The 144,179-nt window shown below is 45.2% G+C and overlaps 1 protein-coding gene across 1 annotated transcript; it reads left to right on the forward strand.

The window, feature by feature from the left end:
• Window positions 1-2,941: 2,941 nt before the first annotated feature.
• On the forward strand, window positions 2,942-104,673 carry STIM2 (stromal interaction molecule 2). The gene is made up of 12 exons (XM_073574715.1): window positions 2,942-3,457; window positions 36,942-37,072; window positions 64,013-64,127; window positions 72,002-72,113; window positions 76,013-76,128; window positions 76,210-76,387; window positions 80,809-80,986; window positions 83,791-83,958; window positions 84,582-84,682; window positions 86,722-86,960; window positions 93,153-93,357; window positions 102,786-104,673. Exons 1-12 carry the CDS (start codon window positions 3,055-3,057, stop codon window positions 103,279-103,281), a joined length of 2,442 nt encoding a protein of 813 aa, XP_073430816.1. The 5' UTR covers window positions 2,942-3,054; the 3' UTR covers window positions 103,282-104,673.
• The last annotated feature ends 39,506 nt before the right edge of the window (window positions 104,674-144,179 follow it).

Below are 144,179 nucleotides of genomic sequence, written 5' to 3' on the forward strand. Positions count from 1 at the left end.
GGGTCCCATGACTATGCTGGAATGTGGGGCACTGATGTGGGGGTCCCGTGACTATACTGGAATGAGGGGCACTGTAAGTGGAACTGATGTGGGGTCCCGTGACTATGCTGGAATGAGGGGCACTGGCACTGATGTGGGGGTCATCTGACTATGCTGGAATGAGGGGCACTGATGTGGGGGTCCCGTGACTATACTGGAATTAGGGGCACTGTAACTGGAACTGATGTGGAAGTACTGTGACTGTCCTGGAATGAGGGGCACTGTGACTGGCACTGATGTTGGGGGTCCCATGACTATGCTGGAATGAGGGGCACTGATGTGGGGGTCCCGTGACTATACTGGAATGAGGGGCACTGTCACTGGCACTGATGTGGGGGTCCCGTGACTATGCTGGAATGAGGGGCACTGTAAGTGGAACTGATGTGGGGTCCCGTGACTATGCTGGAATGAGGGGCACTGTCACTGTCACTGATGTGGGGGTCATGTGACTATGCTGGAATGAGGGGCACTGTAAGTGGAACTGATATGGTGGTCCCGTGACTACGCTGGAATGAGGGGCACTGTAAGTGGAACTGATGTGGGGGTCCCGTGACTATGCTGTAATGAGGGGCACTGTGACTGGCACTGATGTGGGGGTCCCGTGACTATGCTGGAATGAGGGGCACTGTAACTGGAACTGATGTGGGGGTCCCGTGACTATGCTGAAATGAGGGGCACTGTAACTGGAACTGATGTGGGGGTCCCATGACTGTCCTGGAATGAGGGGCACTGTGACTGGCACTGATGTTGGGGGTCCCATGACTATGCTGGAATGTGGGCACTGTGACTGGCACTGATGTGGGGTTCCTGTGACTATGCTGGAATGAGGGGCACTGTAAGTGGAACTGATATGGGGGTCCCGTGACTATGCTGGAATGAGGGGCACTGTAAGTGGAACTGATGTGGGGGTCCCGTGACTATGCTGGAATGAGGGGCACTGTGACTGGCACTGATGTGAAGGTACTGTGACTATGCTGGAATGTGGGGCACTGTGCCTGGTGGTTTCCATAGCAAGGCACTGACTGGCACGATGCTGAAGTTGTTTATTCGTCCAGTTTCTTATTGGGAGCTGAAGTTGGTTTCTTATTCAGCAATTTTTTCTTTTGTTTTTTTTTTTATAGGTTTAACAACAAAAAATAAGCATCACAATAATAACATACACTGCAGCGAGGAGCCCTGATGGGAATACCCTTAACAGCTACAAAAATTATAAAGCTGGCATGACAAAGGGGAATCAAAGTGGGCACCGAGGGGCGTTAATGAAAGGGTTAAATGACTTTGGGCCACTGATCTCACACTATGAATATAGCCAGGTTCCTCCAGCCCGGCCCAAATGGGTTCTGGGCATCAGAATGGGCAAAGAGACAATTTTGTCAGGTGGTGTGAGGTCAGTGACCCAAAGTCATTTAACCCTTTAAAAACACCAGTCACTTTTATTCAAATCTGTGACAATTGGCTGTTTGCCCACTTTGATGCCAATTCTGATGCCAGGAACCCATTTGGGCCAGGCGGGAGGGTCCTGGGTTTGATGTGGGGCTCTCTGTTCTCTATATCTGCAGTGTGATATCAGTGGCCCAAAGTCATTTAACCCTTTCATTAGTGCCCACTCTGATGCCCGTTTTGTGCCAGTGTTAGGCTGTGTGCCCACGTAGCGATTTTTAAGCGTTTTTGCCGCGATTTTCGGCACGAAAACGCAGCGAAAACATTTAAAAATTGTGTACAGAACGCCCCCCATGCATTCCTATGGCATTCCGCACATGCTGTGCTAATGCTGCGCTTTTTCCCGCGGCGGAATCGCATCGCGGAAAAAATTGCAGCATGCTCATTCTTTTGTGCGGAATCGCAAAGAATTGCCGCGATTCCGCACCCATAGGAATGCATGAGAATCGCTGACTTCCCGCATGTGGCTATGCCCACCATGTGGGAAGTTAAGCGTCTCATGTGCGGTTGGTACCCACGGTGTGGAGGAGAGGAGACTGTCCTCCAGGCCCTGGGTACCATACCCCTGTAAAAAAAAGAATAAAAAATCGGGGTATATTTACCTTCCGGCGTCCCGCGCTGCATTCCCGGCCTAAGCGTTCCCAGTCTAAGCGTTCCCAGTAATGCCTTGCGGCAAGGTCCTGTAATGACGTAGTCTCGCGAGATCGCTATAGCAACGCGAGACCAACGTCATCACAGGTCTCGCAAGGCATTACTGGGAACGCTGAGGCTGGGAATGCAGCGCGGGACGTCGGAAGGTAAATATACCCCGATTTTTTTATTTTTATTATCATTTTTCACATTTTATCTTTTACTATTGATGCCGCATAGGCGGCCTCAATAGTAAAAACCTGGTCACACTTGTCAAACACTATGTTTGACGACTGTGACCAACCTGTCAATCACTTTCCAAGCGATGCTTCAAATCGCTTGGAAAGTGCTTGAATATCGCACACGAAAATCGCGGCAAAATCGCGATCATAATCGCGGTGAAATCGCGCGATTTCTGGGAAGGAGTCCGGTTTTTGGTGTGCGTTTTAACACGCACCGTCGGCACATAGCCTTACAGTGACTGTAGCTGGTGTATTCCCATATGTTATTATTGTGAGGCTTCGTCTTTGTTATTAAACCTATAAAAAAAAAAACACAGAAGAAAAAACAACTGCTGAATAAGAAACTGCCGAGTTGAGCCCGGCAGTGGTGAGGGCGCTGCGCCGCTCCGTGCGCCCTTCCGTCACCCCCAGCGCCGGCAGGTTGTGTGTAAAGTCCCAGAAGTTGTCAGTCATCAGGGCTGGGGGCTTAGGTTCGGCTTGGAGCCGCCCAGGTTTCCTCTCACTCCTCCGCCTCCTCTCTCTGCCATTACTCAACCGCAGCAGCGTCACATCAGCCGCCCGCGCTCTCTCCATCCAGTCACTGACTGTGCTGAGGCCGTGACAGAGCTCTCCCGCTTAGCCTCGGAGCCCCGCCCCTTTCCTCTAGCTCCTCCAACTCCCTTCAGCCAAGCAGTCAGTAACTCGCCTAAGCCCCGCCTACTCCATGCGATCGCCACTATCGTGTATTTGCATTCTACGCTCCTACGCCACGCCCATACACTGCGGTGTCCCCGCCCCCGCTGCTGACGTGTGTGTGGGCGCGTTCGTGTGCGCTAGCCGGGAGTACGAGCGCGGCGGGTGTGAGCGTGTGACGGGTGAGAGGAGCGGAGCTGTTCCCGGCGCCCGAGATGTGATGACCCAAGCGGCGGCTACACGGGCTGCAGTCATGAGGAGCTGGGATGCGGCAGGCAGGAGGAAGAAGCATGGGGCTCCCGGGGCTTGGAGGCAGGGTCCCGGTGTGTGCCTGGCGCTGCTCCTCGCCGTCCTGCTGCCCCCGGCCTCGGTGTGCACGCTGTGTGAGGCGGACGGTGCGCGGAGGAGGCGGGATACCCCGGAGCTGCTGGCAGGTGAGCGGCGCCCTCCTGTGTAGTCGGGGTCGGAGCCCTGCTGTCGGAGGGCATGGAGCCTGGCACAGCTGTGTGAGTCTATAGTGGGGGGTCCTGGCCATGTGCACCCCTATGGTGGGGGGTCCTGAGCAGGTGTGGTGGCAGGCTGGGTGCAGACGTCAGGTCTTGTGGGGGCCTGCTGGTCATTGGGGTCTTCCTGCTGCCAATTTGTAAGCATTGCCCCTCATCCCAGTGGGGACCCCAGTACTGGTCCAGTGTGCAGGGTCTGGGCCCCATAGCTGCCTGGTCTGCCGCCTGGATCCCGCTCTGCCGCGGTCAATGGGGCGATTAGATCGTTGAGTCCTGTAGGAGATTGGATCCTACAGATGGGCACCCGCTTCTGTGGTGCGCCCAAAATGGCGTCTTCACCCCTGGAATCGAATGTTTAGGTGATGGAGACAAAGTATCTCCAGTTTTTTAGTCCAGAATGATAAGATCTGCCCATTGACCACTCAGGTTGGTGACAGCCGCAGGTTTCCCTCGGGTCAGAGGCGGCGCTCCTGTAACGAGCTGTGACCTTGCGCTGCTTTCTGATTCAATCATTGTGATCGGGCAGATTCTTCCTGACGGATTTAGTCCTGGAACGGATTTTAGTTGCTGTTGGTCAGATCTGTATGTGTAAAGGCGGCTCACCTGCACGTGGAACAGATGTGGACATGGGCATCTGAGGAGTATTTCACCCTTACAGATCCGGGGTCTCGGGGGGTGGGGGGCTAACCCCAGTGTCCTCCAGGCCGAGGGGCTATGACCCTGGATGATAACTGAGAATGGGCCACACGCATTGTCTGACCTCAGTAGTGGAGCACCACAACGGTATTGATGGCGTCTGTCCCCAACATAGACACCTGCAACTATGTGACCACTATATATAGGGGGGGGGGGGGCTACAGCACCAATGTGCTCAGAGCCTAGGTCAGCACCTGACCCTAATGCACATAGGAAACTTCTGGACTGGATATCTGTCCCCTCACGTACCCCGCACCCTTGCTGGTATCTCACCCTGCTACGTCCAAGTGGGGGTCTGCACCGTGCTCCCCCGGTAAATTCATTAATCCCCCCCCCCCCCCCCCGATGCGTCTGTCTTTATTTTTACTAATGCGCCATGGGAGCACTAATAGGACGACGCTGCTATGTTTGGGCCGGTGTAATGGAATCTCCTGTACAGATCAGATTTTAATGCTCTCCCTCCTAATAAAGGTGTATTCGGTGGTCTGATTCATCGGGGGGTGCAGCGCGGCTCTTCCTAGCTCTGCTCTTCCTGGAAACCTCCTGCTGTAGTAATGGCTTTTCCTATTTTTTTCCTAGATGATTGAGCGATGCAGAGCCTTCATGATTAGGCTGCACCTCGGTGGCGGAGCGTCTGTGGGGGGCTCTGCATGCAGCACTGCGGTATTCAGCAAACCGCTGCACATACGGAGTGCTGGAGCCGCAGATGGGAGGGAGGGGATGGATGTCGGGGGCTTCCCGGGCTCCCTGTGTGCAGGATTCCTTCTTCTTGGGCAATCCCTTTGTCATCGGTGCTGTAATTGTCAGCATCCTCCTAGTGGAATGAGGAAGCGGCAGGCGGAGGGACCGGCGAATGATTAGGTTTCACAGGGAAAGTGCTGAGCGTCTGGACACGGCGCTGCCATCCTCCGTGGGAAAGTGGGATTATCCGCAGGGTATTTGCTCGCAGCTTCTCACAGTTTACATATAGAAGCCGTGTACATAAATATTTGAGCCTCTTTGTAAATATATTGCATTACCTTTGCGGTGCTAATCTTCAGGTACAGCCTGTGTTATATGCCGGAGCTGCGTTCTCAATTCTGCCGGAATTCACCCAGAAGTGACCCGAGACTTCTCTCCTGGTTAAGCGTCCACAGAGGGCTTGCATATTTTGCTCAATGTGTTTTTTTTCATTAGGCAATGTGTTCGGCATAGTTCACACAGTGCAGCCAAAGGTGGACTGGAAAGAAAGGAATAATGTCAAGCTGTTTTCCAGTGCAGGGTTTGGAAAGTTTAAATGTAAACAATGTCTTATGGCGTAATCGAGCGCCGTTCACATCGGGAGGCGTGTGGGGTCGTTATAGTGCACGAGGCCTATTCAGATACAGTTGGGTCCATATATATTTGGACAGACAACATTTTTCTAATTTTGGTTCTAGACATTACCACAATGAATTTCACACAAAACAATTCAGATGCAGTTGACGTTCAGACTTTCAGCTTTCATTTGAGGGTATCCACATTAAAATTGGATGAAGGGTTTAGGAGTTTCAGCTCCTTAACATGTGCCACCCTGTTTTTAAACGGACCAAAAGTAATTGGACAGATTAATTGTAAATAAAATGTTCATTTCTAGTACTTGGTTGAAAACCCTTTGTTGGCAATGACTGCCTGAAGTCTTGAACTCATGGACATCACCAGACGCTGTGTTTCCTCCTTTTTGATGCTCTGCCAGGCCTTCACTGCGGTGGTTTTCAGTTGCTGTTTGTTTGTGGGCCTTTCTGTCTGAAGTTTAGTCTTTAACAAGTGAAATGCATGCTCAATTGGGATGAGATCAGGTGACTGACTTGGCCAGTCAAGAATCATAGAATCGTAGAGTTGGAAGGGACCTCCTGGGCCATCTGGTCCAACCCCCTGCTCAAAGCAGGATTCGCTAAATCATCCCAGTCAGATGTCTGTCCAGCCTCTGCTTGAAGACTTCCATTGAAGGAGAACTCACCACTTCTCGTGGCAGCCTGTTCCACTCATTGATCACTCTAACTGTCAAAAAGTTTTTTCTAATATCTAATCTGTGTCTCCTCCCATTCAGTTTCATCCCATTGCTTCTAGTCTTTCCTTGTGCAAATGAGAATAAAGTTGATCCTTCTACAATGTGACAGCCCTTTAGATATTTGTAGACAGCTATTAAGTCTCCTCTCAGTCTTCTCTTTTGCAAACTAAACATTCCCAAATCCTGCAACCTTTCCTCATAAGACAGGGTTTGCAGACCGGTCACCATTCTGGTCGCTCTTTTCTGAACTTGCTCCAGTTTGTTGATGTCCTTTTTAAAATGTGGTGCCCAAAACTGGACACAATATTCCAGATGAGGTCTGACCAAAGAGGAGTAGAGGGAAATAATGACTTCACGTGATCTAGACTGTATGCTTCTGTTAATACATCCTAGAATTGCATTTGCCTTTTTTGCTGCTGCATCACACTGTTGACTCATATTCAGTCTGTGATCTATTAGTATACCCAAGTCTTTTTCACATGTGCTGTCACTTAGCCCTATTCCTCCCATTCTATATATGCTTTTTTCATTTTTATTGCCCAGATGTAGTACTTTGCATTTCTCCCTGTTAAAAACCATTCTGTTAGTTGCTGCCCACTTCTCCAGTTTATTTAAATCTTTTTGAATCCTCTCTCTCTCTTCTCTAGTATTAGCTATCCCTCCTAGCTTTGTGTCATCAGCAAATTTAATCAGTTTACCCTCAATTCCTTCATCTAAATCGTTGATAAAGATGTTGAACAATACAGGGCCCAGGACAGAGCCCTGTGGTACCCCACTTGAGACATTCTTCCAACTGGATGTGCAGCCATTTACGACCACTCTTTGGGTCCGATCACTAAGCCAGTTATGAATCCACCTAACAGTTGCCTTGTCCATTCCATACTTAGTCATTTTTTCAATAAGGATTGTATGAGAGACTTTGTCTCATGCTTTGCTGAAGTCAAGATATACTATATCTACAGCATTTCCTTGATCCACCCAATCAGTGATACCGTCATAGAAGGAAATTAAGTTAGTCTGACATGACTTATTAGTCATTATTAGTGTTTTACAGATGATGTGTTATGCTTTGGATCATGAGCTGTACCACGGCTTCACCATACTTTTCTCTTTCCATCATTCTGGTAGTGGTTGATCTTGGTTTCATCTGTCCAAGGAATGTTCTTCCAGAACTGTGCTGGCTTTTTTAGATGTTTTTTTTAGCAAAGTCCAGTCTAGCCTTTTTATTCTTGATGCTTATGAGTGGCTTGCACCGTGCAGTGAACCCTCTGTATTTACTTTCATGCAGTCTTCTCTTTATGGTAGATTTGGATATTGATACACCTACCTCCTGGAGAGTGTTGTTCACTTGGTTGGCTGTTGTTAAGGGGTTTCTCTTCACCATGGAGACTATTCTGCGATCATCCACCACTGTTGTCTTCCGTGGGCGCCCAGGTCTTTTTTGCATTGATGAGTTCACCAGTGCTTGCTTTCTTTCTCAGGATGTACTAAACTGTAAATTTTGCCACTCCTAATGTTGTAGCAATTTCTCAGATGGGTTTTTTCTGTTTTTGCAGCTTAATGATGGCTTGTTTCACCTGCATGGAGAGCTCCTTTGACCGCATGTTTCCTTCACAGCAAAACCTTGCAAATGCAAGCACCACACCACAAATCAACTCCAGGCCTTTTATCTGCTTAATTGAGAATGACATAACAAAGGGATTGCCCACACCTGTCCATGAAATAGCTTTGAAGTCAATTGTCCAATTACTTTTGGTCCCTTTAAAAACAGGGTGGCATATGTTAAGGAACTGAAACTCCTAAACCCTTCATCCAGTTTTAATGTGGATACCCTCAAATGAAAGCTGAAAGTCTGAACTTCAACTGCATCCAAATTGTTTTGTTTAAAATTCATTGTGGTAATGTCTAGAACCAAAATTAGAAAAATGTTGTCTCTGTACAAATATATATGGACCTAACTGTACCTGCCGGCAGCAGATGCCCATGTCATCACATCTACAGACCCCCGCTTGCCTCCCTATGCGCCACTGATTACCCTATGGGCCAAATAATCAGTTCCTTATTATTTGCCTCTTCCCCTCACATAGACGTGGATGCTCATTGTGTTCTATCTGGCGTTAGTGATAAGGTGTTATGTGAGCATGCTAAGGTGCTAACCGAGTGACTTTGGCATGTGTTGCGGCTGTCGAACAGCAGTAGGGACTTGGACATATTATTCGAGCACTCCCGATGCTCAGATAACAACATATCTGAGCACTTTCGCTTATCACTAGCGTGCATGTATTCTGCATCGCGAGAGGAAAGTTGGTCAGTGCCAGGCACCTGCAGCGGCTTTTCTTCCCAAGAACAAAAAGGTTGGGTCTCTGGAAATGCCCAATCCTTTCCCTAAAATCTGCTATGGGGGAACAGTAGAGCCCACCCCCCCTTACAATATGGTTGGGTTCACACAATACATGGTGGTCTCTGCTGAGCCATTCAGTGTTTCCAGGCCGATAGAGTCCAAAGTGACTGTATGGCCATTGTACCGGGACGGAGGCCGTCTGGAGCCTCATAATAGAAAATGGTATTTTCTTTGAAATGCTGGTTGTTTTTTTCCACGATTGCAGTGTAAACCCCGAGTGCTTAGCACTGTGTATGTATGACGCTACCTTTAGGCGGTCCGCTGGTGCCCCTAAAATCGCCAGGTTCGGCCGGCATTGATTGAAGGTGTATGTCCATCTTTTGCGACTTGTCTGAGTATATTTTCTGCTCCTGTTTTCAGTTCCAACCAGTAGAATTATGAGTGCAGCTCTGGGCGACAATATGTACTGTAGCTAGATCAGTTAGAAGAGCAGTGATGTTTTTACAAAGTTGCAGAACTGTACATTGTAGTTAAGTTTATGTAAATCATATAAAAAAAATAAGTCTGAAGGGCATCAAGCATGGAATGTCATAGGGTGATTGCTCTGCTGTAGAGCGTCACGCGTGGGATGTCATAGGGTGATTGCTCTGCTGTAGAGCGTCACGCGTGGGATGTCATAGGGTGATTGCTCTGCTGTAGAGCGTCACGCGTGGGATGTCATAGGGTGATCGCTCGGCTGTTGAGCGTCACGCGTGGAATGACATAGGGTGATCGCTCGGCTGTTGAGCGTCATGTGTGGAATGACATAGGGTGATCGCTCGGCTGTGGAGCATCATGCGTGGGATGTCATAGGGTAATCGCTCGGCTTTAGGGCGTCATGCGTGGGATGTCCTAGCGTGATCGCTTGGCTTTCAACACCTCCAAATCTCTTGATACAAGCAGCTATTTCTGTGTTCTGCATGAGCAATGATTTGAGCCCACACATTGCGTGACGTCCTATAAAGCTGCCTGTCCAGCCTCATAGTTGCTTTTACAGACACAAGTGGCTTCATGATGAGAATACTCTTTTAACCTAAAAATTTGCCACTAATATCTAACATTTTGTGTTTCCTGTTTGAAATTTCATATTGATCTGCCAGACCGGCTCCAGGAGTCTTTGGATCGGTTCCTAAAAACTCTAGAGGAACTGAAAAACTTTTGTTTGTTTGTGTTCCTGAACAAGCAGCAGAAGGCTCAGCGAATTCCTGGGCCCCTCATCTACGATTAATCTCTGACCCATGTATTTCTTACTGATTTCTGTGGTGCACAGACCAAGCATGGAACATATCAACAATAGCTACAATTCTGCTAGAAGTTCCCTATTGCTGAGGGAATGAGATCTGCACCATAAACCTGTTCACTATCGTTTGGCTTTATTCTGCTCTTTCTGTATTAGCTGTAGTTTTTTCTCCTTTATACTTTTGTGGTCACTATTAGTTTCCGTGTTTGGTGGTATGTACATGTCTGCATTGTGGAGCTTTGGGCCTTTCCTCCACTTACACCTGGAATTTTTTTTAAATTTAATTCCTTATGAAGCCAATGAAATGAATTACGGTTCTCCTGTGCGTGCGCGGGGGGGGGGGGGGGGGCTCTGCCACATGTAGGATGTTACCCATTACTGATGGAAAGAGAAGTGGCCTTCACAGTCTCAGCTGCTCAGGAAGCTGCAGCTGAAATCTTCTCCTGTCTCGCTCCCTTCCCCCATATAGAATACATTCCTGTACAGGATTTTTGTATCTTATTCGGCCCTCATATTTAGTGTATGGAGTTTTCTTTTTAAGCAAAATGCTCATGTTCTGGCTCAAACTGGACCAAAATAAAGCAATGTACAGGCAGAGCTGTCATTTAACATCTTCTGAGACTGGACAGTCCTCGGAGAAGGGACGGGAGTACGTAAAGGTGTGAAATCTTCAGTGCTCCATTATTTTATCCATTAATTTAACGTGGGCGCACTAGATGTAATTATCCCTTTTTGTATAATATTAACAGCAGCGTAAATGCAGAATGAAGCTTTCTTCCAGTTCCGATAGGGGTCCCAACAGATGACGTGCTCCCCGCTGGAGCAGGGTCCTGTGTGGCCACTGTGATGACTCTGCCCCATCACTGTGGCTTCACTGTGGCTATATAATGTGCACTTGGGCTTTCTTGGCGGTGTACGTCCTGGGCCGCGCTGACGTTGAACGCGGCACCTCCGACAGTGACTGAACTAGACTTGGAAACGTCTCCTTGTTCTCGGGGCTTCTCCTTTGTGTGGTCTGATGGCCGCAGGAAGGGAAGGCTGCATCCTGCTTTTCACAGCCAGTATTTCCAAGGTTGGACCTGTGACAAGAAAGTGGGCACTCGTGATGGCGTCACTTGTCTGGAGCCATTTATTACAGCAGCTCAGAAACCCCAAACCTTCCGTCTGAGGCAAGTGTGTGTTGCGTAGGTGAAGATTTCCTTATTCCTTTGTCAGTATGATGGGGACGAGGAGCAAGACAATATGAAAAATGACTTCATAGGTTTCCCTTCTGGTGTTTGCTCCATTTTTAATGAATATTCGGTCTCTGTCGTGTGAATACAGTATATACCGTTGATTTCCAAAGCTTTGAAGGGAACCTGTGAAAGCCAAAGTAAGGGCAGCGTGCTGCACAGTCTGGCGGCATTATTGCAGCCAGGTATGTTTTTCTCTGAAATGCCCAAGCTGTTTGGAAGAAAACTTAGTGGGGAAGCCGCCCAGGGACTATAGGGAGATTGAGACTAGCCCGGTGTCGCCCCTGGTCTCACCACACTGCTCTGATTGAAGTGACTGCCCTCTCTCATGTGTGTTCATAGGGAGAGACCTGTCAATCACCTGCAGTGGAGCGTGGAGAAGCCTGCCGTCGGCGCTGCCGGACTAGTCTCGTCTCTCCATGTAGTCCTCAGCTTCTCATGGTTTTACGTAAAACCATATGTGCCTGCAATCTTGGTTTGGGCAGCATGAATTGTATGATCGTTTTCCTTTAATAATAAAGATCATGGTTGGCCACCGCTACTACAAATTTAGTCCCTATTCTCATGCCCGGTAGCTTAGAATACACACGCTTTAAATTGACTGTTTTTTTTTTTTTTCTTCTTTGGTATTCTTCCAGCACTATATGAGCTAGAACTTCCTTTTCCTCACTTCTCAGAATACGTGGCGCCTGCCAATGTCTTGTCCACTCTGAACTATAAACAGCCTCTCCGTTTTACCTGTAACCAGTAATCTCATTTCATTGTCTCTCGCCTTCTCTTAGGCTAAAGCTTTGCCCAGTAATCATCCGTTAGAACGGATCCAGCAGAAATCCATCGACAAAAAAATGATGCAGACACAACTTTTTTGTCTGCCTGATAAAAAAAAAAAAAATACTGATTTCAACTGGATCTGTTTTGTTTAAAAAAACAGAAAACAAAAAAGAAAACATCCGTTACGTCGGATTAGATGGATATGATCAGGTCTCAGCAGCCTCTGGATATATCGATGTTCTCATTCATTGACAGTAAGCAGATGGTGATACTGTGTTTTGGAAAGTTGTAGATCTCCTTCCTGTAAGGACGAAGTACAGAATAATAGCTGAGAGAAGGTACCGGCCATGTTATATCGGGGGCCACCTCCTAATAATACATAATTGCTCTGCAATATAGTGATTTTCCTAATTGATCTGTTGGTTCGTATCCAAGAATTACAGACTGGAGGAAGGATTAGAGTCATGGTGTTCGCCAAAAGAACATCTGCCGTCGGGAGAGTATTTGTGAAAAGTCATGGGAAAGTTAGAAAGTATGTAATTAACACTCTCCCAAAAGACGGGAAAACACAAGCTGTAAGGTTGGATGGCAGAAATGTGTTGAGGCAGATAGTCCCTGGATCCAGGAACAGGAGGACCGCTTGTGCTTGACCTAAACTGGACACATCTGGGATTAGATATTGGAAGTGTCACTTTTAGGCCAGAGTCACCCTACAGCGTAACACGGCCAAGTGCTGTGAGATAAAGCATTGCATAGCGCTCGGCCCAGTGTTATACTATAGGGCAGCTCAGAAAGTGCACTGGGGGCGTGTAACTGCACTTGGGCATCTTCCTCCATGTGACACGCCCCCCCCAGTGCAGCCTGGTTTTCATTTTGCTTCTACACTGATTTCTGTTGGCTGGCACGTCAAATCCCTCTAAGAAACATAGAAACATTTTTTTTGGGATTGGAACTTCGGCATCTTGGCGGCTCCGCTTCTTGCATGTTTTAGTCCCGGGGGGGGTTGTTTCTGGGGTCGTCATAACACTTTTATTTCACTATTTCCAGGGGGAGCACAATTATTTGCTAGAGAAGACCTGTAATGGATAAGAAAAGCATGTTGAGATTGCTGACTGTTTCCTTTGAGCTTCTTCCATTTCTTGGGATTCCTGTAGTTACTTTTACTAAAAATAAGTGTTTATGTAAAGATGGGAGCTGTTTGTTCCGTTCAAAACAAAGCAACCTGGGGACGGGGCAGTGTGCGCCTGTGGGAGCAAATAGACCGGAATGAGGTGGAAATGAGCTCAGGAAAGGCTTTCCGAGCTGCTGTTTGTATGCTGGGGCGCACATCGTCCTCGTCCTGCGTTTCCTCTGTCCTGGCCCGTGTGCAAGAAACTAACTGAGGCTTCGTTGACGCCGCAGTGTTTTCCTCCGGATCTCTGTTACCTGACTTTTAGCAAGAATGGTGAGAATGGCATCTGAGGGCACAGGGCACTACTCAGTGTCATATAAGCCTAGTAGAATTAACCCTGTGCTGGAGCAGTGCGGGGGGGGGGGTACGTTTAAGAGTTAAAGTTGAATATTTGCAGTCACCCTCCCTTCCTTAGAAGAATGTCTTCCTCAGACCCCAACATTTGTTGTACTTGACAGCTGACTTTCCCTTAGCAGCCAGGACATTCTTACAGTTTCTGATCCAGATAAAGCTGAAAACAGGAAGATTATCGGGGATGCCGTGACCCCGCAAACTCTACACTTAGGGCAGTGGGCGTAAGAATTTGATGGAAACCAGATCTAAAGTAGGAAGAGACTTATGTAACTTGCCGAAAGAGTGGCACATAATATTTTTATCAATTCCCGCACTTGCCGATTTCCTCCATGAAAAAGGCTGTATAGTGCTTACCATAAGGACTCTCCCTAAGAGCCTAGTGCCAGGTTTTAAAGCAACAAAGAAGTGTAAATGCCCTCTTAGGGATGGAAAATTCTTTACAACAAATTACCCAAACGCGTAAGTAGACCCCATGTTAAGGGATGTAATAAAACATGACTTTTATTGAATCTCAATTAACAAATAGTAAAAAAAAATTAAATTGTTTACATGATCCTGTATTATTTATTTTGTTTGCAATCAGACTCCTAAATTGTAGATTGCTACCTTACTCCTTTATGATATCCCCAGCCCCCTGAGGAAGCCTGTCAAGCGAAACTTATTGAGGAGGCTGCTATTGATCGTTAATCGCTTTAGTTATTCTGATGTGCAGCGATAACATTAATACTTACCTTAGGATTTATTGTGGAGCCACAAGACTGCAGCTGTGACCAGTTAGTATTATTAGTAATTGATTAGGATAGACAATGTAAGAGGTAGGAATCTTTAATTTAGGAGTCTGATTGCAAACAAAATGAATAATACAGGATCACGTTAGCAATTTTTTTTATTGACCACTTTATTTAATTGAGATTCATTAAGTCATGTGTTTTATTACAGCCTTTAATATGGGGCCTATTTACCTGTTGGAGTAATTTGCTATAAAGAATAGTGCTAGGTTTGCCTCCAGAGAGAAGTCCTGGTCCCTGGTGCTACTTCTTGATCTAACTGAGGGCCATGGCAGGCTAAGAGCCTTGGAATGGTGTCCTTATTTTCCCGGTAATCTGTTATCACAGGGAACGATCCAGCATAACCGAGAAGAGTCTAGAGGCTCCAGTTCTCTACGGTATCATGGGGAAAGAGCCAGCATAACCGGGATAGAGTCTAGAGGCTCCAGTTCTCTACGGTATCATGGGGAAAGAGCCAGCATAACCGGGAAGAGTCTAGAGGCTCCAGTTCTCTACGGTATCATGGGGAACGAGCCAGCATAACCGGGATAGTCTAGAGGCTCCAGTTCTCTACGGTATCATGGGGAACGAGCCAGCATAACCGGGATAGAGTCTAGAGGCTCCAGTTCTCTACGGTATCATGGGGAACGAGCCAGCATAACCGGGAAGAGTCTAGAGGCTCCAGTTCTCTACGGTATCATGGGGAACGAGCCAGCATAACCGGGAAGAGTCTAGAGGCTCCAGTTCTCTATGGTATCATGGGGAAAGAGCCAGCATAACCGGGAAGAGTCTAGAGGCTCCAGTTCTCTACGGTATCATGGGGAACGAGCCAGCATAACCGGGATAGAGTCTAGAGGCGCCAGTTCTCTACGGTATCATGGGGAACGAGCCAGCATAACCGGGAAGAGTCTAGAGGCTCCAGTTCTCTACGGTATCATGGGGAATGAGCCAGCATAACCGGGAAGAGTCTAGAGGCTCCAGTTTTCTATGGTATCATGGGGGGAACAAGTCAGCATAACTGGGAACTGTCTAATAGCTCCAGTTCGTTACACTATCATAAGGAATGAGCCAGCATAACTGGGAAGAGTCTAGAGGCTCCAGTTCTCTACGATATCATGGGGAACGATCCAGCATAACCGGGGATAGTCTAGTAGCTCCAGTTTTCTACAGTATCATGGGGAACAATCCAGCATAACCGGGATGAGTCTTATGGCTCCAGTTCTCTACGCTATCGTGGGGAATGATCAAGCATAACCAGGATGAGTCTTATGACTCCAGTACTCCGAGTTGAGGATCAGATGCCAAATTGAAGGCTGGTGGAGTGATTAACACTTGTTAGAATAGGGATGGCAGTAGCATTTGCATAGAGGAGGAGGTCTATGGCAATCAGTGGAGCTCTTGGTGGGATCCAAAAAAATTTACTTTTATTATAAGTGAAATTAGCAAAAGTGTCTTGCACCTGATGCATAAATCCTTAAATGTCATTCTTTTTAGTCCCTAGGAAAGGAATGTGCGGTACTTGCATCCTCCTCACATATAACAAGTGGCACTAATATTCTGTATACTGCGGTGCACCCACACAAAGAGCAGGGACCGGTATATGACATATCAAGCAGAGCAGATGAATAAATGTTACTTTCTGCCAGTGTATGCGGCACGGATGAAAGCTTTTTGTGCCTGGTCTCCTGCTGTCCTCGCGATAACCTTCCTCTTCTGGTTCTTAAAGTGATAAATGTAGATGTCTCATCCTCTGGTTCTGCTCCATGTCTGACGTGGTCGTCGTGCTGCGATCGCTTACGTAACATTACAATATCTCAGATGATTGTATGTTACTCAGTCAGGCTCGCTCTAATAGCCGCTGATGGCCTCTGGAAATAGACGTGGTCTTCCTCGTATGAGCGGCTGTTGCTTGTTGTCCCTGATTTCGGTCCCATCTTCATTTTCAGCTTGTTAGGATCAGATCACATTCTTTATAGTATTCCGATTTTTCAAAAAAAAAACCCCATAAACATGCTAGATCCTATTAAAGATCCATTGTGCTTTTATCTTTAATGAGTCACACAGGAGAGGTGTGATTTCCGGACGCTTCAGCACGTCAGAGCAGTGTTTTGAGTGGTCTGTGAGGGTCTTGGCAGCAAGACAATTTTTTTTTTTTTCTATTCATCTTGTATTGTCTCCAGAACAGGGGCTCCTGTTACCCTTGCAGTAAGGAACAGAACCTGTGTGTGCCGAGCACAGCGGAAGGGGCATAATGCCCAGTGGCGCGCTTCTGCGTTTTCGTTTTGTCAAACTAAGGGGGTGGGGGGTCTTGGCTCCAAACCCATGTGACTATGATGTGTTAAAATTGTCACCGTGTAATGTTTCTCCTTTATTCATTGATGAAGGTACAACATCAGGAAAAATGGCCGTAAAGATAGGAAATGATTTATTCTTACCAGAGTCGCGCGTCAATTAAACATTTTGTGCAAAAACCTCGAGCTTTTCCTTTCTGCCGCGCTCCAGCTTGGCGTGCGGCACTAGATCCAAGCCAAGTGTTTGGTTGTGTTCTGCAGCGGGATGACTTGTGATGAGTAAGCGGTGTCAGGGAATGCGTGCCATCTGCTTGTCCCATTAAGACTGACTATTGGCACAGCACGTTTCACAATGTTTCATATCCTATAACAGTTGGTAAAAGCTAAAGCTGCTCCTCATATTGTGTTGTGTTTAAAAAAAAAAAAAATAAAAACACCCTCATATCAGAAGTCGATATTACTACTGAAGCGAGTCCTCTGACTGTATAGGTCCTAGCGCAACAATGTTCATTGTACCTGTTTTGTGGTAATCCAGTGTGCCATTGGTGGGAAATTAACCTTTGAAGTCACATTCAAAATTGTCTAGATCTGTATTGGGGGTGTGTTGGTGCAGTTACCCGCCTCCAGCGCACGTTCTGGCTAATTTGCATGTGGCATTAAAGCTTGCGTTCTCAGCTTGATACTAGAAGAATGGGTGTCATTGTTATTCTACTTCCTCTACATCACCCCCCACTGGTGCGATTTAGTAAAAATCTCCCGTTTAAAAATTGATTGAATTTTTTGGGAATTTTGTAGCCACCTATTGCTTTACATTAACATCTCACTACCACCCATAAGCATGTACATAATGTGCAGCACAGATTCATCTCATCTCTGACTCCACAGCATTGGTCACTGCTGAGCATGTGCATAAAGTGCAGCACAGATTCATCTCATCTATGACTCCACAGCACTGGTCACTACTGAGCATGTACATAAAGTGCAGCACAGATTCATCTCATCTCTGACCCCACAGCACTGGTCACTACTGAGCATGTACATAAAGTGCAGCACCGATTCATCTCATCTCACACCCCACAGCACTGGTCACTACTGAGCATGTACATAAAGTGCAGCACTGATTCATCTCATCTCCGACCCCACAGCACTGATCACTACAGAGCATGTACATAAAGTACAGTACAGATTCATCTCATCTCTGACCTCACAGCAGGAGTCGGAGATGAGATGAATCTGTGCTGCACTTTATGTACATGCTCAGTAGTGACCAGTGCTGTGGGGTCAGAGATGAGATGAATCTGTGCTGCACTTTATGTACATGCTCAGTAGTGACCAGTGCTGTGGGGTCAGAGATGAGATGAATCTGTGCTGCACTTTATGTACATACTCAGTAGTGACCAGTGCTGTGGGGTGAGAGATGAGATGAATCTGTGCTGCACTTTATGTACATGCTCAGTAGTGACCAGTGCTGTGGGGTCAGAGATGAGATGGAGATGAGATGAATCTGTGCTGCACTTTATGTACATGCTCAGTAGTGACCAGTGCTGTGGGGTGTGAGATGAGATAATCTGTGCTGCACTTTATGTACATACTCAGTAGTGACCATTGCTGTGGGGTCAGAGATGAGATGAATCTGTGCTGCACTTTATGTACATACTCAGTAGTGACCAGTGCTGTGGGGTCAGAGATGAGATGAATCTGTGCTGCACTTTATGTACATGCTCAGTAGTGACCAGTGCTGTGGGGTCAGAGATGAGATGGAGATGAGATGAATCTGTGCTGCACTTTATGTACATGCTCAGTAGTGACCAGTGCTGTGGAGTCATAGATGAGATGAATCTGTGCTGCACTTAATGTACATACTCAGTAGTGACCAGTGCTGTGGGGTCAGAGATGAGATGAATCTGTGCTGCACTTTATGTACATACTCAGTAGTGACCAGTGCTGTGGGGTGAGAGATGAGATGAATCTGTGCTGCACTTTATATACATACTCAGTAGTGACCAGTGCTGTGGGGTATGAGATGAATCTGTGCTGCACTTTATGTACATGCTCAGTAGTGACCAGTGCTGTGGGGTGAGAGATGAGATGAATCTGTGCTGCACTTTATGTACATGGTCAGTAGTGACCAGTGCTGTGGGGTGAGAGATGAGATGAATCTGTGCTGCACTTTATGTACATGCTCAATAGTGACCAGTGCTGTGGGGTGAGAGATGAGATGAATCTGTGCTGCACTTTATGTACATGCTCAATAGTGACCAGTGCTGTGGGGTGAGAGATGAGATGAATCTGTGCTGCACTTTATGTACATGCTCAGTAGTGACCAGTGCTGTGGGGTCAGAGATGAGATGGAGATGAGATGAATCTGTGCTGCACTTTATGTACATGCTCAGTAGTGACCAGTGCTGTGGAGTCATAGATGAGATGAATCTGTGCTGCACTTAATGTACATACTCAGTAGTGACCAGTGCTGTGGGGTCAGAGATGAGATGAATCTGTGCTGCACTTTATGTACATACTCAGTAGTGACCAGTGCTGTGGGGTGAGAGATGAGATGAATCTGTGCTGCACTTTATATACATACTCAGTAGTGACCAGTGCTGTGGGGTATGAGATGAATCTGTGCTGCACTTTATGTACATGCTCAGTAGTGACCAGTGCTGTGGGGTGAGAGATGAGATGAATCTGTGCTGCACTTTATGTACATGCTCAGTAGTGACCAGTGCTGTGGGGTGAGAGATGAGATGAATCTGTGCTGCACTTTATGTACATGCTCAATAGTGACCAGTGCTGTGGGGTGAGAGATGAGATGAATCTGTGCTGCACTTTATGTACATACTCAGTAGTGATCAGCACTGTGGAGTCATAAGGTAGTGTCACACTTAGCGATGCACCAGCGATCCCGACCAGCAATATGACGCAGTCAGGATCGCTGGTGCATCGCTAAGTGGTCGCTAGTGAGCTGCCACACAGGCAGATCTCACCAGCGACATCGCTGGGGACGGGGGTCGCTACTTACCTGTCACACTAGGCGATCCTGCGTCCTCCCGCCCGGCTCCATGCTAGTCTCTCCACTGGAAGCGCCGCAGGAAGCGCCCGACGAGAAACAGTCCAGCCTGTTCTCGCGCGATCAGCGATAAGCAGCAGGGGAGCGGTCGGAGGTAAGTATCAGACACAGCGATATCGCTAGCAATAACGCTATAACGTCACAAGTTATAGCGATATTGCTAGAGATATCGCTTAGTGTGACAGGCCCTATAGATGAGGTGAATCTGTGCTGCACTTTATGTACATGCTCAGTAGTGACCAGTGCTGTGGAGTCAGAGATGAGATGAATCTGTGCTGCACTTTATGTACATGCTCAGTAGTGACCAGTGCTGTGGAGTCAGAGGTGAGATGAATCTGTGCTGCACTTTATGCACATGCTCAGTAGTGACCAGTGCTGTGGAGTCAGATATGAGATGAATCTGTGCTGCACTTTATGTACATGCTCAGTAGTGACCAGTGCTGTGGAGTCAGAGATGAGGTGAATCTGTGCTGCACTTTATGTACATGCTGTGGGGTCAGAGATGAGATGAATCTGTTCTGCACTTTATGTACATGCTGTGGAGTCAGAGATGAGATGAATCTGTGCTGCACTTTATGTACATGCTGTGGGGTCAGAGATGAGATGAATCTGTGCTGCACTTTATGTACATGCTGTGGGGTCAGAGATGAGATGAATCTGTTCTGCACTTTATGTACATGCTGTGGAGCCAGAGATGAGGTGAATCTGTGCTGCACTTTATGTACATGCTGTGGGGTCAGAGATGAGATGAATCTGTTCTGCACTTTATGTACATGCTGTGGAGTCAGAGATGAGATGAATCTGTTCTGCACTTTATGTACATGCTGTGGAGTCAGAGATGAGATGAATCTGTGCTGCACTTTATGCACATGCTCAGTAGTGACCAGTGCTGTGGAGTCAGAGATGAGATGAATCTGTGCTGCACTTTATGTACATGCTCAGTAGTGACCAGTGATGTGGAGTCGTAGATGAGATGAATCTGTGCTGCACTTTATGTACATGCTCAGTAGTAACCAGTGCTGTGGAGTCGGGGAGATTGAGGAGTCAGTCGGTGTTGTGGCTTACCGACTCCACAGCCCTGTGGTCTACATCACAATTTTACAAGTCACAAAAATTCCAACTGGTTGAGTTTTTTTTAATGCTGCATTGTAAAGTGATCTCTTACCGAGTGACCTGCGTTGTACCCAAAACTGCCGTGTAGCCCCAGCCTAATAGTTATCACCTCCCAGTTTACTTGCTGATGCCCATTTGTGAACCTGTTGTTGCATCGTGAAAAAGTACCAGCAGTATATAGTCAGATAACTTTTTTTTTTTTTTATGTTTTATATGGAAATCTCATTGAAAATTGGGTAAAGATCCGTTTTGCATCGCAGCATTTCCTTTCATGGTTTTGGAGACCTGTGCTGCTTGGCATCGGGGCCGCGTGTTGCTTCAGCACCATGTATTGGGTTCTGCAGAATAATGTGTTCATTATGTGCAGGATGATTCTGCGAGAGTGAATTCCTTCATATCTAATTGTTGTGGTTGTGTCGTCCGCACTGCCGGAGTCATCCATGGGTAGAAAATGTGCCGGAGACTGGCAGCGTACATTGGAAATACTCAGTGCCTAGTTTTATGCTCCTGTCCCCACAACACCCTAAAAAGGGTCAAAATTGTAGCGTAAATAATGGGTCTACCAGGGCTGTGGAGTCGGAGCTCATTTTGGTGGAGTCGGTATAAAATACTCCGACTCCTAAACTAAATAATAAATTGGGTACAGTAGTTCAATGCAGAATGTGCTGAATATTTTTTCATAGGAATTTGGGAAAGTTATGAAATGTCCTATAAATGGCTGTTTTATTCCTGATCTAAGGCTACATTCACACACAGCGTTTTTGCTGCGTTTTTTGAGGATACATTTTTCAGCTGCAAAAGCAGATCAGCTTTTTGAAAAACCGCATCACCTCATAGATAGAGCTCATAGATAATGTTTTCAATAGCAAAAGCAGATTAGAAATCTGCTCTATCCATTTATCCATGTCTCTCTATCCATATCTTATCTGTACCAAAAAGAATGAAAGCCGGGTAGCACACAGACTTAACACTCCTTTTTTTTTTTTTTTTTTTTAGCACCAGTCAGGTACACCTCATATCTGCCCAAAAGGACGCCCAGGACAGGCATTGCTCGTCTTCAGTAACACATCAACATCAATTGATAGTTGGAATAAATAGCCTGCATTCACCACATCTTAAGGTGCAGGCTTTATTTTCAAGTGTAGGGGTGTGCAGTATGAGGTTCTGCAGCAGCTGAGGTGTTCAGTATGAGATTCTGCGGAACAGTATGAGGTTCTAATCCCCCCCCCCCCTAGTTTTGATCCTGGCTAAAACCGTTTCTTATAGATATGGCGAACCCTCAGGTAACCCTAAATGAAGGTCAATGGACACAGGTGGCTGAATTGAAGGAATTGCTTAATCACCTATTTACCGTGACTAAAAAATTACAAGCTGAGGATTTAACTCATGGCATTTTCATAAGGGAGTGGAAGAACTTGCTATTTTGCCTGTCCCAAAGAGGAGATTTAATCGCAGATGGCATTTCTGCTTCAATGAAACGGAGAGAGACACAGCTATTGGAAAATAAAATTTTTCTGGCAGCTGTTTATGTGGACCCGAGTCATCGTATATTGCTTGATGATCAACAGCTTACTAAAGGAAAAGAATCTCTGACTGAGGTAGCAGTTAGGATGAGTGGCCTACAGGACTGCCAGGCGCAAGAGGACTTGGGTCCTGACAGTGCTGATGCTGCCATATCTTCATCCTCATCAGATGAGGAGTTTGACTTTGACAAGTATTTGGATGACACGGAGCAGGCAAAGCGTTGCCGCAAGGAAAAAGATTTCACTCCGTCTCCTATAGCAAGCAGATTGACCATATTTCAGCAAAATGTTTCACTTGATCTCACAGAAAAAGAAAAATTCAACCGTTCATCAAAACTGGCTGTGCATGAGGCAATTCCTTTATACCCGGAAATTGTTAGAGATGTTGCCCATGTGGTTACGGCTTTGCCTCCAACCCATGTTAGTGTAGAGAGGTTGTTCTCTGGCCTTAAAATTATTAGGTCAGATTTGAGGTCATCTATGAAGGAGGATCTGATGGAGGCAATTCTATTTCTTAGAACAAATTCATAGACTGCACAAATGTTTAGTATGTTTTTGTTGAAATCTGTTTTTTGCCACTTACATAGTTTATTACATAGTGATATATATATATATATATATATATATTTTCGATATTACATGGTGTATTACATATTTACAATTTATTACAGTTTTTTGTGTTCTAAAGTTGTATTCCAATAAATAGATATTATGTTCTATCTAAATATCTTGATTATTGTATCATAAAAAATGATTAAATGTCTGATGTTCACATTGTACCACAAGAAATTTTTCACTTAAATATAAGCAATATATGTTGGAGTCGTGGAGTCAGAGTCGGAGTCGATGGAAGGGAAATTGAGGAGTCGGAGTCGCAGGTTTGGCCTACCGACTCTACAGCCCTGGGGTCTACTGCTTATAATAAAAACTGGTCACATTTTGATTACCTGCCTTGAAAGGTTGGAATTCTCAAGATTGTGTGCTCCTTCCATCTGTCCATATATCGAAGAGACCCGACCCCAAGAGGATTCACTAATGCAATGTACTGTATTTGTAATTATGTAGGTCAGTGTTTTGTGTCTTGTCCATCTTTAGTTCTTCATTTTGCACATCTCTAGAGATTAGTAAGATTTATTGATATCTAGGTCTTTGCTGTCAAAGCATAATTGTCATTTAAAGAGAACCTGTCATCTGGACTTGTCACTATACGGTAAAGCCACGGCCATAATGGCGCGGTGATGGTGATTAATCTGACAGCTGCAGTAAAGGCATCCCAACTAGGAAATGAGGGAAAAGAAGTTCTAGCACCTATAATTCTGGCAGAATTCTAATGAACGGTCGGTAACCACTGTTAAAGTGTTGTTCTAATGACGTCTTCTGTGCATTTTGCGGGCCTAGGGGGTAGGGTGGTCTTCTGCTTCTCCGCCCCTCTACCAGCCTCCTCTGTATCATTTACAGGTCACTAATTATTCAGTATCCTTCCTCCTTTTCAGATTTCTGCCTCCGCCACCATCATCAAGGTGGGCAGCGCTTGCATACTGTAATTATAAGGCCGATCTTCAATAAAACGGCGCCCATGTGGCATATGCACGGTTTAGAACTTCGGCTCGATGAAGAATTAATTGAGCTGATACGTTGATCTTTGCATCCACTGCCGCCATTTTATTTAAGACTCCCAATAAATCGCACTGCGCACACACTGCCCACCCCAGTGATTGCGACGGGGTGGAATTTTTTGAAAAGCAGGCAGGTCGCTAAATAGTGACCTGTAAGACACAAAGCTGGTAGAGGGGCGGAGGAGACCACCCTGCCCCCTAGGCCAGGGGTGGGCAGTTAATTTTCCCGAGGGGCCACATGAGAGACCGTGACTGTTGTGGAGGGCTGAACCAATAGGCCGGAATTAATTCTATTATCAATATATTACAATTAATGTTATCAATAATATAATAATTATATCATTTAATAGTAAGCAGAATTTTAGGTGTGCTGACAACCTGCTATATATCATTTGAACCCAAGTACAGCCCCTCCCTATATATACTGCATGATCCCCACACAGCCTCCCTATATACACTGCATGAGCCCCACACAGCCTCCCCGTATACGCTGCATGAAGCCCCACACAGCCTCCCCGTATACGCTGCATGAAGCCCCACACAGCCTCCCCTTATACACTGCATGAGCCCCACACAGCCTCCCTATATACACTGCATGAGCCCAACACAGCCTCCCCATATACACTGCATGAGCCCAACACAGCCTCCCCATATACACTGCATGAGCCCCACACAGCCTCCCCATATACACTTCATGAGCCCCACACAGCCTCCCCATATACACTGCATGAGCCCCACACAGCCTCCCCATATACACTGCATGAGCTCCACACAGCCTCCCCATATACACTGCATGAGCTCCACACAGCCTCCCCATGTACACTGCATGAGCCCCACACAGCCTCCCCATGTACACTGCATGAGCCACACACAGCCTCCCCGTATACGCTGCATGAAGCCCCACACATCCTCCCCGTATACGCTGCATGAGCCCCACACAGCCTCCCCGTATACGCTGCATGAGCCCCACACAGCCTCCCCATATATGCTGCATGAGCCCCACACAGCCTCCCCATATACAGTCATGGCCAAAAGCTTAGAGAATGACACAAATATTATATTTTCACATGATCTGCTGGCCTCTGGTTTTTATGTGTGTTTGTCAGATGTTTTTATCACATACAGAAATATAATTGCAATCATATTATGAGTAACCAAAGGTTATATTGACAGTTAGAATGAGTTAATGCAGCAAGTCAATATTTGCAGTGTTGACCCTTCTTCTTCAGGACCTCAGCAATTCTCCCTGGCATGCTCTCAATCAACTTCTGGATCAAATCCTGACTGATAGCAGTCCATTCTTGCAAAATCAATGCTTTTATTTTGTCTGAATTTGAAGGTTTTTGTTTGTCCACCCGTCTCTTGATGATTGACCACAAGTTCTCAATGGGATTAAGATCTGGGGAGTTTCAAGGCCATGGTCCCAAAATCTCTGTTTTGTTCCCTGAGCCATTTAGTTATCACCTTTGCTTTATGGCAAGGTGCTCCATCATGTTGAAAAAGGCATGGTTGATCGCCAAACTGCTCTTGGACGGTTGGGAGAAGTTGCTCTTGGAGGACATTCTGGTACCATTCTTTATTCATGGCTGTGTTTTTAGGCAAGACAGAGAGAGAGCCCATTTCCTTGGCTGAGAAGCAACCCCACACATGAATGGTTTCAGGATGCTTGACAGTTGGCATGAGACAAGACTGGTGGTAGCGCTCACCTGGTCTTCTCCGAATAAGCCGGTTTCCAGATGTCCCAAACAATCGAAAAGAGGATTCATCAGAGAAAATGACTTTACCCCAGTCCTCAGCAGTCCACTCCCTGTACCTCTTGCAGAATATCAGTCTGTCCATGATGTTTTTTCTGGAGAGAAGTGGCTTCTTTGCTGCCCTCCTTGAGACCAGGCCTTGCTCCAAGAGTCTCTGCCTCACAGTGCGTGCAGATGCACTCACACCTGCCTGCTGCCATTCCTGAGCAAGCTCTGCACGGCTGGTAGCCCGATCCCGCAGCTGAAACACTTTTAAGAGACGGTCCTGGCGCTTGCTGGTCTTTCTTGGGCGCCCTGGAGCCTTTTTGGCAACAAGGGAACCTCTCTCCTTGAAGTTCTTGATGATGCGATAGATTGTTGACTGAGGTGCAATCTTTCTAGCTGCGATACTCTTCCCTGTTAGGCCATTTTTGCGTAGTGCAATTATGACTGCACGTGTTTCTTTAGAGATAACCATGGTTAACAGAAGAGAAACAATGATGTCAAGCACCAGCCTCCTTTTAAAGTGTCCAGTGGTGTCATTCTTACTTAATCATGACAGATTGATCTCCAGCCCTGTCCTCATCAACACCCACACCTGTGTTAATGGAGCAATCACTGAAACGATGTTAGCTGGTCCTTTTAAGGCAGGGCTGCAATGATGTTGAAATGTGTTTTGGGGGATAAAGTTCATTTTCTAGGCAAATATTGACTTTGCAAGTAATTGCTGTTAAGCTGATCACTCTTTATAACATTCTGGAGTATATGCAAATTGCCATTAGAAAAAATGAAGCAGTAGACTTTGTAAAAATTAATATTTGTGTCATTCTCTAAACTTTTGGCCATGACTGTACACTGCATGAGCCCCACACAGCCTCCCCATATACACTGCATGAGCCCCACACAGCCTCCCTGTATAGGTTGCATGAGCCCCACACAGCCTCCCCGTATAGGCTGCATGAAGCCCAACACATCCTCCCCATATAGGCTGCATGAGCCCACACAGCATCCCCGTATAGGCAGCATTGAGCCCCACACAGCCTCCCCGTATAGGCAGCATGAAGCCCCACACAGCCTCCCTATATACAGTGCATGAAGCCCCACACAGCATCCCCGTATACACTGCATGAAGCCCCACACAGCCTCCCCGTATACACTGCATGAAGCCCCACACAGCCTCCCCGTGTACACTGCATGAGCCCCACACAGCCTCCCCGTGTACACTGCATGAGCCCCACACAGCCTCCCCGTGTACACTGCATGAGCCCCACACAGCCTCCCCGTGTACACTGCATGAGCCCCACACAGCCTCCCCATGTACACTGCATGGAGCCCCACACAGCCTCCCCTTATACACTGCATGAGCCCCACACAGCCTCCCCTTATACACTGCATGAGCCTCACACAGCCTCCTCGTATACACTGCATGAGCCCCACACAGCCTCCCCGTATACACTGCATGAGGCCCACACAGCCTGCTCATGCACACCCAAACATCCCATGCATATAAAAAAAAAACACCACATACTCCCCTCGGTCCACCAATGCAGTCAGCGACTCAGCGCAGATTGAGACAGAGCAGGCACGGTGTGGACCGGACAGGGACAGCCAGAGGGCCGGATGTGGCCCGCGGGCCGCACATTTCCCAGGTCTGCCCTAGGCAGATCCCAATGAACAGAAGACATCATTAGAGCAAAACTTTAGAGAACGTTTATTCAACAACCTTTACCTGTCAGATTAATTTGCATCACCGCCCCATTCCAGCCATGGCTTTACTGTATAGTGCCAAGTCCTGCTGACAGGTTCTCTTTAACAGAAGTCTTGTAGAAAAGCTGCCCCTATTCACTACAACAAATTAAACTGCTTTTTCTACTCATTCCAGTTTAATATGTTCGGAATCTGTCCTAATTTTCACGCTGTTACTTTTTTTTTTTTGAGTGATTAGTTACTGTTCATCAGAGTTCTGCCAGAATTATAGGTGCTGGAACTTCTTTTCCTTTATGTCCTAACCTGATTGCTCCAACTATCTTCCAGCGACGTGCCTGTCCTGAACTAGATGTCTACTCCCAAGTATGTCTTAGGGCATCTTTATTTTTATCTTTTTTGCCGTCTAGATTTATAGGAAACCTATATAGTGGATCGGCTATAAATGCCTCCCGGCTGTGGAGAATCTACATAGGACATGCTGTGGATACATTGTGATAAAGCTGGTAGAAGTTACAGCAATGGTCTAGTCACTTGCTGGGCGCTCGGGATTTGATGATCCAGGCTTGCAGTTAGAAAATCAGATCGGACCACCATGCTCGGGTTGGGAGACCCGTCGATCTTGGATGTCTGAATGAGCCTTAACGTTGCAATCAATAGTAGAAACTCTATAGGTTCTCATCAGTGATTGATTAAACACGGTGAAAACTGAGACGCTGATGAGAGTTGTGTGAGGTTTTATGCTGCGGCTATTCACTGCGGGTTTTACACCCTTTTGCTCAAGGCAAAATCTCCGGCAAAATCTGCAACAAATTAACACGTGCAGTTTCTTGATTTGACAATTTGTACATGTGAATGAAGTCTAAAATTACACTGACAAGCTAAAAAAAAAAAAATGTAAATATTGCCTAATTGTTTAGGAGTGCAGAGAAGGGCTCTATGAAGGGGACGTGTGCCGGCGGCGGCTCGCTGTTGTCCCCAGTTTACTTCCAAATGATCAATACTGCAATTTGCTGAGATCTGATAGACGCCAGCGCTCCTCGCTGTTGTAGATGAATGCGCACTCGTTACACCGTGTCACTCTGACAAATCCCTTTTGGTTTCTTGTGACAAATAATCCTGAGAACTGGCCCCGAGAAACAGTTTCAAAGAATCTTGGCAGAACCCGATAAGATAATGAGCGTTTGTACTCCTATGTTTTCTAGTGTACCTAGCGGCTAATGGGCTGGGAAGCGGAACACCTGGAAACCTGCGGAAAGTGTGGAAATGTTATATACATTAGTCTAAAGGTCGCCCGAGACAAATAGCTTGTATAACACTGGTGGCATCAGCTATGGTATGCACCATTGAGGCCTATGCACACTAGGGTGACCACAGAAAATCGATGTCGGAATTTTGTCCGTCTGGACACCACAAAACGATTCCCCTTACCAGATATTGAGAGAGCCAAAATTTGAGCTCGATCAAACGACGTTAACCCGTGCCGCTCGTCGCTCAAAGTTTGAAAAAATCCAAATTGAGGTATTTTAAGATTTAGGTATTTTGCATAGTCTGTTAGACTATAAAGAATGTGACAACAACATTGCAGAAATAGCCCTGACCAAATTTTCGAACCATTTGTGGTATTTGAATGCAGAGTTGGTGGGATTATCGTTTTTTGATCCCACCATTACAGACAATGAAAAGTTGTTAATGGCTAATAAATTGCTCAGTAGCACAGATGAACCATCGGAGCACGCTAGGGTTGTAAATCCAAAAGTTAGGAAAGAAAAATTAAAAGAGGTAGGAAGTAACCGACTTTAACGACCTTCTGACAAAAGATGAAGAACAAAAGCAATATGTCCTGCAAGTTGTAAGCAAATGCCGAGCATTATATTCTGACGTTTCAAAAACTACTTTAACAAAAGCTCTAGAATAGATTAGATAACTATGTAAAATTATCAACTCATGTAGGTTAGCGTGCTCTGATGGTTCATCTGTGCTACTGAGCAATTTATTAGCCATTAACAACTTTTCATTGTCTGTAATGGTGGGATCAAAAAACGATAATCCCACCAACTCTGCATTCAAATACCACAAATGGTTCGAAAATTTGGTCAGGGCTATTTCTGCAATGTTGTTGTCACATTCTTTATAGTCTAACAGACTATGCAAAATACCTAAATCTTAAAATACCTCAATTTGGATTTTTTCAAACTCTGAGCGACGAGCGGCACGGGTTAACGTCGTTTGATCGAGCTCAAATTTTGGCTCTCTCAATATCTGGAAAGGGGAATCGTTTTGTGGGGTCCAGACGAACAAGATTCTGACATTTCCCCCCCCCCCCCCCATATGAGATCCGTTCACCCTAATGCACACTCTCAAACAGGTTTCCATGATGGAGCTTTGTGCAGGCCCCCAGGTTTTAGGAGTATGAGCCATGTATTATCAGGCTGAAAAATCCTCAGTGACCATCAGGATTGATCATTGGCCAGATTAGAAAAGCAAAGATGACTATTAGGAATAAAATGAAAAAAAAAAAACACCTTTTGTTTTTGGGGTCTTTGCCCCTCATCAGTGCAGAGCAGAGTCCAGGTGTGAAGCCCATGATGTTAGTGAGGGTAAGGTTTCTTCTCATGATGGGACCTGTCAGGCGTCTCATAGGCCAAACAATTTTCTCTGGGGGGAAATAATTAGCGTTATCATTATCTCTATATATAAAACTGAATGCGTGTATCTCCAAACAATCACGAAGGATCTTTCAGTTCACCAGAGCTGTTCAAAAGAAGCGGAGATGTGATTGGTTGCTATGAGCAACAGTTTTTCTTGCAACCAATCACTAAGCATCTCTCACTTCACCAGAGCTGGTTAAAAGAAGCTGAGCTGTGATTGGTTGCTATGAGCAAGTTTTCCCACTTGACAACACCTCAGCAGACACTGACATGGTGGGAGAAATCTAGCATTCCCGGGAACATAAGCTCCCAGCCATTGTCTGCCCCCCCAGAAAGGAGCAGAGAGAACATGACAGAAATTCCCCCCCCTCCGTGCCCGTATCCCCATCACACATCCTCCATCCATAGGCACATCTTCCCTCTTAAAGGGATCTCTGGTATGGAAGTTAGGGCAAATTCATCCAGCGCTCTGATACTGACCCCAGGCGTCTCTTAAAGGGATCATTGGTATGGAAGTTAGGGCAAATCCATCCAGCGCTTTGGTTTTGACCCCAGATCTCTCTTAAAGGGATCCCCGGTATGGAATTAGGACCGTTCCACTCGGCTCTGTGGTTCTGACCCCAGGGTCTCTTAAAGAGATCATTCTAAAGACATACTGATAGGGAATTTAGATTGTGAGCCCCATCGGGGACAGGGATGATAATGTGTGCAAACTGTAAAGCGCTGCAGAATATGTTAGCGCTATATAAAAATAAAGATTATTTTATTTATTTATCATTGGTATGGAAGTTACGGCAAATCCATTCTTTGCTTTGGTACTGACCCCAGACATTTCTTAAAGGGATCCCCGGTATGGCAGTCAGGGCAATTGCCTTCAAATGCTCTGGTACTGACCTCAGGCTCTCTTAAAGGGATCTCCTGTTTGAAAGTTAGGGCAAATCCCTCAGCGCTCTGATTATGACACCAGGGTTCTATTAAAGGGATCATTGATATGGAAGTCAGGGCAAATCCACTCAGCGCTCTGGTTCTGACCCCAGGCCTCTCTTAAAGGGATCCCCGGTATGGAAGTTAGGGCAAATCCACTCAGCGCTCTGGTTCTGATCCCAGGCTCTCTTAAAGGGATCCCTGGTATGGAAGTGAGGGCAAATCCACTCAGCGCTCTGGTTCTGACCCCAGGCCTCTCTTAAAGGGATCCCCGGTATGGAAGTTAGGGCAAATCCACTCAGCGCTCTGGTTCTGATCCCAGGCTCTCTTAAAGGGATCCCTGGTATGGAAGTGAGGGCAAATCCACTCAGCGCTCTGGTTCTGACCCCAAGCCTCTCTTAAAGGGATCTCTGGTATGGAAGTTAGGGTAAATCCCTCAGCGCTCTGATTCTCACCCCAGGCTTCTATTAAAGGGATCATTGGTATGGAAGTCAGGGCAAATCCACTCAGCGCTCTGGTTCTGACCTCAGGCTGACGGGATGATGTGGGATATTAGAGGTAGTAGTCCAGTGGCTCTGGCTGATGGGGGGGAGTAGTCCGGTGGCTCTGGCTGATGGGATGATGACCCATATGTTACAGTGAATATGGAGTGGGCGGGGCTCTACACTCAGCTTATATTTATAATCATTATAATTTGTTATAATTAACCGTAGTTAGTTACTATGCCCGGGCAGCGCTGGGCTCTTAAGCTAGTCTATTATATTCCTGAATCTGTCAGCAGCTTTTTGCTATGTAATCTGACAGCAGCCTGATGTGGGAACAGAGATGCTGATTTCCATGATGTAGCACTTCGTTTACTGGGTGCGTCAGTTGAAAAGAATCCGTTTTTTTTTTTTGCTGCAGAACTCAGAACGCTGAGCCCTGTGTGGCTCCATCCACATCTCTTGATTAGCAGCATTCTGTCAATATAGATTGTACACAGAAAGCTGCCAATCAGTGCTGGGGGTGTGGTTGGACTAGGAGGCGCGAGGCACCTAGTCCTGTAGTGATAAGCTCCTGCTGATGAAACACTGATTTTTGCCGAAAGAGCAAAACACAGCCTAGTAAGCAACACATGCCTGGAATCGGGGTTGCTGCCCCTACATCATGCTTCTTTGATTACAGGGCAAAGCCTACTGACAGATTCCCTTTAACTCTCTTCAACCTGAAGGAGTGTGTTTTCTCCATTACCACCCATTGGGAGGGTTCTACGTAAAGTCAGCGTGACCGGATAACAAGCCCAGAAACAGGACTATGGGGGATATTGGCCAAACAAGATTTTCCTTTAAAAAAAAAAAGAAAAAAATAATGTGCCCCATCTGCAGGCTGCACATTGGGGCTTCTCGGCCATTCCTCTGTCCTTCCAGGTTTGGATTGTGAGTTGAATCTTTCACTTGTTCAGTATTAATATCATTCACTCTCGGGAAGGTGAGCTGAGGTTACCTTGTCCCGTCACCCCCATGTATCTCCATTAACGTTCTGCTGGTTGGCAGTAACAGGAGAAGTTTCTGGATCAGTTAATTCTTTGTTGCATGTCCAGGTCACTGTATATTTCCCAGCATGGAAGCGACTTTTGACTAATTTTGTTATTGTAATGTAACACAGCAAGACATTTAGTAATCGACTGGCAGGTCTAAGCGCGTTGACTTATTTATTAGGTTTAGCTTGAAGTTCCCGTCATACTGGGTAAAGGCCGCTATACGGCATCCGCTTGTGACCCAAATCTGTTTAATCTACACAGCAAGATCTTTTCTATAGATTTTCGACAAATCCATTATTCCCATTCCCCTCCTTTATCTAACCATTGTGGAGAGGAATGCAGGTGTGTGCTGCGGGCGCAGGAGGTGAGCCCGCTGATCACAGGGCAGGTGCTGACTGTCTTGTACAGCCGTGTTATGCCTCGGAACAGCAGAGACCGGGACTAGCTTCAATCTAGCTTTTAGCCGCCGATTTCTGCTCTCAATCTCTGACAGCGACAATTAAAGCGTAATCGTGGTGCTATTATATTACAAAGCTGCTTACCTTCACATGTACTTTACCGGAGAGATCTGCTTTGTTCTTCTCTTGGACTGATCTTTCAGTCTCAGAATTCTCAATTCATGGGTAGAATCTGTCTTCAGTAAGCACAGACTTTCCTATTAGGCTGTGTGCACACGCTGCGGATTCGGCCGCTGCAGATCCGCAGCAGTTTTTGCTGCTGTGTACAGTAGCATAATATCCTATGGAAAAAAACCTGCTGTGCAGACGCTGCAGAATTTTCCGCGCGGATTTGCTGCGGTTTCAAAACCGCAGAAAGAATTGACATGTCAATTCTTTCTGCGGATTCCGCTGTGGTTTGACATCTCCATTGTGGAGATGAAAAACCGCAGGGCAAAACCGCAGGACAAAATCTGCGCTGCCAAATCCGCAGAGCATTCCGCAGCGTGTGCACATACCCTTAGGGTGTGTGCATACGCTGCGGATTCTGCTGCGGATCCGCAGTGGTTTTGGCCCTACGGATCCGCAGCAGTTTCTGCTGCGTTGTACAGTACCATTAAAATCAATGAAAAACAAAAAACGCTGTGCAAATGCTGCTGATTTTTCCATGCGGATTTGTGGCAGTTTCAAATCCGCAGCATGTCATTTCTTTGTGCGGAATCCGCAGCGGTTTTACACCTGCTTAATTGCATTGTACAGGTGTCAAACCGCAGGGCAAAACTGCAGGCTAATCTCCGCAGATAAACTGCAGGTCTTTTGACCTGCGGATTTACCTGCGCATTTTACAAAAATCACAATCCGCAACTTGTGCACTTACCCTTACTGCGATAGGAGATGGCAGTTAGTACTTATAAAGTTCTATGGGGAAGAAGAGGAGGGGGAGAGGAGCAAGAGGCTCACCAGCCAAACAGTCTTTAACCTCTTATCGACCAAGGAATTTTTTGTTTTTAGACTTTTAATTTTTCTTTACCATAACTTTTTTTTTTTTTTTTTTTTTTTTCTCATTGGCTTTGCTGCTTGAGGGCTTGTATGTTTTTTACAGGACGAGTTGCAGTTTTGAATTTTACCATATAATGTACTGAAAAAAAGGGGGAAAAAAGTTCCAAGTGCTTTGAAATTGTTTTTTTTTTTTTTTTTCACCCGTATTAATTAAAAGAAGTCACAATTTCTGAGACTTTTATCTTTTGGTCCATGGAGCTGGAAAAGGGCTTGTTTTTTTTGCGTGCTAGGCTGTCTTCTGACTTTTGATAACCGAAAAGTGGTTATCTAATTTTTTTATATGTTTTATTTTGGTAGATTGACTTTTTTAGGTTGCAAGGATACCAAATTTTTATATTTTTTAAATATTTTTATTTTTTTCTTCTTCTTGGTTCGAACAATCATTCTGTGCTTATCAAGTTCCTTTAAGTGGTTAAGCTTCAACAATCTGAGAAATTTCTTGTTGCGACATTTACTGCCAGATGCCGGCTATGTAACACAGCAGCATCTGGCAACTACAATGCAGGCTCAGCTCCTGAGGCTGCTTCATACATTCCTTATTTTCTTATGCTGAAAATGTACGTTGTAGGTTGGGGGATAAGTGGAATAATCCTGCTGGGGCACTGACGTCGAGCCACCATGGCCGGGCTTCATAGCAGACTGTTATTTCTCACTATATACTAGTTTTCCTTTATACTTGAATACTGACGCAATATATTGCAGTATATAGTACTATATACTAATATACCAGTACATACTGGTATAGTAGATCAAATTATTACAGGTTCAAATCATAAAAAAGTTTTTAAAAAAATATATAAACTTTTTTAATGTTTTCCATTTTCCCATCCAAAAATAGATTTTTTTTTTTAAATAGACCATAGTATCTTCTTTTATCCATAAATGTATGATCTATCAAAGTATTTAACTGACGTTAAATTCTGTAATAAGAGGAAAAATAAAAATCAAAAATGTAATTTTTCAATTGCCTCACATCATCTCAAAAAAAGAAACTAAATTTAATAAAGACAGGTTTCCACACAAACAAAACAAGCTTGGCCTGCAGCAGAAGGGCAACTACATAGGGGGCTATATTTATGATTGCCAGAGGGGGAAGGAGATTAACTGGGAGCTCACTGGAACTACATTTACATGTTGAATGTATAAAAGGGGTTCTGGAAACTTTAGGTAGAAAAGCAAGAAATGGGCAATACGACACTAACTAGCAGCCACAACAGTATCACAAATTAGCAGTGGGCTCAATGAAGATGCGGAATAGAAAAAAATGTGAATGGTTTATTTTTGGGTAGAAGTAACATACAGAGGTTTATAGCCTTTATGTGAACCTGAGTTATAGGACAGACTCTTAAGCTGTGTGCCCACGTTGCGTTTTTTAAGCTTTTCCGCCACGTTTTTGCTGCTGCGGAAACGCTTAAACGCTAACAAAAGGCATCCCATGCAATCCTATGGGATTCCGCAGCATGTCCATTAATTTTGCGGAATCGCGGCGATTCCGCCGCCATAGGATTGCATTGAAACGCTCACTTTACATATGTGGCTATGCCCACCATGCGTAATGTGAGCGTTTCATGTGTGGATGGTACCCCAGGTCTGGAGGAGAGGAGACTCTCCACCATGCCCCTGGGTACCATATTCCTGTAAAAAATAGAATTAAAATAAAAAATAGGGATATACTTACCCTCTGTCGGCCCCCGGAGTCCTCAGCGGCACTGCTGGAAAGTTCCGTTCCCAGGCGTGCATTGCGAGAATGACCTCTGGTGACGTAGCGGTCACGTGACCGTGACATCACAAAGGTCATTCTCGCAAAGCACGCCTGGGAACGGAACTTACCGGCAGCGACGTTGAGCACCGGGATCGCCGCAGAGAAGATCGTGGGCTGCCAGGACGTGAGTATATCTATATATTTTTATTTTTAACATTCTATCTTTTAGTATTGATGCTGCATAGGCAGCATCAATAGTAAAAAGTTGGTCACACTTGTCAAGCACTGTGCTTTACAGGTTGGTCACACTTGTCAATCACTTTTCCAAGCGATTCTTCAAATCGCTTGGAAAAGCGCAAGCATTCCGCAAGCTAAACTCTTGCAAAACGAATTCTGCATGCGTTTTACCTGCGGCGGGGAGTTGCGGAAGTGCTGCGGACAGTTCTGCAGCATATCTGCAACGTGGGCTCAACAGTCATCCCATCCGTCTTTCCCATACACAGGAGCGCTTGTTTGGCTGAATTCTCCTGTGTTCTCCATTACAGAGCTGCTGATAAACATCTCTGGTGACATCTTTTCTATGGGGGAATGAAGTGATTGGCAAACCAAGACTGGATGAACTCGATCAATACACCTTAGTGTGTCGGCTGAACCTGTAGTTTTTGGCGGGTGCAACTGACATAAGTCTGTGTATAGGGGATTTTAACGAGGTTACTCACTATTCGAACAACTCCTTCTCAATCCCTATGTTTGCAAAGTAATAGCACTTATACTCGCCTCTGGTGCTGGCGATGTTCCAGCTGTGTTGGCACTGGCTGTCCCAGGGATTGCGTTACATAATGTCATGTGATCACTGCAGCCAATCAGCTCTCGCTTCACTCTCCGTGACTTGAGATGGTTCGCATACATCCTCCCTATCCTCTGAATGTATGTGATTCGTTTGAAGGCAGGGAGAGTGAAGCCAGAACTGATTAGCTGCAGGGATCCCATTACATAATGTAACGCAATCCCTCGGAGAGCCATTGCCAACACTGCTGGAACATTGCCGACACCAAAGGGGAGTGTAAGCACTATTGTACAAGTGGGAAATATAGGGATTGAGAAGGGGTTTTGGACAACTCCTTCATGTCTGCATATGAAGTTGTCATCTACTGAGGACCTCACCTAACCACCAATGAATTGCATGAAGAACAGATGTAATGGGGTGTTCAGGCTATGGCAAGTGCTGGCAGATTAGGTCAATACAACTTTACGTTTTGATTTGTGGAGTCTGACCGCTGGGACCCTCAGTGTTGAGGAATGTGTCCATTCCAGTTCTTTGTAATAACTGAAATGTGAAGCCTTGCTTTTTTATTTTTTCATCTGATTTCTACTTGGCAAAAATAGAATTACTACTGGTCTTCATATTTCCATTCTTTTTTTTTTCCCCCACACAGGTCCATTGATTTCCCTGAGTCCACCCTGTCTTACAGAAGAGGACCGCTCTAGCTTAGAGGCCATCAGAACAATTCATAAACAAATGGACGATGATAACGACGGCGGCATAGAAGTTGAGGAAAGTGATGAGGTGAGCGTCGGTGGCAGTGTCTTCACTGCCCGGCTACTAGACTGGATTTAACTGTTATCATTGAAGAACTTGGCTCATTAACTCGTGACGTAGGAACACGTCTCCGGTTGCATTCACTTCGTGTTTGCTGGTCAGTTGGCCAAAATCCAATTTTAATGGTGTCTGGTTGTTGGCTGGAAATGGGAGATGTCAGACAGCGTGTCCTGTGCAGTGTGATGCTGGGCTGATTCATGCATTATATGGAATAGGAAAATATAGATGATGACCTGTAGTTTAATGGGTTGTCTGCTTTATAAAACTCTGCTTCTGACTCCTTAGTAAAATAGTGCAGATGAAGGATCCTGGTATAGACCCTGCCGGGAGGACTTGGCGTGTCTGTATGTTACAACAGTCCATCAATTTAAATGGGGAGCTGTGTAATACTTCATTTCTCCAGTGGTGGCACTGCAGAGAAATAAGACTTCTTTCTGGATTCTCCAGCCGATCACAACTGATTGCGGAGGATTCCAGCACGTGGAATCATCTAAGAAAAGCAGTTGCCCAAAGAGTAACCCTGGTAGTTTATTTAATGACATCCTCCAACAGGAAATTCAGATAATTGGAGGCTAGGTGGAGTCAGTTGGAGCCCCCACCTAACATGTGCATCGTGATATGTACTCATCTGACTGAATTCACTGTTGAGAAATATCCCTTTAAGCATCTGTTTTTGCCTCTTTTCTGACTTCAGGTTTTCTTCTCTCCCCTAAAATATTAGGAGATTAGAATTTTTCTACTGTTCTATGATATTAGCTCAAGTCGATTACACTAGTACTTCACAATCATAATCCCCTCAATGTATAGAAAGCGAGCGATCGGGGGCTCCCTGACTGGTGGGCTCTTACAGAAGGTGTTGCTGTAAGCAGCTCTCTGCAGGCAGCGAGCGGTGAAATGAGAATTCTTTTCAGATTACTCCGATGTGGGTCGCCAAGTCTACAATAGGTTTGTGCTTAAGCCTCACAAATGAGCTTACGGGTTTAAATCCCCTGGTCGTGGCGTTCAATATTAAAGGTGCATGAACGATGTCTTAATATGGGAAACCAACTTCCGTCCTCGGTACCGAAATAGAAAAACAGTGACCTTGAGCGTCCTCTATATTGACAGTACAGAGCATAAATTGTACCAACGTGTCATTAATCCGGATGATAAGCTTTCGACATGAAGAATTATATTTAGTTTGGCAACTTGACGCAATATCTGTCGCATCAGTGCAGGTGTACAAAAGGATGTGTGGCTAATGGGCTCGTGTCTGTGTATGTATAGAATATATTATTATTATATAGTCATCTAGTCCCAAAAATACATTTTTGTTTATATGTAGATACAGTTATTTATTTTTGGAACTGTATGGCTGCCAGAGGGGGTAGGAGCCTAACTGGGAACTTACTTATGACTACATTTATATCTTGGATGTATGCGAGAAGTTCCAGAAGCTGTAGGTAGAAATCCAAGAGACGACCATATGACACTACCCAGTAGCCGCCACAGCATCACAGATTAGCAGTGGTCCTGAGGAAGGTGTAGAAAAAAAATATGTAAAATTGATAGTAAAGCTGGCATACAGTATGCCAGAAGGACATACCGTACTTTTGGGAAACACTCGATCACTGGGGGCCTATGTACATTTTCACTACCAGATGTATGCATTGACAGCTCTGGTATGGTCCGTATAAAAAGGAGACTCTATGGCAGCCTTACACCCCCTTACTGGTAAGTAAAGCTGGCCGAGTGATTTGGCCACCAGCCATTAATGCCATACACATGCACACTCGATATTGCTGAGTGTGTATGTACTGTGACTGGGGGGAAGGGTGTGAACTTCTGTCGGACAAGTCTGGCTTATCTGCCTAGAGAACATAAGCACCGTGCGTCGAAATTTAACATATTTGATCCCTCTTTTCCCCCTACGTAATCTGTTATCAAGAGTCAGGAGGACGTCATGGTTGGCCTGTCCCACCGAAACAGGCATGTTGGACCACTTGGGTCTAATGTGTATGAGCCCTTTGAGGCTTGGTCTGATAATTGCATTCACTTAAATCTGGAAAAACGACGCCCAGGATATTTTTTTAGTATTTTTCGGTCTGACCCATAGACAGCGCTCCGCATTAATTCCACTTTTGCTCCTATCTTGCTTGCAAGTCGGAGAGGCACCTGGGAAGCCGTCTGCTGTGTGCGGGATGTTGTACGTCTCCCGTATCATATCGGAAGTGTTCTCAAAGGGTGGATTCCTTCTCGCTTCCTTTGGACACGACACGTCTGGTTCATGGCATGTGGCCTATTGATCTATTCAGGACACGTCTTATTTTTGCTTATGCAAATAAAAGAGCCTAGTATAATTCACCTGGGCAAATATTTACCTGTATGTAAAAGTTCTCTTGCTAAAATAGCCTGGCTGCAAATGTCAGAGCTTTAGTTTACAAATCAGATAATGAACTTTGTTTGAATACAAGGAATGGTAACGTTTCTGTGAAAAAACAAAAAAAAACAACTGAAAATGTGAGGAAATGGAGAAAGCAAACATTATTCCTTGCTGTTAATTGGCCTGTGTCGTTTCAAGCATAAAAGAAGAAAAAAATATCTCAAGCGAAACTATTTTATAAGAATTTTTTTTCCTCCATTTATGAGCCACTTCTACCTATTTCCATGTTTCCTGAACTTGCCAGCCACTCTAGAAGGTGAGCTCAGCCATCTTGTTGAAAACTGAGTGATCAGATTGCAGGTTCTTATTGAAGCCTTTAAAGCGGGGAAGGGAGGAGGAAGGAGCGAAGAAAGGCACAACTGCACACAAATGTACATTTGGCTTTCTAGTTGATGTTTAATTTAATTTCCATAGCTGGATTCACAGCTACACTGCTCAGTGATTTATATCTTTGATGCTGCTGCTTATATACATGTGTTGAATCGACAGGAAAGCAGGAATCCCTCCTGTCTGTTTTGTTTGAGACAACCTAGTGACTAGTCTCCTCCATCTAGCTCAGGGATAACTGAAAATTAGAGAGCCTGCAGTTGGAGAACTGGTGTAAAATGAAGGTTACAATATGTCCAAGGGACAGAAAACCTCATTCCTCATTTTCACACCCAACAACATATTCAGAAAAATGGCTAGAAATGACTTAAATCCCAACACGCCTATTTTTCTGTAAGTAGAAGATAGCATTTCTGCAGCTAGTTTGACTTCTTCAACTCGTGAACAACCGCTTTAGGTATGTGCATACAGAACGGACGAGGGTCTTCCACAGTGGAAATTTCACAGTGGATTTTGAGCGGAAATGCTGCTGTTTTATTTATCATTTCACCCTGTAGCACAAGTCAGTTTCCACTCTGGATTTTCACCGTGGTATGCGGAGGACCTTCCATAAACTGTCATCCACAAGGTTGGTCCTGTTAGCACATCTGCAGAATCTCCTGCGAGTCCACCGCATGTACCGGAAAGGTCCTGACTCTGACTAATATTCTTATTCGCTACAGCCATTTATTTTTTCTTTTAGGAGACGGACTAGCGTTTAGGGTAATTTTCTTGGTACGTCACCCAACCTGGGTCAGACGAGAGACCCTACGGCCATGGTCTGGCTTTGTGTATTCTGCACCGGAAATCTGAAATCTACTGCAGTACAAGACACGGGGCAAAAATCGGTGCTCAATCCAGGACAGGGCTATGAAACTGCAAAATTGCTGTGGGTTATGACCTTGGCTTTGTAAAGCGGATGAACCCTAGTAGGATTCGACATTACTCTTAAAAGATCTTGGGCCACGTTCACACTGCAGTATTTTGATCTGTATTTCACATCCGTATTTATAAGCCAAAACCAGTAGTGGGACAACCGGAGGAAAAGTATAAGGCCAGGTACAGATGGCGTTAACCCAGCCTGTTCAATGCATAGCATTGACGGGCTGCGTTAGCGGTATAGCCCATGTCCGAGGCTCCGTCACTGAATGACGGCACATCGCGAGCGCATGCCGCTTTACGGCATGCGTCGTGATGCGCCTGATAATGGGGTTAATGGCAGCGTTAACGGGCTGCGTTACACCGCGTTATGCCACGGTGTAACGCAGTCCTTCTAACGGACTGCCATAACGCAATGTGACCCCAGCCTAATAGAAACCCGTCACCACTTCTGTATTTATCACCCACTCCTGGTTTTGGCTCACAAATACTGTTGTAAAATACTGACCAAATAATGAACATGTGCGTGCAAGTGGCCTGATAGTGATAGATTTGGACTGTTTATTTAAAAAATAAAAAAAATGACCAAATTGATATTTCAAGATCAGCTGTACTTGAGTAACTGGTTATTGTGAAATACCTTTCTAGTTTCGTGTCCATTAGCGATGAGGGAGCGTGCTCTGATAAGGTGTTATTTGAGCATGCTCTTGTGTTAAGTGTCTTTGTCGTGCTCGAATATTATGTTTAAGTCCCGGCGGCTGCATGTCTCGTGGCTGTTCGACCACAACACATGCAGGGAATCCCTTACAAACCGGCCATAATCAAAGAAATAAATCTCAAAATCTGTTTGTGTGAATCCAACACATCACAACACATCAGTCAATCCAGTACTCTGGGAAATCGACAGTAGATGACAGGTTACGCAGGGGTCACATTGCCCCTGAACAAGCTGAAGTCACTGGTATTCTCATCACATTTGTGCTGTACCCCTTTCCTTTCAACAAACCAGGTTTCTTTTTCTTCGGAGTCTTATCGCAGCCGAGATAGGTACTCATAATGAAGTCTTCTGTGCCTGTGCAGATGTTGTTTTTCTCACAATTGTCGATTACATTTATTCCCGGGTATATTCACCTATGTGCTCAATGCTGTGGATAATAGGAAATATTAACATTTTATATGGATTACGGCATACTCGATGTGCAGTCATCCCACATTTAAGCATCACAGTAATTCCTTGCTACGTAGAGTAGTTTTTCATTCTGTGGACATTAGATTTTATTTATGCCATTTTATTCTGGTAAAACTTTTTTTTTTCCAAGTTAATTGAGGATTTTCCCTTCAGACTTCTAAGTAGCCTAAAGTGGGAAGAAAATATACACCTGACATACTGGTAAAGGCATCATTAATACTGTGATGCGAATCCCTTCATAACGCCTGTGGTCTGGTACGGCCGCTACATCGACGACTTGCCCATCATTGTGGTGGCCATACCAGACCTGACAAAATATCTGAACAGTGATCCCATGAACCTGTGGTTTATTGTTTAGTATGATAACAGCCACATTTTTTTGGATCTACAGGTTGTAGTTAACATACGCACTGGACGTGTGGAAGCTGAAATCTGCCTGTGTTTGTGTGTGGAGCAGGCTGTCAATCAAGATGCAGGGGGATGCTGCGATCACTGTATAGTGTTTTTGTTTTTTGTTTTTTTTTTATAGCTGTGCCTTCCAGATTAGTAACACACCACAAAGCCATTTGGTGTAATATATGGGATTTTAATGAGTTTTTTGTTACAATTTCATATTTACCATGTAGACAATGGTTAGTTTGTCAGGGGCTTATAACCCAACCGGCACAGCCATCTGATTATCATTACTACTAATGAGTGTGGTCGCAGTATTTTATCCGCCTGTCTGCAGGATTCCTGTACATTTGGATGAGCTGAGTACTATTTATTTCATTATGTAACACGAGATGTACAGAAATTCTGTATCATGGGAGGATCAGGGGGTTGTATCCCACATATGTTGGGGGGGATGCATTTGCACGTAGTGTTTGGGAAAGTTGGGGGAGGCTCGTGTAGGGGGCAGGAGCTGCATATATTGTATGTTGGACAGGTGGTAAAAGCAGGAGGCAGCATACATCCTCTTATATGGAGGTTTCTCATCCTGAGAGTCTCCGTCAGTCGCCTCTTCAGCGCTCTGAGTAATGTGTGACAGGAGACTGCAGATTTTGCCTTATCTGCTATGATTCATCCTCTTCTCTGGGAGTCTCGTCAGCGTTGCTAATGGCTGGCAGGATTTTTGGCATTCTGCTTAGAGCAGGGCATGTGTCTCGGGCACGGCCTGGATCACTTTCTGCTCCGATCTGTGGTTGACATTGTTCATTTGTCGTTCACAAGCTTTTAGACTGATCCTTCTGATCATTTGTTTCGCTCCACGTTCCCGGCGCCGTGCATGACATATGAATCATAGGTGGTGATGTAATGTGCTCATGGAGGTGACGTGTGGGGAGAGCGAACACTGACTCATTCATTACAGCACGCCTGTTCTGAATATAAAGAGCTAGTTGGCACCGGGCAGACTGGTAAATGCAAGGAAGGTCATAGCCACAGAATATAGGGTGTACAGAATGACTGAGGTGGCAAAGGGGTTGTCCAGTAGGGGTCCCCAACGAGGTACCTTTTAGCAAGTTACAAAATGGCATTTCGGATGCCAGAGCACCTCTCCATACATTCTCTAGGGGCAGCTGGAAAAAGCAGAGTTCTGTAAAGAATGAATTGAGCTGTGATCCTGCTGCCCCATTCTGCTGATCTGTGTGGGTCCAAGTGGTTGGACCCTCACCAATAAATAAGTTATCACCCGTCCTGGGAAGCGTGATACCTTTTCAGTGGACAGCCCCAATAAGCTTTCCTAACAGTATAGTAATGGATCACCTGCTTCAGACACGGTTCCCGTTTCAGGCATTTGTCATGCTCGCAGTATATCATAGATCTGATGACTCCTAGCTCTCAGAACCACGTGATCTCAGACTGATGACACCCCCCCCCCCCCATTTTGCGTCCGCAGAGAGGTCTCTTTTAGAAGCGACGGTAGAGGGGGGACGACACCTGTCGGACTTCCTGTGGATGCCTGAAGTTGGAGGCTATGTTCCCACGATGAGTATTTGGGGAGTTTTGGATGTTGCAGATGAGTTTCTTTTTCACCTGTGCGCGCACAAATCTCAGCGTACCCGCAAGAGAAAATGATGTGTTGTGGAGTCCAGATACTCGCACTGTCGGTCAGTTCACGCTGTGTGTGATTTCTATAAATCCCATCCAGTTTGCTTGCACTGTAAGACGCTGTATGCACAGCAATAGTACGCAGCGTCAAAAACTCATTGTGGGAATTTTGTCAGCGGAATTTCTCACCCAAAATATATGTGCTTGTGGTTCTTTCAAAGACTGGACCAACGATACCGTTACATGGCCGGTCTGTGCCTGGTACTATTGGTGCTGCACTGATCATATAGCATTGCATGAATGGCCGCCATGTGATGCTTGGACACTCTCCGTCCTGGCTGGTGGAGCGGAGGACGTCCTGTGCCATTTATTTGCCTTCGGAGGACATGTTGTTGTGGTTGTCGTCATGAGACAGCCCCTTGGGACTCTGTGGTGCACATGATGGACAACTGATTAATTGGGACCCCCCATCATACACTTTGTGATCTGTTGACTCAGTTATGAAGTGTACCTCTGCAGTTATCAGAACCGCACAGTCGGAGGGGGCTGTCTGTAGGACGTGGTGTGACTGTTATATTTATTGTCACGAAAAATGCATCTAAAAGCTAAGAACATCCAGAGCGGCGTCATCTCTGCTCCATGCTGTACACTTCCATTTCATGGTTCTGGATAGGTATTGAGACCCACAGTCGCCTGCACGGTCTTATCTGGGCCACTGCTGAATTATTTCTTCCCTATATTCATTATCCCTGTGGACCATTTGCCCCCTCGACAAGGCATTGTGAGTCAACCTGATTGCCCGTCACAGTCGCTGATCCAGGGGCGGATGTGAGCAGTACAGGGCCCATGTGCAATAACTGTATATGGGCCTTTTATATCTCATAGCTCATTACTGAGCCCCTAATCAACTAGTATTTGTGAACTGCAAGGTTTATTAGTTTATCCCCTCCGCTGTAAAGTTGAGGGTGGGCCCCAGTACATCGGGCTCCGGTGGTCGGGGCCGCTCTTACATGACATGTGAATGCATTTTATGATATTAAACTATGATTTTGATTTCCCTTTCATGCTTCCCAGCTAGCTACAAAGTAAGTTGTCATTGTGTTGTGTATGTGCCCCTATGTCCATGCTCACCCAGCCTCGTACTTCTGTGTACCGTTAGTAGAATGTTTATGATGTGATTTATTATCTGATGGCGCAGTTTTGTGCCGACGTCTCATGTATATTATTGATTTCATTCTGTCTGCTCCGCTTATTGCAGCAGTTCGTAATTGGGGCAACAGATATTCTAGAGGAGCCACGATCTCTAGCATTAGTGGAAAAAATATTGGACAAACCAGGAGACGAGTTACCGGAGAATAATCACCGCACCCATTGCAATCAACATAAAAAACACGTCTTCCTTATATATGCAGGTGCTTCTCAATACAAAAAGTGAAACTCCTATATCATATAGAGTCATTACAGAGTGATCTATTTCGCGTGTTTATTTCTGTTTAATGTTGATGATTATGGCTTACAGCCAATGAAAACCCAAAAGTCATTATCTCAGTAAATTAGAATAATTAACAAAAACACCTGCAAAGGCTTCCCAAGTGTCTATAAAGGTCCCTTAGTCTGTTTCAGTAGGCTCCACAATCATGGGGAAGACTGCTGACTTGCAGATGGCCATAAGGCAGTCATTGACACACTCCAAAAGGAGGGTAAAGCCCCCGTTACACATAACGATGTCCCAGCCATCCCACCAACGATCTGACATGGATGTGATTGCTGGGACATCGTTAGGCTGATCGCTGGTGAGCTGTCACATAGACAGCCCCTCCAGCGATCACAACCAGCGAGCAAGCTGGTTTCCAATATAAACGTCGGGTATCCAGGAGCCAATGTTTACATTAGAAACCAGCGTCGCTGGTCTCTCGCTGCCACACGCAGCAATGTGTGCTGGCCAGCGGGAGACCAGCGATTGAAAAATGGCCCAGGCCGATCGAGTACGATCAGCGATACCCGGCAGGGGGGGCAGGTCGCTGATCCCCGTCACAGCGATCTCGCTAGCAAGATCGCGGTGTGTGACGGGGCCTTAAGCCACAAAAGGTCATTGCTAAAGAAGCTGGCTGTTCAGAGTGCTGTATCCAAGCATATTAATGGAAAGTTGAGTGGAAGGAAAAAGTGTGGTGGACAAAGGTGCACGAGCAACTGGGATAACCGCAACCTTGAAAGGATTAAGTAAAGGCCATTCCAAAATTGGGGGAGATTCACAAGGAGTGGACTGCTGCTGAAGTCATTGCTTCAAGAGCCACCACACACAGACGTATCCAGGACATGGGCTACAAGTGTCGCACTCCTTGTGTCAAGCCCCTCATGACCAATAGACAATGCCAGGAGCGTCTTACCTGGGCCAAGGAGAAAAAGAACTGGACTGTTGCTCAGTGGTACAAGGTGATGTTTTCAGATGAAAGTAAATTTTGCATTTCATTTGGAAATCAAGGTCTCAGAGTCTGGAGGAAGAGTGGAGAGGCCACAATCCAAGCTACTTGAGGTCTAGTGGGAACTTTCCACAGTCAGGGATGGTTTCGGGAGCCATGTCACCTGCTGGTGTAGGTCCACTGTGTTTCATCAACACCAAAGTCAGCGCATTTCATGCTTCCCTCTGCCGACAAGCTTTATGGAGATGGAAATTTCATTCTCCAGCAGGACTTGGCACCTGTCCACACTGCCAAAAGTACCAATACCTGGTTTATAAACAACAGTGTCACCGTAATTGATTGGCCAGCAAACTCCCCTGACCTTAACCCCATAGAGAATCTATTTGTTTTGTCAAGAGGAAGATGAGACACCAGACCCAACAATGCAGACGAGCTGATGGCTGCTATCAAAGCAACCTGGGCTTCCATAACCCCTCAGCAGTGCCACAGGCTGATTGTCTCTGTGCCACGCCGCATTGATGCAGTAATTGACACAGAAGGAGCCCTGGCCAAGTATTGAGTGCATTTACTGAACATACATTTCAGTAGGACAACATTTCGGATTTTAAAATCATTTTCCCAGCTGGTGTTATAAAGTATTCTAATTTACTGAGATATTGACTTTTGGGTTTTCATTGGCTGTAGCCATAATCATCAACATTAACAGATATAAACATGTGAAATAGATCACTCTGTAATGTCTCTATATAATGAGTTTCACTTTTTGTATTTAATAACTGAAATAAATTAACTTTTTGATGATTTTCTAACTTTGTGAGAAGCACTTGTAGTACAATCCAGTGTCTTCCATGTTCTGGATGTGAGATGTAAAGCTGAAAAGTTTTTTTTCATAGATCATACACCTGCCAAGAACTGTGCCTTCAGACGTCCCCTCCAGTATACACATGCATGCCTGTCCATATGAGTGTGCATGTGTTCTCCAGTAGCTAATGGGGAGTATGTCACCTCTCTACTGGTGCTTTATCTCCCCTGAAAACAGTTATCAGGCTTGTTGAAATTAAACATACAATGGTCTTTTGTTTTCTGAATTATCTGCTGTCCAGGAGAGTCAGGATTCCCCAGAAGACCTGAGATGTTCGGCAGATCGTGCCAAAATCATCGAATTTATCCAATGTTTATGGCCAGGATAATTAAGGCTATGTGCACACGCTGCGGATTGGTCTCCGGATTTGTATCTGCAGAACCGCAGGTAAAATGACCTGTGGTTTTCCCCTGCGGATTGGCCTGCGGATTGGCCTGCGGTTTTCCCCTGCGGTTTATCACCTCTACAATGGAGGAGATGGTAAACCGCAGCAGAATCTGCAGAAAAGAAGTGACATGTCATTTCTTTCTGCGGATACAAAACCGCAGCTTTTCCGCAGTTAAAAATCCGCAGCATGTGCACAGCAGATTGTAAATCTCATAGACTAACATGCTACTGTACACTGTCTGCAGAACTGCTGCAGGTCCATAGCAGACATAGCAGTGTGTGCACATAGCCTAAAGGGTTTGTCTGAATAACACGACCTCTGCTCATTTGCTCATAGCGTCTGGATGTCATACAGGGGATTCCTCCGCCCAAAACACCTTTAGGCCATGGGCACACGCTGCGGTTTTGGCCCTGCAGAACTGCAGCAGTTCCGCAGACATGGTACTTTACCATGTTAGCCTATGGGTTTTCAAAACCGCAGTGCTCACGCTGCGGTTTTTTACCTGCGGAAAAGCTGCGGGTTTTTTTCCGCAGCATGTCAATTGTTTCTGCGGATTCTGCTGCGGTTTCACACCTTTAACATAGTAGAGGTGTGAAACCGCAGGGCAAAACCGCAGGTCACTTTACCTGCGGTTTTACCTGCGGTTCCGTGGGAAAAAACCGCGGTGAATCTGCAGTGTGTGCACATACCCTTATAGTAATTCTAGTAGCAGAGCCAGTGTTATTACAGTGAAGCACATTCATGTATCAGAGGGGAAATGCCAGTGTCAAAATTCTGTGTAATCTAAGAATGGATGCGCATCCCTGGTCACTGTTGACTCAAAGGTCCAGTGGGCGGTCTTACCAGTGACTGACAGCTGTCCATGCATCTCACTCCTACAGTCAAGGATGTCAGTCACTGGTAAGACCGCCCACTGGACCTTTGAGCCAGCACTGAGCAGGGATTTTGATGAATAGAACAAGTTACACTGAATCTTTTCTCACAAAATGTCATCAATCTGCTCAGCTCCGGCTCTATAACATGGTGATGGCGGAGCAGATGACAGGCTCCCTTTTTAAAATCGCAGCCAAGTAATACACACTTCAGGATGCATCAGCTGGTACCAGTTCTTATTTCAGGACGTGTTCACACTAACTTTTGTGTAACTTTTTCCCCAAAACTAATGTTTGACTGACTAGTCCACTCTCCTTACCTGTCCTTCAGTAAATGTTGACATATCGCCATTGAATATAGAAACGGTCGGGTTGTACATGCAGTCCGATCTGTGCCTACAGGGTGCGAGCTCACTGATATATAGGATTATAGGAAAAGTTTCAGTGTAACTTGTATTCTATTCATTGACATTCCTTATGTTTGTATGTGTAGGAGTCCAGTGGGCGGTCTTACTGAGGGAAGACTGCCAATCACGGAGTAGGACCGCCTACTGGACTCATGGAAACAAACTCCAAGCATGTCAATGAATAAAATGCAAGGTTTCCTGAAACATTTCCCACAAAAATTTGTATTTTTCTTATCTTATCCTCCTGTTCTATAATATCCTGCCTGCAGATCAGATACCATTTTCAACATGACTGCTCCTTTTTAAATACTTTATTGCATAGTTCCTCTTAAACTTTCTGGAAATGTTTGTATGTATGTGTATGAATGTATGTGTGTTTGTATGTCTGTCTGCACCACCACCCACAGGAGGTAAGAATTTGTGCCATATGTGCTTCTTTATCCATGTTTACTTATTACACGGCTCTCTGAGACTTGGGACACTAGTATCAGGGTATATTCAAGTGACTAAATGTTATGTTTGGAGCACAATAGGACTTTTGTTTTGTTTGATTAATAAAGATTATTAATTTTTTCATCATGTGGTCCTTATGTACATTTTTGTATATGATCTGATTCCATTGTACTCAACCATTTAATCTCTCCATGTACAGTAGCTGTCAGCACTTCTATATCACTGTATCGTAACCATGCACTATTTTCCATATGTGATTTAATTGATGATGCAACACTCCTTGTATGTATGTGTCTACCGTGTGTGTCTACCGTGTGTGTGCCACGTGTGTGTACCGCATGTGTGTGTGTGTATGTGCCATGTGTATGTGCCGTGTGTGTGTGCCTTGTGTCTGTCAGTGCTATGTGTGCACTGTACTGTGTGTGTGTCTGGCTATGCCATGTGTGTCTGCCTGTGCCGTATCTGTGCCGTGTGTGCGCATTGTGTGTGTCCGGCTGTGCCGTGTGTGTCTGTCTGTGCCGTGTGTGTCTGACTGTGCCGTGTGTGTGTCTGTACCGTGTGTGCGCCTTGTGTCTCTGTGCCATGTGTGCAATGTACCGTATGTGTGTGTCTGTGCCGTGTGTGTATGTGCCATGTGTGTCTGTCTGTGCCGTATCTGTGCCGTGTGTGCGCATTGTGTGTGTCTGTCTGTGCCGTGTGTGTCTGTCTGTGCCGTGTGTGTCTGTCTGTGCCGTGTGTGTCTGACTGTGCCGTGTGTGTGTCTGTACCGTGTGTGCGCCTTGTGTCTCTGTGCCATGTGTGCAATGTACCGTATGTGTGTGTCTGTGCCGTGTGTGTATGTGCCATGTGTGTCTGTCTGTGCCGTATCTGTGCCGTGTGTGCACTGTACCGTGTGTGTGTGTGTCTGTCTGCCGTGTGTGTCTGTGTCGTGTGTGTGTGTGTGTGTGTGTAGGTGCCGTGTGTCTGTACCGTATGTGTGCAATGTGCCGTGTGTGTGTCTGTGCCGTGTGTGCACTGTACCGTGTGTGTGTCTGGCTATGCCGTGTGTGTGTCTGTGCCGTATCTGTGCCGTGTGAGCACTGTACCGTGTGTGTGTGTGTATGTACCGTGTGTGCGCCTTGTATCTGTCTGTGCCATGTGTGAAATGTACCGTGTGTTTGTGTCGTGTGTGTGTGTCTGTGCCGTATCTGTGCCGTGTGTGCACTGTACCGTATGTGTGTATGTGCCGTGTGTCTGTACCGTGTGTGCCTTGTGTCTGTCTGTGCCATGTGTGCAATGTACCGTGTGTGTGTATGTGTCGTGTGTGTCTATGTGTTGTGTGTGTCTGTCTGTCTGCCGTATCTGTGCCGTGTATGTGCCGTGTGTGTGTATGTACCTGTGTTTGTCTGGCTATGCCGTGTGTGTGTGTCTGTGCCGTGTGTGTCTGTGCCGTGTGTCTGTGCGGTGTATGTGTGAATTCTTTGTATAAAATGTTTTTCTCTACACTGCATGAATCTGTTAGTAATGATTGGGCTGTGTCAGACTATAGAAACAAGAGGAGTTTTAACTCCCAGTTATCAGTTTATTTGTATTTTTCCAGATGGAATAACAGTGGAACACACATCAAATAGAGAATAGTTATATTATAAGAAATACAAGTATGAACTAAACCAGATGTATTAGGAGAGCAGACTGCTTGCAAAAACACTGCGGTGTGACAAGGCCTTTCATTAAATATCCTCTTTGTTTTCAGATGTAGTGCTGCTGTCGATTTAGGCTTTTTTTTGGATGGGCGTCCGTGTAATGCATGCTCCGGTGTGGTGTGCCGGAGGCCCTATGGTAACAGTGTGTGTGGCTGGGGGTCTAGTGTAGGGAGAGCTCTGGGCCACTGTGATTATTTTCTCTTTTGTCCTCCTTATCCATGTTTTCCCCTAAATCATTACCCGGGTGACCTGTCTTCCTAGAAGCAGTACTTGTAGGGGAAGATTTCTGAAATCTGGTGTCAGATGTAACATGTGTGGTCCCCAGATGCCCTGTGTGCCTGTAGACTTCTGATCTCCTAAATCCCCCATCTTGTGCACAGATCTAATACCGCAGTATGGATGATGCCTCCTGATTACTAGGTGCACTTTACAGTATGAGTAGTAAATGTGATAGATTTCCGCTATGTATCCGAACATTAGATGTGCAGTATATCCGGTGAGAATGTATACCACCATATTTTGATTTTTTTTTTTTTTCTTATCAGCTCTTGGAAAATGTATCCGTGCACATTCATAGTATACAGTAGGAGGAAGCGCGTGGTTGTTAATGTTTCCGTCATGGTGGTGGTGACATGATTCCGAGCCTGCCTGCGGATGTCACAGGCTTTCCTGTTTTTACTGCCGAATGGCTCTTTATTAGTTTCATACGTAGTTTCCATAAGTGCTATTGATTTTTATGTGGCCACAAGAATCCATTAATAATCGTTATCGTGGCTCTTTGCCGTATTTCATGCCCATTAATAGCGTTTTGATTTGCTAAGCTAATGCTATACAGCTCATTTAATTTTCCAGGTTTTGGACCTGTATTACATAGGGTAGATATAAGGCAACATGTGTTACAGCCCCTAAAGTCTAGTTGTAGAAAAACATTTTTAAATTAGTTTATTAAACCATAGACAGGATATACAATATACAAACTAGCAAATGATGAGAAATACCATATAAAGCGTATGTTTCACATAGCATTAATTTCAAGCGGTGTGTGTATACCGGTTGCTTACAGAATAAAACCTAATACCTTACATTAGTCTGCATATTGTTCAAATAATAAAGCCTGTCAAACCTCTAAGCCATTACTATAACTACAAAACAACAACTATTTGCAGCCTGTGTCCACATAATTAGTTCTTTATCATGCGACATCTCCATCCTACAAAGTGAGATGAGAGGAATTCCACCTCTCCCATATCTTCTCAAATTTACCCGGGCACCCTTTGTTTTGGTATAGCGTACGCTCGTATGGTATAATCAAGTTTACCAATTCAATCCAGGCCCTAAGGGAGGGACCCGAACTTCCCATCCACCGCAGTGCCAGCACCTTTCGTGCCATAAACAACGTCTCCCGCAAGAAAATCCCCGTATAGTGTCCCCATGTCTCGTCGTCCCACACCCAAAACAGACCAACTAGTGGCTCAAGGGGAGCAGGAATCTGTACCAGGGAAGTTAATGATGTCACCTCCTTCCAATAATGTGCTATAATTGGACACTGCCAGATCATGTGGATATAGTCTGCATCTAATGAATGATATCTCAGACATTCCGAAGACTGGAGTCGGCCCATCTTAAAAAGTCGAGTCGGAGTCAAATATGATTGGTTTATAATGTAGAGTTGTATCATCCTGTTGTTAATGGACGGCGACACCTTAGTTGGCGACTCCAGAATTTCCTCCCACTCCTCTCCCTGTGTATCAGGGATGAGCCTTTCCCACTTCCCTTTAACCGAGCATATGGCGGATTCCGCCCCTACTGGCAGCATGTATGTGTATAGAGAGGAGACGAGACCCTGGGGACCCTGCGATTTGAGAATGCCTATCAAGGGTAAAGACGAGATAGCATTATTCACATCCACATATCTCATGTGTGATTGAAACGCTGATCTCAGTTGCAAATATCGGAAGAACTGCGACCTCGGAACATCGCATTTAGCTTGTAATTGTTCAAAAGATAATAGTGTACCGCGGTCACATAAATCCCCTATCGTGGAAACATTGTGTTGAGACCAGAATTCGGCAGACGGGTGGACCAGTAGTACTGGAAAGTAACTATTATTCCATAAGGGCATCTCAGCTATATCTCCAAATCCAACCACCCTCTTAATCTGTTTCCACACTAATCTTGCCAGACGAAGCATGAGTAACAGACGTGGAACATTTATTTTCTCCAAATCCAAAAAACGCAATGGGCAGTCAGTATGCGCGGCATGAAGCAAATGGCTTTCAGAGTTAGGAAGATGATTACCGGGCATCCATTTACTTATAGCTCTGGCCTGTCCAGCCAGATAGTACAGAAAAAAATCCGGCAATGCTGCCCCCCCTTTTTTGGCCTTTGTAGGGTGGACAGCTTGAGTTTTGGCCTGGTTTCCCCCTATATAAAGGACCTAATCTGGGAGTTCAAACTGGTAAAGAAAGACTTAGGCACCACCACAGCACTATGTTGGAGAAAGTAGCTGATCTTAGGGAGTAGTATCATTTTAATTAAGTTAATGCGTCCGGCTACAGACAGCGGGAGTTTGCTCCAGATCGCAAATTTGACTTTAACCATCTCCAGCAATGGATATATATTAAGTTGCAGATCAAACGTGCTGCATTGAGAAATATGAACGCCCAGATATTTAAAGTGTGGTACAATAGGCAGCAAGGAGAGAGTCTCAAGTCGTGGCATCGGGGTGTGGGAAAGAGGCATCAGAACAGACTTCTCCCAATTTATATACAGGCCGGAATATCTACTGAATTTGTTTATAGTGGCGATCACTCCTGTCAGTGTCTCCTCCGCCCTATCCATAAATATTACCATGTTGTCAGCATATAGGCCTATGGTATCCACCAGATCTGCTATCTCTCTGCCCATAATATTAGGGGAAGTTCTTATGCGAATTGCCAGTGCCTCTATTGCAAGAGCAAAGAAGGCCGGGGAAAGGGGACACTCCTGACGAGTCCCCCTGTGTAGAGAAAAGGACTCAGATATGGAACCGTTTACGATGACACGGGCTTTAGGTTTCATATATAATGTACTAACCCATTTTAGGAACCTATCCCCAAATTCATATTTCTGCAAGCATGTGTGGAGGAAGGGCCACTCAAGGGAATCACAGGCCTTGGCTGCATCCAACGATGCCAATGCCCACTTATTGTCCGGCATCAAGGAGCTATATTGGACCACCGACTGGACCCGCCTAATATTAATGGAGGTGCTTTTACCGGGCATAAAGCCGGTCTGGTCAGGGTGTATAAGTTCCAAAATGATTGAGTTCATCCTGGTAGCCAAGATTTTCGTAAAAATTTTATAATCCACATTTACTAAGGATATGGGGCGATAAGATCCACAATCTAAAGGGTCCTTCCCCTCCTTCTTAAGCACTATTATATTGGCTTCGTAAAAGGACTCCGGCATGACCCCCCCGGAACACCGACAACAAATGTGGCGCCAAAATCTCCTGGTATTTCCTGTACAACTCGATAGGAAACCCATCTGGCCCAGGGGCCTTCCTAGAGGCCATATCCCTTATGGCATCTTCTATCTCTTCCAAAGTGTATTCAGCGTCCATAAAGGCCCGCTGAGAAGTACTCAATGTGGGAAATGTTATATCTGATAGGTAGTCTAGACACCCCGGGCTATCAGTCATTTTTAGAGTTGTACAGTGAACTATAATAATCATAAAAATAATCATTTGAGGATACCAATGTACCGTCTAAGTTGCAGATCTGTAATGCTGTGTTAGTTGTATTGTGCTGACGCACCAAATAAGCCAAAAATTTACTGGACTGGTTCCCTAGTTCAAAGTAGGATTGGCGAGCAAAGAATAGTTTACGTTTGGATTTAGAGTCTATGTGTTGAGTATATAATCTTGAGCAGTCAACCACTCCACTCTATTGTTACTAGTTTGATCAGATATATAAGAGGCCTCTGAATCTTTCAAACGTTGCTCCATCTCGTCATCCTCCCCCGATGTCACCCGTTTGATGTAGGAAATCGTAGAAGATAAGCAACCCCTCAAGTACGCCTTAAGGGCTTCCCAAAATAATTTGACATTCCGGGTGGGAGGAGATGAAGCTATGCAATTGGTCAATTGTTCTGTCAGGTGACTTTACCAACTTCAGCCAGAAAGGGTTTAATTTCCATACTATCCTACTACTTGGTGGGCCATATTTAAGTTTAAGAATGGCCGGACTATGATCTGAAATCCCTCTACTACCATGCTCCATGTTATCTACCCACATTGCCAGACCGCTGGATCCAAAAATGTAATCTATGCGAGATAAGGAACGCTTAGTGGATGAATGGCAAGTGTATTCCCTCATCTCGGGGTGGCGCGTTCTCCATAGGTCTAGCCATCCACTACCTTCTATAAACTGTGACAGTTGGGATGTAGCTGTTGACGGGGTCCCACTCTGTATCCCATCATCCAGTCTCAATCTATCAAGGCGACCATTCATAACCAGATTAAAGCCCCCATACAAATGACATCTGCGTCCGGATAATTCAGAGCAAAACTCAATGCCTTCTGTAGAATTAACGTACCAGCTGGAGGGGGATTATAAACGCACAAAAAAACATATTTCCTAGAGTTGGTCAGTGCATACACAAATATGAAACGCCCCTCAGGGTCTCTCCGGGCCTCCCGGACCTCCCATCTAACGTCCCTGTGTATTAGTAGTGAAACTTCCCTGGAATAGCTGGTGCGTGTATAGACCACTGAACCCACGGTTTTTGTACGTTCCGAGCTGTATCTCTGGTCAGGTGCGTCTCGACCAGAGCCACAATGTGAGGGTGATAGTGCCTGATTTGTGAGAATACTTTAATCTTTTTCCGGGGGGTTTTGATACCCCTCACATTCCATGTCATGCATATTAATTCAGAACCCATCACCACTTATCTGGACATGTTGCGCATCGATGCCCAAGTAGAATTCAGGGACATCACATAGATAACAGGACTTCCAATGGCTGCGACTTTTACCTAAGTAACAATTAAAGCTAAAACGAAAACGTTTGAAAAAAAAAAGAATACAGAACATAAATCTAACGGTATAGGAGCAAGGTACCGTGCCCCTATTGAAAAGTAAACAAGGGGATACCATCACTGAACTCAGTGTCCGGTATTGTTGATATCTGGGTGCTCGCCAGGAGAGCTCCAATTAAGCCTGTAGTTAAAGAATCCAGACGAAAGTAGGCGCATTAGGATTCATTTGCAGGAGATCCTCTATGGGACCGCAGCCACTCGGTAGCCTCCATTGGATCTGTGAAAAACACGGAGGAACCCCCCGTGGACAATCCGAAGTCGAGCCGGATAAATCATTGAGTATACAATGTTCCTTTCCCTTAGCCGCTTCTTGATGTCGATGAATTGTGCTTGTTGCTTCTGGAGTTCCATGGAGAAATCCGGGAAGATTGAGATCACAGCGTTGTTGAACTTGATGGGACTCTTTTGTCTTGCAAGGCGTATAATGGTGTCTCTGTCTTTACAGTTGAGGAGACGTGCTAGGAAGGGTCTAGGTGGGCCTCCTGGAGGCAGAGGCTTTGTGGGAACTCTGTGGGCCCTCTCAACAGCGAACACTGAGGAGAATTCATCTCCCAGAGAGGCCTTAAGCCAGCGCTCCAAGAACTTCTCAGGGTGCTGACCACCTGAGCGTTCTGGCAGACCGATGACACGGATGTTATTCCGGCGCATTCTGTTCTCTAGGTCGTCTGCCTTCTGCTTCCAGGCGTTCATAGAGCCCGCTACCTTGATTAACTTTGGCCTCCATAGGCGTAATGATGTCCTCCACCTGGGACACTCTTGTCTCCACCTCTGTGATGCGTCCCCTCATGGCCTACATATCTTGACGGAGTCTCCCCACCTCAGTGTAGACATCCTCTATTTTCTCAGTCAGGGATGTCCTAGTGAGGGAGATGGTCTGCATCAACTGTTCAGATGCCTGTTTAAGAGTCATTTCTTCCTCAGTCTCCTCTCCACCCCCTGAGGGACGATTTTTAGGCTGAGGTTGTGAAGAGTTATTTCTTAGAGAACGTGCACTCTCAGAAGGGTCGAGTCTGACAAATTCCTTTAGTTTTTCTGCTGCCTTCGATCCTTTAGATCGATTCATGGTTAAGAGCAGTGAGATACACCAGGGTAACTAGAAATGTGTAGTCCAGGATTCCTTCCACTGCAATTATATACTCAGCAGGAACCAGGTTTACTAATTGCGGCCTGGGAGCAGAATCTGTGCAGATGGAAACACCATATTACTGAGGCTTCTTATGGCGAGGGGGGGAGAGATCCACCCTCAGAGACAGCAGCGGTGGGAGGTAGAGCAATTTCTCCCACAGTAATGTCACCAATAGGCCAGCGAGTCTATTAGTAAGGGGGGGGGAGTAATGCAGGGCCCATTTTTCAGGGCACTCACCGCATATCCCCCTGATTCCGCAGGATACAGGTCGCTGCCCGGTGATGCTGCAGCGCTGGAAGCTGGATGCCGCCGCTCCCTCTGATAGAGCGCGCATCCAAGATGGCCGCCACCTCGTGTGGGCCCCGCCGTCCGCCCCGGTTTTCCAGGACTCAAGCGCACCGGAGCTGTCCTGCGCCCTCCCGAGGAGTTTCAGGGGGGTCCCGGTACCTAGGGACACCAAGCGCTGCCAGGTATTTCGCGGTAGACAGGCGGTAAATGCAGGATGGTCAGGAGCTCTTGCAGCGCACGTCTGTCCTCCTCAGCTACATAGCCACGCCCCCAGCAAAACATTTTTAAAGTAGGTATTTGTAAAGTCATATTATTAGTTTTTGTATTTTTGACACTTTTTACAAATTAGATTATGGTTCTTCCATAATTCTTGGGTATTCTTTGCCCCACCTCATATCCTTCATCAGTATATTTTCTGGCTTCATGTTCGAGTCTAATGGTTTTTCTTTCCGTCCCCTCTTCTTCTAGTTTAACAGATAAACTGTACATGTTACGATCACAGTGATACCAAATGTGTCCACGTTACTGGTTTGTGATGTTTGTTTTTGAGAAAAAGTGTATAGGTACTGACATAAAGAGATGTATCACTATGTACCAGTACAATATGCCTGTAAAGAAGAAAAAAAAAATCCACCTAAACTTAGGCTAGTTTCACACTTGCTTTTTTTTGCAGCGCGTTTTTCCCGCAAAAAAACGCATTGAAAAAACGCATACAAACGCATACAGATGCTGCGTTTTTTTCAAGCATTTTTATGAGCATGCATGAAAAAAACGCAGCGTTTTTATGCGTTTGTATGCGTTTTTAGTGCGTTTTTACCGCGTTTGCGTTTTTTTCCAACATTAGGTGGCCCCTCACACTAACCCAAACCATGACTTTACTAACCCTAACCCTGACCCTAACCCTAACCCTTAACCAAACCATACCCTGATCCTAACCCTGACCCTAACCCTGACCCTGACCCTAACCCTAACCCTTAACCAAACCATACCCTGATCCTAACCCTAACCCTGACCCTAACCCTTAACCAAACCATACCCTGACCCTAACCCTGACCCTAACCCTTAACCAAACCATACCCTGACCCTAACCCTGACCCTTAACCAAACCATACCCTGACCCTAACCCTGACCCTAACCCTTAACCAAACCATACCCTGACCCTAACCCTGACCCTAACCCTAACCCTGACCCTGACCCTAACCCTGACCCTAACCCTGACCCTAACCCTGACCCTTAACCAAACCATACCCTGATCCTAACCCTAAACCCCCTTAACTAACCCTAACTCTAACCCAAACCCCTAAATTCCATTGTCTAAACTAATGGTAAAAAAAAAACGCATGTGCAAAAAAACGCATACATAAGCATGCCAATGCGCACATATGCTCACCATAGACTTATAATGGGTGTCTTGCTGTAAAAAAACGCATTGCGCGCTCATGCGTTTTTTTGAGGCAAGTCGGACGCCCAAAAAATGCAACAGGTTGCATTTTGTGCGCCCGAGCGCATACCGCAAAAAAACGCATGCGCGGAAAAACGCGTACAAACGCATGTGTATGCGCACATAAGCGCATCCCATGCAAAGTATAGGAAAAAAAACCGCATGCGCTATTTAGCGCTAAAATACCGCGAAAAAAAACGCAAGTGTGAAACCAGCCTTAGCAGTGCAGCTTGTGGCTCACTGGTAAAATTTGTCTGCCATGATAGATGTTGTGAGTTTTGAATCCTGTGGAAAACCACATTATTTTCTGTACAAAGGCATTTAGTGAGCACAGACAGAAGCTGGCGGAGGCCTCTTCCTCAACATCCTGAGTTGGAAGAGAATCTACACAGGGAGGCGACAGAGTGAACACAGCTATATCTTCAGTGACAAACATTGCAGTGTGATAGATCTTCACTAGACCATACTCCCACGAGCTGAACTGGCTTTATGTTGAATATGTCCACCCCTGATAAAGACTACCCCTTTATAATTATCAGGCAGTAATTGGTGAAAGTCTGAGGAGCAAAACTTGTCATATTTTCATCTTATCACAGGGAAATGTAAAGTTACATACAGATCGTGGAACCCCAGAGTGGAAGCTGAACTTGGATACCTGCTCGTTGTTCTGCTCCTAGAGTGGTTCTCAAGCGTCAGACCGACCCACTTGTCTTTGATGTCTATATATGACACCGATGGAGACTGAGGATGTCATTCCCTTCTCCAAAGGTTTTTTTTGTTTTGTTTTTTTTTTTTTTAACTGATTTCATGTCCCTACTAGTAGTTATCGTTCCATACAAGAATACGTCTTCTGCAGATTCCCGGGAGAATCGTGAATACCTGGAGACTTCCGATGACCTTCAGAAGACTTCAGTAGAGCTCCCTTTATTGTTAATGTTTAGCTTTCGCAAAACCACCAAAAATGGGTTCATCCTGGGTCATCATGGGCTGTGGGACACGTGATTTGAATTTAATAAGATTTACAAAGTCATTTTCACGAACATAAGAGGAAAGGTGCATTCAGCAGATGTAATATCCGGTACCGTACTGATATACACATGCACAGTATGGTACTGATTCTTCATTGCTAGTTCTCCCCTTTTCTTGAGTAATTTGCTCCTTTTTTAGTGGCTTGTGCATTCATGCCATAGCCTCTATACGTTTATGCCAAATTTTCAAAGTTGTCTTTTTTTTCTTTCTTTCAACTCTGCTTATGTAGGTGGGGTTTTTTTTGACGGTTTTCAGACATAACTTTCTTGGTGGATGCTGAGGTTGTAGTGTGAACAAACCTCTAATAGTTTGCAAGTTATAGTGAAAATTAGCAGGTGTAGAAAACTGAATAAGGACCTGTTAGTCTGAAACACACAAGGTTTCATTATTCTGGATTTCCTGTTTATCATGTACTTTTTCATGGATTTTTTTAAATATATTTGGAGTTTTTACTATACGGTGCTTCTTGGTGCTGGCTTACAGGTTCTCTAGTCTTCTTTGAAAAGCTATTCTCTGTGTATTAGCACCTTTGGGGCATGTACACCGCATCCTTTTCAGGAATGTCTGCTCCGAAACATGTCCAAAAACGATGAAAAGAATGTAACAACAACTTGCTGTTCATATGTTCAGCCTTCTGATCGTCTAACCCAGACCTGGGCAAAGTGCGGCCTGCGGGCAGAACTGGAACAGCCAGAGGATCGGATGTGTCCCGTAGGCCCCACTTTGCCCAGGTCTGGGTTAGACGATCAGAAGGCTGAACATATGTACAGCAAGTCGTCATTACATTCTTTTGACAGACATGCTAGAAAAAAATGCTGTCGCACAGATGCTGCGCCACTCAGTGTCCTCACCTGCCCGCAGGAGTCACCGCTATTGCATCCTCGGGATGCAGACAGCGGTGAATACCAATCGGCATGCGAGACAGCTGATGCGATGACGTGATTAATTTTAACTCGTTGGCTGTGTACTGTGGAGAGCCAGTGCACAAAAGAGGCAGAGCGCCAGGGGAAGGGGAGCAAGGTGCGTATGTGGTGGCTTTTTTGGTGTGTGTATCAGATGTTTGTATGTACATAGGAGGCTATGTGCGGCTCTCACTGTATATATGAAGGCTATGTGTGGGGGCGCATACGGTATATTGGAGATGTTACTTTATATAGCCGGCTGTGTGAGGCCTCTTACGGTATATAGCGGGCTCTGTGAGGACTCTTAAGGTATAAAGCGGGCTGTGTGAGGGCTCTTATGGTATATAGCGGGCTCTGTGAGGGCTCTTACGGTATATAGCGGGCTCTGTGATAGCTCCTACGGTATAAAGTGGGCTGTGTGAGGGCTCTTATGGTATATAGCGGGCTCTGTGAGGGCTATGTATATAGTGGGCTGTGTGAGGGCTCTTACGGTATATAGCGGTCTCTGTGAGGGCTCTTGAGGTATATAGCGGTCTCTGTGAGGGCTCTTACGGTATATAGCGGGCTCTGTGAGGGCTCTTACGGTATATAGCGGGCTCTGTGAGGGCTCTTACGGTATATAGCGGGCTCTGAGGGCTCTTACGGTATATAGCGGGCTCTGTGAGGGCTCTTACTGTATATAGCGGGCTCTGTGAGGGCTCTTACGGTATATAGCGGGCTCTGTGAGGGCTCTTACGGTATATAGCGGGCTCTGTGAGGGCTCTTACGGTATATAGCGGGCTCTGTGAGGGCTCTTACGGTATATAGCGGGCTCTGTGAGGGCTCTTACGGTATATAGCGGGCTCTGTGAGGGCTCTTACGGTATATAGCGGGCTCTGTGAGGGCTCTTACGGTATATAGCGGGCTCTGTGAGGGCTCTTACGGTATATAGCGGGCTCTGAGGGCTCTTACGGTATATAGCGGGCTCTGTGAGGGCTCTTACGGTATATAGCGGGCTCTGTGAGGGCTCTTACGGTATATAGCGGGCTCTGTGAGGGCTCTTACGGTATATAGCGGGCTCTGTGAGGGCTCTTACGGTATATAGCGGGCTCTGTGAGGGCTCTTACGGTATATAGCGGGCTCTGTGAGGGCTCTTACGGTATATAGCGGGCTCTGTGAGGGCTCTTACGGTATATAGCGGGCTCTGTGAGGGCTCTTACGGTATATAGCGGGCTCTGTGAGGGCTCTTACGGTATATAGCGGGCTCTGAGAGGGCTCTTAAGGTATGTCAGCATACTTAGTTCTGCTCAATATTAAGTGATACAATAAGTATTAATATAAATTCATTATATATTAATATTGCGCAAATTAATTTCAGTCTATTGGTTCGGCCCTTCACAAGTCACTGTTTCTTGTGGTCTCTTGGGAAGTTTCATTGCCAAACCCTGCTACTCTAACCGCTTCAGATTTTCAAAGATTAAAAGACGTGAGCGGACAGTTCTTCAGGTGTTTCTTTTTTTGCTCTGAAGACCCTCTACACTTGTTAATGCAAGTCAGGCCAAAGGCTCTAAAGATGCTCTAGTGTCTTTTTTTTTTTTTTTTTTTTTTAACTGAGTGATCTGTTGTAAACTTACAGTTTAAAGGGAATCTGTCAGTGGGCTAAAGCCTCCTAAGCAGTTTATATGGGCACGCAGGTCATAAGAAGCTGAATAAAATGACACCTTGATATCTGCGATCCAACGACTTACACTGGAGAAATCCACATTTTTCTTAATATGTAAATGAGCTGTAAAGATCTATGGGCCTGACATAGATCTCCCTGGGAATCTGCCCCCAGAGGTTACTTTACTTGAAAGGAGGCATTATCAGTGAGACATGTAGATAAGTAGAGTGGACTGGTAACTCCTCCTTTTCATGTAAAATAATCTCCAGAGGCAGATTGTCAGGGAGATCTGTTGTGAGTTCATTTTCTGGTCTACCAGTTGTGAGTTTTCCTTCCAGGCTCCCCCTGGTGGTAACCGGAGGTAGTGAGGCTGATTCAATCAGTAGAGATCTGCCACCTGATAATAAGGATGACGATTGGACCTCAGGAATCTCAGATTGGATTTAAGACAGCCGACGCCCTACTCTGGTGCTGGTGATTCCTTCTGCTTGTCAGGTCTTGGTTCTCAGCTGTGTTCCAGTCTGCTCAAGCTAAGTTTCTCTGCTAATATTCACACTTGATTTTGTTGTTCTATTCAGTTTTTTCTGGTGGTTAGCCTGCCAGCCCCGACTGGGGCTGTGCTGAATTTCCACTCTTATTCATCTGTATTTGCCAATTTGCTTTTTGTCCCTTATTAGATTGGCCTCTTTTTGCTCTGTCTCAGAATATTTGAGTGCTGATATAGTGGGAGAAGTCTAGTGACTTCAGGGTTAATTTTGTTATCAGAAGTGTTGGACGTTATTTTGTAGGGTTTTGGGCAGATTGCAGACAGTGTCTTTCCGTTCCTCTCCTTTCTAGTTAGTTTGGGCCCCATCGTTTTCTCAGCCTATTTTCCTGCCTGTGTTTGTGTTTTCATCTTGTTTCACCGTCAATACATGTGTGGGGGCTGTCTATTCCTTTGGGGTCTTCTCTGGGGCAGTTAGTTTTCCCCTTTTCTTGCTTTAGGCTTATTTAGTCCTCCGGCCGTGACGAGGTGTCTAAGTTCATCGTAGGTACGCTCCACGGCTGCTGCTAGTTGTGTGGTTAGGATCAGGGATCTGCAATCTGCATAGTTACCAACCTCTCGGGTTTTTCTGGGCTTAGCATGTTTAGGTTTTTTCCTCCTCGGTGACCCATTCATAACAGAGATCTATGTTTAGAAGCGAGTAGATGTTTGTGGAATAAGGAATCAGATCGCAGGCAGGTGGGAAAGGTATCATTGTATTCACCTCCCTATGACCTACATGCTACGTAGACGGTTTAGGAGCGTTCATCCTACTGACAGATGCTTTAGCAGTGTCTAAATTGTAAAATTGCATCTGTAAGTGCACTATGCTGTGTAGCTGTGCTTCCTGAAGTTACATTGGCTGCATTACAATTTTGCCTAATGTTTATTACCTTTTTTTTCTAGTTCTTACGTGAAGACATGAATTACAAGGACGCTTCTCACAAGCACAACCACTTGCACAGAGAGGACAAACACATCACCGTGGAGGACCTGTGGAAGAGCTGGAAAACATCCGAAGGTGATGAGCAATGCGCATCGTGATGCCAAGTGTGGGCTACTTTCTATAAACAAAAGAATAAAGGCAACCTAATATATGTACTTGCTTATTGACTTCTGTTTCCCTGGACAGCACTGCTGATCCCATCCTAACAATGGCCAATGATGGAGGGACGTGTAATGCCTCTGACATAAAGCACCATCTTAGGCTAGTTTCACACTTGCGTTAGGAGGCGCAGCGCACGGGTGCAGTGCAGCTCCGCCCCTTGCCGCGCCCCCTCCGGTCAGCTCCTCCTGTGGGTGCATGATGCTGCATGCAACCTGTGTATCCTGTCTTTAGCATTGGGTACGCAGGCCATGCGCTGGTATGCTTTTGCTGGCGCATGCGCCCTTTTGACGGTGCGCCGACGTGCGCCAAGCGCATCGTGTTGCATTTTGGTGCGCCCGGCGCACCGTCAAGGGGGCGCTTGCGCCGCCAAAAGCATACCAGCGCCTGGCCTGCATACCCAATGCTAAAGATGGGGTTCGCAGGTCGCATGCAGCTTCATGCGCCCATAGGCGGAGCTGACCGCAGGGGGCAAAACTGCACGGCGGCCATGCGCTGCGCCTCCTAACGCAAGTGTGAAACTAGCCTTAGTGAAACTTGCTGCGTCTGTGTCGGATTCCTAGTTATCGAGGTCATGAAAGTCTGGTATAACCATGCTTGCACACCAGGAAAAGTGGAACCGTCCCAATGCATTTAGTGGGGAGTGGGTGATAGTTTGTGTACCGTCGCATGCTCCCCCTCCATCAGCGGCGGCGGTGCTGTCCGGGGGAAGACTTGGCTAACAAGCGTGCATAACTTCTTTATGGTGTCATTAAACAAGGCGCCTACATTACCCGTACTCACACTTTTGTACAAGATATATATATATATATATATATATATATATATATATATATATATATATATATATATATACATACATACATACATACATACATACATACATACATACAGCGGCCGTTCATAACTAGACCAAAACTTCTGCCAGACTTGATGGTAGCACACAGCTTTTTACATCTGTCACAAGAGCTGGGGCTGGGAACATTCACTCAAAATGCAAATCCACTGTGGCTAATGTCATGCCTCACAGTATGGAAACTGGCATTGTTACATTTCTTCTGGTACTGCTATATATGTGTGTGTATGTATGTATAGATTTGTGTATATGCACGACGTGTGTGTGTGTGTGTATGTATAGTATTCTATTGTAGTGTTTTACTCAGGTATGTGCTTGAGGTGGACGTTGGACTAAAACGTTGTCTGTGTGAACATTGGCCAACAAGGCAAGGTTTACTAGCTCCATAGACAAACAGCCATGCTCCGGCACAAAGGAAAACACAGCAGGAAAGTACAGTACATACGGCAGGTACATGTCCACCTACACACTGATCTGTATGAGATCTCTCCAGCTCCCACACACTGGTAGCGTGTCCGTTATTAAATTGTCCATCCCACTCTAGGACCAAAGGCTTCTCATCTCCTCTGCTGACTCCCCAGTCACTCCATTCAGAGAGCCCCTCAGTTGTCTCTCTCTCTCAGCTACAGCTCTCATCTAGACTGGTCGCTCACCAGCTCCCACACACTCGCCTCTGCTACATCCAGCACACTCACTGACTCCCCAGCAGCTGCACACACTGAACCCATTTCCTGCTTCTTAGTGAAACACTACAAGTGTGCTCCTAATCGAGACCTGCAGTGGTAGCAGGTAATTACAGCTTACCTGCCTCTTGTGCCCGATGCCGTTGTTCCCCACCACATACCGGTCACAGACTGCTCCTTCCGGTGATTCAGCTGCCTCTGCTGATGCGATGGATCCGGACTTCTGAAGTCATTCTGAGTGACAGCTGTCTCCCTTAGGCAGCGGTGATCCATCTGTCAGTCAGGACGCCGCCGGAAGTCCCGCCCTGTTGACAGAGTGGAAAAGAAGCTTCCTCTCTGTAGACGTGACATCAGCAGAGACTTCTGAATCCCCGGCAGCAGCGGTCTGTGACTGCTCTGTGCCGGGAAAGAACGGCGCCGGACACGACAGACAGGTAAGTAGCAATTACCTGCCTATAGTGCTTAGGTACATTCTTTTTTGTTAAGTCCCAGATATCCACTTTAAATAATTGATGATGATTATCATTATGGCTATTGGCTTAGGTACATTCTTTTTTGTTAAGTCCCAGATATCCACTTTAAATAATTGATGATGATTATCATTATGGCTATTGGCCGTACTGTCTGATGCATTAGAAATAACATTTACTTTTTCACATTATGTTTGTGCATACGAGCTAAAAATAATTTCCAAATATGAGGATATGTAATCATCCTGCTTAATGGTAATCCAACGCACATATCATCCTAGGAGGTGATTGAAATAATGTTTGTGTATTTTGGCATTCCAAACGCCAGAGTTCTGTCTTTTTAATATTGTAAAATGCCGCTCTGCGAGCCTGAATAACTCGACTTAATGAACCTTAAAAGGGGTTTTCTCATAATCATAAATGGGTAACATTTTTAAATGCTTGTTAAGCAAGCTACTTTGTAATTTACCTATTAAAAATCCTCTCCATTCTGAAGAACGAAGGGTTTACTCATTGTTCATTACTAAAAGTTTTCATGAACTGAAATTGCTGACATGGCCACTCCGTCCTGGTTCCTTCCCAACTCTGCCCATTTTAGCGGAGCTGATTCAAATGGCATATGTTTCATTTTGTTTTTTGTTGCCATCTTTGCATTTTGCAAAAATGTTGCCTCTTTTCAATCCTTTGTGGAAAAAAATCTTTTATAAATTCCCCCCCCCCCCTAATGTCTTTTGGAATATGAGCAAATGCGCTGCGATGTAAAAACAACTTGCTCCGTCTATTTTGAGTTTCTTCAAAGCGGTTAAATGAAGTGACCCGAGTACTTTTGGCGGCTTCCACTTGCCGCTCACTACTAATACATACAATCTAAAATATATAGAAGAAAAAATAACTAGCACGGCAAAACTACTCAAAAGTCTGAATGATGTAAAAAGGAAAAACGGCAACATTTTTTTGCAGGGAAAATTCAGTGTCTAAAATACATCAGGTTCACATACCCTAAGGAAAGTTCTCCAGCACCCTTTATTGTAGGTATGTGCACCTGCATATGAGGGATTGGACCCCATTTATTGCAGCTTACGTGTACTTTGCTGGGTTTTGAAGCTTATTATTATAAGTGGGAGGAACCCATTAATGGTTTATTTTGCTTTTTACTCGTGTTCCACGAGAGCTGAGGCTTTGTTTAGTTCACCAGAAAATATTATTCCACAATGTCACTATAAAAAGTGTCTGGATATAGCACTTCCTAACTCCCCACTCCTCCTAGCGTAGGGTCAAATAAACAAGGGATTACACTTCTCTAGTAAAGAATATGACTATGGAGTCCAAGATGAAAGGAAATCCAAGCTGACAAAACATACCCGCACTGAAGTACAGCCTGTAAGTGTGATCCACAAAAATGTTCGGAATATTAATCTGGATAAATGGTGTACAATGAATGATTGTAGTCATTATACCGTGACTAAATCTGGGCAAGCTGTGGCTTGTGGTATTAATTCCGCACCAAAAACAAGGAAAAAAGTTTTTTTCTGACTAGAGCACTACAAAGGGCTTCCCTTTTCCAAATCTGCAGTCTGGAGGAACACTGACTTTCTGTACCGTCGGAGCTGCTACTGATGTAAGAGCGATGTGTAGGGAATGTAAATGGTCAACAAAAAGGATCAGACTTGCATTCTAAATGAAGTCACCTGTCTTAGTTGCCTCTTGTCTACCGCCGGTGCTTGCCTAGTCCCTAATGGATTCTACTTCCTGTCCTCAACACTGTAAATGGCCAGAAATGCCCACTCAGCTAATCACTGCCTGAAGTGGGTCTTCACTAGTCGCACTGGTTGAATGGGACCAGAAAGCACAGAGCAACTTGGAATGTGCAGAGCTGAAATGGCTCTTGTGGAGGAAAGATGATCAGTTTTGTCAGACAAGTGCTATCCATAGTTTTTACGGATAGCACTCGTACCAAGGATATTCTATCGGGCCGTCCACACATCTGTTTTTTTTTTTTTCCTTGGACAAAGTGGTCTGCAGAGAAATATCAGAGATGTGTCTGATTTTTATCCAAATGTTGGTTCAAAATAGGCAATGCAAATCTGTGGTGCCGTGAAAAAAAATTGATCAAACTTTGCCAAACTGGCCAAACCCATCACAATGTTTCTTGGATTTGGAGAAAACTTGTGTATGAATATCTTATATTGCTTTTTTAGGGGAACAGGTCACTAGATTCAGGCTGTCATATCACAATCGGCATTAATTAGAGCCTGACTGCTCGATTGCAGCCAGGAATAGCATTCTCTAGTCCGGTGTACCCCCTGACTGGCTTTTTCCCCTCTCACTAGGCTATTGACATGTCTCTTGCAAGGGTATACATTGAGAGAGACCATCAGCTGGAATTGGGTTGGAAGAAGTCGGCTGTGACCACACCGCAATAGTCAAGTCGCTCACTATAGTGCCTGTCCGACTTTTCAACTCTTATAATCTATAGGTCATGTAATTGGCCTCTGATTCATGTTGCCCGAGGTAGGGCAGCATGAATCTAGTGACAGGTGGTTCAATAATTTAGATTTTCTTGACCACCCCTTTTTTAGGTTTGTGACCATAGTCTAATTGAATAGAGGTACAGTACTGTATCCAAGTTTGTATCCCTGGTTAATTTGTTAGGTGCCTTTATCTCTACTGGTTTGTACGTCATGGCCAAGAACCACCCTAATGTGTTCACGGGTGCCACGACTCCCCCAATGGCCTTTATCTCTACTGGTTTGTACGTCATGGCCAAGAACCACCCTAATGTGTTCACAGGTGCCACGACTCCCCCTATGGCCTTTATCTCTACTGGTTTGTACGTCTTGGCCAAGAAACACCCTAATGTGTTCACGGTTAGACCTCAATTTCTCTTTTCCTCTTTAATTGTATTTCTGATCTATTCTAAAATTGTCATCTCCCCTTTTTGACATAATGGAAAATCCACTCATAGATATAATCGTCTTCAGTTTTGGAATCCATGTATATTTTTAAAACAGTTTGGAAAAGGGAAAAGCTTAAAAAAAAATCCTAATCCATGTGCAGTACGGCTCTAGCGCTAATCTCCCATGTAGACCATTTTATTGAATAACAGGAGAAACTCTTCTGCCTTATATGGTCCCTGTGCCAGTGCATCCAGCTTCACTTTATACTTCTCACATTCCTGATGGGCGAGGTGATATGGATTTTTTAACTCCTAGAGGATCAGGAGTAAAAGTTGACTTTTGAGATTGTACCTTTGAAAGGGGAGTTGTCAGATGGTGTATACCCTATAAACCTCCAAAGCCTTTATGTAAACTTCACATTGTAAAAAAAAAATACAATGAATTATGTACAGTACCGGTAAAAAGTTTGGACGTCCCTGTTCATTTTCATTGTTTTGTTCTTATTGGAATGTGCCCATTATAGATTCAGACTAAAGGCGGCAAAACCACAAAGTAACACAAATGGAAACAAGGAGTAAAGAAGCACTTGTGAAACAAGCTGGAATATGCACTAAACCATATTCTTCAAAATACCCCCCCCCCATTTTGTTAGAATGTAACTGTTTTGTGTGTATATCTATAATAATAAATGCCCTAAGCAGCTTCCGGTTGTAACAACTTCCGTCCAGTTGTAACCGGTGACGTCACCGCACACCTCTTTCCATGTTAACCCTCAACAGACACTCCTCTCACCTTTCACCATCTCCACTCACGTCCCCCCCTCTTTCACTCCACATACAACCCTTCTCTCACTCCGTCTCTCATACTCACGCCGTCATCGCCGCTGCTCCACGATCCCTGACATCTTCCGCCAGCGCCATCCTGGATCCAGACGTCCTCCACGCCGGCGACATGTTCTTGCGGCGACGCCATTTTGGATCGGCGAAATCCCGCAATAGTCAAGATGGCGTCGCCGCAAGAACATGTCGCCGGCGTGGACAACGTCTGGATCCAGGATGGCGCCGGCGGAAGAAGATGTCGGGGATCGTGGAGCAGCGGCGATGACGGCGTGAGTATGAGAGTCGGAGTGAGAGAAGGGGTCGTATGTGGAGTGAAAGAGTGAATGGAGATGGTGAAAGGTGAGAGGAGTGTGTGTGTTGAGGGTTAACATGGCAAGAGGTGTGATGCTATCGCTTCCTCCCGATGCGATGGCATCGGGCCATAATCTAGTAGGTATATATTTGTCATAAAAATGGGTATATGCAAATGCAATGAACATTTTTCAACCTCATTGCGAATTAGGTGTCTAAGCAGAATTTACAGACATGGGACAAAATTCCTCTAGCGCTTTGAGTAGCTGGTGTCTGGCCATGCATCACGTCTACAGCAGGTCGTAACAGCCGAAGCAGCTCTACGGAGGAATGAAGGTGCTTGTCGTGAAGGAGTTGAATAATTATGAGACTAAAATGGAGTTTGGAGAAACCAACTGTTATGAGTTGTGCTGCGTTATTTAAATTGTTAGGGTTTTCTTACAAATTGCAAAAAGTTTATGAATACATCTAAAAAAGTATACCCGTGTTGTGTGTGCAAATTACCTGCTACTAATACTAGGCCGCAACATTTTGGGGATTTATTGTGTTGTTCAAGCCAAAGCCATTCAAATAGCTGGATACCTTTTGTTTGCTTTATACACAGGTCTTGGCCCCAAGAAAAAAAAAATCATACCCACAGTGTATGTTAATGCATTAATGGCTGAGAAATCTACTTTTAATTTGTGTACAGATGAGGGGGATTTGGCGTGGCCTGGGGCTCAGTGCACCCTTACACCCCTCAATTTACATTTTAAACACACCTCCTGATCGTCATGCATTGGTTACCTATACTCCACCATTCTCGGGGTGCATCAGTGTAGCTAGCGAAGGCTGCAGACAGGAGCCAGGGATCATAGCACGCATGCACCCACATTGTGTGTGCGCGTCTGGGCTCACATTCAGGCATGTAGATTTCAGTTTCAGGAACCACCCACTCTGAGGAACATAGTGCTGTCAATAGGGATCCAGGGTGTTCTAAAAATGCAAATTCTGGGGGGTAAGAGTGCCCTGAGTCCTTGGCCACACCTATTGCGTGTGGAAACTCCCTAATGTGGACATAGATTACAAGGTGATTTCTCAGCCACTAATACACTACATTGTATATTACTTGTATGCTTTGTATTAGGGCGACGTTCCTTGTATATCTTTCAGAATTATTTCGGAGTCCCAGACTCCGTTTAAATCATGTTGCAAGGCTCCGTCACGCTTCGGACATTGACCTGCTGGGTAGCGGCTTCAATAGGTAGACTGCTTCCTACCAGAGAAGCTCATTTGCATACATGTTTTCCCAAGAGCCTTTGTCCGGACTATAAATCCCCCTCACAGCTAGATTAGCTATGCGAAGTAATGATCATTTACATGTTATCACCGTGGATCTCTAGAACCTTGGAAGAGCTAAAGACAACCGTGCATTTTTGTGTGAACGTAAGCATGCAGATGAATTTCACGGTAAAATGGACACAGGAGCTGACAGTAGTTTTCTACCCCTTGTAGTGAAATATGAGAATATGTAAAGTCTCCCAGGCATGCAAAAGTCTAAACTGCAGATGTGACCTTTGTCATCCTTAACTTTTCTATGAGTTGATTTAACTCGTGGGTGGTGGGTTCTACACCCACATCACTACGCAAATACCTGTATTGTGTCATTTGGAAAAGGTAGTAGGACAAAAGTGTGTGTGTGTGTGTAAAATAATGAGAAAGTTCAATAAAAGTAGATGGATTAGCCATAACCTTGACTCTACTTCTTTCTGCAGTTCACAACTGGACGGAAGAAGAGACACTCCAGTGGTTATTTGAGTTTGTGGAGCTCCCGCAGTATGAGAGGACCTTCCGGGAAAACTCCGTCAAAGGAACAACTCTACCAAGGTAGGAGTCGTCATAATCCTCGTAGGCGACAAGTAGTGGTTAGGTGACCCGAGTGTTAATGTATAGGGGAACCAGGAAAGATGGCCATCAAATGAAGGAACATTTTGCCGACAACTATCGTGTTGTGTTGCATATATTTACATGTTATGGTTTTCTTTTTATACCTGATTTTAAAAATACATTTTGTAGGGTCTTTTTTTTTTTAAACTCATTTGGTAAATTAAGTATTGCAGTATGTTTGGGGGCCATGTTGACTTCAATACTCCAGGACTGTGTGAGTTGTGCATGTGGATTTGATGACCCTAAAATATGCCACCACCGAATCTCGATGAGACCATGAGGGTCCTGTCCTTCGTCTTTGTGACGCTAAATATTATGTTTTGCGTTTGTTGGCATATACATACACTTCTCTTCAGTGCTAAGGTAAATTGGTGTTTAGGTGTATTAAAGGCCGTTTATAAATTCCAGTTACTTATTGATTTTTTGATATTTTTAGTTTCTTCTAACTTGGTGCATATCAGTAATTTATAGAAGACTTGTTCTGTGTTCTCACCATAAATACAAAAATACCAGTGATTCGATCAGCTGTCCCTTTATCTGAAATTGAACATTTCCAAAATTAAAGTTGTGTTTCTTCCCTTTACTACCCTACGTTGACTTGATATTTCCATCTACATGTGTTATAAGGGTCTACCATAGCTCCCAGAGAGCACGCTCACTGTTTTGGAATTATATTTGACTCAGATTTTTTTTTCTTCACTCCCTTTATCCCAACAATCACTTATGTCTTCTGCACCTCAAAAACACCCGCCTCCAGAATTCAACATTTTTTTTTTTAATTTCTTTAATTTTTTGAAATCTGCAAAAACATTGATCATCGCTCTGATTCTGTGATTCATTCTTGTCAGGACTACTGCAAATTGCTACAAATCAGACTCCCATTTACTAAAATCACTACTCGCCAGTTCATCACGAATGCAGCAGCTAAGCTCAGATTTCTGTTCAGCTGCTACACCGATGCCTGCACCCTGTTCCAGTCGTTGCACTGGTTGCGCATCCGCTACAAAATGCAGCATAAACTTCTCATACTCAACCTCAAAGTTTTCCATAGCTGCGCTACTCTACATCTTCTCCTTCATTTCTGTCTACCAACCTACCTGTAAGTTCTGTTCTGTTAATGATCTAAGACTGACATCCTTTATAATCCAACTCTCCGACTGCTGTCTCCAAGGCTTTTCATTTGCTGCACCTGTTCTCTGGAATGCACTACCACAAAAAATACAGGAATGGCCTATGACATCCACTCACTAATGGTTCTCCGTTCTCCCTTTTTCTTTTTTTCTGAGAATTTGGTCCTTTTTATCATCTGTTTCCACTTTCTCCATGCACCTAGTAGCACTTTTTAGCAGAACATATACAGATACTGGCTGTAATCTTCTGCTGCAAAGCCTGAACATGTGCACATAGTCTTACTCTGTAATGTTTTTTTGTTTGTACATGTGCTACGGAATACATTGCCGCTATGTAATTAAAATCTGTTATTCCTATTATTAAACGTGTTACCTGAAATAAAAAGCAAGGGGGACATATGCGGGAGGTGCCTGCCGATAGTGCTCCATGGCAATTACAGACCTTGCGAGTGTCGCTGTAAAATCGTTGGTTACTATGACCTCATGTTTTTTCCCATCTTGTGGAAAAGTCTTGACACATTTGCAAAAATTTAGAGGATGTTAAGTTAACATTAGTGATGAGCGAACATGCTCGGGTGCTATCCGACTGTCTTTGGCATTCTCGAAAAATATGTTTGTGTCCCCTTGGCTGCATGTCTCGCAGCTGTTTGACAGCCATAACACATGCAAGAATTGCTTAGCAGCCTCGAGACATGCAGCGGCCGGGAATCAAAAATATTTTTTGAGAACGCTTAAGACACTCGGTTAGCACACGAGCATGCTCGGGTAACGCCTTATCGGACCACGTTCGCACATCACTGGCGAACATGTTTCTTCTTTACTAGTTAGGGATGTTGGTGAAAGTCATGCAATACAGCCAAGTAATATAATGGCTTGACAAAAGAGCTCAACTGAAGGCCCCTCACATCCTGGCCTAAAATATGGACACCTCTATACTGTATCTAATTTCGTGAATAATATGGAGTTGATCCCCCTGACGTTCTCCCTTATCCTAAATTGTTGATTTTACGGTGAAGCACATTATGGTGAAAGTAATTATCTATAACTGCATCACATTCTGTTCTGGAATGAACAGTCTTCATCTCAAACCTTAGAACGTGACATCAAATCATTACTTCTCCTTCATCCACCAAATGTGTACTTTACCCCTGCCACACTATAGGAGAAGGGAGTACTTTCTTCGAATTCACCAATCTTGTGCTGCTCAGTGTAGCTGTTTGACAGATGGCAAACAAAACGTTCCAGGCCAGGTGACCAACTTGGCCCTCAGGTGACTACATGAAGAGGTGATTGTGAGCCCTCAGGTCCATCATGCTCTGTGTAGTCACTTAGGGGGTAAACACATTGGTTGTACCATAGTTGAGTGGCCTCATTGTTTCCTGAACCCATGAACAGATAGATAATGCGCAAGCTTTGAGGACTACTATTCTGGGAATTTTTCTGAAAAGCTTTCTGTTTTGAAGAGGTTGTCTGGGAATTTTCCATTGATGGCCTCTCTAGTTCCTTGATGCTGGAAGTGGCCAGAATGGCTCAGGTGTGGAGCTGCACAGCTCTGTCATCTGTACAGGGTCAGTGGCCGGGTACTGCACATCTGCTCCCTATTGATTCGAAGTACGGATATGCAACGCTTTTATCCGGCATCGGAAACTGGTTCGCAGGGCTAGCGGGTGTTGCACCGCCACCGATCAAATATTAATGCGCTATCCTAAAGAAAGACCTTCAATGTAAGAGTCCGAGGCAGGCTGTTTTCACGTCTTGTTATCATTTTGTACCTGATCCCGTACTTAAAATATAAAAATTAGATCCATTTAAAGCAAAAAACGTATATGCACACTTTTGTTTTCCATCTGTCTTCTCTCCGTTAGTAATGATCCTTTGTTACTAGACATGTCTCTGGTATCTCCAGTATTAAAAAAAGTGATCTCTTCACAGATGACTATCTGTTTTTATTCGTTTCCCATAGACTTCAATGTAAAAGTAAAAAAAAAAAAACTGGATCCAGTTGCTATTCTTTTTTTAGGGGATAGGACAAGATAGTTATGAAGGTGACTGCTGGAAAGGAGGCAAACAGACGTTTTAGGACATTTTCATCTTCATTTAGTCGGATAGATCCTGCACTGGAACATTTATATTTTTAAAGTTTTTTATCATTCTAAAATGGATTCCAAACTGTAAATAACTAAGTATTGGACATGTGAACGTAGCCAAAGGAAATCCGAAAACACAAAATGAATGTTCAAATCGACCACAGTTGCTCGCTGCACCCTTGCAGTGGCCGACCAGTTCAGCACACCTTCCCACCTCTTTGGAAAGGCTTGAGAAGGTGCTCTGAACTGGTCGGCCACTCTGCGGGAGCACCAGGCTTCTGTGCTTTGTTTGAACACTATTTGAGCATATCTTGAGTCATGGAGAATCTCCTGTCCAGCAGTGTCCTCACAACAGGACTACCCACCCTTCACCTAAATGTACAGTACTTCGTCTCCATGTTCTCGCACCCTCTACTCACTTGTTGGGTGCTGCTTTATGTAGCCTCTTGCATCAGTCTCAGGCCACGTCTGCAGAGAGAGATGGAGCTGACATTTTCGCTCAGTATCACAGCCGCAATGTATTTTGCTTTTGTGGTGTGATGGGCAGGATTACTACATCTTATTTATTCTTCTTATGAATTCTAATGTAAATGAAAAGTTTTACTTTTTGCTTTGCCAACAGAATAGCTGTGAACGAGCCGCTATTTATGATCTCGCAACTGAAGATCATCGATCGAAGCCACAGACAGAAGCTTCACCTGAAGGCGTTGGATGTGGTCCTGTTCGGACCGTTAACACGTGAGTATTGAGACTCCGCTGCTAATGGCTGGGCAGTGAGCATTTTCGATGTCGTGACTTACGGAGATCCTTGTTTTTCAGGCCCCCCTCACAACTGGGTGAAGGATTTTGTCCTGACCATTTCGATAGTGATTGGCGTTGGCGGCTGCTGGTTTGCCTATACGCAGAACAAAACCTCCAAGGAGCATATAGCACAGATGATGAAAGATTTGGAAGGGCTGCAGAAAGCTGAACTGAGCCTGCTGGAGCTACAGGAAAGGTAAGGACACATGTCAGGCGAATGTACGTGCCGGGGCCAGAGCAGGCTGCCATTACATGTGTAACGCCAACAACAATGGCACATGCAGAATTTTTTGTCTTTGGGCTTTTTCCTTGACCAGCATTGATCAGTGTGCCATCTGTAGCACACATGAATGGCACACTGACTGCAAATGTGCTCATCTGGACCTGGCCTTTCTGAGATCCAAAGAAAATAACATGATTTTTCTCATTTTCAGTCGTTCATCTTTTTTCAGCTTCCTCCTTGAAAGTTTTTAAAAAAGTGAAATTGTACTGAAAAAAAAAAATAAAAAATATTCCATCCTTATTCAAATTATTAGTCCAGCATCCGCCACTCTACATTCACATGAAAATTAAGTACATGTGCTCCGAACGGTGGTGTGTATGGCGTCCTGCACTACGATTGTTTTTTTGTTTTAACCCCTTAGCGACAGAGCCAGTTTGCAGCTTATTGACCAGGCCAATTTTTACAATTCTGACCACTGTCCCTTTATGAGGTTATAACTCTGGAACGCTTTAATGGATCCTGCTGATTCTGAGATTGTTTTTTTCATGACATATTGTACTTCATGTTAGTGGTAAAATTTCTTCGATAAGTCTTGTGTTTATTTATGAAAAAAACAGAAATATGGCAAAAAATTTTAAAATTTTGCAATTTTAAAACTTTAAATTTTTATGCCCTTAAATCAGAGAGATGTCACATAAATTTCTTAATAAATAACATTTTCCACATGTCTACTTTACATCAGCACAATTTTGGAAGCAAAATTTTTTTTTGTTAGGAAGTTATAAGGGTTAAAAGTTGACCAGCGATTTCTCATTTTTACATCAAAATTTACAAAGCCATTTTTTTTAGGGACCACATCATATTTAAAGTCATTTTGAGGGGTGTACATGACAGAAAATACCCAAAAGTGGCACCATTCTAAAAACTAGACCCCTCAAGGTGCTCAAAACCACATTCAAGAAGTTTATTAACCCTTTAAGTGCTTCACAGGAACGAAAGCAATGTGGATGGAAAAAATTAACATTCAACTTTTTTTTGGAAAAAAATTACTTCAGAACCAATTTTTTTTATTTTCACAAGTGTTGAAAGGGAAAATCAACCACAAAATTTGTTGTACAATTTCTCCTGAATACGCCGAACCCCATATGTGGGGGTAAACCCCTTTTTCAGCACACGGCAGAGCTCGCAAGGGATGGAGCACCGTTTGACTTTTTCAACGCAGAATTGGCTGGAATTAAGATCGGATGCCATGTTGCGTTCGGAGAGCCCTTAATGTGCCTAAACAGTGGAAAACTCCAACAAGTGACCCCATTTTGGAAACTAGACCCATTAAGGAACTTATCTAGATGTGTGGTGAGCACTTTGAACCTTCAAGTGCTTCACAGAAGTTTATAACGTAGAGCCGTGAAAATAAGAAATCCATTTTTTTTTTTCCACAAAAATGATCTTTTCACCCCCAAATTTTTATTTTTACAAGGGTAACAGGAGAAATCATACCCCCACAGTTATTATGCGATTTGTCCTGAGTACGCTGATACCCCATATGTGGGGAGGAACCACTGTTTGGGCGCATGGGAGAGCTCGGAAGGGAAGGAGTGCCATTTTGGAATGCAGACTTTGATGGAATGGTCTGCGGGCATCATGTTGCGTTTGCAGAGCCCCTGATGGGCCTAAACAGTGGAAACCCCCAACAAGTGACTCCATTTTGGAAACTAGACCCATGAAGGAACTTATCTAGATGTGTGGTGAGCACTTTGAACCTTCAAGTGCTTCACAGAAGTTTATAACGTAGAGCCGTGAAAATAAGAAATCCATTTTTTTTCCACAAAAATGATCTTTTCACGCCCAAATTTTTATTTTTACAAGGGTAACAGGAGAAATCATACCCCCACAGTTATTATGCGATTTGTCCTGAGTACACTGATACCCCATATGTGGGGGGGGGAACCACTGTTTGAGCGCATGGGAGAGCTCGGAAGGGAAGGAGTGCCGTTTTGGAATGCAGACTTTGATGGAATGGTCTGCGGGCATCATGTTGCGTTTGCAGAGCCCCTGATTGGCCTAAACAGTGGAAACACCCACAAATGACCCCATTTTGGAAATTAGACCCCCTAAGGAACTTATCTAGATGTGTGGTGAGCACTTTGAACCCCCAAGCGCGTCACAGAAGTTTATAAACGCAGAGCCGTGAAAATAAAGTCTTTTTTATTTCCACAAAAGTGATTTTTTAGACCCCAATTTTTAGACCCCCAAAGTTGGTAAATAGTGGAAACCCCTCAATTCTTGCTCCAACCCTAACCCCAACACACCCCTAACCCTAATCCCAACCCTAATCCCTAATCCTAATTCTAACCCTAATCCTAGTTCGCCCTAGCCCAACCCTAGCCCTTAACCCTAGCCCAACCCTAACCCTTAACCCTAGCCCAACCCTAGCCCAACCCTAACCCTTAACCCTAGCCCAGCCCTAACCCTAGCCTAGCCCTAACCCTAGCCTAACCCTAGCCTAACCCTAACCCTAGCCTAACCCTAGCCTAACCCTAACCCAACCCAAATCTTAGCCTAGCCTAACCCTAACCCAACCCAAATCTTAGCCTAACCCTAGCCTAACCCTAACCCAACCCAAATCTTAGCCTAACCCTAGCCTAACCCTAGCCTAACCCTAACCCTAGCCTAGCCCTAACCCTAGCCTAGCCCTAACCCTAGCCCTAGCCTAGCCCTAACCCTAGCCTAGCCCTAACCCTAGCCTAGCCCTAACCCTAGCCTAGCCCTAACCCTAGCCTAGCCCTAACCCTAGCCTAGCCCTAACCCTAGCCTAGCCCTAACCCTAGCCTAGCCCTAACCCTAGCCTAGCCCTAACCCTAGCCTAGCCCTAACCCTAGCCTAGCCCTAGCCCTAACCCTAGCCTAGCCCTAACCCTAGCCTAGCCCTAACCCTAGCCTAGCCCTAACCCTAGCCTAGCCCTAACCCTAGCCTAGCCCTAACCCTAGCCTAGCCCTAACCCTAGCCTAGCCCTAACCCTAGCCTAGCCCTAACCCTAGCCTAGCCCTAACCCTAGCCTAGCCCTAACCCTAGCCTAGCCCTAACCCTAGCCTAGCCCTAACCCTAGCCTAGCCCTAGCCCTTATGGAAAACTGAAAAAAAAAATATTTTTTTTATTTCATTATGTGTGCCTATATAAGGGGGTGATAAACGGGGGGTTATGTACTATTTTTATTATTTTGATCACTATGATCGTTTATCATAGTGATCAAAATAATGAATGGAATCTGCCAGCCGGAGCCAGCAGATTCCCGGCGGGCGCACTGCGCATGCGCCCGCCATTTTCAAGATGGCGGCGCCCATCGGATGACGCCGGCGGGCGCGGGACCACCGGGAGGGGACGGAGGACAAGGGAGAGGTACCGGGAGGGGACCAGGGGGATCGGGGACCCTATTTCTCTATCCTCTGATGTGCGATCACATCAGAGGAAAGAGAAATTAAATGTAAAATCGCGTTTTGTTTTTTTTTGCGGTCGCCGTTATAGGGTTAATAACGGCGATCGCAAAAGCGGGGGTTGGTAAAAACTGACCGATTCATGTTCTCTGGGGTCTCGGCTACCCCTGGCAGCCGAGACCCCAGAGAAAATCCGACACTGGGGGGCGCTATTCACTTAAATCACAGCGCCGTGAATTAACGGCGCTGTGGTTTAAGTACCCTTAATTACCGCTGTTAAAAGGCGTATCGGCGGTCGTTAAGGGGTTAATGCACTGACCCTTCAATGTGTACATATATTATTCTTGTGGGGGTTTCCCACACCAGGTCACCCATTCATTTTCACTTTTGTCTGTATTCTTGGGACTTTTTTTTTTGGACCATTGTTCTTAATTTTATACTTTTTGATGTTTTCATATATTGATTAGGTTGTTTCTGTGCTGGCATGCTTTTTCTTTGGTTTTATATTGAGTGCCTTTTGGGGGCACATTATTTCTTAGGGTTACACATTTTGGTAATTTATCTTGCATAGATGGCTAAATCTATTAAACTCCTGGATATTCATTTTCCGGGTGATACACTTTACGGCTGCACAGTCTGGAGGCAGGGGTAGGATTTGCAGCATTCTGCTTTGTGACACTGCAGTACACCATGTACACTATCGGGCTCTTGCAGGGACTCCTTATGGCGGTAAAGTACTCAGGAGTTGTCCTAATTCCAATATGCAGATTTCTGAATGTTTTCTTATTTTCTGTCCTTTTTTGCTTTACCGCTTATTAACCTAGCACATTACTTTTGCCTTCTGTGAGCGTTGGCAGTAGAGATTTCTGCAGGACTGGAGGGTTTTTTGTGGTGTTAACTCTATTCATATCAAGAGCATCGGAAAGTGTAATTATTACTTTACATTTGTTCATTCTCTATAAGGTTAGACAAAGCTCAGGAGGAGAACCGGACTGTAGCTGTAGAAAAACAAAATCTGGAGCGCAAGTTAATGGACGAGATCAGCGATGCAAAGCGAGAAGCTCAGCGTCTCCGAGAACTAAGGGAAGGAGCAGAATGTGAGCTCAGCAGACTGAAGTATGCTGAAGAGGAGCTGGTGCAGGTATATACACTTCCACAATAGGATCCATCCGTAATATATAGAGCGGCCACACACACGTACCCCCCTCCTCCATGGCAGGGGATCAGTGGGAATCCCAGTTTTGGAATATCATATTGATACTGGAAAGCGTCTTAAAAAGTGGTCACCACATATCATAGCATGTTACAGTTGGAAGGGACCTTCAAGGTCGTGTCCATCCCCTGCCCAATGCAGGAGTCACTAAACCATCTCAAACAGATGTCTGTCCAGCCTCTGTTTGAAGACTTCCATTGAAGGAGAACTCGCCACCTCTTGTAAGCAGCCTGTTCCACTCATTGATCACTGTCAAAAAGTCTTTTATGATATCTATTCTGTATCTTCTCCCATTCAGTCTCTTTCCATTCAGTCTCTTTCCATTCAGTCTCTTTCCATTCAGTCTCTTTCCATTCAGTCTCTTTCCATTCAGTCTCTTTCCATTCAGTCTCTTTCCATTGCCTTCTCATGTTTCCATGTGCAAATGACAATAAGGATGATCCTTCTACACTGTGACAGCCCTCGAGACATTTGTGGACAGTTATGTCTCCTCTTAGCCTTCTTTTTTGCTAGCCAACCATTCCTCGTAATACATACAGTGGGTATGGAAAGTATTCAGGCCTCTTTAAAGTTTTATTCTGTTTCATTGCAGCCATTTGGTAAATTCAAAAAAGTTCATTTTTTTTCTCATTAATGTAGACTCTGCACCCCATGTTGACTGAAAAAACCCCCCAGAAATTTATTAAAGAAAACTGAAATATCACATGGTCATAAGTATTCAGTCCCTTTGCTCAGTGTTGAGTAGAAGCCCCCTTTTGAGCTAGTACAGCCATGAGTCTTCTTGGGAATGATACAACAAGTTTTTCACACCTGGATTTGGGGATCCTCTGCCATTCTTCCTTGCAGATCCTCTCCAGTTCCGTCAGGTTGGATGGTGAACGTTGGTGAACAGCCATTTTCAGGTCTTTCCTGAGATGCTCAATTGGGTTTAGGTTAGGGCTCTGGCTGGGCCAGTCAAGAATGGTCACAGAGTTGTTCTGAAGCCACTCCTTTGTTATTTTAGCTGTGTGCTTAGGGTCATTGTCTTGTTGGAAGGTGAACCTTCAGCCAAGTCTGAGGTCCAGAGAACTCTGGAAGAGGTTTTCATCCAGGATATCTCTGTACTTGGCCGCATTCATGTTTCCTTCAATTGCAACCAGTCATCCTGTCCCTGGAGCTCAGCCACAGTGATCTTGGGGTTCTTCTTATTTATTTATTCTTCTTTACCTCTCTCACCAAGGCTCTTCTCCCACGATTGCTCCGTTTGGCTGGACGACCAGGTCTAGGAAGACTTCTGGTGATACCAAACTTCTTCCATTTAAGGATTATGGAGGCCACTGTGCTCTAAAACCTTGAGTACTATAGAAATTCTTTTGTAACCTTGGCCAGATCTGTGCCTTGCCACAATTCTGTCTCTGAGCTCCTTGGCCAGTTCCTTTGACCTCATGATTCTCAGTTGGTCTGACATGCGCTGTGAGGTTTTATATAGACAGGTGTGTGCCTTTACAAATCAAGTCCTATTAAGTTAATTAAACACAGCTGGACTCCAATGAAGAAGTAGAACCATCTCAAGAAGATCACAAGGAAATGGATAGCATGTGACTTAAATGAGTGTCTGAGCAAAGAGTCTGAAGTTGCAGAGTGTACATTAAAGAGAAAAAAATGAACTTTTCTGAATTTACCAAATGGCTGCAATGAAAGAAAGTGAAAGATTTAAAGTGGTCTGAATACTTTCCGTACCCACTGTACTTTGCAGTCTGCTCACCATCCTGGTAGCTCTTCTCTGCACCTGCTCCAGTTTTTCAATATCTTTTTTTTTTTAAACCTAGACCGCCTGATCTTTATACCCAACTGGTACCAGAGGAGGTTTTCCCAATATGCACTTCTGAGCAGAGGATCTCTACAGATTGGTTCTCCATCTGCAGGACCTCGCTAAGGCCTGTTTCACACATCAGTTTTTTTGGTCAGTCAAAATCCGCTAAAATGGTGGATAACGGATCCGTTCCTGTACTGACCACAACGTTTGGCACCGGACTGTTATTTTAACGGCTCCGTCAAAGGAAGAATTTTAAAGGAACCGCTGCCTAGAGAGAGAGAGAGAGAGAGAGAGAGAGAGAGAGAATTTTGCAGCCGCCAGAACAGAGTTTAGGGTTAAATTTGCGGCTGAGTGAAGTCTTTAGGGCATGCGCAGTGAGAAATGCGGGTCCGGCCGCCCGAAAAAACGTTGCATGGTCCGTTCGGGCATGTCGGCGGACGTCAAAATTTTGGCGGATCCGCAAAAAAACGGATCCAACGGATGGCCATCCGTCAAGATTTGCCGGTAATGCAACTCAATGGGAAAAAAACGGATCCGCCAAGAAAAATGGCGGATCCGTTTTTTTTTTTTTTGCAAAACGGCGTATTTTGACTGATGGACACAAACGGATGTGTGAAACAGGCCTTATCTGTAAGTCTATGGCAATGAGGACTAGTTGTGTCCACAAATACCATAGCGGTTAGTTTGGTTTTTGTGGTGTTCTACTCCAGTAAAATCTTTCTAAAATTAATTCACTGTAGACCAGAGCCTTACATCAGTGGGAAAATATATTTTCTGGCCTTTCAGAGTATGATGTTGGTGGGACCTGATCCTTCTAGGAGCTGGTATCTCTAATGGGCCTAAATGCATAATAAACGAGCTTCTTCTGGGTAGGACAGGATGAGATTACTGCTGAGGCTCACTGTATAACGTGGAGGTAAATACTTGGTATTTGCAGGTTCGCATGGCCCTAAAGAAAGCCGAAAAGGAGTTTGAACTGAGGAGTAATTGGTCGGTGCCCGATACGCTCCAGAAATGGCTGCAGTTAACACATGAGGTGGAAGTGCAGTACTATAACATCAAGAAGCAGAACGCGGAAATGCAGCTGGCGATAGCTAAAGATGAGGTAAGAGCTCGGAGGGTGGACCTGTTATCACTTATTGGATAAGTCTGTGCCTCTGCACATTCCCACACAGGGACTTCTATGTAGCTGTAGGAGGACTTGTCATAACTGGCACAATGTGTTCTTCTGCCTTTGCCCCATGACAATCACGAGTTGTTATGGGGGCTTCATTATTTACATGCATCATCATCGGATGGCATTTGATTTCAGCAGAGTGTCATTGTAGCAGGAAGGCAGGGACATTGAGAAGACAGAAGCGGCTTAGCACTGTTTCTGCCTTTTGGTCTGCCATGTACATAGCAGATTAATCAAATCTGCTGATGTTTTTTTACCCCAGAAATGCCACTACTGTCTCTGACTGGGGTAGCATTTCTGGCGCAGCGCACACAGGTACATGTCACTTACTAGAGACGCTGAATTCATGAAGTGGCGCTCCGCTCTTAATTAGTTTGGCATTGTGTACTCTGATAGGAATTGGCGTCATGTGAGCTTTCACCATGCTAATCTTGATGGATCAACCCAAATGTTTTTAGGCTGTAGTCTAAAATGTTTCTTTGTGGCTCCTGAATACTCCATCTCTTTGTTTCTTTATTAGCGGTCATCTGTTTTGTTTGTTTTTTTTCTAGGCAGAGAAAATAAAGAAGAAGAGGAGCACAGTTTTTGGAACATTACACGTTGCGCACAGCTCGTCGCTGGATGAGGTGGACCATAAAATTCTTGAGGCAAAGTAAGTTCAGTCATGGTGATGGTTAATGTGAACCTCTACCTGGGTTATGTTTAACCATTAAAAGGGTTGTCCAGATAACACAAATTATCACCTGTCCATATAACAGGTAATCCCTGCTGATCGTTGTTGGCCTGATCGCTGGCGTCCGTATTGATCAGCAGACAAGGAGTTTTTACCCTCGTTATAAGATGGAGCATCAGGTTGGAATATCTGACCTGTGCTCCATTCATTCAGGGCTTTTCTGAGTCAATTTTTTTTGCCCTTTTCAGGAAGAATTTTCAGCAGGGACAATGCAGGATTACAATGACTGGTAACACCTATATACACAGCTGATTCCACAGGAACCAGCAATCATCCCTCCAGCTCCCTTTACAATCACCTTAGCACACGCCCATTAGATGCTTCCATACAAAAGATTTGGTCAGCGCCTACTCATTTTGGTACATGTGACCAGTGGGAAAATTGCAATATCTCTATTTTTTTTAACATTTTTAATACAGATTATGATATTGAAAAATAAAATGCCCCCAAAAAATGAAAGCACACGTTTAACACAAAAAATCTGATCTAAACGATAGGTCATTTTCTGAATGTTGCTTTTTTTTAAAGTGATCCTGTCAGCAGGATTATGCACAACAAACTACAGACAGTGTCAGATTTGCGCTGTTATACTGATTACAATGATACCTTGGTTGATTAAATCAGTCTTGTGGTTCTTGTTTAATCTTTGTAGTTTTCAGTTAGAGATTCTCGTGCTCCGGTGCGGCCTGTGGGGGGCCTTTATGTGGTGCTCTGCTTACGTATACATCTTTATGGGCTTATAACAGCTCACTGAACCTTCATTGACCTGCCTCTTAATTTAAATACTTCCCTTATGCATTTAAAATTGTGGTCTTTACAACCAAAAGAACTGTAACTACGACAAAATGGCGGCAGCACCTGTGCAGAGGCATCGATCACTTGCCAATAGATCCTACTGTACATGCGCTGTTGGCGCCATTTTGTTGGAACAAAAAAAAAAAATTAAAATGACGCATTAACATCTATTGGCAAGCGATAGATACTGCTGCGCAGGTGCCATTTTCATGTAGTTCAATTTTTTTTTTTTTTTTAAAGACTACAATATTAACTGTGCAAGTACAGTATTTGAAATAGGAGGCAGGGCAGCGGCAGTTCAGTGACCTATCATTTAAGCCACAGTGATGATGGTGAGGCCAGAGCACCAAAAAAGACCCAACCCCAGGCCCCTTACAGCCCCGCCCACAGTTCCGCCCCGGAGCACGCGCATGTCATTATCTAAAAATAAAGATTCCCCAAGAACCACAAGACGGATTTCATCAACCAAGGTATCGTTGTAATCCGTATAATGGCGCCAACCTGACACTGTCTATTAAGTTGGTGTTGGTTTGAGAGCGCCCCTTCATTGTATAAACTACTTCATACAGCGGTATTTGGTATTGCATTCACTTACATTGTGGTCGTGTGGCTGCATGACACGTGGTGCCCAGCGCCCAGTCAGCGCTTGCGTCACTTCCCCTCCACTGCAGTCCTGGCTTCCTCTTCACTTTCAAGAGTGCACGACAACTAATACAGTGCTGGTCATTCTGACAGTGACCGTCCTTATTGATTTGAGGACTACCACACTTTCTTCAAATCTCTATTTAATGATCTGTAGAATAAGTCTGGGGGTCCTGTTGCTCCCTGACTAGCCCCTTTTCTGATCTTTTGGAGACCTGTTCTAAGGATCAACAAAGACATGGCACTCCTATTCTGTAACTAGTGGAGCCAGTGCTAGTCCCCCATTTATTAGACGTGTAACACCTATCCCATGAGTGTCATTGAATGAATGAAATGCATCCATTGGTAACGCTGTAGCCATCATTTTTCCTTTTTGCTTCCTGGTAATTCCCGCAGCTTAAATGTTTTGCGTGTACCTGGATTCCCGTGGTGTCCTGATGAGTTGTGCTAGATGACAAACTCTGCTCTACTAAATTTCCATATTGCTCTGCTACATTGACAATTTAATCTCCATCCCACAGGAAAGCACTTTCCGAGTTAACCACGTGTCTGCGGGAGCGACTTTATCGTTGGCAACAGATCGAGAAAATGTGCGGTTTCCAGATCGTGCACAATTCTGGCTTACCAAACTTGACATCTACACTCTACTCTGACCACAGCTGGGTGGTCATGCCCAGAGTCTCCATTCCTCCGTACCCGATAGCTGGGGGGGTGGATGATTTGGATGAAGATACACCTCCAATTATTTCCCAGTTCCACGGTAAGTAAGCCATCCCTCCATCCAGCAGCAAATCCACTGCCCATCTGGAGGTTTGTGCAGGACAGAATGTCCAAAGTTCTGCATAAGTTTTAGCCAGGTGTGGAAAAAATGCTGCAAATAAAGAATACTTGAAAAAAAAATAAAATAAATAAAATAGAAGTGTTTATCAATAATTTTTTATCATGTAACAAAATGCGAAGCGTCTTTCTGGGTTTACATGACGAGACAGTAGGGTTGCACAAGCGACATCCACAGAAGATCTGTGGTTAGTTCCCCAAGATGTTTGGAGCAACCTCCTTGCCCTGTTTCGATGTAGAAGTGTACCTTGAAGACTGGAAGCTTTTAGGCTTTGATTTAGGTTTCTCTTTTGTTCGTTCATTTACCAATTGATGAATATAAATGATGAGCACTTCTAATTTTTAAAGTATTCCTATTTTTATAGCATTTTTTTTCCACACCTGCCTTTTGTATGGGATGTTTTACCTGTTTAAAAATTCTTTTATATATCTAGAAATTTAATTATATGCTGACATTTTAGATATTTGATCAGTTAGCCCCTTTATCCAGAGGTGATGTCACACAGGCATCATATATACTTGGCCTTGCACTTTAGCGGTTAGTGGTATTCTCGTTTAAAGACTCCTCTTCCAGAATGTATTTATGTATATAGTGTGTTACCCTTATGGAAGTGTCCAGAATGATCACATAATTCAGCCTATGGGTACATTCACCTGAAGTTTGCATTTGGAAGTCGGCTGTCCATCAGCTTGTTGTTGGCAGTTCCATGCCCTCGACTGAAGAAGAGGAGCTGCTCTCAGTCTGACGTGGGGCTGCTGAATCTTCAACAGGAGCGGCTGGGTCAACAATGGGTAGAAAAGGCAGGTAGTTACTAAATTAGTTAGCAGTTTTTGTTTTTTGGCTCATAGTAATTCAACATGGAAAGTAAACCTCAGAGTGTGTACTAGTCTGGTCCAGTTCACAGACAAGACTAGGCAAAGTAAATGGAAGTGCAGTTCTTGCACCCGTCCAAAAGTGTAGACGAGCACACGAAGATTCTTTATTCCCTGGAGGTATCTCCCCGAACTTAACATATGCACACTCGCCTGAGCGTTAGTGATGAGCGAGTATGCTGATTACTCGAGTTTTCCGAGCATGCTCGGGTGTTCTCTGAGTATTTTGGGAGTGCTCGGAGATTTAGTTTGTGTCGCCACAGCTGCATGATTTGCAGATGCTAGACAGCATGAATACGTGTGGGCATGTCTGTTTTTTGGAAGTTCCCACATGCATTCAGGCTGTCTAGCAGCCACAAATCATGCAGCTTCGTAGACACAAACATATAATCTACAAGCTCGCCTAAAATACTCGGAGATCACCCGAGCATGCTCGGAAAACTCGAGTAACGAGCATACTCGCTCATCACTACTGAGCATGCCTGTGTATGGGAGGGTGGCTAGTGAGGAGTGAACGTGCTCTGATAAGGTGTTATCTGACTATCCTTGTGTGCTAACCAAGCCGATAGGATCCAAGCATGCCGAAGACAATGTTTGCGTTCCTACACCTACATGTCTCGTGGCTATTCGACAGCCACAACACATGCAGGGATTATCCTAATAAACAGGCATACCATACATGTGTTGTGGCTGTTGAACAGCCACGGGGACTCAAATATATTTTTTGAGCACGCCGAAGACACTCGATTAGCACACGAGCATGATTGAATAACATCTTATCTGAGCACGCTCGCTTATCACTTGTGGCTATCTGGTGTATGGCCAGCTACAGGTCCGGTGAGAGGAGAGCGCGATCACAGACAGGAAGTGATGTCATTTCACTGAACTAGGTGACATCACTTGTGGCAGGGCATGTTGTATCTGCTATATGTCCAGTCTCGCTGAACTCCCATTTCTAGCATTTACACCAATAAGTCAGTCATTAAACAGCCTGTAATTATTAGATATTAGAAATGTGATCTTTGTCTTTCCTTCCTTTATAGAGAGAGATAGTGATTTTCTAAGTCTGAGGCGGCAGATGAGCGCTTCTCATTGTCGGGATGCGTGCACACTACAGTATTTTCCGGCGGAGCGCTGTCCGTGTACAGAGCTGACATCACACGGACAGCTGTAGACTGATTTTATTTAACCAGGCTGTTTGCATTCACAGACCAGACATCAGCTTCACGATTTTTGTCTGACAAGTCACGTTTTTAATGTGCAATAAAAGCTTTTATTTTTTATTTTAAGAAAAATTTTCATTTTACCCAAGGTTTTCTTTTTATTTTTCAGCAGTCCTACAGAAGGGGTTAATGGTAATTAACAATCTTAAAATTCTCCTGAGAAAATCTGGTTAGTCACGTACATGCTGGGAGGGACGGGGAGTTGGATCGCTGTCGTCTGTAGACAAAGGGATTATTAATACAGTTTTCTACTTGTCGTCAGACTTGCACACACAAGATTTCGCTGTGACCGTATCACATATTAAGGTTGTTTGTGATTTTAAGCATCAAGTTACCCAGCGCTCCAGAAAGGTTTCATTTTAGTTCTATATGAAAGGGGTTATCCATTACCCGAGCAATGCCCTTTATTAAATGTAGTATTGCCCCTTGTAGAATAAACGCTGTGATCCCTGCAGACAATCGTCAGACGCTGCTGCATCTTGCGTCTTTTTCTTGTCTGAGGTTCATCTGAAGGAAGTGAGAGGGCATCAGCCTAATAATGGTCACTTATTAGCTGCAGGGCTCACATGGCACACAATGCTAAGCTAGCCTGGGGAGGCCTGGCACTTACAATGCTGAACAGCCACGGTACCGGCCGTGAGTATCTGTTGTTTTTACTTTACGATAGGGCTACGTCATTTAAAAAGCAACACCTTTTTGGCTATTTTTAATACATGCATTTTCCTTATATGCACCATAATATAAGCATTCTGGAGCATCTTGTTCATTGTTCTGATCCTTCACGTGACTAGGGATAACCATTTACCATGTCAATAAGGTCCCCGTCTACACTGATAGGATAATGTGTAGGGAAGGGACATGTTTTATTGGCAAGGAATAGGATAAACCCATTTGTCACGTTATAATTTTCAAGAGGAATATCCGGGGAATGTCATAATACAGAGTTCTAAAGAACACCACCCTTGTGGCTGTTCCAGGTGTATAGTTTTTAGCGGCTTCATCCTCTATGCAGTATACAGTTGACAATAATGATGGGCGAGGGAGCAGTATGACACTCCCTCGTCCATCATTCCCCCTCTGCATCTGAGCTCTGTGACGTCTCAGCCAGAGGGCACAATGACATAATTACAGCGTGCCCTCTGTGCAGAGGGTCAGAATTCACGCTGCAGAGACTGGAGCAGCAGGGGGAATGGGAACAGGTGGGTATGTATTTTTCCTTTAAAGAGGACTATGTGGTGCCCATAATACTGTATGGGGGACTATGTGGTGCCTATAATACTGTATGGAGGACTATGTGGTGCCTATAATTCTGTATGGAGGACTATGTGGTGCCTATAATTCTGTATGGAGGACTATGTGGTGCCTATAATACTGTATGGAGGACTATGTGGTGCCCATAATACTGTACGGAGGACTATGTGGTGCCCATAATACTGTACGGAGGACTATGTGGTGCCTATAATACTGTATGGAGGACTATGTGGTTCCTATAATACTGTATGGAGGACTATGTAGTGCCCATAATACTGTATGGAGGACTATGTGGTGCCCATAATACTGTATGGAGGACTATGTGGTGCCTATAATACTGTATTGAGGACTATGTGGTGCCTATAATACTGTATGGAGGACTATGTAGTGCCTATAATACTGTATGTAGGATTATATGGTGCCTATACTGTATGGAGGACTATGTGGTGCCTATAATACTGTATGGAGGACTATGTGGTGCCTATAATACTGTATGGAGGACTATGTGGTGCCTATAATACTGTATGGAGGACTATGTGGTGCCCATAATACTGTATGGAGGACTATGTGGTGCCTATAATACTGTATGGAGGACTATGTGGTGTCTATAATACTGTATGGAGGACTATGTGGTGCCTATAATACTGTACGGAGGACTATGTGGTGCCTGTAATACTGTATTGAGGACTATGTGGTGCCTGTAATACTGTATTGAGGACTATGTGGTGCCTATAATACTGTATGGAGGACTATGTGGTGCCTATTATACTGTATGGAGGACTATGTGGTGCCTATAATACTGTATTGAGGACTATGTGGTGCCTATAATACTGTATGGAGGACTATGTAGTGCCTATAATACTGTATGTAGGATTATATGGTGCCTATACTGTATGGAGGACTATGTGGTGCCTATTATACTGTATGGAGGACTATGTGGTGCCTATAATACTGTATGGAGGACTATGTGGTGCCCATAATACTGTATGGAGGACTATGTGGTGCCCATAATACTGTATGGAGGACTATGTGGTGCCTATAATACTGTATGGAGGACTATGTGGTGCCTATAATACTGTATGGAGGACTATGTAGTGCCTATAATACTGTATGTAGGATTATATGGTGCCTATACTGTATGGAGGACTATGTGGTGCCTATTATACTGTATGGAGGACTATGTGGTGCCTATAATACTGTATGGAGGACTATGTGGTGCCTATAATACTGTATGGAGGACTATGTGGTGCCCATAATACTGTATGGAGGACTATGTGGTGCCCATAATACTGTATGGAGGACTATGTGGTGCCCATAATACTGTATGGAGGACTATGTGGTGCCTATAATACTGTATGGAGGACTATGTGGTGCCTATAATACTGTATGGAGGACTATGTGGTGCCTATAATACTGTACGGAGGACTATGTGGTGCCTGTAATACTGTATGGAGGACTGACTGGTACTTACACTGCTGTCAGCTATGGACTGTGATACATAGAACCTGTAGGAGTGAAATGGTCCAATATATTTAATTATACACCCAATTACAAAAAGTGGTTGCCACTTGCTGCATGCACAGATTGTTTGCCCCCTAATGGGTATAGAAGGGTGGCACAGTCTGGCTTTTGTATATAGCGTCAATTGGAGCCTGACCAGAGCTTGTGATGAGAAGGTCACAGCTCTTTTCCCTTTGCACCCCTCTACTTGCTAAGACTTGTTTTCAGTAGGAAGCCCCATCTAGGTGTTTGATGAATGGGGTCCGGCTGCTGGGACCTGCACTGATGAACAGAATAGGGATCTTTTATTCTTGTTAGCATGGCGTGACGCTGCGCATCCCAGACCGCTGCTCCCCTCATTCCCTATGGGGCTGCCAAGGGCTGTGCTCGACACTTTCAGGGCCCCTTAGAGAGAGAATAGAGCGGCGGTCTGGCGTCCAACTTGCTGCTTCATTCTGTAACGGGGGATAAAAGTCCCCGATCTGCCGATCGCTATCCCAGCGGTCAGACACGCACCGATCAGTAAGTGATCACCCATCTCATGGGTCGTTGAGAATTTGTTTTCACCAAAGAAATCTTTATATGTAAAAAGGCTGGAGTATAAGGGGGCTGCATTACTAAGGTTTAAATCTGCTCCATTCTTACCATCATTGGGGTCTCCAAATATTCTGGGACATGGGAAACAGTATAATTGCTGACTTTTTATAATATTTTATTATATTTTGTTATAATCTTTGCCAATTCCCTATCCTCGCTGCAGACATGGAGTGTAGATATTGAGGCCAACAACAAAGCTGTGGTTTTTTTTTTTTTTTACTAGTGTGTTTTAATATTTCCTTTTTTATTCAACTATAGATGTTTAATTTTTTTTTTTTTTTTTTTTTTTTTGGACTAAATTTTCGAAAAGATTTGTTTGCGGCTTCCTTTGTTGCTGCAGATTTCCGCTCTGCTTTGACACCTGTTATGCTGTGATGCAGTCACAGATTTATACTGAACAGTTGCCGCATTGAAAACAAAGCCATGTGTTTAGTTTACTTTGTTTAGAGGGCCCTCTAGTGTCCACAGAAGCAAACAGCACTGAAAATGTCATGGAGATGATCCAGTAAAGAATTAATGTTTTGTTTGTTTTTGTAATATCTATATTGTGTCATTCTTTTTATGGTCGCCAGTGTATTACTTTCCTGGTTGTTTTTCATCATATGATCTAATGTTTATTAAAGATTTTTTTTTTCTTTTGTCTGATGAAAAGTTCCTTCCTGTCTCTGCAGGTTCCATTCTGAAAACTCATGGAACATTGGCACGGAGCAGCAGCATGTGTCGTTCTCGACGTAATGTGGTTCCACCTTCGCCCCAGTCTCAGCACGTCCTGCAGTCGCCTGATCCAGACATTCTGTCCGTATCGAGCTGTCCTGCTCTGTACCGCACCGAGGAGGAGGAGGATGCCGCCATCTATTTCATTGCAGAGAAGCAGTGGTATGAGAAATTAAGTTGCGCTAATGTGCCGAACAGGTAGATTGTATTCCGGAATACTAGCTTAGAGTAGCAACCCTCTACATGGGAACGACAGCGACACAGAAGCAAGTACACATCCACGGCCATGTGTGGTCACATGGAACAGCCGCTAAATGGTTACGAGCGCCAGCAGAAACCTAAAAAACTGTCTTTGCTCCATTTTTTAGTACTTGGACATTGCAAGCATGTTTAGTATTTTTTTTATTTTTTTTACATGCAATTTTTTTTAAATGATTTTTTACGATCGGTTGCTTGCTTTTGTGTGGACTCTTACTGCAAATAATTCCTACATTTGCCCGTGTTCTGTCATTTTCCTGATACCTGTCTAGCCATATTTTCAGCTGCCACTCTTTGTACGAGTCCACAGCAAAATTTACAAGTCCACATCATGTGGATGAGGCCTGAAAAATCTCAATAACCTGTCTGTACTGTAACCCGCTTTTTGGTGCAGATGTGTGCCATGAACATTTTACAATTTGCAATATGTAACATTCTGTTGTGGATTTTTTTTTTCTACAAATTTCATTCTTTTCAATCTGGCAGGATAAAACCTTGGGTGATTCTTAAGCAAAATGTACACATGCAGATTTACAGCAAGATCTACTGAGGAAAGTTCATGCTGAATTTTTCGTACTAGTTTTGTAAGTTTCTTATCACTTAGGCCTTTTACTTAAAGGGGTATTCTCAAGTTATTAAATTGCTGCAGCTAGGTAGCATGAAAACAAAGAAGCGACATCCAAGCGAAACGCGTGTCGGGGTATGTGGCTGCAGTCTTGGCAGTATCCCTTACTCAATGGGTAATTAACCTTACACTTTCTCTAATATAATCTAAATATACAGCACACACCAGAAAGCATGTTACTCTACAGTAGATTCTGGATAACAGCATGTTGGTCTAGACTGTTTACATGCTGTTTGGATATAGATTACCATATCAAAACAACTAGATATTGTTACCCTTTTGTGCTGTTATTTGCTAAGGAATCTTCTTGATACAACATTCTGGTGATCCGCTTCACAATTATGCAGTCCTGATCATAGCCTTTGGCCACTGTTTTCCCTTCACTTTTGGATCACATAAAATTTCATAGAATTAATGTGTATTCTTGCCCCAAAACATTTTTTTGTATTAATAAAACCTTTAAATTGTTATGTACATTTAGAGTTGTCTTGCTATTTCAGTCTCATTCTCCTTCAGTGAGCGCTTTTATCTTGCATAGTGAACAGATGGTTTCCAAGGAGCTCTCCTAGTAGAGCCTGCCCCTGACTCTCGAGGAAATTGCACAGTAATTAGTGTGGCTTGTGAAAGTGTTCACCCCCTAGCATTTTTCCATGTGTTGCTACCTCTCAACCTGGAATTTCAGCGTGGGTTTGCAACAGTTCATGTAAAGAACATGCCTTCAACTGTGAACATTTGGTTTTCTTTTCATTGTGAAGCAAACAACTGATAAGAAAAGATGACTGTAAACTTCAGTGTGCATAACAATTCACCTCCCTAAAGTCAGTACTTGGTAGAGCCTCCTTTTACGGCAATTACAGCTGCAAGTCGCTTTTGATAAGTCTCTGAGCTTTCCACATCTTACCTCTGGAATTTTTTGCCCATTCCTCAAGGCAAAACTGCTCCAGCTACTTCAAGTTGGATGGTTTCCTCTGGTGAACAGCAATCTTCAACTCTCACAACAGATTCTCAATTGGATTAAGGTCTGGGCTTTGATTAGGCCACTCCAAAACATTTACACTTTTCCCTTTAAACCTCTCTAGTGTTGCTTTAGCAGTATGCTTTGGGACATTCTCTTTTTGGAAGGTGAATTTCCGCCCTGGTCTCAAATCAGCTTTCTCTCTATACTCAGACCATTTTCCTTGTCTCTGCTGACAAAAAAACTCCCCACAGCATGATGCTGCCACCACCATATATCACTGTGTGGATGGTGTCCTTGGGGTGATGAGCTGTTTGTTTGTTTGGCGCCAGACTTGGCTTTTACCTTGGTTGCCAAAAAGTTAAATTTTGGTCTCATCTGACCATAGCACCTTTCTCTGTACATTTGAGACACTCTCACATGTCTTTTGGCAAACTGAAAACCAGACTTACAATTTTTGTGTGTAAGTAAAGGCTTTTTTTTTGCCCACTCTTCTATAAAGGCCACCTCTATGGAGTGTACGGCTTACTGTGGTCGTAGGGACTGATATTCCAGTTTCTGCTTGGGAACTCTGCAGTTCCTTCAGGGGGGTTACCTTTGGTCTCTGTGCTGCCTGTCTAAATAATGCCCTCATTGACCGGGCTGAGAGTTTTGTTGGGTGGCCTTCTCTTTGCAGGTTTGTTGGGGTACCATATTCTTTCCATTTGATGATAATGTATTTGATGGTGCTCCGGGGTTCATCTGAGATTGGGATTTTTTTTTTTAGAACCCAATCCTAACTTGTACTTCTTAACAACTTTGTCCCTGACTTGATTGAAGATCTCTTCTGTCTTCATGGTGCTGTTTTTGGTTAATGCTGCCTTTTGCTTAATGGTGTTGAAGCCTCTGTGGCCTTTCAGAAAAGGTAGTGTGTATATACCGACAGACACATGACACTTAGATTACACACTGGTGGAATTACTTTCACTAAGCATGTCACTTATGAAAGTAGTTGCTTGCACCAGAAGTTTTTAGTGTCTTCACAGCAAAAGGGGTTGAATATATATGCACTTGACAATTTTAAGTTTTGATCCCATAATTAAATTTTTGCCTATATTTTTCTCACTTTACTTAACCAACTTAAGCTATTTAGTACTCATGCGTCACACACAAATCTGATTAGAAAAATATTTAAACACCGGTTGTAATGTAATAAAATAGGTAAAAAGTAAAATGTGAATTCTTTCGCAAGCCACTGTACACTCCAGGAGAGCAGTTAACTACTAATATACCATCCACCTCTCTCCAATTTTATTTTCTCTCCAATAATTTTTATATATCATTTAATTGTTCACTTCCTTCCAGCTCACTCATTGCTCCTGACAAGCTGCTGGTATAAATCTTCCAAAATCACCAGTCTCGCAGCGTTCGGAGCAGGTCTAATCAGGGCTCACTTTCTGGAGCTGTGTGCTTCTTGAAATGTCCTTTATCTTTATGTGTAAATGTAGTGAAGGCAGTGTAGATTCCAAATCACTAATAGCTGAATGTGTTACAGCAGAACTTGTGCTGAGCTTAAGGCTATGTGCACACGATGCAAATTTCCTGCTGATCCGCAGCGGATTTTTCCGCGCAGAAACGCTGCAGATCCGCACTGTGATTTACAGTACAATGTAAATCAATGGAAAAAAAAAACGCTGTGCACACGCTGTGGTTTTTTTCGCACGGTCCAAAAAAAGCAGCATGTCACTTCTTTTGTGCGGTTTTCCACCTGCTCCATTCTCCAAATCCGCAGGGGGAAAACCGCACAAAAACCGCTGGAAAACTGCAATAAAAAAGGAAGAAATCCGCAGGAAAAATGCAGGTCATTTGACCTGCGGATTTCTTAAAATCTGCGTGGAAAAATCCGCAGGATGAAAATCTACGTGTGCACTTAGTTCTATGAATGCTACAGCTCTGCTGTTCACCAGAACGGTCGCTTAAAGTGGTATAGCTGGAACTTTTATGGCAGAAATGTACATAAGCACTAACAGGCTGGTAATTTCAACTAACCTGCCTGTTGTGCCCAGTGGCTTTCTTCCCCTGCACGGAGCAGTCACAGACAGCTCCTTCTGGGGTTTTAGCTGCCTCAGCTGATGCGATGGGGTGGGATGGTATTCTGAATGACAACTGGCTCCCCCAGTTAGGCAGTGGGGATCCGGCTATCAATCAGAGTGACGCCTGAAGCTCTGCCCCATCGACAGTGGAGCGGAAAAGAAGACTCTGCTCTGTGGACCAGACATCAGCAGGGTCTTCTGAATCCCTGGCAGGAGCGGTCTGTAAAGGAGAGCGCGGTGCACGACAGGCAGGTAAGCTGCAATTATCTGCCTGTTAGTGCTTAGGCACATTTTTTTTTTTTTAATAAAGTCCCGGAAACCCCCTTGAACTAGGAGTGCCCGGGCCTCCAGAACCAAGGAAGTAAGGAGACTGCATAGCTCTGGGATGCTCGAGAGACAACTTGAGAATACCCTTATAAGACAGGATTGTCAATGAGCTGAGAGCAGAGAAGGGGCATAGCTGCTTGCCAAGACATAAAGGGTGTCATCAAGCATTAGAAAAGGCATGCTCTGCTTCTAATCCTTGATCATACCATTCTGCCCTGCCAAACATTCATGCCCCTTTTCTGCCATTGCCTGATGGTCTATCATTTGTATATCAGGTTCTTTATCTAACCACTCCTATATTCTCACTAATGTGAAACCTCTAACTTATATGTCTACTAACAAGCATTTATATTGCTACATATTGGTCAACATTTGGGGCATAGTGTAGATTTTATTGCTCAGGTGCCAACAACTTCACAAGATCCTGCTATAAATCAGATTTGCTGACTATTTTTGGCAGTGGCTGTTTACAAAAGGCTGCACTCGGGTCCAATACTCTTACATTGCTGCATCTGTTCGTCATGATCAGGGCCATATTTCCAGCTTATGCTGCCCTAGGATCGAAGACCAACCTGCCCCTACAAAATCCACTGCGCCGACTTACATGGGACCCCCAGACTACAAATAAACATCAATTGCATTCAATTTGAGCTGATATTTTCTCTTTCTGGAGTCACTTTCTTCATCTTCTCCATATGGTCCAGAATGCCACCACAACCTCTTCCATTTACAACTTGCCTTTGCCAAATTACATAACAAATAACTAGAGTACACCAAATACTGCTGTAATACATCCAGGGTCCCCTAAAATAATAGCACATACATACCGTGCTTCTGTAATATTGCTAAAACACCCCTCCACATACCCCCACTATCTTCAAACAATGGGACCTGCACTAAATATTGCCAATTCTCCTTTAAAGGGATTGTCCCAAATTAACATGTTTAATCTCCTTTCCTCAGAAAAGGTGACTATTTGAATTTCCTTGTGCATACGACTTTTCTGAGCCCAACCCATGGGACCACCACCTATTGTCTGAACAGGGCTCTGAAATGTCCTGTTAAAATTAAAGTGGTGGCAGCGCACGTGCGCCACTTTTCCATATATCATTTGTAGGAATGGCTGGGGATAACCAACTACAGTGGTTGTTTGTCTCAGTACCTTGGGCATGTAATGTGTAATGGCATGCCAACACCCCATTCCGGCAGGGCACTTCAGAGCCCAATTCTCGAGTTGGTACAGCCCAATAATACACCAGTCTATACCCACACACACACCATAAATTTATGCATGACAAATGACTAACGAGCCTCAAAGTTCCCACTATCATAGTGTTCCATATAATTGTCCAACCCCTCACCAACCCTCCACAATCATTCTGCGTACTAGCCTTTGCGCACCCTCCCCTTAGAGGGTTATGACATAGTGGCCTGTGCCCACCCTCAAAAACTTTCCATAGGTTGTTGGTTTATAGTGCTTATCTGGCTTCTGTGCCTCTTGATGATTTCCCATTAATTCCAATGATAGGAGCAGCCTCTTACCCGGCATCTCCTGTGGGCTGTTTGGACTGAGTTGCCAAGAGGGGGCCAAGCAAGCAACTTAAAGGGGTTTTCCCATGAAAAAAAGTTCATTTTAATCAATGGATCTTGGAATAATAATTTCCACAATTGGATGTGTTTAAATAAAATGTTCCTGTGCTGACAATATCTTATAAATGTGCCCCTGCTGTGTGATCATACCACAGCTCCTGAGCAGGAGGAGAGGAGAAAAAACTATACAGACAGGACAGCCGGAGATTGAAAATGATTCTTTCTTTGATGTAAAACATTGTTTAAAAACAGGCAGTAAAATGTATTATCTCACAAAGAGAATCAGATGTGATCCCCATACTGTAATGTCAGTATCCTCTCTTTTGCGTCCTCCCCTGCCCAGGAGCTGTGGTATGATCATTTCCTGTACGGTCAGACACGGCCGTTACACAGTACACAGCAGGGGCACATTTATAAGATTATCTCAGCACAGGAACATTTTTATTTTATTAAACACATCCAATTGTTCAAATTGTTATTCCAAGATCTATTGATTAAAATGAACTTTTGTTCGTGAGAACAACCCCTTTAAGCAGCAGAGTGGGGGCTGTGATACATAAAAGTAAAGTGTTATTGATGAAAGTTGGCATTGTTCCCTGTGATCTGCTGGCCTATGATTATTTATTTATAGTACCATTGATTCTATGGTGCTGTACATGAGGAGGGGCTACATACAATACACAAATAGAAATTACAATGAACAAACTAATTGTGACAGACAGGTACAGAGGTGAGAGGACCCTGATAAAGGGGAAGGAAGCAGTATGATTGTGGTTGTGGTCATTGCAAGCTGTAAGTTGTTCTGAAGGAGATGGGTTTTCAAATTCCGCTTGAAAGTTTTTACTATAGTGGATAAAAGCATGTGTTGTGGCACAGAATTGTAGAGGGTGGGTGATTTTCGAGAGAAGTCTTAAAGACAATTGGGGGAGGAACATATGAGAGTGGAGGAGAAAATGAGGACTGGACATTACGTGGTGGGAGATTAGTTCAGAGATGTATGGGGGAGACAGATTATGGATGCCTTTGTAGCTTGAAGCGGATATGTTGTGGAATTGGTAGCCAATGAAGGATTTTGCAGAAGGGAGAAGTATTGAGAGATGAATTAGTCGGGCAACAGAGTTAAGAATAGACTGGAGTAGTGCGAGATTGTTGGCTAGAAGGCCACAGAGGAGGATGTTGCAGTAGTCGAGGCGGGAAATGATGAAAGCATGCCACTAGTATTTTAGTAAACTGGGTGTTAAAGAGGAAATGGATTCTGGAAATGTTTTTGAGTTGGATGCAGCAGGAGGTGGCAAGGGCTTCGATATGGGGTTTGAAGGACAAGTCAGAGATGAGGGTTACTCCGAGGCTGCAGATGTAATTTATTGTGATAGATCAGGTAGGGAAGATAGGTGAGATGGAGGAAAGATCATAAGCTTAGTTTTGTCTACGTTGAGCTTTAGGACGCAAGATGAGAAGTAGGAGGATGTGGCTGATAGACCACCTTGGATTCTGGACAGTAGAGAGTTAACGTCTGGGACAGATAGGTTGATCTGAGTGTCCTCATCATATAGATGGGACTTTACCTTTGGCCTGGGATAATTAATATAGCTGGAGAAGAGTAGGGGTCCTAAGATAGAGCCTTTAGGGACTCCAACAGAGAAGAGGATAAGATGAAGAGGTAGTGCGGGAGTGGAAGACATTAAATGTGTGGTTAGAGAGGTATGAGGAGATCCAGGAGAGGGCAAGGTCTTTGATACCGAAGGAAGAAAGGATCTGTAGTAGGAGGGAGAGGTCAACTGTGTCGAAGGCAGAGGACCGCTCTAGAAGTAGTAGTGTAGACAAGTGTCTTGCTTTGGCAAGTAAGTCAGTTGTTGGTAATTTTGGTTCGGCAAGTTTTGGTACAATGGTGTGGGCAGAAGTCAGACTGAAGGTTGTCAAAGAGTAGGTGAGAGGAAGGTATGGTGTGGACATGCTTTTCGAGGAATTTGTAGGCGAACAGGACCAGCGATATGGGTTGATAGCTGGATATAGTGGTTGGATTTAGGGATGATTTCTTCAGAATAGGTGTAATTGTGGCATATTTGAAAGCAGAAGGGAAAGTACCAGAAGTTAGTGATGAGTTGAAGAGATGGGTTAGGGCTGGGATGAGTATGGTGTTGGAGATGGGATGCCCTACACACAAAAGAAAGCAATGTTTTTACCTGTCTAGGCCTCCAGCCAAATGCACTTCAGGGTGCAGCAGGCCCATGTGGTTAAGATCGCAGTAACACAGGTGCAAAGATACTTATGAGACAGCCACTCACTACCTACCAATCCATGGAGGGGGGTGGCTGCTTTTTTTCTGCTGTCTTTTGAATTTTTGGAGGATTTTAGTCCTCTTTTAGTTATGGTCTATTGCCCTACACTAAACAGGCAGCACCTAGTGGGAAATGCTCTCCTGGTCGCTATCGCCTCCTCCCCCAATGTGAAGGAAAAAAAAATTCTAAGCAGGCACAGTGATCAGTGGAAACGGTTAGAGCCCTTGCTGATGTCATACAGAAACACATCCAGCCCATCCGATTGTTTAAAGGGCGTCCACCCATATTCTCCCATACTTCGACATCAGGCGTGGGGAGAAGCTGTAGCATACTGGGGAGTGCAGTCATCTGATGCCCACTGCGAGTATTGTGCACAGGTCCCACTAAGATTTATACTTAGGATCTACTAGGAGTGCAAACATGGCAGCCCAACTGCATGCATCAGCATGATTATGCAAATAAAGTCTGTGGAGCCTCATTTAAGAGTCTCAAACTCGGGACAAGCCAGATCTTCCTCGAGGGAAGGACCCAGCCAAGGAGTGGCTCCTTTCGGGAACCACCATTGCCACCATATTAAGTGGCCCTTTAAGTCAATATCCAGCTCTTTACAAGTTTACAGATATGACAAGGGAAATATCAAGGCCAGGTATCCACAGACAGCTGTTTCGGGGTGTTGCCCCTCATCAGTGTGGAGTAGGATTCTGGCTAGTTGGGAGCAATGCCTAGTAGACCAACATCACGAAACAATCATTGACTTCAGGGAGACCAGTCAAAGAAAACACTGCGGCAGCCGGCAAAGGCGCTCAGTCAGTGTAATCCTAGGTGCATTGCTCCCTGGGAAATACGAATATGCAAATAAAGTCTGTGGAGCCTTATTTAAGAGTCTCAAACACGGGACTAGCCAGATCTTCCTCCAGGGAAGTACCCGCAGTGTTTTCTTTGAACACCCCGAAACAGCTGTCTGTGGATGGATACCTGACCTTGGTATTTCCCTTGTCATATCTGTAAACTCGTAAAGAGCTGGATATTGATTTAAAGGGCCACTTAATATGGTGGTAATGGTGGTTTCTGAAAGGAGCCACTCCTTGGCTGGGTCCTTCCCTGGAGGAAGATCTGGCTAGTCACGTGTTTGAGACTCTTAAATGAGGCTCCACGGACTTTATTTGCATATTCATATTTCCCAGGGAGCAATGCACCTAGGATTTCACTCATTTAGCACCTTTGCCGGCTGCCGCAGTGTTTTCTTTGACTGGTCTCCCTGAGGTCAGTGATTGTTTCGTGATGTATCAGCATGATGTATATATCCATCATTGAGCAGGAATGAACCTCTGCACATGAAAGACGTCCAAGTCTTAGAGTGCTTAGGGGTTAACATCCGTAGTTTAGATCTTGTTGGGATCGTCTATACAGTTTACGCTAAAATTCTAAACTTTTTGTGAAGTTGGCGAAATTTTATATAGGTTTTTTTTTTTTTCTCTTTTCAGGGAAGCTCAAGATACAAGCTCAGAGTGTGATTCATTAAACTCTTCAATTGGAAGAAGACAGTCGCCTCCTTCAAGTCTGGAGGTTCAGCAGCAACCTACACGGAAGATCTCTAAAGAAGAAACCTCAGGTGAGGAGTCTCTTTCCACAGACTCTCCTGTCTCCCCAGATGTTTCTAAAGCTTCTTCCCCTGACACCACAGGGTTGACAGAAAGCCAAAGCATGGTCTTTAGCCCAGCAAGTAAAGTATACAATGGCATTTTGGAGAAATCCTGCAGCTTTCACCAACTCTCCAGTGTTTTACCCATCTCCAAGCCACCCCATCCTTCATTTCCTACTTCAAATGACAGCAAGCCAGTTCAAGAAGTTCATGGTATTCCTGTCCTAAAGACCACGACACAATACCTTTCTTCTCAGAACGGTGAGAAAAAAATCGATCGAAAGCGAGAAAAAAATCAATCAAAAATTAAAGTCCTGCTGAAGAAAATCTCAAAGTAAATTACTTGAAGGGATTAAAGACAATGGATGAAGCGTCTTAACGTTTTAAGAATGTAACTCCTTGTGGAGTTTTTCAAGACTTGGATGTTCTGGGTGTGATGCTCCGAGGTTAGTCTTACCATTTTACCGACTGTGAAGGTCAATGCCAATCACTGAAGTTGAACGGAAAGTGGATCTGTTTACAGTCACTTTTGTCTATTTATTTCTGCTTTTAAGTTTTTAGTTATTCATATTTTTTTTTTCTTTTGTGAAGAAGCCACTGTGGACTTCCCAGCGCTAACAAGACTACTTCAGCCTACGTTGGGGATCACCCAATCTCTTGTTTACTAGAGCATCTTCTTATCTTTCCACACAACTAGGACATTTTACATTTGAAGACTATGTAACTAATTGCACTACAGTTTGAGTTTTTTATTTTTTTTCCTCCCAAGACTGGAGGAAGAAGAAAAAAAACTAATGAAATTTGCAAGTGAAATAGTTAGAGATTTGTAAAATGACAGATAAGAGGGTCCGTTTTCACTTTTAATTCAAGTGGGTTTTTAAGTAGAGCCTAGAATTTCTAATCAACACGGTTTCCAGAAGAAGACACTCATACATTTTTGTATGGGGGAGGCTTAGCATCACCTATCCTTACTGTTACAGATTGACATCCTGCTGTAAAGAGTGTTTTTATTGTTATTTTTCCTTTTTATTTTCTTTTTTTTCCAGGGCTTTCACTGTGATTTCACAGAGCTGCGAGCTGTAGGATACATGTAGATATTATATAACAAGAGGGCACCCTCTTGATCTTTTATGCAAGCGATGATTGTGGATCGTTGCAGGAGTTAATGCACTTAAGATTGGTGCTTTAAGTGCTATTAACCCATAAGCCGAGGATTGTTTACAGGTAAAGGGTGACTGGATTTGCTTTACTTTCTATGTTGGCGTTGGAGGTAATTACTGTATCTCGGGCTGACCCACTGACTACATTAGCATGCAGATGTGCCAACAACAAGTAACGTTTATGGTCCCTGTTGTCCGAGTGTTACAGACACACATGCATTTTCATAGCTCCGATCTAACACCATGGGTATTGCTGAAATGTACTGTACGCCATAAACCTCTCACACTGCCCAGATGACTAATAACCGCAGTGGGGGCCTGTATCGCTCTTAACTCGCATATTTTTTTTTCCGTTTCTCTGCTACAAGAGATTTGTACATGTTGTAACATACACGATGCCACTTTTAAACTAATACTACTTTTGCTACTACAGATATGTATGTCTTACTCCCCTTTTGCCAATACTTCGACATATTTTTCTCTTGTTTTTTTTTTTGCCTGGTCAAATCTTAATCACTAGATCTGTTACATTTCAAAGTGTACAATTTTCCAATAAACTAATTTATTTGACTTCTGGAAGGACGTTCACTTTCTGGCAATGACTGGTACATAGAGTTGGTGGATTCGCACGTCCCATCCTGTAGTACGGGAGTGGGAACGCCGCCTCTTGGCTGCTGACGTCCGCAGCTCTTCCTTTCATTAGACGTCCTGGTCAGATGTCATCATTGCGACGTGACATCCTGCCAGGCTAGCTGACCAGAAGAAGAGCAGCGGATGTCACCAGGTAAAAGGCTGTACTTCCTCCCCGCTGCAGCGGACACTGACCACTGTTGGGGTTGATAGAATTGGATGTGCAATCGAGTTGTTTGTATATAAAAATGTATAAGGGGCTACGTGTGTACGATACATGGGAATATAAGCACAGCCATAAATTGAAAGTCTTGCAATGTTTCCAATTGCTAAGTGGCCACCAATCAGGGACTTATTTGCTCTTTGATCGGTTTGACAAGCTGAGGTAGGCCAAGGTATCCTCTGGGTAGGTTCACACATTCAGAGTTTCATCCAGAAAGGTGCACGCCAAGTTTAGAGAAGGAAAATGGGGGGGAAAAAAAGTAGGGTCGCCACTGTAGGAAGCAGTTGGCAGGAGTGGAGCGTTTCTGCGGGCCCTGGCCTAGGAGGTGGCAGGAGTGGAGTATCCGCTACGCACATTGATCTCCCGGCATTCTTCAGTAAAATGGCGTCAAATGCGGCACATGCGCAGATTGAGATATCGGCTCGACAATGTACCAAGATCTAAATTTGTGGAGATTCCGCTGGGACGCAGCTTCGCCCCACTCCTGACGATTTCCTACAGAGGCGACCCTGCGCCACCGCTTCCTGTGTTGAAGTATTGCAATGCATCTGTAAATATCAGATGCTATACTGTGGCTCCTTATGGCATCTGACTTTTTATGTGCCCCCATAGACTTGAATGGGTGAGTTTCATCTGATTTATTATTATATTATTTATTTTATTATGCTTTGCTTATATAGCACCATCACATTCTGCAGCGTTTTGCATACATAGATTATTACTGTCCCCAATGGGACTCACAATCTAGATTCCCTATCAGTATGTCTTTTGGAGTGTGGGAGGAAACCGGAGAACCTGAAAGAAACCCATAGAAACACGGGGAGAACATACTCCTTGCAGATGTTGTCTTTGGGTGGCATTTGAACCCAGGACTCTAGCTCTGCAAGGCTGCAGTGCTAACCACTAAGCCAATGTGCTGCTTTATTGACGAAAGCGTGCATGCTGCGTTTTTATTTTTCTTTTCACATGCAGATTCATTCAATGAAAAAAAAAGGCTCATCTTCACTGTCCCATTAAATAACATCGGTCTGAGCGATGGCTGTGTGTAAATGAATGGTACCCGTTCTTCACTAATGTGGTCACACATTCTCCAAAAGGGAAAAACAGAAATGTATACACTGATGCATAGAAAATAAATTTATTACTATATACGAACAAGGATTGTCAAAAGCATTTAATAAAATCCAAAGGCTACTAACAAATATATACACATTTGTGCTCAAAGGTTTACATACCCCTGTAAAATCTTTGCTTTCGTGACCTTTTAATCAGAGAATATGAATAACACCAAGCCTTTTTCTTCACTCATGGTTAGTGGTTGGGTGAAGCCATGTATTGGCAGACTACTGTGTTTTTTCTTTTTAAATCATAGTGACAACCCAAAACATCCAAATGATCCTGATGAAAAGTTCACATACTATGTTAATTTTGGCCAGACAACATGCACAGAAGTTGACACAAATGGGTTTTAATAGCTACAAAGGTAACATCCTCACCTGTGCTCTGTTCGCTTGTAATCAGTGTGTGTACAAAAAGTTGAGTGAGTTTCTGGGATCCAGACAGACTCTTGCTTCTTTCATTCAGCCGCTGAGGTTTCTGGATTGTGAGTCTTGGGAAAAGCAAAGGAATTGTCAACGGATCTACTGAGAAAGGTAGTTGAACTGTGTAAAACAGGAAAGGGATACAAAAAGATATCCAAGGAATTAATAATGCCAGTCAGCAGTGTTCAAACTGATTAACAAATGGAAAATCAGGGGATCTGTAATAACAAACCACAGTCAGGTAGATCAACAAAAATTTCTCCTTTGCCTCATTGGGGGACACAGGACCATGGGTGTTATGCTGCTGCTGCCACTAGGAGGCTGACACTAAGTAGGCATAAAAAGATTAGCTCCTCCACATTATATACCACACACACTGGCTCCAGCTGAACCAGTTCAAGCTTAGTGTCAGTAGGAGGCACATGTGTTCTGATCTTCAGACCACATCTATAGCTTAAATTTATTTTTATTCTCAACATTCTTCAAGAGATTACAGGGGGCGACGGATCCCCAAACCTACCACAGGTGGGAACATGGAGTGTCGCCTCCATGTACCCCCTCCTTTATCATATTCTGTGGCATGCCTGAGACCTTTTTTCGACGGGTTCCTTCAGGGCACCGCTCTCCCCACACCTACAACAGATGGGAACATGGAGTGTCGCCTCCATGTACCCTCTGCATCCTGGCTTATTACAGCTGGACCACCAGCCCTGTCCCATCTTGGGGGAATTAACCCCTTGGATGTCCAGAGGCTCTTATGGTGTCCGTGCAGCCCCCACTGCATCGCCACTGATGAACAGTGGCGATAGAAGGAAGGCGGACGATCCCTCTTCACCTCTGACAAAGGGACTGTGGATGGGAGGGTTCCCTGCACCATCCAAGCTACAGCTGACCTGTAAGCAGTCCGGGTCCTGCGTTGAGGCGGTTCCATACCGGGATGCACACCGCTGTGTGAGCCCGGGACACGGTACAGCGGCCGACATAGTGCGACAGCACAGGCGGAGGGCTCATGCAACAGCGCTTTAAGCTCTATCCCTCCATGGCGTCCCATCTTCCCCGGCCCGTTCCGTCTGGTGTCCAAAATTTAGGCCCCGGCTTGGGCCTATTTTTGGCCGCAACCTGAAGCTCCACCCATTTTATGACATCGTGGCGGTGCCCAAGTCTTGGCGCTCTCACGGTGAGACTTCCCCCTTGCAATTCACAGCTGCCATCTTTACCTCTCCACACCTGCAGTCTGGTTACACCACGGTGACACTTCGCTATATCTCACTGTCCCTCTGCAATTCCGGACATTCTGGGGTACAGCAGACATTTTCACCCAGAAGCCGGCTTCCTACACATATAGCCTCCCTGCACTTCAGAGGAACGCAGTGTATCGGGAGGATCGCTCACACAGGGCCACAGGACCGGGGTAAGATCTCTGCTGCGCCAGATATACTCATTAGCCATTCTCTGCAATAGTCACTAGGGCTTACAAGACATGATCCTCCCTATTGGAGCATATCAGCAGAATCTGGGACATTCTGGGGTACACCATGTCACTCTCTAAGACATCCAAGAAGGCTAACAAAACAGAGATTCACTTTATGTACCATCTGCTGGACTGCGTTGCCACAGGGACAGAGTTTGCTGTTATGAATGAGTCACCGTAGGAGGCAAAAACAGAAATACTAGCTAAGTCCAGAAAACCAGAGAAGTTGGCAGCTATCGGATTGCAGACCCCTGAACCTAACAACAACAACTAGCAGTAGCCGTGGGGGGTTCCTACGGTGCCCTAGACCCCTCGATCACAGCCGGAGAACTACATAGCCTAAAGACAGAAAGGGAAATCTAAACTGCCCCAGAGCAGACCCCAAAGCAATAGGCAGCCCCCAACATATAATGACGGTGAAGCAAGATGAAAAAACACTCACAGATCGAAAGATAGGCTGAGCAAATGATGGGGCCCAAGCTAACTAAAAAGGACAGGATAGAAAAGCTGCTGTCTGCAATCTGCCAAAACCCTCTCAAAACAAGAGCCAACAGACTGATAGGGAAAAAAGCCCTGAAGACGCTAGGCTTCAAAAAGACTATATCAGTACTCAGGTATTTTCTGAAGACAGAGCAAAAAGGAATTCAGCTCACCCAGCAGGGAAAGGCAGAAATCCAGAAAAACAAGGAAAAACAAAACCAAAACACAAAAGCAAGAAGCAGAGCAGAAAACTTCGCTTTAGAGGAGCAGGAATCAGACTGGTCTCCTAGAATCCCTCAGAGAAATCACCCGCAAGGCAGAAGGGCGTCGGCTGCCTTATATCCAGTCAGCAATTCCAGTCACCCAGTCATCATCATTCTGCTCAGGTGCTTTGTAATCAGCCTCACTACCTTCCTTCACCAGAAGAGGGAGTTCATCAGACCTCAATGGTGAAGGGGAAAATGAACTCACAACAGTACCTCCCCCTTGAGGAGGGGTCACCGAACCCTCATCCACGCCACCAGGGCGATCAGGGTGAGCCCGATGAAAGGCACGCACCAATGTTTTGGCATGAATATCAGAGGCAGAGACCCAGGAATTATCCTCCTGACCATAACCCACTTAACCAAATACTGGAGTCTCCGTCTAGCCAGACGGGAATCCAGTATCTTTTCTACCTCATATTCCATGTTACCTTCAACTAATACAGGGTCCGGAGGTGCCACCCCCAGGAACAACTGGTTCAACAAACCTCTTCACCAAGGACTTATGAAACACATTATGAATTTTAAATGTGACAGGAAGAGCCAAACGAAAAGAGACCGGATTAATAATCTCCAAAATCTTGTAAGGTCCAATAAATCTAGGCTTAAACTTAGGAGAAGCCACCTTCATAACTATATTTTTTGATGATAACCAAACCATATCACCAACCTTAAACTGGGGACCAATGGTCCTATGTCGGCTGGAAAACCGCTGGGCCTTTTCCTGGGAGAGAGAGAACTTATCCACCACTTGGTCCCAGATCTGGTGCATTCTCTCCACCACAGTGTCAACACCTGGGCAGGCAAAAGGCTCCTCCTGCCCTGAAGAAAATCGAGGATGAAACCCAAAGTTACAAAAAAAAGGTGACATCAAAGTGGCAGAACTAGCTCTATTATTTAAAGCAAATTCGGCCAAGGGCAAAAATGAAACCCAATCATCCTGATCAGCAGAAATAAAACATCTCAAATACGACTCCAAGGTCTGGTTTGTTCTCTCCGTCTGCCCATTGGTCTGAGGGTGAAAAGCAGAGGAGGAGGACAACTGAATTCCCAGCTTGGAACAGAAAGTCCTCCAAAATCTAGACACAAACTGAACTCCTCTGTCAGATACCATGTTCTCATGAATCCCGTGCAAGCTAACCACCTGATGCAAAAATAGGGGCACCAACTCAGAGGAAGATGGCAACTTAGGGAGTGGTACAAGATGAACCATCTTAGAGAACCTTTCACAAATCACCCAAATAAGTCATTCTCTGAGAGACAGGCATATCAGAGATGAAATCCATTGAAATATGGGTCCATGGCCTCCTGGGGACCGGCAAATGCATCAACAACCCACTAGAGCGAGAACAAGGTTTAGACCGGGAGCAAGTCCCACAGGACTGCACAAAATTCCTGACATCACGAGACAAGGCGGGCCACCAAAAAGACCGACTCCCCAGATCTCTAGTACCAAAAATACCTGGATGACCAGCCAATGCAGAGCAATGAACTTCAGACATCACTCTCTTCTTCTACTGGTCAGGAACATACAACTTTCCACTGGGACAACGCTCAGGTTTGTCCTCCTGGAACTCTTCCAGAGCACGTCTCAAATCGGGCGAGATGGCCGAAAGAACAACCCCTTCGCCTAAGATGGTGGCAGGCTTGGTCACCACAGGAGAATCAGCAAAGAAGCTCCTAGAGAGGGCGTCTGCCTTGACATTCTTAGTGCCAGGAAGAAAAGAGACCACAAAATCAAAACGTAAAAAACAAGGCCCACCTAGCCTGTCTAGGGCTCAAGCGTTTGGCCGACTCCAGGTAAATCAAATTCTTGTGGTCAGTGAGGACCACGACTTGATGTTAAGCTCCCTCCAACCAATGTCTCCACTCCTCAAATGCCCATTTCATGGCTAACAGTTCCCGATTCCCCACATCATAGTTACGTTTGGATGGGGAGAACTTTCGGGAAAAGAAAGCACAGGGATTCATTTTAGATGTTACAGGATCCTTTTGGGACAAAACAGCTCCTGCACCAATCTCAGAAGCGTCCACCTCTACCTGGAACGGGAGTGAGACATCAGGTTGCCGCAAAACCGGGGCAGAAGTGAATCTTCGCTTCAGCTCCTGAAAGGAAGAAACAGCCTCCGGAGACCAATTCAACACATCAGCACCCTTCTTAGTCAGATCAGTCAATGGCTTGGCAATACTAGAAAATTTTGCTATAAATTTCCGATAAAAATTAGCAAAACCCAAAAACTTCTGGAGGGCCTTCAAAGAGGTGGGCTGAACCCAATCATAAATGGCCTGTACCTTGGCCGGGTCCATTTCAATAATTGACGGAGACAAAATAAATCCCAAAAATGAAATCCTCTGTACCCCAAAAAGGCATTTCGATCCTTTGACATACAGGGAATTCTCCCTCAAGATCCGGAACACAGTCCGAATGATGTTCCACATGAGAATCCCAATTCTTGGAGAAGATCAAAATATCATCCAGATAGATAATCAAAAATTTATCCACAAAGTCTCGGAAAATGTCGTTCATGAAGCACTGGAAGACAGAAGGGGCATTAGTGAGCCCAAAAGGCATCACCAGGTACTCAAAATGTCCCTCCGGAGTATTATATTCCGTCTTCCATTCATCCCCATGCTTAATGCGGATAAGATTATACGCCCCCCTGAGGTCAAGCTTGGTAAACCAGCAAGCACCTTTAACTCTGGAGAATAGATTCGAAATCAGGGGTAACGGATACTGATATTTAATAGTAATTTTGTTGAGGGCATGATAATCAATACAAGGCCTTAATGAACCATCCTTTTTGGCCACGAAAAAAAACCCGGCACCTAAGGGTGAAGAGGATGGTCTAATATGACCCTTCTCCAACGCCTCCTTAATATAGGATCGCATAGCCTCGTGCTCGGGTACAGATAAATTGAAGAGCTGACCCTTGGGAAATTTACACCCCGGGCTCAGTTCAATTGCACAGTCATAACTCTATGAGGAGGTAAAGACGCAGACTCATTCTCACTAAATACATCATAAAAATCCGCCAAATAGTCAGGAACATCATGCGACTGAGGAGAGGTGGAAAAAACCGGAGCCTCACTAAGGGCACACCGACAACCCCAACTCACCACATACACAGATTTCCAATCCAAAACTGGATTATGAATTTGCAACCAGTGAAACCCCAGAACAGTGGTATCATGCAAATTATGCAACACCAAAAATCTGCAATTTTCTTGATGGTCTGGGGCGACCCCCATTACCACCTGGGTCCAAAACTGAGGTTTATTTTTCGCCAAAGGAGTAGCATCAATCCACATCAAAGGGATAGGCGTCCGCAGAGGTGTCATCGGAAATCCACAACGTTTAGCAAAATCCAAGTCCATTAGGTTCAGGGCTGCTCCCGAATCCACAAAAGCCTTGGCGGAAAATGTGGACAGGGAGCAGATCAGAGTAATTGCCAGAAGAAACTTAGGTTGAACACCACCCACAGAAAACGTGTGTGCAAAACGTTTCTCTCATTTAGGACAGACAGAAATAATATGCGAGGCATCTCCACAAAAAAACACAGCTTATTACGCCTTCTGAACTCCTGACGTTGCTCCCTGGACAAAACTCACATTGCATAGGTTCAGACACTTGTTCAACAGGTGGCAACACCTCTCGTGCAGTCCTGCGTTCACGTAAACGCCGATCAACCTGAATGGCTAATGACATAGAATCGTCAAGACCAGAGGGAACAGGAAATCCCACCATAGTATCTTTTATGGCTTCTGACAAACCCTTCCGAAAGAGAGCTGCCAAGGCATTATCATTCCAGGTAGTAAGGACCGCCCACTTTCGGAATTTTTGACAGTACAATTCTGCAGAATCTCGACCCTGGCTCAATGCCAACAGGGTCTCTTCAGCCTGCTCAATAGCATTAGGTTTGTCATACAACAACCTCAAGGCTTGAAAAAATGTGTTTACATTAGTCAGAATAGGATCATCTGGTTTCAAAGAAAACGCCCAATCCTGGGGATCGCCACGCAGCAAAGAGATGACAATTTTAACCTGCTGCGCGGCGCTCCCTGATGAGTTTGGCTTCATGGCAAAAAATAATTTACAAATATTTTTGAAATCCAAAATTTTAGACCGATCCCCAAAAAACACTTCAGGAGTAGGGATCTTTGGTTCAGCAGCATGTGAATGAGCAAGGTAGGCGGAAATTCCCCGCACTTCCTCAGCGAGCTGCTCCACACGATCAGACAATTGCTTTATCTCCGTTGAGAGAAAAAAAATTCTCCCTACGGCCTCAGATATAGAGGAAAAAATATACACAACTTTTTTTTTTTTTTTTATACAATTCTTTCCTGCTATTGAGTATCCTAGGATCTGCGGTATGTCGGGTGATTCTGTTATGAATGAGTCACCGTAGGAGGCGAAAACAGAAATACTAGCTAGGTCCAGAAAACCAGAGAAGTTGGCAGCTATCGGATTGCAGACCCCTGAACCTAACAACAACAACTAGCAGTAGCCATGGGGGGTTCCTACGGTGCCCTAGACCCCTTGATCACAGCCTGAGAACTACATAGCCTAAAGACAGAAAGGGAAATCTAAACTGCCCCAGAGCAGACCCCAAAGCAATAGGCAGCCCCCAACATATATTGACAGTGAAGCAAGATGAAAAAACACACAGATAGAAAGATAGGCTGAGCAAATGATGGGGCCCAAGCTAACTGAAAAGGATAGGATAGAAAAGCTGCTGTCTGCAATCCGCCAAAACCCTCTCAAAACAAAAGCCAACAGACTGATAGGGAAAAAAGCCCTGAAGACGCTAGGCTTCAAAAAGACTATATCAGTACTCAGGTATTTTCTGAAGACAGAGCAAAAAGGAATTCAGCTCACCCAGCAGGGAAAGGTAGAAATCCAGAAAAACAAGGAAAAACAAAACCAAAACACAAATGCAAAAAGCAGAGCAGAAAACTTCGCTTTAGAGGAGCAGGAATCAGACTGGTCTCCTAGAATCCCTCAGAGAAATCACCCGCAAGGCAGAAGGGCGTCGGCTGCCTTATATACAGTCAGCAATTCCAGTCACCCAGTCATCATCATTCTGCTCAGGTGCTTTGTAATCAGCCTCACTACCTTCCTTCACCAGAAGAGGGAGTTCATCAGACCTCAATGGTGAAGGGGAAAATGAACTCACAACAGTTTGCCAATCTGCAAGGCCTGTGATCTCGATTGCGCTCAGGAGCCCTCCACTGCCACTGAACCCAGTGTACCTAGTCCCACTGAGTGAGCTTTGTCGCAGTGCATGGCTTCTCTGACTAAAGCAATTGAGTCCCTCCAAGATCCCACCACGGCTCGGGACAATCTGTCTGCCTGTCTTAGAAGGTTCCTCAACCTCACGAGAACAGTCGGTCAGCAGGGGCTGTTCTCGGTCAAAAACTCCACAGGTATCTTGGAAATTAGTGCATAGCGCGGCTCCTGGGCCTTCTCACGCCTCTGTGTCCATGAGCTTGGTTTCCCACTCCCCCTCACCCCGGGATTCACAGTAACTAGGACCCTGAGTCCGATACCGATATGCCGCTTGATCTAGATTCACCGGATTATCAGGCGAAGGTGGATAGTCTCATTGAGGCTGTCAACCAGACTTTGAAGATTGATGAGGACTCTAATTCTGTCCCTGATCACGCTGTGTCCTTCAAGAGGACCAAATGCTCTAATAGGGTTTTTTCCAACCATCCCGAATTTCAGGACATATTTCAGTGGCATAGGGAGCGACCGGACAAACGCTTCACAGGTCAGAAGCCGCTTGAGGCGAGAGACCCATTTTCATCGACTCCCCCCAGTTGATCCACCTGTATCACGCCTGTCCACCAAAACCCTCCTGTCTTTGCCAGATGGTTCTTCCAGTAAAGAATCTCCTCTCGCCCCCAAAACAGGCGCAGGCACGGTCTTTCTACCGAGCCATCAATTCGCTACGCCAAAACGGAGCCATTTTTCCGGTCCCAAAAAACGAGCAGTTCAAGGGGTTCTACTTGAACTTATTTGAGGTTCTGAAGAAGGACGGGATGGTGCGGCCCATTCTGGACCTGAAGCTCCTAAACAAGTTTGTCAAGGTCCGGCACTTCAGGATGGCTTCCCACCGCTCTGTCATCACTTTGATGGAGAAGGGGGAGTTTCTAGCATCCATTGACATCCGGGCTGCTTACCTTCATATCCTGATCTTTTCCCCTCACCAAAGGTTCCTGCGCTTCGCCGTCCGCAAGGAACATATCCATTTTACAGCTTTGAAAGTGCTAGTAAAAAGATAACAAAACGGTATTTAGTTGATACTTTCTTTGCAAAAAATGTATACTAAGCCGCTCTACCAAATGTTAAGGTATACCCATATCAGAGCAGTCCCTAACCGATGTATTTAAAAACCTGACCATGTGTATAGTACCTATATGAGCAGGACTCAGAAAGATAATGTCCGATGTGGACACACTGTGGAAGATGGTGTGAACACTGTCCTACAGACTTGTTCACTGTGTGCATGGCCCATGTGTTTATATTCAATTGTTTTCTCAAGATTAGGGAGGTCTCCACCACTCCTTTGTGGGCCATGCACATGTAAGCCGTCTTCCACAGGGTGTCCACATCGGACATTACCTTTCTTCATCTATAAAACGTCCCCATTACTAACCCCATAGTGATGTTAAAAAAACAAACCACGCTCCCAGAATAAAGTCTTTTTAATTGAAATAATGTAGGAAATGGAAAGTTTGTGGTTTGTATCTGCACTGCCAAGTGATGAAGAAACATCAAATGCTGGTGATTAATGTAAAAAAAGTTGTTTTTTCCTACGAGTTTCAAAGTGTAGCCCACTTCTTCAGGAAAGACAAAACATGATACGGCAGGTAAGTATAATCTCGACAGTGGGTAAGATCTTTGTGGGTTTCCTAAGATGCTATAATGGAGTATCAATAAGAATAGCCTCATGATTTGGCTTCAGCATGGGTTTGAGGGATCGGTCCTGTCAAAGTAATCTAATCAGCTTCTTGAGGAGGTTTGACTGGAGAAGGTAAGGCTATGAATGTTGTCTATATGGACTTTTCAAGAGTATTCCATACGGTGCCACATTAAAGGTTGGTACATAAGCTAAAAATTATGGGACTATGGGAAAATGTGTACAATTACAGTAATAGGAAAAAGAGCAAAAAGCAGCATCAAAACAGTGGGGATACAGAGCCTCACAGGTTCTTACCAGTCCTTGTAGATATATAAAAAAATATTGAGGCAGCACACCAAATAAGTGAAAAAACACATGCTATTTAGTTGCCCATATATATATTTTTATATAATTACAATTATAGACATTTCTGAGGTTTTTACTTGACAAATGCATGGTTTATTTTTACTATTCAATATTTATAGTTGCTACAATCGCGGATGCAGCGTGGCCTACCCAGCCACCGCACCCATGTCGAACCATAACGACGACAGGGGTATGCGTCCCAGGTGATCGTAGAATGTGGACCCACTGGAACACGGGGGACTCGGGCCTACCCGGACTAGGGAAGGGTAGGGACCGGGGTCTGTGGCAGCTGAGCTTGTGGACAAGATGGGCTTATGCAGGACTAAAAGACACTGCACAACTTCAGGTATGAAGAAGCAAAGTTTACTTAAAGCAAATGACATCAAAACACAAGGTTCCGGATTATGCACATCATGAAGGAAACATCTCAGGTTGACAGGCAAAGCAAGACGTCATCACAGGTTGATGCAGTCCAGGGTCGTCTGGCACGGGCATACTAAGATGGCCTCTCTCTCAGGCCTCAGGCGTAGCACAGGCTCAGAAGGAGAACAAAAGACAGACCTCAGGCAGACTTCAGATGATGGCTAGGGTCATGACAGGTTGATGCAGTCCAGGGTTATCTGGCATAGGCATACTAGGATGGCCTCTCTCAGGCATCAGGTGCAGCACAGGCAGAGCAGGTGAACATCAGACACTGACTTCAGGCAGCCTTCTGACAATGGCAGGAGCCATCACGGGTAAGACCCCAGGGAACTGGCAGGACATCAGAACATAAACAAGACATGGATAGCACAGGTCCAGGAACGTTGGCACTACAGCACCTGGCATCGGCTGGTCAGGTCCAGGACACTGGCGGGACTGTCACTGGGGAACAGCTGGAGACTCCCAGAAACCATGGAGGAGGAATCCATCCAGGAACACGAGCGGGACTGGCTCAAGAGCACTACTTGGACCACCAGAACCACGGACTGGACATCTGGATACAGGCTGGACATCAGATCATGGACAGACATCGGAACACGGATACACATTTGGACTCAGGCAGGACATCTGGACACAAATGAGACATGACATCAGAATTCAGGTAGGACATCGGGGCACCAGGCGGACATCAGGTCTCAGGCAGGACATCAGGGCTCGGATCTGAAATAGAACAACAGAACACTGGCATCGGATTCTGGACATCTGGAAGTGATCGACAGGCTCCGGACATCAGGCTCTGAACATGAGGCCGCAGTCATCAGGCTCTGGGCTTCGGGCAGGGAAGGATAGGATCCGGATATCTGGAAGAGGTAGTCAGGCTCGGGACATCTGGTAGCAACCTAAAAAGTAACTCAAGCGGTCTGGTGCAAGCCCAGCTGGGGATTGCACCAAATAAGCTGAGCACAGAGTAGCAGCAACTCTGCAGACACACCGGACTCCTAGTTACAAGATGAACTCAGGTTAAATCACAAAGTCAGTTAGCAGAAGGACTGCAGGAACATAACACAGCAGGAATCAGGACAAGGACTTTGGTACCAACACATAAACAGGATTAGTCCAGGAACTCAGAAATCAGCTATCCCAAAGCTGATAACAGACAGAACAGAAACGGATCTAGGTACTCTGCCCCCAGAGCAGGCGAAAGACAAGCATCAGCTCGCCTAGAACTGCAGGCAAGCAGGACAGGTTATGAACAACAAAGAGACATAGCAAGACTCAGAAACTTGATGCAAAGCTCTGGCAATGCCCATAGGGCAGGGGAACTTTATATAGGAGCTGCCTCACAGCGATAGGCTGGAGAAGCAATTCTAGCGCACACTCATTCCTCATAAATGCAGGGGAGGTGTGGCCGTGTGCACCCTAAGCACAACCAGACACAAATCAGCATAGAAAAGGACACCTGGCAGCGGTTGCAAGCCTCAACACACGTGGTAAGTCATGCACAACTGCAGAGGACCTTGCAACCCGCGGATAGCTTTTCACAGCGGCAACCAGGGATCACACATTTGGGTGGTCATGCAGCGCAGCGGAGCCACTCAGGCATGTATGGCTATGCACTGGAGCCAGGAACTGCACAGCATCCACACAGGTAACTGACAACAGCATTCCAGCTCATTAGAGGGAAAGGAGCAATGGGTTAAAGTAGAGATATGCAGAGTAACGCCGGGTAAACAGTACAAACAGCGGCGTTACAATAGTATTTTCTTATTCAAGACTTCTGCACTTTGCGCTGCAATGCTGTATATCCATTTCTGGGCCAAACCCTGACTGATCGCTCATTCTCGCCCAATCAGTGCTACAAGTTTATCACAATCTGTGTTTATATTTGTCCACCGATATTTTGAGGATTGACCACAGCTTCTTAATGGGATTGAGATCTTTGGAATTTCCTGACCATAGACTCAAAATTTTAATGTTTTGTTAACCAAGCCACTTGGTTATCACTTTTGCCTTTTGACATGGTTCCAATCATGCTGGAAAAATTATTGTTCATCACCAAGTTGTTCCTGGTTCATGTTATTGTCATGTTATAAATGCGTACCTAGTGAAGACATGTCTGTAGAGCATATGACTGCTGCAGCTATCACTGAGCTCTGCACAGAAGCCAGTATAGTCAGCATGAGCTGCTGATTTCACTGGTTGCAGTGATCACATGCATTTTCAATATGACGATACAGATTCAGCCAGTAAACAAAGACTGGAGCAAAAACCCCTGTGGAGCTAACTATGATGACAGCCCCTTCTAAGATGCTCTTCTCTGCCTTTCCTTGGGAGTAGAAAGGAGTGCTGAGGTGACGGTCAGAAGGCGGAAAGGAGCTCTGAGGAAGGCATCCAGAAGGCGGAAAGGAGCACTGAGGTGATGGCCAGAAGGCAGAGAGGAGCACTGAGGTGATGGCCAGAAGGTGGAAAGGAGCACTGAGGTGATGGCCAGAAGGTGGAAAGGAGCACTGAGGAATACGGCCAGAAGGTGGAAAGCTTTGAGGAGACTGGCAGAAGGCGGAAAGGAGCGCTGAGGAAGGCGGCCAGAAGGTGGAAAGGAGCGCTGAGGAAGGCATCCAGAAGGCGGAAAGGAGCTCTGAGGAGACGGCCAGAAGGCAGAGAGGAGCGCTGAGGAAGATGTCCAGAAGGTGCAGTGGAGCACTGAGGTGATGGCCAGAAGCTGGAAAGGAGCACTGAGTAAGACAGCCAGAAGGAGGAAAGGAGCTTTAAGGAGACTGTCAGAAGACGGAAAGGAGCGCTGAGGAGACTGCCAGAAGACGGAAAGGAGCGCTGAGGAAGACTGCCAGAAGGCGGAAAGGAGCGCTGAGGAAGACTGCCAGAAGGCGGAAAGGAGCGCTGAGGAAGACGGCCAGGAGGCGGAAAGGAGCTTTAAGGAGACTGCCAGAAGACAGAAAGGAGCGCTGAGGATGACGGCCAGAAGGCGGAAAGGAGCACTAAGGAGACTGCCAGAAGACGGAAAGGAGCGCTGAGGAAGACTGCCAGAAGGCGGAAAGGAGCGCTGAGGAAGACTGCCAGAAGGCGGAAAGGAGCGCTGAGGAAGACTGCCAGAAGGCGGAAAGGAGCGCTGAGGAAGACTGCCAGAAGGCGGAAAGGAGCGCTGAGGAAGACTGCCATAAGGCGGAAAGGAGCGCTGAGGAAGACTGCCATAAGGCGGAAAGGAGCGCTGAGGAAGACTGCCATAAGGCGGAAAGGAGCGCTGAGGAAGACTGCCATAAGGCGGAAAGGAGCGCTGAGGAAGACTGCCAGAAGGCGGAAAGGAGCGCTGAGGAAGACTGCCAGAAGGCGGAAAGGAGCGCTGAGGAAGACTGCCAGAAGGCGGAAAGGAGCGCTGAGGAAGACTGCCAGAAGGCGGAAAGGAGCGCTGAGGAAGACTGCCAGAAGGCGGAAAGGAGCGCTGAGGAAGACTGCCAGAAGGCGGAAAGGAGCGCTGAGGAAGACTGCCAGAAGGCGGAAAGGAGCGCTGAGGAAGACTGCCAGAAGGCGGAAAGGAGCGCTGAGGAAGAATGCCAGAAGGCAGAAAGGAGCGCTGAGGACGATGGCCAGAAGGCAGAAAGGAGCGCTGAGGAAGACAGCCAGAAGGAGGTGTGAAGTGCTGAGGAAGATGACCAGAAAGTGGAGAGGAGCTCTGAGGAGATTGCCAGAAGGCGGAAAGGAGCTCTCAGGAGACAGCCAGAAGGTTTAAAGGAGCACTGTTTGGAAGACTGCCAGAAGGAGGAAAGAAGCTTTGAGGAGACTGCCAGAAGGCGGAAAGGAGCGCTGAGGTGATGGCCAGAAGGTGGAAAGGAGCGCTGAGGAAGATGTCCGGAAGGTGGAGTGGAGCACTGAGGTGACGACCAGAAGCTGGAAAGGAGCACTGAGGAAGACGGCCAGAAGGCGGGAAGGAGCTTTAAGGAGACTGCCAGAAGACGGAAAGGAGCACTGAGGAAGATGGCCAGAAAGCGGAAAGGAGCGCTGAGGAGACTGCCAGAAGACGGAAAGGAGCACTGAAGATAGCAAGATGGCAGAAAGGAGCTCTGAGGAAGACTGCCAGAAGGCGGAAAGGAGCACTGAGGAAGACGGCCAGAAGACGGAAAGGAGCGCTGAGGAAGACTGCCAGAAGGCGGAAAGGAGCGCTGAGGAAGACTGCCAGAAGGCGGAAAGGAGCGCTGAGGAAGACTGCCAGAAGGCGGAAAGGAGCGCTGAGGAAGACTGCCAGAAGGCGGAAAGGAGCGCTGAGGAAGACTGCCAGAAGGCGGAAAGGAGCGCTGAGGAAGACTGCCAGAAGGCGGAAAGGAGCGCTGAGGAAGACTGCCAGAAGGCGGAAAGGAGCGCTGAGGAAGACTGCCAGAAGGCGGAAAGGAGCGCTGAGGAAGACTGCCAGAAGGCGGAAAGGAGCGCTGAGGAAGACTGCCAGAAGGCGGAAAGGAGCGCTGAGGAAGACTGCCAGAAGGCGGAAAGGAGCGCTGAGGAAGACTGCCAGAAGGCGGAAAGGAGCGCTGAGGAAGACTGCCAGAAGGCGGAAAGGAGCGCTGAGGAAGACTGCCAGAAGGCGGAAAGGAGCGCTGAGGAAGACTGCCAGAAGGCGGAAAGGAGCGCTGAGGAAGACTGCCAGAAGGCGGAAAGGAGCGCTGAGGAAGACTGCCAGAAGGCGGAAAGGAGCGCTGAGGAAGACTGCCAGAAGGCGGAAAGGAGCGCTGAGGAAGACTGCCAGAAGGCGGAAAGGAGCGCTGAGGAAGACTGCCAGAAGGCGGAAAGGAGCGCTGAGGAAGACTGCCAGAAGGCGGAAAGGAGCGCTGAGGAAGACTGCCAGAAGGCGGAAAGGAGCGCTGAGGAAGACTGCCAGAAGGCGGAAAGGAGCGCTGAGGAAGACTGCCAGAAGGCGGAAAGGAGCGCTGAGGAAGACTGCCAGAAGGCGGAAAGGAGCGCTGAGGAAGACTGCCAGAAGGCGGAAAGGAGCGCTGAGGAAGACGGCCAGAAGGCGGAAAGGAGCGCTGAGGAAGACGGCCAGAAGGCGGAAAGGAGCGCTGAGGAAGACGGCCAGAAGGCGGAAAGGAACGCTAAGGTGACTGCTAGAAGGTGGTGTGAAGTGCTGAGGAAGATGACCAGAAGGCGGAAAGGAGCTCTCAGGAGGCAGACAGAAGGTTTAAAGGAGCACTGAGGAAGACAGCCAGAAGACAGAGAGGAGCTGTTTGGAAGACGGCCAGAAGAAGGAAACGAACCCTGAGGAGACGGCTAGAAGGCAGAGAGGGGCGTTGAGGTGAAGGCCAGAAAGCGGAGAGAAGCGCTGAGAAGACGGCCAGATGTCGGAGAGGAGCACTGAGGAAATGGCAAAAAAGCAGATAGAAGCGATAGAGACAGCCTGACTGCCGAGAGGAGCGCTGAGTAGACTGTCTGAATTTGGACTTGTAGGAAAAAAGAACTTGGTTGTGAAATGTGATGGGAATCTTAACAGAAATTTGACAGAGCTCGTTATAGTGTGGACAGTCGAGCTCTGCTGGTGTGCGTCTAATGATGAATCCATGCAGCTTTCAGCTGTTCTGTTCTTGTATTGGAACAGGACTACTGTATCAGTAGTGTGAACACAGCCTCAAATGGGGTGTAAATCACTTTCTAACATTTTCTTTCTGACCAAGGAAGAATAAAATGGTAGAGAGTGATTAAGGGCTTAAGATCTTGCTGCAGCACACAACCCTTGCTGCATAATCTGTCCGCCTTTTTATTTAAAAATTGGGAGGAATGCTGTACGAATAGTGAGAATATGCAATTTCCTGCTATGTGATGTGACGGTCTATTCACTAAAAATATGAAGAAGCGACTGGATGCCTTTCCTGATGAACATAATATTACACATTTATGGGTACCAGTGTCTATGATGGGATATTGAATAAGGAAACTAGTCTGATTGCTGTATTTGGAGACGCGAAACAATTGTTCCCCTAATATGGGGCAAGTAACATCTGCTTCATGGGGTTAGTTGGCTTGGTTTGGAACAACTTATTAGGTGTTAGTGAACTCGGTGGACTTTATTCTTTCAATGAAAAATGGATCTTTGAGTTTTTTTCAGCCTTCAATGTCATTGATAAAATATGGTTAAGGTTCTTATGCAGAACCACTGTCAGCAATGATTATGATGCCTCATTTTTTTTGCCGTGAAGTGTTTTCAAAATAGCTAATGATGCTAAAATTTGTGTAGGGACTAAAGTACAGATTTTCTACTGAAATCAGTCAGTAAGTTTGAAAGCAGCATTCACTCTAATTTTGTCATGGATTCTGCCCCAAAAACCTATATAGAAACTTGGTGCGAATATATCACAGTGCACCTGTGGATGATCCATTACTGAGCAACATAGAGCCAAACCTGGGCACTAAAAAAGAAAAAAAAAAATGCATGGGTAATTTCTAATTTGTGTAGAACAATGATCCCCATATTTGCATCTTTCCTACTCCGAGCTTCTGCAAGTTCCAGTTTATACAAATGTGTAACCTTGTAATTACCTCTACAAAGAGTTTATATTGGGAAATGACACTTTGTGTCTTAATAAAAGGTTTTCATTTCATTAGTTTAGAATCAAAGTCTAGTAAGATTGAGAACTTTTACGAGAAGGGGGCACTGGGTTATGCAGTTGAAACTTTGGAGTTGCCTTCTAAATACAAAATGTTCCAGTTTCTGAGACTCCTCTATAATTTTAAACATTTCACCTTTCACTAGATGACAGACAGAGCGGCTGTAACTATATATAATTCAGCACAGATAATTGTAATATTTCTGATATAACTGCGGAGGGAATGCAGCATGAAATCAAAGTTTTATATTAAAATCGTATTCGGCACAGAGAGAGTGACACCGGGACAGTCGGCTGCGGGGCACTGAGATACATGACGGCTTACATCGGGAAGTCGCTGGGTGTGGGTGTAATCTGCTCCGTCCTCACAGTCGTAGCAAGAACTCTACAAATACATATTGTATCGCTTCTGCATAAACGGCAATTCCATAACTGAGACCCATTAGGTTTCGGTTGGCCTTATAGACTTGGCGAGGGTGCCAGGATCCCCATCGATTAATGATGATCTAGTCTAAATCAAAACCACGAATAACAGTCATAATTGATCTGAAACATGTGGAATATTTACACTCTGTCTTGTTCATATTTTTTATTGATTATTCAATAAAATAATATATTTTATTAGGAATGTGGGAGTTGGATGTTTCTTCATTTTTCTCTCATTACTCACACACCTGGTGGTGAGTGAGCTGGACTTTACTAGTTCCATACATATCATTACCTGCTGAGCTCATTGATTGGCTTCAGATGTGGATGTGACGTCAACGCTGCAGCCAAACGATAGTGATCGGAGCACCGTCAGAGAATACTGTATTTTGGCCCGGAGAGATTAAGTAAAGCAGTTTTTTTTTGTTTTTAAGAACTAATTCTACACGTAGGGAAATGTTTTCTGAAATGGGACAACCCATTTAAGGGTACCTGTCATGTCCACAAATGAAATTGACCTGCAGATATAGGGTTAATCCGGAGGTAAGTAACATTCCAATGCTGTCCGATCGCTTTACTGAAAGTGCGACTACTGGGAGAAAATTTCTTCCTGGGAGCCTCCGGCTTTGATAGCTTGCACTACAACGCCTCTGTGCAAAGTGAGCTGTAAAAGTGTCGGGGTGTGCTTACTGCCGCTGCTCACTGAGCATTGACTTTTGCCTCTCTGGCCACGCCTCTATGACTAAAAGCCGGAGGCTCCCAGGAGGAGATAAGCTCATTTTCTCCCTGTAGTTGCACTGGCATTGGAGCATCATTTACCTGCAGTTTTACAGCCGTAGGTCAATAGCGTTTGGGCGACATGAAATCCCTTTAAGTGGATGGTGATCTTGAGGCAATTTGGAGATTTGTCCACCATAGAGCGTTGTTTCATTATTTTCACATGAAATAAGTTTTTTTTTTTTCTTTCCTACCACCATTACCTCTTCACCATCCTAGACCACCAGGATTACAGGATATTTGATATTAACCCATTGTCACCCTAAAGCACCACAGTTAATGGGAAGTTAATGAAGATTTACTATGAAGACGCCTGTTTTTTTCCCATGTGCTCTTGATACAATATATTATAGCGTCATTTATTCCATGGCGCTTAACATGTGAGGAGGGGTATACATAATAAGTACAAGTACAGTAATCTTATACAATATAAGTCACGACTGGTACAGGATGAGAGAGGACCCTGCCCGCAAGGGCTCACAATCTACAAGGGATGGGTGAGGATACAGTAGGCGAGGGTAGAGCTGGTCGTGCAGCGGTTTGGTGTATCGGTGGTTACTGCAGGTTGTAGGCTTGTCAGAAAAGGTAGGTCTTCAGTTTCTTTTTGAAGGTTTCCACGGTAGGCGAGAGTATGGGGGGAGTAGGGGGGATGCGTGGGAGAAAGCTTGTATGCGATTGTGGGAAGAGGGGAGTAGAGAAGGAGATCTTGTGAGGATCAGAGGTTGCGTGTAGGTAAGTACCGGGAGACTAGGTCAGAGATGTATGGAGGACTCAAGTTGTAGATGGCTTTGTATGTCATGGTTAGGGTTTTGAACTGAAGTCTTTGGGTAATGGGGAGCCAGTGCAGGGATTGACAGCGGTTAGAGGCCGGGGAATAGCGGGGGGACAGGTGGATTTGACGGGCAGCAGAGTTTAGAAAAGATTGGAGGGGTGTTAGAGGGGAGGCCAAAGAGCAGGAGGTTGCAGTAGTCAAGGAGGGAGATGATGAGGGCACGGACTAGGTTTTTTCAGATTCTTGGTTGAGGAATGTACGGATCAGTGAAATGTTTTAGAGTTGAAGTCGGCAGGAAATGGAAAGTGCTTGGATATGTGGCTTGAAAGAGAGATCCGTGTCAAGGATAACCCCGAGGCAGCGAGTTTGTGGGACTGGAGAGAGTAGGCAGCCGTGAGATGGGGGAAAGATGATTTCTGTTTTGTCCATATTGTTTTAGAAATCTAGCAGAGAAGAAGGCTGAAATAAGACATTGAGGGATTCTGTTTAGTAGGGAGGTGATATCTGGTCCAGAGATGTAGATCTGTGTGTCATCAGCATAGAGGTGATACTGAAAGCCGTGAGATTCTATGAGCTGTCCGAGGCCAAAGGTGTAAATGGAGGAGAGCAGGGGCCCTAGGACTGAACCTTGCGGGACTCCAATGGATAGGGGGCACAGTGAGGAGGAATGTCCGGTCTGTTAGGTATGATGCCAAGGGCCAAGGTGGGAGGACAGTTTAAGATGGACGTGTTGTTCCAGTAGATTTGAGGCATAGGGGAGAAGTGATAGAGGGCGATAGCTAGATACAGAGGATAGGTGTGATTGAGGCATGTTTAAAGCTTGAGGAGAAAACACCAGTTGTTAGTGATAGGTTGTAGAGATGAGTTAGGGTTGGCTTGAAGACTGGTGAGGTTTGGGATGAAGTGGAATGGGATCGGGTCAAGTGCACAGGTAGTGAGATGTGATCTTGAGAGTAGAGTGGAGAGTTGATCTTCTGTAATGGTGGAGAAGTTGGTTTTGGGGGAGGAGGGCAGGGCAGTTAGGAGAAGGGCTCTGGGGGTTGTTGACCAAAAACTGTGTCTGATGTTATCAATCTTCTCATTGAAAAATGAGGCAAAGTTTTCAGCTGAGATGAGTGGGGAGGGAGGAGGTACTGGGGGGTGGAGGAGAAAATTGAGGGTATTGAATAACTGTTTAGGGTTGTGAGACAGGGAGGATATGAGAGATGAGAGAAGTAGGTTTGTTTTGCTGCAGCGAGTAAGGCCTTGAAAGTAGTGAGGGACTGTTTGAATGCAATGACGTCCTCATTGGAGTGGAATCTTTTCCATCTCCGCTCAGCAGCCCTGGAAGCTCACCTCAGTTCTTTGGTCAGGCTGGTGTGCCAAGGCTGTCTGGTGATTTTGTGAGTTTTGGCTATGCTGGCTATTATACAGACATGCTCTGCATTATATAATAATAATCTTTATTTTTATATAGCGTTAACATATTCCGCAGCACTTTACAGTTTGCACACATTATCACTGTCCCCGATAGGGAATTTAGATTGTGAGCCTCATCAGTATGTCTTTGGAATGTGGTTGGAAACCGGAGTACCCAGAGGAAACCCACGCAAACACGGGGAGAACATACAAACTCCTTGCATTATGACTGATAGTACCCCATCTATGATATTAAGTAGGTCTACAGCACAAAGCAAGTCAATGAAGTTTTGAAAACCAAACTATACCCCATTTTTAGTTGCATTTGTGGGTATTTATATAAAGACAATATATTCTGCTGCTCCAGATATTTATTATTATAGTGCCATTTATTCAGTGTAGCGTTACGTCTGAAAAGGGGTGTACTTCTTTTTAGCAATCAGTTTTACTAGAACAGTCACTTTGAAATAACACATTTATTCGCTTTGAATAGTATTTGCACTTTTAATCATCTCATTGTTTTTAGAGCATTATTAATACACTTAATTTAGGGTGTAATCCATTTTTCCCTTTAACATTTTTTAGTCCTCTGGACTTTTATCACAGTTTTAACTTAATTAAATATCTCCCACATGCGTTTAGTGGTCGCAATATCAACTCCTTAATTGTGGACATTTCAATTCCATACTTACAGTGAGCCACCGGGTACCCGCTGCCACATCTGAGAATGTTTAAACCTGCCTGCAAACAGTGCACATGCACAGCCCACGAGCTCACTCTGACCTTGCTCAGCGGTCTGGTAGGTAGCATGATGGAGCACGCACGTCCATGTGACTGAAGCTCAGGGTCACCATTGGAAATGCAAGCCAGTCGAGCGGGCACATGGGCCACAATGTTTTGTGGGCACGATAACCAAGTTCCTACCCAGTTCTAATCCCCATTGGCTGTCTTGGGTATTTAAACCTTGAAGCCCCCTGCCTTGACATGCCTCCCAAAGAAGCAGAGCAAAACGTGCATCGGGGCAGCAGGACACCATCGTATCCATTGCGATCTCCAATGACAGGCATAACTGTGGAACATGTTTTACCTATTGATTATATATTCACAGTTTCCTGACAGGAATGCACCTTACATATACCACAAAGTATTAGTCAATTACAAAAAATAGGTATTAGGCACCAGCAGAGCATGCAGCTACAGAAGCTCAAATAGCACTAATGTCTTTTCCCTGTGTTTTCTGGAGTTAAGTGCGGCAGTTTTTTGTGGTTTTCTATGTGTTTATTATCCTGATTGCAATTTATATCATGGGTTAGTGTTCCTTTTTCTTTACTTGTTTTCATTAGGTAACTCCTTTCACTTGTAAAGCGCCATGGAATAAATGGCGCTATAATAATAATAAAAATGTGTCTTGGAGGAAATAAAATCTTCTAATAATGAAGCATTGAATTTAAGTTCACATATCCTGATCTCTGATCATTTGAATGTGTTAAAAAAGGACTTAATTACTGTTTACCAGAAGAATTTAATGACAGACTACAAAACTGACCTATATAAAGCGATTAGAAAAATTCACTTCTATAAAAACTTTGTGAATAAAAATACATTAAGTCTAGAAGACATCAGATCAGAAATAACAAAAGTACACCCTATAGGTTTTTCTACTTTATTCTCAGGGGACAGGACAGAAGCAGAAGACGTCATTTTGCTACTAAGGGTACCATCACACTTGGCGACGAACCAGCGATCCCAACAACTATGCGATCTGGCAGGGATCGCTGGTGCATCGCTATGTGGTCGCTGGTGAGATGTCAAACAGTCAGATCTCAACAGCGACGCAGCAACGATACGACGGTCGTTGGGACCCCGTCTCTCAGACCTGTAGTATTGAGGTCGTTCATCATTGTCCCTGTCAAACACAGAGATGCCTGCTGGCCAGCGGGACACCAGCAATCACAAAATGGCCCAGGACATTCGAGCACGATCAGCGACATCGCAGCAGGGGCCCGAACGCCGCTATGTGTCACACGTAGCGAGATCGCTGATGCGTCGCAAAATCGGTGACCCAACAGCGATCTCTGTTATGAATGGGTCACCGAGGAGAAAAAAACAAAACAAGCTAAGTCACAGAAAACCAGAGAGGTTGGTAACTGCAGATTGCAAGGTCCCTGATCCTAACCACACAACTAGCAGCAGCCGTGGAGCGTACCTACGATGATCCTAGACGCTTCGTCACAGCCGGAGAACTACATAAGCCTGAAGCAAGAAAAGGGGAAAACAGCCCCAGAGCAGACCCCAAAGGAAAGACAGCCCCCACACATGTATTGACGGTGAAACAAGATGAAAGTACAAACACAGGCAGGAAAATAGGCTGAGCAAATGATGGGGCCCAAACTAACTGGAAAGGAAAGACACTGTCTGCAGTCTGCAAAAAAACCCTACAAAAATAATGTCCAACACTTCTGAAAGCAAAATTAACCCTGAAGTCACTAGACTTCTCCCACTATATCAGCACTCTGAAATCTTCTGAGACAGAGCAAAAAGAGGCCAATCTAATAAGGGACAGAAAGCAAATTGGCAAATACAGGTAAATAAGAGTGGAAATTCAGCACAGCCCCAGCCGGGGCTGGCTGACCACACAAAAAACTGAATAGACCAACAAAATCAAGTGTGAACATTAACAGAAAAACTTAGCTTTAGATGACTGGAACAGAGCTGAAAACCAAGACCTGACAAGCCAGAAGGAATCACCAGCACCAGAATAGGGTGACGGCTGTCTTAAATCCAGTCTGAGATTACTGAGGTCCAATCGTCATCATTATCAGGTGGCAGATCTCTACTGATTAAATCAGCCTCACTACCTCTTGTTACCACCAGAGGGAGCCTGGCAGGAGAACTCACAACTGGTGGACCAGAAAATGAACTCACAACAGATCTTGCTATGTGAGACAGGGGCTTTAGTCTGATTGAAGAGCAATCTGTACATAAAGAACTTTGTTTATTAACTCCAACAGCACCATTCACAGGAGGGGTAAATCAACCTTTATGCCCCCTATCAGTCCGGGAAATGTGGTGGGCTTGTTCTATGATAGAGTGAGAGTTGATCTGCAGTGTTTGCTGAATAAACCCATTACTAAGAATTTAACTGCAGCTGAGCAAAAGGCTTTGAACGATCGGAGAGGTTGGAAAGGTGTAATTATAAGGAAAGCTGACAAAGGCAGTAATATCGCCTTATTAACAACTGATTACTACAAACAAGAGGCTTTGAGACAATTGTCTTACAAAAAATTATCAGATGCAATCAATAATTACAAATGCCATTTAAGATCTTACGTAGAAGAGGGAGCAATTTCTAAACAAATAGCAGAAAAAATATTTCCAGAGTTCCCTTTGAAACCCCATTGGTATGAAATACCAAAAGCCCATTGTGGTGTAGTGACCACTATGTCCGCTAGGGGGCGCTGTGTCAGTGTCCCAGGACGGGTGTACAGGCACATTCAGTGTGGTAACAGGAGCAGGGTCCTAAATGACCATTATGGGTCTCAAGATGGGTGGCCTTGGGATGCAGGCTCCAGGGTGTATTGATCAGCAGAGGCACTGCTGATATTTCTGTTACACTATGTCAGGGAAGCCTGTGTGTGTCTATGTGCAATACAACCTTTAGTGATGTCATAGCCATGTGATCACCTGTGGGTGTGGTTACAGGGCTATGTAATTGAGGTGTTTGGCACAAGTGAGAGAGTGTGAGGGAGTCTGTCAGAGTGTGGACAGACTTCCATGTGTCCAGGTGGGACACTACAGAAAGTGTATATGGGGAGGACTACAGCTCCCAGCATGTGCTGAGACTCTCGGCCCGAGTCTGAAGCCACGGACGTTTTGTGTTCCTTTGCCTGAGCTGAAGGTTACATTTCAGTGTTACGCTGCCTTGTGGGTTTATGAAGTGAATAAACCACATGAACTTTGGGAAAACCTGCCTCATGATTGTCTCCCGCTGCACCTAAGCGAGTCACATCCCTACAATTCGTGGAGAATGTGGGCAGCGACTCCCAGAAGCACGTGTTGATGTGCTGGCGATTCTGAGCCAGGAGAGCAGATGGTCTGACAGCCGTGAGTAATACTGACCGAGGTCAGAGAAAGTGACTGTATTAATATTTGTGGGATACCTCTGAGGAGAAGAGGCATCCAGGAAACTGTGGGGCTGACACCAGTAGGTAACAGACAGGAGTCTGTGTTGCACTGACCAGGGTCAGTGAGAGACTGTGTACCTGGAGGATTCAGTGAGCAAGGTCCTGGAGGGTCAGTGTTGGGAAGAGCCCTGAAGCACGTGGTATGACCTTGGACCTGGTGAGGCGTGTGTTGGGCAGTCTCAGGCGGAAACGGATGTCCTGAAGAGCACCTGCTGAGCCCCTGGACCTGGTGAGACCGGTGTGTTGGGAAACCCTGGGAGGAGGGTCGGCTCCCTGAATAGCACCTGGTGCGCCCTGTGTTGGACGTTCTCAGGGGAGACGGTACGTCCTGAGTGGCACACGAACAGGACACGTGAGAGACTGTGCATGTGTTTTTTTTTCTTTTCCTCTACAAAACCTGAAGGTGCTTGCTGTGGCTCAGTGGGGTCACGAAGGTCTCGCAGCAAAGGGACCTTGTTTTCTTTTTGGGATCTGCCCTGGGAGCATTGGTAGCAGACGCTGTCTGTCTACACCATCCTGCTGCAGCTTTATTGCATGTGACTAAGCGGATACAGTAGTTGTGGCTTTACACGACTATTAAGGGTGAGTACCCTGTATTATTGCTTCATAACCCATTATACCTGCACTGGTAAGGCCCTATGGGCGCACTTTTGTGGTTTTTTTTATCTTTGAGGGTGACAAGCAGCTTCCGGTAACCCGGCGGGGTTACGAAGGGGACAAGCGGCTTCCGGTGGATCGGCGGGTCCACGAAGACGGCACAGCAGGAACTGCAGTGACACCAGCCGCTGTGTGTGTGTGAACGACAGCCGGAGGTGCCGGTGGTTTGTGACAGCAGAAGCTGTGGTGGTGCCAGCAAGGACTTGTCTGGTATCGTGAGAGACAAACTGTGTGGTGTGAACTGTGGCATAAGTTCTGCAGAACGGACATGGGGAAATCCCAAAAGGGAGTGGTAACCCAAAAAGGGGTGGAGTCCCAAAAGGGGGCAGTGACCCAAAAGGGAGTGGTAACCCAAAAGGGGTGGAGTCCCAAAAGGGGGCGGTGACCCAAATTGGGGCGGCAACCCAAAGCGGGGTGGTGGTCCCGAAAGGGGCCAAGTTTGAAGAAATGACAGCACTGGGTGACTCAGTGGGTATGTCTGGAGTACTGCAGTGTATGTGCCGGTCTTTTTCAGAATGTGGAATATCCTTTCCGGGTAGTAATGATGGGCCACAGATGTGTACAGTGATGCTGCATCGGGAAGAGGAGCCTTTGGTCGGCTGGACTCAGAGAGTCAGGTGACTCTGACAGGAACTCCTCTCGTTTTCTCTCTGACCGAGAAAAATGTCAGGGTTCACTGTAAACACGGGGTCACGGTGAACTACGCAGTAGACAGAATAGTGTTTGAGGGGACCAAAGGTGGTAAGTGTCAAGGTAGTGGGATACCACGGGACTTAGGCTATGCCTGGGAGAGGGGCCGGGACTTTCTTTTGTTTGATGACGTTTCGTCGGACGATGGAGATGCTTCGACTGTGGGTCAAGCAGACACTGAGACAGTGACGGCTCCTGACATGGACAGGTCAGAGGTAGAACTGACCAGAGGAAGAAGTACATCTGCCCAACTGACGGACCTGACGTCTCGTGATAAGACAGATGGTGGGCTGGGAGATGAGACGACTGGACTAGACACATTGGTGCTGGACGGTAACTGGAGGGTTCACTCGACTGGTTTGACTGACCCAGTGGTACCCTTTGATGATATAATTAAAGAGGTAGTGGTGAGACACGTGCTGGCCAAAAGAGAACAAGATCGTGAAATACAGCTGATAAAGGAGACTGTAACAGAACATGTCAAACGGGAAAGAGTCCTAAGGCAAGCAGCTGAGCACAGAGTGGATGAGCTGGAGAAGGAAGTCTCTGAGCTCAGAGGTCACCTGTCAGTGTGTAAAACCATGAACAAGACCCTGTTGGAAGATATGGAGGTGCTCAGAGAGGCCCGAGAGAAGCATCAACAGGAGATTCTCAGGAGAGAGGATCAGCATTGCTACCTGGCAGAGGAGCGAGATAAAGTTCTGCAAAAACTCAGTGGAGTAGTAAAAGGTCTTCTACGGGAGAAGAAGTGGATGGGCGAAGACGTACAGCAGCCGTGCCCGACTGATAGCAAGGCAGAACTGCCAAAGCCCATCTTGGAAAAGGGTCCTGAAGACTGTAAATCTCAGGAAGATGGTGAGCCAAGAGCTGCACAAGACAGTCACCCGGTCTTGGCAGATACCTTGAGGGAAGTGTCCGTGGGGAACCCAGAGCCATTTGTCCAGGATGAGAGCAAGTCCATGACCTTCAAGTGCGTGATGGAGGTACCCGAAGACGTGCGAGAAGCGTGTGCCAGCGAAGGTGTGCATGAGACCTTTAAAAAGGCAGTAAAGGCCTATAGTGTGAGCTGGGCACCAGAAACAGACCAGTTGGTGATACTGGCAGAAACTGAAGACACAGAGAGAAGGGTGGCTGTCCTGAAGAAGATGCACCTACAATGTCTCCGCACGAAACAGATGCTCGTGGAGCGTAATAGGAAAGCCGCTCGACGTCTGGAGCTTGCAAGGGAAGCTCAAAGTCAGCTGGGCTTTGTGGAAGACATAATTCCGGTACCCAGAAATCTGGTGGGGAAAGTCGTTGGCAGACTTGGAAAGGTGATGCAGGAGATGGTGAATCGATCCAGTGTGAAGATAGTGAGGATCCCACCTGCTGGTGAAATCCAAGTCGATGTTGAAGATGACATGATTCCTTTCATTGTGGTTGGTTCGGTGGAAAGCATTGGGAACCTCCGCATGCTCCTGGAATATCGGGTAGCGTGCCTGAAGGAGAGAGAGCAGCTAAGACATGATCGACTGCAGATGAATAAGCAGATACAGAACGTCAGGTGGCGTCCACCTCCAACCCAAGGTGTAAGGACCCGAAGGGATCCTCCAAAGAATGAAAGGACAGATAGTCGAAGACAAGAACGTCGAGAGTCCGCAAGTGGCAGTTCTAATCTTAGTAGCATAGGCACGAGACCCGGTGGTGGACGTAGCGACAGAGGGTCAGACTCAGACCAGCCAGTTAGCCCAACTGGACGTGGGACTCATGACCGTATGAACCGGGAGAGTCAGCTAGTGAGAGAAAGGTCGGGTGATGGAGCGCACTGCAGACAGATGGAGACTAAAGAGTGCCTGGTCACCCTGACGGACTTTGACGGGAAGGCCAAAGCCCAAGGCCGAGATACTGACCGCTGGGGGCGGGGGAGGCCTAACGTAAATATGATGCAGTATGACTGCCGAAACAGATGGAGATGTCCTCTCGATTGGTAGGGCAAGGTGACATGAGTGCCCGGTCTCAAGATCCCTGGGTGATGTCATGTGTTCAACCCCACAAGTTTGAACAGAGGGGGGAGGTATGTGGTGTAGTGACCACTATGTCCGCTAGGGGGCGCTGTGTCGGTGTCCCAGGACGCGGGTGTACAGGCACATTCAGTGTGGTAACAGGAGCAGGGTCCTAAATGACCATTATGGGTCTCAAGGTGGGTGGCCTTGGGATGCAGCCTCCAGGGTGTATTGATCAGCAGAGGTACTGCTGATATTTCTGTTACACTGTGTCAGGGAAGCCTGTGTGTGTGTCTATGTGCAATACAACCTTTAGTGATGTCATAGCCATGTGATCACCTGTGGGTGTGGTTACAGGGCTATGTAATTGAGGTGTTTGGCACAAGTGAGAGAGTGTGAGGGAGTCTGTCAGAGTGTGGACAGACTTCCATGTGTCCAGGTGGGACACTACAGAAAGTGTATATGGGGAGGACTACAGCTCCCAGCATGTGCTGAGACTCTCGGCCCGAGTCTGAAGCCACGGACGTTTTGTGTTCCTTTGCCTGAGCTGAAGGTTACATTTCAGTGTTACGCTGCCTTGTGGGTTTATGAAGTGAATAAACCACATGAACTTTGGGAAAACCTGCCTCATGATTGTCTCCCGCTGCACCTAAGCGAGTCACATCCCTACACCATAAAGACGTAAACTGCCCCCCTGGACGTCCAATCGTCTCAGGGATTGGATGTATTACTGAACCCCTTTCCAAGTCCCTAAATTGGAAATTAAAACCTTTATTAAAATTAATACCAGCATATATAAAAGACACTAATGATTTTTAAAAATAATTCCTTCATATTTGCAGTGGCAAAAAGATTGTAAACTGCATCGATAGATGGTGAAAGTTTATATATGAGGATCCCACAATCACTGGGGATAGATTCTATTAACCCCTTAACGACCAAGCCATTTTGTAGGTTAATGACCAGGCCTTAATTTTGAAATCAGACCACTGTCATTTTATGTATTTATAACTCTGGAGCGCTTGAACAGATCCTGCTGATTCTGACATGGTTTTTTGATGACATATTGTACTTCATGTTAGTTTTTAATTTTTTTTTCAATATAACTTGCGTTTATGTATGAAAAAAATGAAACTATGGCGAAATATTTTTAAATTTTGCAATTTTCAAACTTTTAATTTTTATGCCCTTAAATCAGAGAGATACAGTACAGACCAAAAGTTTGGACACACCTTCTCATTCAAAGAGTTTTCTTTATTTTCATGACTTGAAAATTGTAGATTCACTCTGAAGGCATCAAAACTATGAATAAACACATGTGGAATTATTTAATTAACAAAAAAAAGTATGAAACAACTGAAAATATGTCTTATATTCTAGGTTCTTCAAAGTAGCCACCTTTTGCTTTGATTACTGCTTTGCACACTCTTGGCATTCTCTTGATGAGCTTCAAGAGGTAGTCACCGGAAATGGTTTTCACTTCGCAGGTGTGCCCTGTCAGGTTTAATAAGTGGAATTTCTTGCCTTATAAATGGGGTTGGGACCATCAGTTGTGTTGTGCAGAAGTCTAGTGGATACACAGCTGATAGTCCTACTGAATAGACTGTTAGAATTTGTATTATGGCAAGAAAAAAGCAGCTAAGTAAAGAAAAACGAGTGGCCATCATTACTTTAAGAAACCAAGGTCAGTCAGTTCGAAAAATTGGGAAAACTTTGAAAGTGTCCCAAAGTGCAGTGGCAAAAATCATCAAGCGCTACAAAGAAACTGGCTCACATGAGGACCGCCCCAGGGAAAGAAAACAAAGAGTCACCTCTGCTGCGGAGGATAAGTTCATCCGAGTCACCAGCCTCAGAAATTGCAGGTTAACAGCAGCTCAGATTAGAGACCAGGTCAATGCCACACAGAGTTCTAGCAGCAGACACATCTCTACAACAACTGTCAAGAGGAGACTTTGTGCAGCAGGCCTTCATGGTAAAATAGCTGCTAGGAAACCACTGCTAAGGACAGGCAACAAGCAGAAGAGGCTTGTTTGGGCTAAAGAACACAATGAATGGACATTAGACCAGTGGAAATCTGTGCTTTGGTCTGATGAGTCCAAATTTGAGATTTTTTGTTCCAACGACCGTGTCTTTGTGCGACGCAGAAAAGGTGAACGGATGGTCTCTACATGCCTGGTTCCCACCGTGAAGCATGGAGGAGGAGGTGTGATGGTTTGGGGGTGCTTTGCTGGTGACACTGTTGAGGATTTATTCAAAATTGAAGGCATACTGAACCAGCATGGCTATCACAGCATCTTACAGCGGCATGCTATTATTACATCCGGTTTGCATTTAGTTGGGCCATCATTTGTTTTTCAACAGGAGAATGACCCCAAACACACCTCCAGGCTGTGTAAGGGCTATTTGACCAAGAAGAGTGATGGGATGCTACGCCAGATAACCTGGCCTCCACAGTCACCAGACCTGAACCCAATCGAGATGGTTTGGAGTGAGCTGGACCACAGAGTGAAGGCAAAAGGGCCAACAAGTGCAAAGCATCTCTGTGAACTCATTTTGCTGTCTCTGCCCCTCTGTATGCTGCCTGGAGCCCCTGTGTGCTGCTTGGGGCCCCATTCGCTGTCTGCCCCGTATGCTGCCTAGGGCCCCTGTGCACTGCTTGGGACCATGTGCGCTGTCTGGGGCCCCATGTGCTGCATGGGACCCTGTACACAGCCAGGGGCCCCTGTATGCTGTCTGGGGCCTCTGTGCACTGCCTGGAGCAGGCCCTGTTCACGGTCTCTGTCCCTCGTGTGCTGCCTGGGGCCCTGTGCACTGCCTGAGGCCCCTGTATGCTGCCTGAGGCCCCTTTGCACTGCCTGGGACCCTGTGCAATGCCTGGGTCCCCGTTCACTGTCTATGCCCCCTTGTGCTGCATGGGGCCCCTGTGCGCTGCCTGGGGCCCCTGTGCTGCCTAGGACCATGTGCGCTGTCTGGGGCCCCATGTGCTGCATGGGGCCCCCATGTGCTGCATGTTCCCCTGTGTGCTGCCTGGGGCCCTGTGTGCTGCTTGGGACCCTTCTGAGCACTGCCATGCACCGAGACAGTGGCTTTTCCCCACATATGGGATATTGGAGTACTCAGAAGAAATTGCACAACAAATTTTGTGGTCTATTTTCTTGTGATACCCTTGTGAAAATAAAAAAAATTGTTTCCAAAATAAATTTTTCATTTTTTCCTTCCACATTGCTTTAGTTCTCGTGGAGCACCTGAAAGGTTAATAAACTTCTTCAATGTGTTTTTGAACACCTTGAGGGGTGCAGTTTTTAATATGGTGTCACTTTGGGGTATTTTCTGTTATATTGACCCCCCAAACTCACTTCAAATGTGAGGTGGCCCCTAAAATAATGGTTTTGTAAATTTTGTTGGAAAAATGAGAAATTGCTGGTCAACTTTTAACCCTTATAACGTTCTAACAAAATAAAATTGTTTCCAAAATTGTGCTGATGTAAAGTAGTCATGTGGAAAATGATATATATTAACTATTTTGAATGACACCACTATCTGATTTAAGTGTACAAAAAATTAAAAGTTTGAAAATTTGCTAAATTTTTTAAATTGTTTGGCAAATTTCCGTTTTTTTACATAAATAAATGCAAGTTATATTGAACAAATGTTACCATTGACATGAAGTACAAACTGTCTCAAAAAAACAATCTCAGAATCAGTGGGATACGTTAAAGCGTTCCAAAGATGTAACCTCATAAAGTGACAGTGGTCAGAATTGTAAAAATTGGCTTGGTCATTCATTACCAAATTGACTCTGTCACTAAGGGGTTAAAGAAAAACAGGTCTGTGCGAGCTAGAGTTCTTGCTGGTTGGTAGGTGATCAAATACTTATGTCATGCAATAAAATGCTATTTAATTATTTAAAAATCATATAATGTGATTTTTTTTTTTATTTTTAGATTCTGTCTCTCACAGTTGAACTGTACCGATGATAAAAATTACAGATCTCTCCATTCTTTGTGGGCGGGAAAACTTGCAAAGTTGTCAGTGTGTCAAACAGTTATTTTCCCCACTGTATTTGTGCAGAGCCGATCCTTGAAGATTCTATCACAAGATTCCGTGATGACATCACTGATGATGCTCGGCCATTGAGATCACTGGTGATGCTCGGCCACTATGAGATCACTGGTGATTCTCAGCCATTATGACATCACAACTCAGTCACTACTTCTAGAATGTACACTGGGTCACCGCTGCCATTCTTGGTTCTATAGTGACTGAGAGCATTTGCAATTTTTCACTATGGCTGAATTACTTTTACAGAATTTTCAGGTGCAAGCATTGCGGGAGATTATCAATAATCGCCCTGGCATTGTGCTTCCACCATCTGATGGCATCCTCGGCTTCACTCACCGGCTGGTGGTGCAGCTAGTAAAGGATTGCCTGACTAAACATCAAATAAATCGACTAACGTCAGAGTATCTGACGGATTTACATCACAACATCAGGACATTACTACACCAGGTAAGTGGCGGACGCTCTGCACAAAACTTCTCCATAATCACAGATGATAATGGTGGGAGAGAAGCTTCTTCTTTCCTCCAATATAAAACACGACGAGTCCCCAGATATGGAGTCATTGTATCTGCAGAGAGGAGCAGATGTCACATACAATGGCCGCCTCCATTGTGTCTTTTCTCATCTCACACTTTTCCTTTTTGTTTCTTTTCTTCTTTATAGGCTGAAAAAAGATCTCAAATTGAAGATTTGGCTTTTATTAAAGATCTGGCCGAAAAAATCCTGTGTGTACTAGAACGTCCGGCCCGCTCGTCGGAACGCCCGGTAAGGAGCCATCATCTTCTCTATCACACGTCCTTGTTGTGTGATCTTCTCCAGATCACCAGTCAGAGATCAGAAGATCTGGTGTTAGATCTTCCAGGCCTCCCTGTCAGTCCCCGGCAGGCACAGGAGGTTTTATGGCCCCTGTCTGTGCTGCTCCCTCCTCTGTGAGGACAGTCTGTATTCTGCTGATGTAGTCACAGCTCAGTGGGGGAAGTCTGTATTTTCCCTTCTTTCTCGCTCTATCAGAGTCTTCCTACTAGTAAATGCTGCAGCTGAGATAATAGACGTCATTACTGAAATGTTGTGAATACAAGTCCCTTATACAGTATATTAATGTGGGCATGTGGAGATATGGGGGATGTCTGTGTATCACCTGATCATGGGGTGTGAGATATAGGGGATGTCTGTGTATCACCAGATCATGGGGTGTGAGATGTAGGGGATGTCTGTGTATCACCAGATTATGGGGTGTGAGATATAGGGGATGTCTGTGTATCACCAGATCATGGGGTGTGAGATATAGGGGATGTCTGTGTATCACCAGATTATGGGGTGTGAGATATAGGGGATGTCTGTGTATCACCAGATCATGGGGTGTGAGATATAGGGGGTGTCTGTGTATCACCAGATCATGGGGTGTGAGATATAGGGGGTGTCTGTGTATCACCAGATCATGGGGTGTGAGATATAGGGGGTGCCTGTGTATCACCAGATCATGGGGTGTGAGATATAGGCGGTGTCTGTGTATCACCAGATCATGGGGTGTGAGATGTAGGGGATGTCTGTGTATCACCAGATCATGGGGTGTGAGATGTAGGGGATGTCTGTGTATCACCAGATCATGGGGTGTGAGATATTGGGGGTGTCTGTGTATCACTAGATCATGGGGTGTGAGATATAGGGGATGTCTGTGTATCACCAGATCATGGGGTGTGAGATATAGGAGATGTCTGTGTATCACCAGATCATGGGGTGTGAGATATAGGGGGTGCCTGTGTATCACCAGATCATGGGGTGTGAGATATAGGGGGTGCCTGTGTATCACCAGATCATGGGGTGTGAGATATAGGGGGTGTCTGTGTATCACCAGATCATGGGGTGTGAGATGTAGGGGATGTCTGTGTATCACCAGATCATGGGGTGTGAGATGTAGGGGATGTCTGTGTATCACCAGATCATGGGGTGTGAGATATAGGGGGTGTCTGTGTATCACTAGATCATGGGGTGTGAGATATAGGGGATGTCTGTGTATCACCAGATCATGGGGTGTGAGATATAGGAGATGTCTGTGTATCACCAGATCATGGGGTGTGAGATATAGGAGATGTCTGTGTATCACCAGATCATGGGGTGTGAGATATAGGCGGTGTCTGTGTATCACCAGATCATGGGGTGTGAGATATAGGGGGTGTCTGTGTATCACCAGATCATGGGGTGTGAGATGTAGGGGATGTCTGTGTATCACCATATCATGGGGTGTGAGATATAGGCGGTGTCTGTGTATCACCAGATCATGGGGTGTGAGATATAGCGGATGTCTGTGTATCACCTGATCATGGGGTGTGAGATATAGGGGATGTCTGTGTATCACCAGATCATGGGGTGTGAGATGTAGGGGATGTCTGTGTATCACCAGATCATGGGGTGTGAGATATAGCGGATGTCTGTGTATCACCTGATCATGGGGTGTGAGATATAGGGGATGTCTGTGTATCACCAGATCATGGGGTGTGAGATGTAGGGGATGTCTGTGTATCACCAGATCATGGGGTGTGAGATGTAGGGGATGTCTGTGTATCACCAGATCATGGGGTGTGAGATATAGGGGGTGTCTGTGTATCACTAGATCATGGGGTGTGAGATATAGGGGATGTCTGTGTATCACCAGATCATGGGGTGTGAGATATAGGGGGTGTCTGTGTATCACCAGATCATGGGGTGTGAGATATAGGCGGTGTCTGTGTATCACCAGATCATGGGGTGTGAGATATAGGGGATGTCTGTGTATCACCTGATCATGGGGTGTGAGATATAGGGGATGTCTGTGTATCACCAGATCACGGGGTGTGAGATATAGGGGATGTCTGTGTATCACCAGATCACGGGGTGTGAGATATAGGGGGTGTCTGTATATCACCAGATCACGGGGTGTGAGATATAGGGGATGTCTGTGTATCACCAGATCATGGGGTGTGAGATATAGGGGATGTCTGTGTATCACCAGATCATGGAGTGTGAGATATAGGGGATGTCTGTGTATCACCAGATCATGGGGTGTGAGATATAGGGGATGTCTGTGTATCACCAGATCATGGGGTGTGAGAAATAGGGGGTGTCTGTGTATCACCAGATCATGGGGTGTGAGATATAGGGGGTGCCTGTGCATCACCAGATCATGGGGTGTGAGATAGAGGGGATGTCTGTGTATCACCAGATCATGGGGTGTGAGATATAGGGGGTGTCTGTGTATCACCAGATCATGGGGTGTGAGATATATGGGGTGTCTGTGTATCACCAGATCATGGGGTGTGAGATATAGGGGGTGTCTGTGTATCACCAGATCATGGGGTGTGAGATATAGGGGGTGCCTGTGTATCACCAGATCATGGGGTGTGAGATATAGGGGGTGTCTGTGTATCACCAGATCATGGGGTGTGAGATATAGGGGGTGCCTGTGTATCACCAGATCATGTGGTGTGAGTGACCCAACCTGTACTATCCACCATATAACGTCTATGACACTATGGTGTTAGATAATAGTATTTATATTAAAATGGAATTTGTCACCAGGTTTATGCTCTTTGATCTAAGAGGAGCATGATGTAGGGACAGAGACCATGATTCCAGGGATATTTCACTTCACTGGATGAAGCAGATGGGATAAAATCCCAGTTTTCTATGCTGCAGGTCTAGCAGAGCTCTGAATCCTGAGCCTTGTATAATCCCGCACATACCACTGATTGGCAGCTTTCTGTGTACACTGTGCATAGGCAGAAAACAGTTATTCAGTGGTGGTGGAGGGTTTACAGAGAAATAAGACTACATGGCATGAGACACATAGTCCTCCAGTGATAATCTCCTGCTGATAAACCACTGATTTTAGTGAAACAACAGCACATAGCCTGTTAAGTAACAACGCTGGAATCAAGGTCTCTGCTCCTAAATCATGCTGCTCTCAGAACACATAGTTCTCCCCTGTGTGATCTCCCGTATTATCCAGCACATTACAATAATTCTGCTATACAGAGGATCCCCTTTATATTACATCCGTGTCTGTGGAGCGTCCGGCTTGTATCATTCTCCACATCAGAGAAGTTTAAATCAGCTGGGAAATAATAGAGAAGTTTTTACATCCTGAGATGTTTCTCTGCAGCTTCTATATCTTAGTATTATTTCTTATTCTTTTTTAGGACTTGATCAGATCATTGATCCCAGCAGTAGAGCCGCGTATGAGCGACTACGAGACATCTGAACTGATCGGCAGCGGAGCTTTTGGGTGAGATTTCTGTTCCCATAATCCCCATTTCTCAGGGTTCCCCATGACAATGCTGCTGCCTCTGTGCTCTGCCAGTCAGTGTTATCATAGGGAAACGATCAGAGTCCACATCACTGTCCACATCTCAATGTCACTATTCAGCTCAGTTATATACAGCTGAGCGACCAGATCTGTAACAAATCAGTCTGTAAGGAAAGGGATGATACAATATAATACACTCCCCGGTCCTAGACCTCATCTGCTCTTAAGCTGCCGCCTCCACCACCGCTTCCCCGTCCTCTGCACTGATCTTCGGATTTTTCGAGGCCTCATTATGGAGCTGATAAGTCATTGGCTGCACAAGGTCACGTGAAGGGTGACACGATACTGACACCAATGACCTCTGCACCCCCACCCTCCACCATGACTATGTGAGTCCGATCACTGGCCTCAGCAGCAGAAGGGAGAACAACCAAAGACTGGCACAGAGGACGGAGGACTGCAGTGACGGACGAGGAGGGAAGAAGGACAAGGGGGTGTAATGTGTTTAATCATATTTTATCTTCTTCCCTCCCCTCTATTTATTCTGCCTTGGGCTGTGGAGAAAGATTAAAAATCATCTTCTTACATAGTAACATACGACATTTGGAGCATTTTCAATTTACACCAATTTATGTTTGGACTGAATCGTATGTACTGGTCGGTTATAGCGAATCTGCCCAACATGAATTTCAGTAGACTCTCTCATCTATAATGCGACCTGGTGAGGGCAGATGTGGCATTGGGCAGACCTCCCATAGGTGATCTATGTAGAGGTATTTTATGGGTTTCTAGTGATGGCCGGACTGCTGGTATTAAACATTAGTACAAAAGATCATATAATGACTTGTACATACAGACTGTTAGTAAGGGTTCATTAACCATGGATTCTCCTTCTCTCCAGGGCCGTCTACTTAGTGCGCCATAAAGAATCACAACAGATCTTCGCTATGAAGAAAATGGCCAAGCGGAACCTGGATACTCCACAGAAAGTGGAAAGGGCCTTTATGGAAAGAGACATCCTAACATTCGCAGATTGTCCCTTTGTGGTCTCCATGCTCTGCTCCTTCCCCACTAAATCTCACCTGTGTATGGTCATGGAGTATGTAGGAGGTAGGACACGTACATTGTATTATACTCAGCCTATGTCTGCTGACATCTTATCACCTCTCACATCATTAAGACTTGCCCCCGTGGACGGTACATCCCCACACAGCATTTACTCTAGGATATCTCTTACCATGGTGTCCAGAATATCATTGATCTGTGTGATCTCCCTGTATGTCCTCACTGAGACCGTCAGTATCTCCAGCTGTAGATGATACGTGACTTCAATTTATGTCATTAGTTACATAGATGACATTTTACCATGACTTTAGACTAATTCATTTGTGCAGTATACAGTACATTATGCATTATATCTTTATATATTGTCTCCTGCCCCAATGTCTCCGCTCACTTCTCATCACACATCATGGTGATCTGCTGTATAAACCCCTCACCAGTCATATTTCCTTTCTTCTATAGGTGAAGACTGTGAGACCCTTCTAAGCACCAGGGGTCCTTTCCCTGTCCCGTTGGCCCGCTTGTACTTTGCAGAAGCTGTCCTTGCTGTGGAATATCTGCATAGTTACGGTGTGGTGCACAGAGACCTGAAGCCGGATAAGTAAGTGAATACCTGTAGTATAACAAAGAGAGGAAAGTTATCCTTTATTACCTCACGGTCTATGAAGCTAAAATCATCTTCTGTTTCACAGCCTCCTGATAACATCTGATGGACATATTAAAGTTACCGACTTTGGACTTTCCAAACTTGGTGTCATGATACCACACACCAACGTCTACAAGCAATCAGCAGAGGACATCTCCACAGAGTTCCTGGAACATGAGGTTGGCATTACCTACAGGAACTTTGCTTGTTCTGCACAAATCTCATAACTCTATT

This window comes from Dendrobates tinctorius, unplaced genomic scaffold (assembly GCF_039654945.1).
Source record: "Dendrobates tinctorius isolate UK_male_01 unplaced genomic scaffold, ASM3965494v1 ptg000039l, whole genome shotgun sequence".
Lineage (NCBI taxonomy): Eukaryota > Metazoa > Chordata > Amphibia > Anura > Dendrobatidae > Dendrobates > Dendrobates tinctorius.

Bases quoted from the DNA above. Each gene is read 5' to 3' on its own strand.
- STIM2 (XM_073574715.1), top strand. From the start codon at position 3,055: ATGCGATCGCCACTATCGTGTATTTGCATTCTACGCTCCTACGCCACG. The intron at 76,129-76,209 runs GTGAGTATTGAG...CTTGTTTTTCAG, and splicing joins CCTGTTCGGACCGTTAACAC to GCCCCCCTCACAACTGGGTG. The intron at 76,388-80,808 runs GTAAGGACACAT...ATTCTCTATAAG, and splicing joins CTGCTGGAGCTACAGGAAAG to GTTAGACAAAGCTCAGGAGG.